At 47.2% G+C, this 141998-nt stretch overlaps 3 protein-coding genes across 3 annotated transcripts; all 3 read right to left on the bottom strand.

The window, feature by feature from the left end:
* Positions 1-18791: 18791 nt before the first annotated feature.
* TMEM119 (transmembrane protein 119) lies at positions 18792-19640 on the bottom strand (the record flags this gene model as incomplete). Its single annotated transcript, XM_079717732.1, has 1 exon — positions 18792-19640. The coding sequence occupies one exon, from the start codon at positions 19638-19640 to the stop codon at positions 18792-18794; it is 849 nt and encodes a 282-aa protein (XP_079573858.1).
* Positions 19641-37987: 18347 nt separating this feature from the next.
* Positions 37988-39475, bottom strand: SELPLG (selectin P ligand; the record flags this gene model as incomplete). Its single annotated transcript, XM_079717538.1, has 1 exon — positions 37988-39475. The coding sequence occupies one exon, from the start codon at positions 39473-39475 to the stop codon at positions 37988-37990; it is 1488 nt and encodes a 495-aa protein (XP_079573664.1).
* Positions 39476-63523: 24048 nt separating this feature from the next.
* CORO1C (coronin 1C) lies at positions 63524-114679 on the bottom strand. The gene is made up of 10 exons (XM_079716985.1): positions 114480-114679; positions 93463-93585; positions 74909-75038; positions 72125-72306; positions 70823-70942; positions 69860-69964; positions 68231-68376; positions 65939-65996; positions 65592-65837; positions 63524-64493 (listed from the first exon to the last, which is right to left on the bottom strand). Exons 1-10 carry the CDS (start codon positions 114672-114674, stop codon positions 64374-64376), a joined length of 1425 nt encoding a protein of 474 aa, XP_079573111.1. The 5' UTR covers positions 114675-114679; the 3' UTR covers positions 63524-64373.
* Between the last annotated feature and the right edge of the window lie 27319 nt (positions 114680-141998).

The following is a 141998-nucleotide window of genomic DNA, read 5'->3' as shown; positions in this document are numbered from 1 at the left end:
AGGCCCAGGGTTCTGCTGTAGGTCTGGTCAAGTAGTTCCAATGCCCGACTCTTGAGAACCTCCTGGGTGGTTCTGTGTGGAGGCGGGTGAGCCAAGCCCCGGGGAAGAACCTTCTTTTGTCCATACCTGCACAGCTGTGACACTTAAACAGTTCACTGTGAACTGTGTACGTGTACAGTGACCTCAAGTTTAAAAACATACCTCCCTGGCTCAGGGACGAATAACAGCTGTTCTAATCACTGTTCCTCCTACCCCATCTGGCCCCAGGGTGGACAGGCAAGGGGTGCCATGCTGAGGCGCCCACAGTCACGCAACAGCTAAAAGCCCCACTAAAGGCCCAATTTTCTAGTGAAACATGATCTCAAAATGCCAGCTAAGACTCAAATCTCCAACTTCAAAAGTAAGATGCCTTTGTTTTTCCCGATGTTCAGGCATAGGCTGGCTGCTTCTTCTCTTAAATATACCTTCTTTGCTTAAAAAAAAAAGCAAAAAACAAAAAACTCCTCTGGGTTCTGGGGAAGGACACTGAACTTCAAAGGCCCCTTCCCCCGCCCCCCCGCCAACCCGCGGGGAAGGCCACAGAGCAGGGCCTTCATCAGAATCTCAAATTAGAGCTGCTGGGTGGAGCCATGTCACATTGTCCCACGTGGCATGTTCTACTGTTTAATTCACAGTCCCTCTAAGGCTGCGCTTCTCCCTTTATTATATGTGGCCGCCCTGCAATTCCCCACCGCTGTACTTTGTGACTTTTTTAAATGAGATATTTTTGTCCCGGTTACATCCTCTGAGAGCTGAGGCTAAATTTTACACATCAGAAGCTGCTCGTAAACAGCCACGGCAATATTACCAGAATAGCCCAAACCTCAAAATATGTGGTCGTGCAGCTAAAAGAAATGAATATTTTGTTTGAAATTCCATTAAGAACACAGCTAGTTTCGACCACACGAGGGCACCGTGTCCCCTTCCTTGGGTGAGCTCAGGTCTAGAGATCTTGGCATCCTATGGATCTCAGCACCTCCACATAAACTTCCACGGGGGACCCCGCCATGTAACTTAGAGCAGGCTCACACACCCGTGCTCTGAGCCAGACTCGGGATGGCCCCCTGGGGTGGGCGTTATTTCAAACAAGGAAAGTGGCTCAGGAGGTCAGCTACTCCCAAGCCACGAGGTTGGGCTTGGGCTGGGTGACCCCAAAGGCCATGCTTCTGCCTCATTTCCTTCTGGCAGAACTCAACACCATCGGAGGCTCACCTGTGCCTTGAGCATCGGCGGGAAGGTGAACGCCCACGCAGGGTGAGCCCTGGTCCATTCATTTGGCCAACTCACCTCCACGCGCCGCGGCCCCGGCTGCGCCTCAGTCATCCAGGAGCCCAGTTTAACCCCAACGCCTGATTAAATCCGATGCTGTGTGGGCGGGGCTTGGGCAGTGGCGTTTTTTCAAAGCTCCCCAGGGGTTTCCGGGGCGCAGCCCTGAGTGAGAACCACTGTGAGATGCTCTGCACTCTGCGGAGCAGTTTGCTGAAATGATTTCCGTGGGGACTCACGGTCCTGTGAGAAGGTGTCACTTCCCATCTCCAACCTCCCTCTCTGCCCCGCCCACCCCACACATCTGCCTTAGTCTGGGCCTCCATCGTCTCTCTCCTAGCCTCCGCACTGGCCTCCCTGCCTCCAGCCTCACTGCTGGGATCCATTCCCCACTCGGACCCTGTCCCTCCTTTTTGAAACCTGTCCATGGCTGCCCGTTGCCCTTCCGACAAATTCCAAACCTCCTACCACATGGATCACTTAGCTCCAGCCACACTGAGCCTTCCCTTCAGGCACTATGCTGCAGCCCCCGCCTGGAAAGCCCTCGCCAGGCATCTTCCCTTAACCTGCACTCAGCCTAGGAGCCTCATCTCAGATCCCACCTCCCCCAGGAAGTCTCCCCTGATTCCCCCAGGCTGAGCTAGGTGCCCTTTCTGTTCCTACAGTCTCCTGTCCTTCCCTGAACCTGTAAATATCATGGATGGGTTTTGGACTTTGCTCTTTTCTTATCTTTCTATATCATTTCTCAGAGACTCTTTTTTTTAAATAATTTTTTTTCAATTTTAAACAGGTAATATACTATTTTCAAAAATTCAAACAGCCTGAAAGGGAACAGGATGATATATAAGTTTCCTTGCCACCCCTACTAATTCCCCAATCTCCCTCCTCAGAGGCAATCTCTGGTACTTGTTTCTTAGGTGTCCTTCTGGAAATTTTCTAGGCATATCCAAGTATACATGTGTTTAAATAGACCCTCTGTTTTTTTCTTTTTTACACAAATGGTAGCATACTACATATACTTCTATATCTTTCTGTTTTCCTCTTAGCTGTATTTCTCCATATCAGTTCCTACAGGCCTGCCTCATTCTTATTAATAGCTACCCAGCATTCCATGTATGATGGTTCATAATTTAGTCTTCTACTGATGACAGCAATTCAATCATGGGACCCAGCTTCTGGTACAGCTCTTGACTTACTAGGGGCTCCATGAATGCTTACTGAGTGGATGGATGATGGATGGATGCATGGATGGATGGAGGGTATGTGAGTGGATGGATGGGTGGGTAGATGGATGGGCGAGTGGGTGGGAGGATGGCTGGATGGAGGAACAGAGGCTCAGAGAGGTGAACCGGCTTGCCTCAGATGACACAGCAAGGAAGTGGTAGGTTAGAGCTCCAGCTGAGGTCCTTGCCCACCTCCCACCCCCACCATGGCTATGACCACATCTCTAATTTAACCTTTCCTAGATGTTATTCCTGGATTCTGGCCACTTGGGACCACATCAAAGTGCACTTTCACAACTTCGCATTAAGAACTGTCCTATCAAAACTAGCTGTCTCTATCATGGCATCTTCTTAAAAGGCCAAGCAAATGAGGGGTGCCTTTTGATGACTAAGGCCCCTTGAACTTGAGACAAGAGGGTAGACTCTGTGTCCATCCTCGTGACGGGACAGAAGACTTCCGGGTCCCACTGAGTCTTGGCACAGTTAGGGGGACCCTGCAGACGAGCCCCAGCCCCAACCGGAAGATGGAGTGGAGCACATCTCTCATTTGTGGCTTTGGGGCCTGTCCACTTGTTTCCTCCATCCCTCAAGATGACATCAGCCAACCCCTCAAAGAGCCACCTTCCCAGAGAGGACTGTCTCTGCCCAGCAGCAGGGCACAGCAGAGTGAGCTCGGCGCGCTGGTGTCAGAGCCGGTGGGTTCAAACGCCGCCTACCCCGTGTGACCTTGAACAAGAGACTTCAACCACCCCAAACCTCCGTGTATTCATCTGCAAAATGGGATGATAATAGTACCTACCTGGTCCGGTTGACATGACCATTAAATGAGATGAAGCATGTAAAGCATGTGGCATATAAAAAAGAGTGCAGAGCTTCCCTGGTGGCGCAGTGGTTGAGAGTCCACCTGCCAATGCAGGGGACACAGGTTCATGCCCCGGTCCAGGAAGATCCCACATGCCGCGGAGCAGCTGGGCCTGTGAGCCATGGCCGCTGAGGCTGCGCGTCCAGAGCCTGTGCTCCACAACGGGAGAGGCCACAACAGTGAGAGGCCTGTGTACTGCAAAAAAAAAAATTTTTTTAATAAATAAATAAATAAAAAAGAGTGCAGGGCTTCCCTGGTGGTGTAGTGGTTAATCCACCTGCCAATGCAGGGGACACGGGTTCGAGCCCTGGTCCGGGAAGATCCCACATGCCGCGGAGCAACTAAGCCCATGTGCCACAACTACTGAGCCTGCGCTCTAGAGCCTGCGAGCCACAACTACTGAAGCCCACGCGCCTAGAACCCGTGCTCCACAACAAGAGAAGTCACTGCAATGAGAAGCCCGCTCACCGCAAGGAAGAATAGCCCCTGCTCGCCACAACTAGAGAAAGCCCATGCACAGCAACAAAGACCCAACGCAGCCACAAACAAAATAAATAAAATAAACAAATTAAAAAAAAAGAAGAGTTCATAGATGTTACGGGGATTGTCATGATTACACATGACTCTTCAGCCCCAGCTACATACCAGACACAGTTGCTGGGTGTTTTATATAGATTAGCTCATTTATTCTGCACAAAAATCCTAAAATTCTATGATTATCCCATTTTACAGACGAAAAAACTAAAAGGTAGAGGGATGTGTCCAAGATCACAGAGCCGGGAAGTGGATGCAACAGGATTCCAGCCCAAGCTCTCAGCTTGCAACTGGTCTATTCTCTCTACTGCTGTTATCATTATTACTATTAGCATTGGTCTTATTATTACCATTCCTCGTAGCAACTGTTACTATTACTACTATTGTCACTACTACTGCTACTATTACTGTTTCTAAAATACTGTAGGGAATTCCCTGGCTATTCGGTGGTTAGGACTCGGTACTTTCACTGCCGGGGCCCAGGTTCAATCCCTGGTCGGGGAACTGAGATTCCACAAGTCACACAGCGTGACAAAATAAAATTAAATTAAAAATTAAATGAAATTAATACAATACAATAAAGTAAATGTAAAGTAAAATACTATAACTTCCAGGCTTCCAATCTATGATGTCTTTGCCTTGAGATGCACCCTCCCAGCAAGGCCTCCAAAAGTACACAAAGTCGTCGTCTGGCTGCCCTTGTGCAGGGGACACACAGACGTGACTTCTGTCACACGTGGCTTGATGGGCAAGCTCACTCCACAGTGCTTGGTCAGACACAGGGCACAACCTCAAATACCACCAGCACCCTCCCCGCCCAGCTATCTTTGGAAATGTCGTGTTAGACACTCCAGCCCCTGGCCTCACCTCAGAGAAGCCCAGATCCCAGAATAACTTCAGAAGTCCCCCCAGGTGAGGACAACCCTTAATGCCCCAGAGCTGCTGGTGCAAAAGAGGTTCCAGGGGCCTCCATCCTGACCCCCGGGACCTCAGGCTGATGGATCAGAGGGAGCCCCAGTGGGGAAATCAGGCTGGACCCCCCCAAACACCTCCCATCACACACAGGCCCTTTGAACCAAACCACAGGATATGAAGGTACAACCTTGGATGGGGACCTAGGGACATGGGTTCTAATCCCAGCTCTGCCATGAGCTCTCTATGGGACTGTAGGCAGGTACCTAACCTCTTTGAGCCTTGATTTCCCTTCCTGAAAAATCAGCAGGATACTAGCTCCTAAGTCAGAGATTTGTTGTAAGGATTAAAAGAATGATCCCATGTAAAGTAAAAAAAGCACAGTGCCAGGTATGTAATAAGCACTCAATAAATGTTAGCTATCATCACCATCACCACCATCACCCCCATCATCACCATCACCACCATCACCCCCATCATCAACACCACCACCATCATCATCATCACCATCACTCCCATCACCATCACCACCATCACCACCATCATCAACACCACCCCCATCATCATCATCATCATCACCATCACTCCCATCACCATCACCACCATCACCACCATCATCAACACCACCCCCATCATCATCATCACCATCACCCCCATCACCATCAACCCCATCATTACCATCACCATAACCATCCTCAATACTATCACAGTTGTCATTGTCATTATCATCACCACCACCATCACCATAATAATTAGCAACATCATCATCACCAACATCAACAGCAGCAACACTGTCACCATCGTGGTCATTGCCATCATCATTGTCACCAACATCACTGCTATGGACTACATTGCACGCCCTTCCTCCAAATTCATATATTGAAGCTCAAACCTCACTGTGACTATATTTGAAGATAGGGTCTTTAGGAGGTAATTAAGGTTAAGTGAGACCTTAAAAGCAGAGGTCTCTCCACACACGCTCAGAGGAAAGGCCATGCGAGGACCAAGCGGCCATCTACTAGCCAGGAAGATAGCTCTCACCAGAAACTGAGCCCCGTCAGAGCCTTGACCTTGGACTTTCCAGCCTCTAGAACTGTGAGAAAAGAAATTCCTACTGTTTAAGCCACGTCATCTGTGGTATCTTGTTACGGCAGCCAGAGCGGGCTGATTCATCCACCATCACCATCATCATCACCATCGTCATCATCACCAGTATCAACAACATTATCACTGTCATCATCAACACCATCGTTATCACCACGGTCATTATCATCAGTATCAACTTTATAAACACCATCATCATCAACATCATCACCTTCATTGTTACAGGTCAGATTCCCCAGAAAGTTGACTCTTAGATGGAGTTACCGTGCAGGGTGTTTATCCAGGAGTGTTCCTGGGATCAACACCTGTGGAAGCCTGGTTTGGAAAGCAGGACTGGGCAGAGGGAGAAGGTGCGCAGCGGGGCAGCCCCACCAGAAGTCTCCGCTGAGCCCATGGGGAGCTCTAAATCTGATGGCCCCTCAGAGTTGTCCAGCATTCAGGCCCCTATCACTTATTATCTCTGAATTTTATCACAATATTGGGTTTGAGACTTCATCTTCTCACTCTTTCTTACAAAGGAGATTTGCATCTTACAAGAAGAGGAGCGAAAAGCCAGGCTTAGCGTAAATCATTAATGGTGGAATCCCAGGCGTCTGCTGGGCTTACCATCTGGCAGCAAAGGAGCTTTGGGGGAGTTTCTCACACTGTCCCATTTGCCCTTCAGCCCCGGATTCTCACTCACTTTCCCACCACAGCAGGCCCCTGGGGACCATCTCCTTTCGAGTGGGTGCTCATCCCTTCCAACCCCGAAGTTTCGGGCCAGCGTGGCCCTGCTTCCTGGCAAGTCTTTTGGGGCGGCCGCCGGGATCTGAGTCTCCTCTCGACCTTTCCCACTCTTTTTCTTAAGAAGCTGAACCAAAGGACAAGCTGCTCGTGCAGGCCAGTCCTTTTCTGGCTGAGCAGAGGGCCTCAAGGGACAGAGCCTGGGTCAGCGAGGCCTGCACAGAGCGGCTATGGGTAAGTGTGGGCCTCTCCCAGATGTGCTCCTCCAACGGTCAGCCTGGGAGGGGCCGTTGCAGGGTGAAATGAGACCATACAGGCAGAGTGCCCAGGACAGCCAGGCACACAGTAGGTGCTTAGTAAATGCTCATTAATCCACAGGACAGGCCCTTAGCAGGCACCACAGGGCAGGAGAAGGAATCACGAGGGGGATCACGCCCCCTGATTAATGTCAGGCAACAGCTTCCCATCAAGCCTCTCTCCGGCCTCCAAGGCCCTGCCTGTCTCCCCTTTTGCCTCCCTCAGCCCACTGGCCTCCCTGCTGTCCCTCAAACTCACCAAACTCATTCCCACCGCAGGGTCTTTGCACTGGCTGGTCCCTCTACCTGCAGCCCTCTTCCCAGAGCTTCCCAGGGCTGCCGCCTGCATCCAGGTCTCACTTCAAATGCCACCTCCCCAGGCAGGCCTCCCCCATCCACCCTGACATCACACTGTTCATAGCCATCTCAGAGCGTATCGCTCTGGATTTCTCTTCCTCAGGGAAAGCATGCCTGAGGATTCATGAAATCTCGGATGCCTAGAACGGTAACCGCGTACAATACAGGAGTTGGTGCCAAAGCCTTATTTTGGCCACAGTCCGTGGAAAAAGCTAGGAGGCAAGACGCCCGTTCCTTACTCTCTGGGCAAACCTTTCTCCCTCTCTGTATCTGCGGTTCCTCTGTCTGCAAAACCAGCGGGCTGAACCCAATGCCTCCATATTCCCTTCCAGCTCAAACAAAAAGATTCCACATCCTTGGATAACTTCTCATTTTAGCCCATAACCAGCTCACGCCAGAACATGATTCATCTCTGCCGCTTTTGCCTAGCAACCCAGCCCTTCTCCCCACACCCCGGACCAACCCTGCCCCCACCAAGACAAATTCCTGCCTCGCCACACGCCCGCCCGCGCCCACCCCTCCTCCAGCACCCCAGAGAGGAATGCGGGGCTTCAAGATCCTCCCCTGTCTGTCTGCCACCAGCATTTTCATGCACCCTCAGAATGTCTCAAGCTATGTCTGGAACCAGATGGGGAGGGGGGCTGGTCCCCCCTGGGATTAGCACAGGAAACGGCAGCAGAAGTCAGGCAGGCGGAAAGCGCTGACCCAGCACGGGGAGATCATTTCTATTCTGATGCCTCACCCTCCTCTACCGTCAGGCTCCTCGGGCCTGGAAAAATGTCTGTGTTTAGGGAGAGAGAAAGAAGGGACAGGGAAAGTGGACGAGAGAGCGAGGTTCTGGGCTTGAGGCAAAATCAGTTCACCCAGATTGTCCCAGGGACGTCTCCATCCGGTGCCCCACGGTGAGAGAAGAGAACTGTCTCATCTTCATAGAGACTGCAAAGCATTTGATAAACTTCAATACCCATCTGCAACTCAGAAATCCTGGCAATCTAAGAATAGAAAGGAATTTCCTTAACTTGAAAAGAGGACATTTACCAGAAAACTACAGCAAACATCATGCCCACGGGAACACTTTGGAAGCACTCCCATGAAGATGAGGAACAAGGCAAGGATGATCACCTCCACCATCACCTCCGCCACCTCCACCACCGACATCTGCACCCACGCCCACCAACATCATGACCACCTTATCACCATCACCTCCACCACCCCATCCCCACCGCCATCATCTCCACCTCTACCACCAGCATCACACAAAAAACAAGTGAAGGGCATAGACAGGAAGTGAGGAAACTGTCACTCATGGCTGGATCACCTACCTAGAGATCCTTCTTTTTTTTTTTTTTTTTTTTTTTTGCGGTACGCGGGCCTCTCACTGTTGTGGCCTCTCCCGTTGCGGAGCACAGGCTCCGGACGCGCAGGCTCAGCGGCCATGGCTCACGGGCCCAGCCGCTCCGCGGCATGTGGGATCTTCCCACACCGGGGCACGAACCCGTGTCCCCTGCATCGGCAGGTGGACCCTCAACCACTGCGCCACCAGGGAAGCCCTAGAGATCCTTCTTGAATGAACACTGACAGAGTCAGGTGATCTGCGCTGGAGACCAGACTCGGCCGTTACCTTTCTGGGTGGCTTTGGGTCTGTTTCCCCGTTTGTAGCTGGAGTGGCAGGACTACACCAACTGTTTGCAAACTCTGCTCCACTGAGCCCTAGGGGCCCCTGCAGAGGGGGAAAAGGGGCAAACAGGTGCCCTCTGGGTATCCCACCCCCCCTTCCAGGATGCAGCTCTGCTTTCATTTAACTTAGTTAGGATTCCTAGGAAGAGTTTGTTCAAACAAAGGATTCTGCAGCTCAAAAAAGTTGAAAATCAGTGGGTACCCCACCAATACACGTGGAGACTAAGGACAGAAACAGGTAATTCATAGGAGAGGAACTCCATGAGGTTAAAAGCTCCTCTCACCTGTAATCGGAGAACCATAACGAAAACAACAATGGAATACCACTGCTCTCTTCGACTGGAAACTCACAAGGGTCGTCAAGGGTGTGGGGAAACGGAACCACCCTTAGACCAAGATAAGAATGGAAATTGGTGACGCATTTTGGAAAAGTCATTTGGCAGCAACTCTGAAAACGCGATGCTTGTACCCTTTGCCTCGGCAAACCCCCCAGTAGGACCTGGTGTCTGCAAAGACACCCATGTGCAGGATGGCCTGGGAAACGTGATGACTCAGGGCTGTCCAGCTCTGCCGCCTGTGATCCCCGTTCTCGAGCTCACCCAGGTCCCACTCTGCCCGACACCTGACCCAGAGGCACCCTGAACGGGTTCTGTTCTAGGGATGCCTGAAGCCCGGGTAGCAGAAGTCTGGGCTCACACTTCAAACAGGTGACTCCCAGGTGTGAGTCCCCTACGCCAGGGCCGCCCTTTCCCCTAACATAAGATAGAAAACAGACCACAAGGAGGATGAGCTGCCAGGCCAGACCCAGGACCTCTCCCAACTCACCCGCTGTGTGACAAGTCCCTTCGCCCCTGGGGTACCGCATCCGTCAAGAATTTACTGCGCAGGGATGCTCCCTCGTTGGTTCAAGGAAGCTGATCAAACCGACTTCGTAGTGATTTTTCACATGAAATCATTTATGTGAAAAGCAAACTGGGAAATGCTGACGATAGTTTTTATGTCCAGACCCTTTTCCCCAGAAGCGAATCCTCTCTGAATATCCCCCCACTCAACAGGACTACCGTCTCCTTAAGCCTCCCGCAGCAATCGGCACGTAAGCGGTTTCCCTTTTTGTCACTTATTCTAAACAACGCTGGCACGAACATCCCATCTCAGGGCCCACACACAGGTATTTCTGTAGGCAGATTCCAGAAGAGAATCTCTGGGGCAAAGGACAAGGACATTGACAACCTTGGTAGATGTTGCAGTACGACCCTCCAAAAGGGCCCCGCTCTCTCCCCGCAGTCTACTCAAAACCAGACAGTGTGGAGATCAGATCCGGACAAAGATAAGATGTTCTTCTCTTGTGAGAGGCCAGGGGAAAAATTCAGAAGTGTCTCTAACTGGCTCCCCAGTGGCTGGCCCGGTCCTTCCAGCCAGAGCTCGTGCTACGGGCCAGGCTGCAGGGAAATCGGCCCTCGGGCCCAACCGGCTCAACTTACCTTAGATGGAAAAGGGCTTCCTGAGACTGAGGGTTTGCTCAGATGCTGGAGAGAGCGTCAAAGGAGCTGGGAGAACTCTTCCAGGGGTCTCTTAACGTGGGGGGAGGCTGATCTCCCTGGGGATGGATTCGAGAGGGTAAAAAAGCCAGGTTCTTCCAAGCTCTTCTCGTCCAAGAATTGAGTGATTCTTTTTACTTCAGGAAAAATGGCGTCCTGCAGCTCCTGCCCCAGCTGCTGACAATAACGGCTCACACGGGAGCAGAGTTCGAGGCCCGCCGCTGGGTGGAATCTGCAATCCAGATCAAGCCGCCTTCTTTCGTTTGTGGGAGAGGCAGCTGAGGTCCAGAGAGCATGAGCAACTCTCCTCAGGCGGCACAGCCAGGGAGTGGGCACAGCCAGACCTCCACCCCGGGGCTCCAGACCCAGGGCCAGGGCCTGCCTGGGTCCCCACCTCCAAGTTCACGCCTCCAGAGAGCTCAGGGCTGTGAGCTTGACCCTGGACCCGGTGGACTCTCGGCGTCGTCTCCATGCAGCGTCCGGGGCAGGAGCAAAGCGCTGGCTGGCGTTCGACGGACTAGCTTGGTCATTCCCGGGCCACGTGGCCTCGCAGACCCCTTCAGCACACTCGGTAGCGAGGGGAGACAGGCCGCCTGCTGGGTGGTGGCGCAAGGGGCTGCGGTGCCACCCTCCCCCCAGCGGAGTGCCCGCCCCACGCAAGGCGCGCGCAGGCGCAGTTTGTGAACAGGAGGGGCCAGAGTCCGCTGCCCGTTGTGGTCAAAGCCCTCTTCCGTGCCTTTCCTCCTCGCAGACTGCAGTGGATGCAGCCCCCGGCAGCTGTGATGACGCCCCTGCCACCCGCTGAGCTGTGGGGTCACATGGAAGTCTGGACACATTGACTTTGGGCCCCCTCCTCCAACCCCATTATTCTGCATTCATGCGCTCATTCATTCATGAATAGGCTTGTAGGCCGTGTGGAGCTGTGGTTAGACCACTTCCTATGGGATACGACAAGTGCAGGACGTTCAAAGCCTGGCTCAGGGTCTTTCTGGCTGCGTGACCTTGGGCGAGTCACTTGGCCTGTCTGAGCTTCCATGCCTCCCTCTGTAGAAGGTGGATAATATCTGGACCGCCCTCAGCTTTGTGAGGACGTAGTGTGTAGAAAGTGCTCAGTGCCACACTTGCTACACAGTACATGCTGAAGCAGTGATGGAAACAGGCCCTCGCGGTGGGATTTAAACCCCGAGGAAGGGCACAGGCGGGAGATTTGGGGGCTCAGGGGGCCTCTCACGTGGGCCACATGCTCAAGCAGCATTTTCTTATCTGATTCTCACAGCAGGGCAGGACCTGTGGTTTCACAGGTGAAACACTGAGGCTCCGAGAGAGGGCAGAAGTTGCCCAAGGTCACGCAGCCTGGAGGTGGGATTTGAATGCCGGGATTCGAACCCCAGCCTTTTGGAGATGTAGACACCTTCTGCCCTTCCCCCACGGTGCCTGAAGGAGTTTCTGGCCAGTCTAAGCATTTGGTTTGTTTTATAGAGGGAAACACAGCAGAGAGGGGAGGAGAGATGTTCCAGGTCATCTGGCAATTAATCCCACTGGGTCCTCCTCCCCTTTCCAACCTAGAAATAGCCCCAGTGCCTGCCCCAGATGGGCCCCAGTCCCTGGGCTCCCCAGCCTGTGTTGCCGGCCACGCCTCCAGCCATGCCTGCCAGACAACCTTCAAGCCCTGGCTGGGGTCACCGCACCCCAGAGGGATGGGGGAACAGCTGCAGCATGACCCCTAGCCCCCACTGGTCGCCAAACCCCTGCAGAGGGGCCCACAGGGTGAGGGTGACTTTTCTCCACCCAAAGGGCCACAGCAGCCTGTCTCTGCCTCTGGCCGCGTCCGTCACCCCCTCCCTGGAGTTCACGGGACTTCCCTGGCTGCTGGAAGTGCTCAGATTTCACCAACCCTTCTAGGACCCTCTGCCCTGCCCCCCAAGAATAGATGTTTAGACTCTAAAGTTCCAAGAATCTAGAATCACTGATCTTATGATTCTGAAGCTTCTAAACCTAGACCTGGAGAGAAGAGGTAACTTGCAGAACAGCCAGACCTTTAGACACAGAAGTTTCCCTCTTTTCTCTTCGTAGGACACCACACTTCACAGTTTACAGCTAACAAAAGCTCACATTCATTGAGCACTCGTGGGGGCCTGTTCTAAGCCCTTTAACGGAATGCACTCAACTCCCTCCAAGGTCCCGTTTCACAGATGAGGAAACTCAGGCCCAGAGAGGTTAAGTGACTTGCCCAAGGTCACACAACTGGGTGGTGGCAGAGTTGAGATTCCATCCTGGGTCATCTGAACCCCTAACCATCAGGCTATCCTGCCCTGCACCTTGTAAAGTGCATTCACATCTATTAACCTCACAGTATTGTGGGGAGACAGGGCAAGGGCTGTGGCCCCAGCTTTAAAAGTGAGGAACCCATAGTTCAAAAAGGTGACATGCCCAAGTCACACAGCTAGGAGGACCCTTAACTGGGTCTCCTGGTTCCTTATTTCCGTGTCCACTACCTCCCCCTTCCGTCGCTGTCCCCAATCCCCCGTATGCAACCCCAGTCTTTTCCCCTCTCCAGCCCCTCCAGCTGAGTCGGGCTCCCCAAACCCTAAGGGAGAGGCTGCAGGTAGACACCCTAAACCTGGACCCTCCGGCCTGCCGGGGCACCCTCAGTGTCCCTGCAGGTCCCCAGCAGCTGGTGGGACTCCATGCTGAGCATCGCAGAGACCTCTGGCATCAGGGACCCTGGCAAGAGTGGATTTACGAGCAGGACTATTTTATACTTTGCAGCTGCCGCCATAAACCCTGCACCCGCCTGGGGAGGTGGAGCAGCTGCGGGGGAACCTCCCGGGCCCTGGAGCCAGCATCAAATCCTTCCTGCTATTTCTGAGCAGCCGGAGGAATCCTGAAATTAAAACCTCTTGAAAAAATGTCATATCCCTACCCCACTCCAGACAGATCCTTCCCCCAGACCAGATGAAGAGCCAGGATAAAGCAGAGCAGAGCCAGACACAGCACAAGACTGCCCACTGGAGCCCCAAATTCTCACCCAGCTCTGGACGAGACGCAGCCTCAGATGCCCAAGTATAAAATGAGGGGCTGGTCTGAGGCTCTCTGAACTTTAGCGTTTCCCTAAAGTCACGTAGCTCAAACATTCTCACTCTTTAAGATTCTATGCTCCAACTACTGGCTGTGTGACCTTGGATAAATTACTTGACCTATCTGAGTCTCCATTTTTTTCATCTGTAAAATGGGGAGAACTAACCATCATCTCATTAAGAAGGTTGGGAGGAAGAGATAAAACAATATCAGTAATTCATAGCTTTATTTGTAATAGCCAAAAGCTGGAAAGCACCCAAACATCCATCAACTGGTGAACAGATAAGTCTTCATACATTCATACAAGGGAATACTACTCAGCAATAAAAAAGAGGGAAATATTGATAGATACAACAACATGAATGAATCTCAAAATATTTATGCTGACTTAAAGAAGCCAGACCAAAAAAAAAAAAAGTACACACTGCACTGTATGGTTCATTTATACAAAACTCCAGAAAATAAAAATGATTCATGGTGACAGGAAGCAGATCAATAGTTGCCTGGGGACTGGGGTGGGGGATGGAGAGGAAGAGTAAGGAGAGATTACAAAGGGTGACTGATATGTTCATTATCTCAATTGTGGTGATGGCTTTATACACATATGTCAAAATTATCAAACTGTACACTTGAATATGTGCATTTTATTGTGTGTCAATTATACCTCGGTAAAGCTGTAAAAAGTAATATGGGTAAAGCGCCAGAAGTGAATAACTGTCCATTTTTAAATGGCAGCTATTCCTGTTATTAATCATTGTGGATACATCCGGATGATTCTTTTATGAAGTTTCATCTCTTCCACTAGAATATAGCCTCAGATCTGTTTTGTTAACAGTTTCTCCCCAATACCTGGCACAGAGTAGGTGCTCATTAAAGAATTACGGTTGGAAAACAAAAGATCTAGGACCTGCTACTCACTCCTGGGCCACCTTGGAATCCAGAGTTTTAATTAATCCCAGTGAAGGAAAACTGGATGATTCCAAGTGTCTATGAATGAAAACAGAGACAGGCACTGGGCAGTCACCGTCATCACCCCGGGAGGCAGGGTGGTGTTGGAACAAAGACCCAAGATGAAATGTAATGGATACAAAACGCACATGTCCACCCTACCATCAGTGGAGGGGCTCTATTTTCGGACCACAAAGTTCTAAAATGAGGCAGGAGCCTCAGCACTGAAGAGTCCAGGCTGAGGAACCACAGACCTGGGTCCGAATCCCAGCTATGCCCAGCTGTGTGACCTCAGGCAAGTCACTACACTCCTCTGAGCCTCAGTTTTCTCATCTGTAAAATGGGGGTAATGATATTGCTCCTCTCTCTATAAAGAGTGTGGGGAGGGTTAAATGTGGTTATGGATGTGTGGGCACGATGCCTTCCTTCAGCCTTACACACATGCGTGCACACACGGAGCACTTGCTATGTGCCAGGCACCGTGCTGAGTGCTAGGGAAACAGTGGTGGACAGACCCCCAGGCCCCTCTCCTCATGGACTGTGACAACTGCCTGGCCGCACCCTCAGACATGATGATTTCATTGGTCTGGGTGGGGTCCAGGAGTCAGGATTTTTCAAAGCTCCCAGGTAATCCCGCTGTGCAGGTGGAGAGCCCTGCCAGGTGAGGTAGGATCATCCTCTCTTTACACACATGGAAACAGAGGCCCAGAGAGGTGAGGTGATTCACCCAAGGTCACACAGCCAGGAAAGCTTGGAGCTGGCATTGACCCAAGTGGTCTCACCCCAGAGCCCAAACCACTCCGAGCACCCCAGAAGGTTAAGGATGATGTGCTCAGCACACAACGGCCTGGGAAGTGGGGGTTCTGCCCCTCCTGCCCACACCCCAGACATGACCTCAGCCAGATTATGCCCAGCCTGTCAAGCGATCAGAGCAGCGCAGGACATGGGAAAGAGGGCTCTTCAGCAACCCCCAACCCTACCACACGTCACCAGAAGCCCCATTTCCACACGAGCTAGGGTTCATGTCTCGGGGTGGTTTTGCTCGCCCTCCCTCTCCCCCTCGACGGCGGCAGTGGGCCTGGCCCCAGGACAGACTCCCAGGCTGGGGGCCGCCGTGAGGACAGTGGGGGCCTGGCCGTGCCCTGGCAGCCTCCCGGATACCTGGGAACACTGGAACCCCTCACCCACACGCTTAAGCCTCGTTTCTCGTTTCCCCCCCGTACCCCCGCTTAGCCCTAGCCACACACGCTCCCACCACGGTCTCCCTCCGCAGCTCACTCCCCGCTTGGCGCCAGCCAGATGTGTGTCCCTCCTGGGAAACTCCATTACAGAGGTGGGAGCAGAGTGGAGGGGCTCTAAGCCTCAGTGGTAGTGGGGCCCTGCTGTTCCCTCCCCAAGCGCTTCCTTCATTCAGTCACTCGTTCATTCATCAGAAAAGCAGTAGAGCCCAGCGGAGAACTCAGACTCCAGAATCAGACTGCAGGGCTGGAATCTCGGCTGTGTGACCTGGGCAACTGACTTCCCCTCTCTGGACCTCAGTTTCCCCATCTGTGACATGGGGATAATAACAGTGCCCACCTCGTAGGGTTGCCATGAGTTAATGCTGTCCCCTGCTTAGAGCAGTGCCTGGCACATAACAGATGCCCCTTAATTGTAAACAATTTTTTATCATCCTTGAGCCCAGGGGACTGTGGAAGAGAGGCTGGGTGCGGGGCGTCCAGGAAGACTCCCAGGAGGAGGGGACATCTAAGCCAGAAGCTAGAAGATGAGAGTTAGCAAGGCAAGGAGGGGGGTGGAAGGGTGTCTTAGGCAGAGGGAATAGTAGCTGTAAAAGCTCAGAGGTGAGGGAGAGGTTGACTCCTGCACTGGGGCTCAGACCACCTCCTTTATCCCCCCCAGCAGTAACCTGGGGACACAAGCTATGGCTAAGGCCACACACTCCACGTTCTCTGGAGGGCCCACTGGGCACCAATGGGGAGCCACTGACCAGGATGCTGCTGATTGGGAGATGTCTCCCTGCCTGCTCTCCAGGGATCACCAATGTCCGCTTCTGTCTTACCTGGGTTTTGCCTGTCACGAGGAAGCTTCATGCACTTCCCAGCCACACCCCAGCGCTTAGGACCCCCGCAGGAGTTCAGGAAGAAGGAGAGAGCCTGTCCCACCCAGAGAGGTTGAGTGACGTGGTCCCAGCCACACAGCATCCGGGTATTTGGTATCTGTATTTCGATTCTCCCTGCATTCTTGGGCAGGAGCCTGTCTGGGCTGAGAGAGGGAGGGCCCTTCCCTACTGGGCGAGACAGTGGCCATTGTGTGTTATGAAACCCAAACCCCGGCCCCCTCCGGATGGATGTGGGGTCGGCGGAGGAGAGGGGCTGCAGGAGGATGGCCTCCCTGCCCCCATCACCCCAGGGATCCAGCACGTGCTCGCAGCCCAGCCGCATCTGGATTCCAGCTGGCAGCTCCAGCACGGAGGGGGAGCAGTGGCCGCAGGGATGGCCATCAAAGGCGAGGAGGAGGCTGGTGGGCGAGGAGACACAAGCCAGGGCTGCCTCCACCCCCACGCACCACTGGCCAAGGGTGTGGCGAGTGTGGCATTGTCCCTAAGACCCGGGCCAGTCCTTCGCCACTCTGCAGGGTCAGGGGAAACCGAAACCTCAGCCCCAAGCCCCTCCACTGCCCCTTGGGGGAAACGGAGAGGTGGTGGTTCTCCTGCAGACACAGTAAGTAGCAGAGGCATGCGTGGAACCTGCCTCTGTGGCCACAAGCCCAGGGCTGATGGGGCACAAGCTCCGGCCCCTGTTCCCGTGGGGCATCCATCCATCCCTCCCTCCATTTCCCACACCAATCTGCCCATTCAGCCCCTGGGCCCAGAAAGTTGCCCCACCTCCATGGAACAGCCCAGGGGAAATGCTCCCCACCTCCCAGCAGATTCATTCCTCCCCCGCTACCGCCCCAAGAAAACCAGTGACGCTCAGGCCAGCATAAAGGTTTATTGTGCTAGTTTGTTATATCCTAGCACCTGGAGAGTTGTGCAGCGGTTGCGGGGAGGGCGGACGGAGGGATGGGGAAGAGGAACCCCCACCCAGAGCCTCCCCAAATCAGGACGGAGCTCAGGCTCCCTTGTCGAAGACTAAAGAATGCTATGGGCACAGGCTGCCAGATATGTGTGTGTTTGTGTGTGTGTGTGTGTGAAGGGCAGGGGGTCAGGGTCCCCCTGCTCCAGCCTGTTGGAAACCCTCCCTGATCCCCTCAGATTCCCCCAGAGTGGGGTCCCCTCACACACAGCCCTGCCCCGCACCACTTCTAGGTTGCTCTGGGGCCCTGGCAAGAAAGTTCAATTCATTTGCCCCACGCCCGCAGCAGTAGCAGGATGAGAGGCAGCGCCTGAGAGACTGAGCCTCCACCTCCACAGCCTTCACCCCGGACCAACCAGGAACTGGTGAGGGGGCGCCCTGGAGAACATCTGGAGCTGTAACTTCCAGAGTGTTCTCTTCAGGATTTTACTCTGTAGCTGTAAAACAAAAACAAAAGTACTCCGCAGTCAAAAGCTTTTTGGGAAAGGCTAAGCGAAATCAGATTCCATGGACACCTTTACTGCGGGACTTGTCAGAGCCTTGGGGGGCTCCAAGGAGGGTATGCAGAGCAGAGAAGCAATGTTTTCTCAATTCATTCACTGGACCTCAAAATCTTTCTTCCAGGGAACCCAGTTTGGGAAATGCTCACTTAGGAACCTGTCGTGATCCGTGCAGGACCCCTCACGGAAGCTTCCTGACTGATCTTCTGTGGTACCTCTCCCTGCTTCAACCCCAGGCACCTCTGCATCTCCCATCTGTTCAACCTCTTCCAAAACTCCCAGTTATTCTGTTTCTCTTTCCTACCTCGATGGAAAGCGGCGATGTTTGCATTGTCACAAGGGACCTGAGACATATGTTTCCCAGCGGACATGGCTGTGACGGGGACACATCCTCAGCTCCATCTCCCCAGAGGAGCTGTACTTAGGGATGTAGCCCTTGGGGCTGTGGGGACAAATGTTCTCGAAGTCGATGAGATTCCTGAGGGTGGAACAGAGACCAGCATCTCTGCCTGCTGTAGTAAGATCAGACATGCCGGGATTTGCAGCGGGCAGTGGCCAAGTAGGGGGTGTCAGAGCACGGTAAGGGCCGAGGACCTTTCTGTGCCCAAGGAGGTGACCACCAGGGGTCCGACAATCAGGGCCGGCAGCCCTAGAGGTCTGTTAGATGCTGGGGGGGACACTGCCGCAAGCACAGGGGTTTTCGAGGGAACCAGCTGGGTCCCCGGCTTCGCGGGCTAATGAGGGAGCTGCTTCTGGCTCCCCTTGACCTTCAGCGGCTGCCAGAGCCCCATCCGCCTGCGCTGAGCAGGGCTCCTCTGGCGGCGCCTCTGGTTTCTCTGCTGGGACCCCATGTCCCTGGGCTTCCTGGTCTGCCTCCCGGCTGCCTTTCTCCTCTTCCTCCGACTTGCCCTCCATCATCCTGGCTCCGTCTCCCATGCCCGGGGCGGCCCTGGCGGGAGACTTGAGGTTCTGGGTGGCGGCGAGGATGTCAGCCTGGAGCTGCTGGGAGGAATCCCGGGCCTCGTCGGGCCGGCCATCAGGGGCCCGGTCAGGGACCTCGCTGAAGGCCCGGGGGCCCCCGGCCCGGTCACTCTGGTCCACGTACTTCTTCTTAGGGAAAGATGAGGGGTAGTAGGCAGAGGCCTTGTGCTTCTGGCGGGTGATGAGAGCGGCACAGATGACGAACAGCAGCAGGAAAACCAGGGAGCCCACCACAGCGATGAGCATCACGTACTGGCGGAAGAAATCCACGATGCCGTCCAGGAAGTTGGTGGGGGGCTTGGGGCCCGCTAGGGGCGTGAGCTGGGGCCCCACTGATGTGGGGCTGAGGGCTGGGGTCCGGGGTGGCGGGAGGCTCGGGGAGGAGGCCGACGCGCCCTCAGCCTCCCCGCTGCCCGCCGTGTCCTCCAGGAAGGTGGCCCTCAGGGACACGGAGTAGGATGCCGTGGGCAGGACCCGCAGGAGAAGGAGCAGAGACGCCGTGAGGCTGGGGGCCGCCGCAGAAACCATGCTGCCTGGAGCCTGTGGGGAGGCGAGGCAGGAGAGACGTCAGGGCGGGGCCCCAGCCTCAGGGGACCCTGAGGAAGCGCAGCAGACACAGAACCTATTCCAGCAAGTCGCTTCCCTTCCCCGGGCCTGAGCCTCCCCACCATACAATGGACCCCATCCCAGGGTTTACACTGGTCCCCCCGACTTCACTCTGAGCTTCTGGAAGGCAAGGGCTAAATCTTATTTATCTCGGCACCCTCAGGGTTTTGCATCATAGCTGGTATACAGCAAGTGCTCAATAAATGCATCTTGATGGAGTTGGCTGAATGAATAAGAGCTTACCCTTTCATTGCTTGCCATGTGCCAGGCACTATTTTACATTTCTTACATGGAATTTCTCATTGAATCCTGAGAACTGCCCAGTAAGGCAGGTACTACATTCTGCCCCATTTTCCAGGTGAGGAAACTGAGGCTCAGAGGGATTAAGTGACTTGCTAAGGAAGAGCTGGGGTTTGGATGCAGGCACGGAGGGAGAGAGGATGGTAGGGCTCAGAGAGTAACTGAGAGAGCTGACCCCCTCCTCTGGGAAGCCATCCTCGCTGCTCCCAGCTCCTCTGTGGTCCCGTCTCTGGAAGATTCATAGGTTTTGAAGCATCCAGATTCTGAGCTCAGCAGGGGCCTGTGTGAGCATGTGCCCCATGGCTAACCCCCACCTCGAGGCTCAAAGCAGGGCCTGGAGGCCCAGAGGAAACCCTCGTGCCTGGAACAAAGCTGGAGCCTAAGTCCTATGGCTGCCACCAAATGGGATCCAGATGAACCCCGCACCTCCCTCCCCCCGCTGGAAAGCTGCTGCCGACGTGAACCCCCCAGACCCTCCCCGGCCCAGACAGCCCCGCTGACTAATAAATTCCTTATGGCCCAGCCTTATGGAGGAGTCCGGCTTCTAAAGCAGTACATCTCCCAGCCAGTGCGAGTCAGCCTGGCCTCTCAGACAAACCCAGGAACCCCTTCCTGCGCACCCCAGGCTGCCCCTTGAGAGCCTCTGCCCGACCCAGCAGAGGGCACAGGACTCTGGATGGGGCTACAAGCGCCAAGATGGAAAAGCCTCACGATCCCCTGACTGAGGTGCCCTCTCCAGGGGATGGAAATGGGGAGACAGAGGCCCAGAGAAGGCAAGGGGCAGGTCCCAGGCCACACAGTGAGTTCCTGGGCTGGAGCAGGAAGTCAGGTGCCCAGTGTCTTGACGGCAGGTCCCCTCGAGTGCCCAGGCCTCAGGCCCAGCTCCATAAAGTGGGTGACAATACCGACTCACGCTGACTTGGGGATTCAGAAGATGATGTAGGAATGACACGGGGCCATCGAGTGGCTTGTTCCAAGTGACCCGGGGCCTCCTGATGTGACACAAATTTGGACAAACTGGCTCAGATGGCAAAACACAAAAGATAATTCCCAGGACATCAAATGAGGCAACACTCACCCAGGGGTTCATTTTCAATGAGTTGGTCACCGTGTACTTTTATCACGGGTTACTCATCTGAGCCCCTTTTGTGGGTGCAATTCCATAGAAGCCCTGGCCACTAACATTGTCTCCATTTTTCAGATGGGGAAACAGAGGTTCAGAGACAGACAGTGACCTGCCCAAGGGCACACAGATGCTAAGTGTCAGAGCTGGGATTTGAACCTTCTTCTTTGTGACTCTGAGAATTCACACACACACACACCCCCTGCACACTCTCTCTCATGTGCCTCAGGCTGGCCCAGGAACGGGCTCACATCCCTGGCTGACATCACTTGTCAGCTGGAACCAGGATTTGAGATGTTCCACAAAGTTTAGGAGCCTTCCTGGGCCCTCCCCTCTCTGACACTTGTTAGCAAAGGTTCCTACAAAGAGCTTTGATCTTTGGGGTTTTTGTCTCTTGCCAGTCACCTCCCTGCCTTCTGTCTTGTGTCAAGCCCGGGAGAGACCTTTCATGGCAGCAGCTGAAACTTCTCACCATAGACGGCAACTCTGACCAGCGGGGCCTGAAGACCAGGGGCCTTTCCTGGGGGGACGGCTGTGAAGCTCTGCAGGCAGCAGAGTGATAAGACCAGTTAGGCCAGGATTAGAACCCTAGCTCCATCTGGGTCTAGCTTGCTGCCCGGGCCCTCTGGGCCTCACTTTCCCCATTTGTAGACTGGGGGCAGGGTGAGGAGGTGAGCACAGGGCCTGCCTCGCTGAGCTGTTAGGACCGGATGAGATCAGTTCAGAAAGTGCCTGGCGCAGAGCAGCTGCTCCCCGAGGGAAGGTGAAATTCAGAAGCAGCCGAATTTCTACCCCAGCAGAGATGCAGGACCAGCCAATTTTCCCACCCCAAGTTGACAAATGATGATTATCTTCACCTGATGTGTAAATTTGCTCATTGTCTCCCCCCATTCTCCAGGAAAGAGCAACTCTTTTACCTCGTTGAGTGAAATCTCGTTGAGCGGCCAGTGAGGAATCCAGGACCAGACGCACACACACACACACACGCACACACATGCACACGCAACGCGCACACACACGTACACACATGCACACACGCACACACACGAATGTGCGGCAGTGAGTCGGACAGAGAAAAGTCCTCCTTTCCCCGGGATCCATGGGGGCAGAGGATAAGGAAAGAGGCCACACAAACTACCTCTGGATCTGAAAGGCTGAGACCCCGACTCTCAGAGTCCCTCACACCCACCACAACCGTCCCCACAGGGCTCCAGGGGAAAGGTGCAGGCAAAGTGCGGAAGCCGGCCGGGCCTCACAGGAGATGGCTGTGTGACCCTGCTTGACGAGCCCCCTGACCCTTCTGGGCCTCAGTCTTCTATCTGTAGAATGGGCACCCTGAACTGGGCTGCTCTGAAATGATCGTTCTGCCCATCAGCTGCCCCCACCTCCTCCCTGCGTCCTCATTTTTTCCAGGATGTGGAAACTCACAGGCCATTAAGAGGTGGGGTCAGGCCATCTCCTCTTGTTTAACCCAAGAGGAAACCCAGGCCCAACACTGGGAAAGGCCTGCCCAGGGTCGCACAGCCAGTCAAGGCAGAGCCTGACTGGAGAGGCGGCTCTGAATACCTGGGAGGAGGTCATTTCCCAGCTGTGTGTCTTGAGGCCAGGCAGATCACCTCTCTGAGCCTCGGTGTCCACATCTGTACAATGGGGATAAGGCCACCTTCCTGGACTATTGTTAGGACAAGAAATAGCGATGGCTGGCACAGTGTAGATGGCAATTAGTGGCACCACGTGACTATCCAGGACTCCTAGTTGGGAGCAGGGACTCTCTTCAGAGCCCAGCTCACTCAGAGTTTATTGTTCTCAAATGTGATAGCCCCACTTGAGGTCGGGAATAGGCAGATGAGGCAAATCCATCCCTAAGGCCAAGTTCCCCAGAACCTGCGACTGATGGGCCAGAGTGGCTGCCCCACCCCCATTCAGAGACTGGTGGCCAGAGGGGGAGGGGTGGCCCACAAAAACCTGGCTTCAATTAGTGGCCTTGCGGGGAGGGGTTCTGGCTGAACCTCTGCACCCCCTGCTCCGGGGCAGCCGAGGACAGGGACCTGGGCCCCTTGGATGGGAGGCCTGGGGAGGGACGGGGGTCCTGAAGGCTCAAAATCCACACACACACACACACACACACGCGCGCGCGCGCGCGCGCAGAGCAGCAGCAGCACAGGCACACAATACACAGACACAACACAGGCACAAAGACACAGACGCATAATATCTCGACACCCCAGATTGCCCACCAACACAGATACACAGAGAACACACGTGGACACACAACGGGCTGGTTCTCTGACAACATGTGCACATATGCACCCCCTGACCACCCCCCGTGTATCCCCACGGATGGGACCACCCCCATCCATACCACCCTCCCGCAGACCCTGGGAGCACCTACCCTGGTGCCCACTCCCCAAGAACAACACATCCCCTACAGCAAGACCCCAACGGCCCACACACAACTGCATACACGCAACACTCCGGCCAACCCAGCACCGCACTCGGGAGGCATCCAAGGTGCACACACATCCCGCCCCCCACCCCCCTAGCGCAGATCACACACAAGTAGGCAGCATCCAACACACACTCAAAGCTCACACATACTTAGAGAAGCCCCCCAAAGCACTCACACTGGCCCCCTAAACTCCAAGACACACCAGGCTCCCTGGAGAGAGGAGGGGCCCCCAGGACTCACCAGTTCCTCTGCACACAGTGTGTCCCGCCAGGTGGAGCTGAGCAAGTCCGTGGCAGTGCCCTGTGGCCGCGGCTCTGGGCTGCCGCCCGCCCGCCCCTTCCCTCCCGCCTCCTCCCGCCTCCCTCCCTCCCTCCCCTCCGCGGGGCCAGCTTGATTTCATTAAGTGGGTTTGGGGTGGGGACAGGGGCAGGGGCGGGGCCAAGCTCGGCCACACACAGTCCCCCCTTGCTCACACCCGTGGGCGTCCCCTCCACTCCCCGGGGACACCAGATGGGGCATTTCCTCCCTGACCGCCGGTCCCCAGGACAGTCTGAGGATGACAGACACACAGACAGGGCCGTCCTGTGGAGAACCCACGGCCCGGAGAGCTGGGATCCTGCCTTGCCTTCCGAAGGGGATGGGGTCAGGGAGGTTCCGAGGTCCCTGAAAATGAGGAGGAAAATTCCCCGCACTTGGTTCCAGCTGTGACTCAGGTTTTCCAAGGCTCAGGGTGCAGAGTGGGAGCCGGGCTGCATTTAAGGGATGCATGGAGGGTCAGGCCTGAGGCAGGGAGCGAGTCCTGGCACCCACTGTCTGGCCCTGGTCAGGCCCTTTCCTTCAGCAGGCCTCTGTTTCCCCATTTGCAGGGGTGGGTGGGAAGCCCTCTGGGTTCCCTATGGCTCTAACATCGTGAGATCTGTGGCCTCGTGATACCCCAATGAAATGGCCAGAGCAGGAGTCGTGGCCCCATTTCCCAGATGGGGAAAGTGAGGCAGGGTGAATTCAAGAGGCTCACCCAGGGTACTGGGCCCTCTGGCAGACCTGAGGGATCCAGTGGGACAGTAGTCCTTTGCATTCATTCATTCCTGCACCATTCATTCATTCATCTATCAAATGCTTAATGAACACCTGTACAGCACCAGGCCCTGTGCTGAGCAGATTTCAGAGACAAATCAGACACAGCCCAGCCCTCAAGATGCTCGCAGACTTCCAAGGAGAAGCACACGTATGTAAATTATTTTTTTACAAAACAGAAATGGGTCTGTGGCAGGAGAGAGGTCAAGGGCTCGGGGAACCCCAGGACGGAGAGAGATCCCCTGAGAGAAAGAGGCAAGGAAGTCGCCCTAGAGGATGTGGCTGTGAATGAGCACAGTCCCAGCAAGAGGAGACCCAGGAAGGGCATCCCAGGAGGAAGGACCAGTGTGGATAAAGGCAGGTGGCTGGGAACGCCACGCACGGACAAGGGGCTGTAATTAAACTGGGCTGGAGCATGAAGTGGACGAAAGGGAGGAGCTGATGGTTAGGGCGGGAGAAGTCACCAGGGCAGGATTAAAGTCTCAGAATGGCACTCATCCACGAGGCAGTAGGGAGCCAGTGAAGGTTTGGAGCAGGGGGAGTATGTGAACGAACAGATCATGACCACCCTTTAGGAACCAGGGCCCTAGGTTGCAGCTATTCCCTTCTATGGTCCCAGCAGCCCCGACTCACCTGCTCAAAGAAGGGGCAGCTGTTTGGAAAATAAAACTAGAAAATTTCCCATCTTCTCTGAGATCACCCCAAACCTTGCATCCTAAGGGAATGGGGAACCGTCCACCAATGGACACACACACACACACTCATGTGCACACAGGCCCCCTGGGGCAAGTGGCCGCCCACAGACATGTTGTAACAGCTGAGCCCTCTTGAAGATGGCCAGGGGGTGTCCCAGCCCCATCTTAGACCAGATGGCAGGTGAGCAGGAGTGGCCAGACCTGCCCCAGGACCCACCGCCTGGGGAGGAGCCCCTGCCCCAATAGTCTGAGAGCTGAGGGGAATCGGATCCCAAGAGATCAAGGGGCAGAGGTACAACCAACCTGAACAGGGCCTGCTTCCAGCACGGGTGGCCCAGAGGCCCCAGACTAAGTCGCGGTCCCATTCTGTGTTCCTCCTTTGGGGCCAGAGCAACCCCAGACCGGAGACAGAGAGACCCAGGTTCTAGGTCTGCCTTCACCAGGTCCTGCCCCATGGGGAGCCTCTTTCATCATCTGTAAAATGAGGATAGAGAATTTCTTCTGTTCACAAGGCTGCTGGGAAAATCAGGAGTCAGAGGGTGTAAACGTGCTGGACAATACAAAACCACTGGCCAGGTGCCAAGTGTATAAGTTTCCTACAGCTGCTATAACAAATTATCACAAACTTGGTGACTTAAAACCACACACCATTATTATCTTAGCGTTCTGGCAGCTGCAAGTCAGAAAGGGGTCTCACTGGGCTAAAATCAAGGTGTCGGCCGAGCTTTGTTTATCCCAGAGTCTTCACAGGGAGAAGCTGAGTCTTTGCCTTTTCAAGCTTCTAGAAGCTGCCCGCATTCCTCAGCTCACAGTCCTCTTCCTCCATCTTCAGAGTCAGCTGCAGGGTCTGAGTTCTCACGCTGCCACCTCTCTGGTTCTCTCTTCCAATCCCTCTTCCACTTTTAAGGACCCTTGTGATGATACTGGACCCACCCACATAATCTGGGATCAGCTCCCTAAGAGGCTTAACTTAATCACACCTGCAAATCCCTTTTGCCAGGTAAGGTGACATATACTCATATTACAGTTTTGAGGGATTGGGATGTGGACATCTTTGGGGGGGAGGGCATTATTCTACCTCTCACACCATGGTTGCCTGTGATTACTTGTTCCCTGCAGAGCTGGCTGGAATCCTCCACCCTCCAAAGCACTGGGTTTTCCTCCCCCCATAGAACCTATCATTGTGCGTCAAACCCAGCGGGTTCCAGAAGACCTTGGGGGGATAGAGGTGAATGAGTAAGCAAAGCCCATTCAACAGATGTGGAAACTGAGGTTCATGGCGGCGTGACCTACTTGGGATCCAACAGCCTGTTGGGGATCAGAGCCCTTGCTTCCTCACCATCCCCTCTGTGTCTTAGCTGGAAGTGAAATTGCCAGGCTAGTGACCCCATTAAAGTGCTATCAGACCATGTTTCTCACACACACACACACACACACACACACACACACACATGATCTCCTTAAGCCAAACATCTCAACCTTCTACCTGAGGACAGAAGTGACCTGAAATGTCAGTCACTGATGGGAGAAAGAAGGATCCCTGAGTTCCAACCCGCCTCATGCATCAGCTGTGGGTGACTGGGCAAACTTCTGCCCCTCTCTGGGCTGCAGCTAAATGTGGGGTCAGTCTAGATGCCCACCACAAGCCTGCCAGCGATAAGGTTCCAATGCTGTAACATTCTAAATTTTATTCATTCTACAAACATTTCTTGAGCATCGATTTTACACCCAGCCCAGTGTCAGGCCCTGGAAGACAGTGATGAGCAAACACAGGCACCAAGAGAGGAGACCTGCAATAAACAAGTACACAAAGAAATGAATATCTGACTGCAAACTGAGCTAAGAGTTGGGATGGGGCATTTCTGGGGCTATGGGAGGCCAGTCTGGGGGGACTAGTTTGGTCCTGGAGCTCCTGGGGACCTCCATGAGGAGGTGAAAGTAGAGTCACTCATGAAGATGAGGAGGTATTTAGGAAGGCAAGGGTGTGACAGGATTCCTAGCAGTGAGAATGGCATGTGCAAAGGCCCTGAGGTAGATGGGAACCCAGCACCTTCAGAGCAGTTCCTGAAGATTATTGAATAGATGAACTAGGTGTATGGGGTCCAGGAACTTTGCCTGTTTTGAATACCGCCGTAACTCCAGCATCTAGGATAGTGCCTGGAATGCAGTAGGTGCTCAGTAAATGCTTGATGCCATGTCAGTGACCACTCTGCCCTCCACTCTCACATTCCCAGGCTCTAGCCACTCCTCATCCGTCCTGAGAGACTCACGGTCCACATTCTCCAGCTCCAGGACCTGTTGCGGGGTCTGGCCCGGGTGACCCCCATAGCCCGCAGCACCATGGCTCCAAGGCAAGGGCAGGCCTGGGGCATGGAGGGGGCCAGGCCACTCGCTTGCGACCTGCATGTTCAGAGGCAGAGAGCAATGGGTCGTCTGCCCAGCCTTGAAGCGATTCAGAGACCCCACCCTGTGCCCACCGTGTGCCCCCCGCCGCTGAACAGCGAGGGCCGAGGAGGAGGGAAAACCTCACCCGGACTTGAGTCTCTGCCAGAGTCCTCCCTGGGCTGAGCCTGGGGAGGGCCGCCTGGCCCACCGCAGCCCCCAGCTCCAGCCTCTTGTGGGCTCAGGGCCACTTATAATTATACAGCCCCCGAGGCCACTGGGGCCTGCTCTCCGGGCAAAAATATCCCAAGCCTTTCATGTGGCTGAGAGGCCCAGGCTGCAGCTCCATCACAGCACAGGCCTGGCCTTCGGAGGGACACCCGTGGAGCACAGGCCTCCAGTCGGGGGCTCCAAGGGGGCCGAGTGTGTGTGAAACCTCCCCAGGCCTCAGTTTCCCCATCTGTAAACTAGAGATGTTCTTTTATTCCCTAGCTCTTTCCCAAGTGTCTCCATGTGCCAGGAACTGTGCCAGGCCCAGAGAGAGCTGTGAATGAGACAGATGCTGATGCACCTCCGCTCGGGCTCTTCCCTCTGCCTGAAGTGCTGCCCTCCAAGGGCCCCCGTGCCTGACCCACCTGCACATCTTGTAGCTCAGTCATCACCACCTCCACGAAGCCCTCCCTGAACCCCAGCCTCTGGGGAGGGAGATCAGCAGCTTTTTCTATGCTCCCGCACCCCCGTTCCCTGCCTAGAGTACACTGGCCTGTAAGGGCCTGTTTCCATGTGCCTCTAGACTGTCAGCTTCTCTGGTCCAGAACGAGGGCTTTTTCTGTCACTGTATCCCCAGCACCAGTGCCTGGAACACAGTAGGTGCTCAGTAAATGCCCCTCCACTGGCTGAATGACTCTAGTCCAACCTGACCATGTTACAGATGGGGAAACTGAGGCCCAGGGAGGGGATTCACTGACATAATTTTGCTCTGTCTCAGGGAGCTCCTATCAGGGGAGACAGTTGAGAAGCAAGTCAGCTGGCAATTCAGAAAGACAACCTAACCCTGCAAAATGCTATCAAGGAGATAAAAAGGCCGAGGAGACAGGAAATAGCTTGGGAAGAGGCAGGGGCAGGTGTCCGGGCAGCTATTTTAGCAATTGTGGTCAGCGCTGGCTTTCTGGAAGAGGTATCAGCACTGACATCTGCAGGATAAGAGGAATCAAGCACTCAAGGAGCAGGAGGAACAGCTTCCTGGGCCAAGGAAACAAACAGCAAATGCAAAGGCCCTGTGGTGGAAAAGGGCTTGGCATGAGGCCTCTTCCAGGGAAACCAGACGGGGTACTGATCGGTTCTCACCAAGGAGTCGTTCGAGCTTGGAAATTGAGAGACCTGCCTTCTTCGCTCCGGGGTCTGCCCCTCAAGCACTGTGTGACCTGGGCCTCAGTTTCCCTTCCTGCACCAGGAAGGGTCAGCGGAGGCTCCTCCAACCTCTCTCTCTGTGATTCTAAGTGAATTTTCCACTTGTTTGCCCACCCCAGCAAACAACCCACCACCACGGGGGGAGAAAAATATCACAGCCACTTTGGAAAACAGTCTGGTGGGTTTTATCAAGTTAACCATGTGCTTCCCGGATGAGAGAAGAAGAAAGCTCTTCTCTCGGTATTTCCCCAAGAGAAATGAAAACACACATTCACACGAAGACAAAAATGTCCATAGTCGTTTTATCCATAATAGCAAAAAAACCTGGCAACGACCCAAATGTCCACCAACAGGAGGATGGATGAACAGACTGTGGTCCATGCAGTGGACACTTTCCCCCCGTGGAAGGAAAAGATGGGAGGTGGACAATTTGGATGAATCTCATAGACACACCAAGCAAAAGAAATGGACCCAGTCGAACCCAGACTGGGTGATTCCATTTACAGGAAGTTCTAGAACAAAGGCAAAACTAAGCTATGGGGACAGAGTCAGAAAAGCAGTTACCCTTGGGGGGTGTTCACTGGAAAGAGACACAAAGGAAACTTCTGGGGCTGCAGACGTACAGTGTCTGGGTGGTGGTTATGTGGGCACGTGCACACAGAAAAATCAAGCTGCATACTTCAGATGGTCGTGCTTTACGTAGGTTATGACTCAAAGTTTTCTTTAAAAATTAAGAACACTGCATCTCTCTCTTTTTTAGGGGGCGGGGGGGTGCACCAGAGCCAGTAGGATCTTTGGCTTCCTGTGGCCATGGTGGCCTGGCCAGCTGCAAGCTGCCTTGTAAACATTTACATTCCCCAGGGCTCTGTGCACGGAGCAGCTCCATGCACCCCACATGGGAGCCATCTCGGAGGGCAGGAATGTAAACACGCACCACCGGCTGCAGACCTGGCCTTGTTCTCCTGCTCTGCCAGCTGCCCACGGGGTGCCCTCGGGCGGGCACTCCCCAGGAGCCCCCGCTGCCCATCCCCACCCTCCATCACGAGCAGGAATTGAGATGATTCTTCTGAACTGTCTTTGCAGCACTGTTGGAACTGGGTTGGGGGAGGCTGCCTGTCTTTGAGCAGAGGGGCAAAGTGGGGAGGGCTTGGAGCTGGACTTCAGGGCCCCTAAGTCCCCCAAACACTCAGTACATCGTCTCATGAGTCCCCTGCTCTCTGTCCCCTCACTTTACACTGAGATCGTCTGTCCCGTCTTCACTCTCTCCCATCTTTCCGCTTCTCCCCTCCTTCCTTTCTTCTTTCCTGTCCTTCCCTTCTCATTCCTCCTTCTCTCTCAGCAAATCCTTATTGAGCACATACTATGTGCCAATCACTAGGGCTACAACAGAGAACAACACAGATGAAAATCCCTGTCCTCACAGAGCTTGCATTCTAGTGGGACTGGAAAATGATTAAAAAGATAACTTGGGGGCTTCCCTGGTGGCGCAGTGGTTGAGAGTCCGCCTGCCGATGCAGGGGACACGGGTTCGTGCCCCGGTCTGGGAAGATCCCACATGCCGCGGAGCGGCTGGGCCCGTGAGCCATGGCCACTGAGCCTGCGCGTCCAGAGCCTGTGCTCTGCAAAGGGAGAGGCCACAGCGGTGAGAGGTCCGCGTACCACAAAAAAAAAAAAAAAAAAAGATAACTTGGTAATTATATACAGTAAGTATGGAAGATGGTGGTAAGGGGTATGGAGGAAAATAAAGCAGGGAAAGGGTAATGTTCAAGCAGAGACCTGAAGGATGTGAGAGAGTGAGTCAGGGAGATGATCAGAGGAAGAGCGGTCCAGGCAGAGGGAAGAGCAAGTGCAAAGGTCCTGGGGTAGGGGGCGCCTGGCATTTTCAAGGCGTGGAAAAGAAGTGTCCAATGAAGCTGGGGCAGAGTGAGTGAGTGGGAGAGTAGGAGGAAGTGAGGTCAGAGGGCACCAGGGCCAGATAGGGCCTCTGTGGGCATTTGCAGGGGCTTTGGCTCTATGAGTGAAGGCTAACCATGGTTCCCCATGTGTGTGAAACCCTCTCCTCCCCCTGCATCAGTCCCCTCTCCTCTTTATCCCCGATGCCACACACACACACATACACACACACACACGTACCCTTTCTCTTGAGGACCCTCACCAAGAGAGGGCTCTGGGTCCCACCTCTGGGGAGGGGAAGGGGCTCCACATAAAGCCCCTGTGAAGCCCATGCAGATCCCCAGCTCTCCCCTGGCCACTGGCTTCTGACTCAGCTGGGACCAGAAACTTGGCTCCCGGGGCTCCCTAATGAACCAGCTCTCCTGCAGCTGCCATGAGTCAGCCTTCTGCACCTGAGCCCAGGGACAGCCTGACAGAGAGGGTCTTCCACAACCCCCAGATCCATCCACCAGGAGGGACAGGGCCACATGGGGGTGACGGCAAGGAGGCAAAACGCACCCAAGGTGAGCTGAGACCACCTGCCCTTCAGGGACCTCTGGGTTCTGCTGCTTCAGAGCTGGGTGACCTTGGGCTAAGTCATCCCACCACTCTGGGCCTCAGTTCCTTCATCTGTAAAATGGGGGTAATAGTAACACTCACTTCCTTGGGTTATTGTGAGAATGCAATGAGCCTTGGTACCTGGCACTAAATACATACACTAATAATAACAACAGCAACACAGGTGGCACCTCGGACTGACAATCTTTCTCACAGCATTGGACAGCAGCGAATACAGAGGCCTGGCATACAGCAGGTGCTCCATAAGTTTCCTGGACGGAAAAGGGCAGAGCAATTATTCACCGCAGCCCTCACCCACCAGCAGGCCAGCCGGCGAGGAGGCCCCCATCCTCGGAGGGGTGAGCCCAGAGGGCCAGGCTGGCTCCTGCACCTGCCCCGCTGCCGGGGCCCTGAGTGCGTGTAGCGGATTGATCTCTCCTGGGTAGGGTCCGACCTCCCCGGGGCACACGCAGGCACTGGCCATGGGGGAAGGGCCCCTGACAGCTGGAAACATCTGGTTTGAATTGTCGGTTGGAAGCACCAACCAGGCAGCCAAGGAATTTGTGAGCTAATTTTAGGCCAAAAGACGGCGAGCTCAGCAGGGTGGGGGTTGCTAGGCAAACCACAGGGGCTCGGGGGACAGGCCTGGGGGGACGTGGAGGCCCCACAGTTCCCCTCAGAGGGTCCACGACTGCCCCATAGCCAGGGACTATCCCTCCAGGGTAGGCCCCAGCTGGGCCCCTGCAGTGTGCCAGCCATGTCAGAGCCGTACGAACAGCAAGGACTGTTCTCCCCATTTCTCAGGTGTGGAAGCTAAGGCTCCAAGAGGTTAGAGTTGCCCAACATCCAGCAACTTGTAAACAGCAGAGCGGGGATCCGAGCCCAGTCTGCCTGACTCTGCGCCTCAAACCTAAGCTTCCCTTGATTTCTGCCAGTCACATGGCCTTTCTTCCATTCTCACACCCTCGCCAACCTTCCTTGCCCATTTGTTCATTCAGTAAATGTTTCCTGAACCCCTGCTGTGTGCCAGGCACTGTGCAGTGAAAAGCAGAGAGTGAACGTGAGGGACAGAGGGCCCCGCCCCTGTACAGCAAAAATCCATATATCAATAACGTCTCTCCAGATGGTCACCTGTACCTGGAAGGGGAAAATGGAGGTGTCCTCAAGAAAAATTGGGGGCAGGGATGCAGAGAGGGCCCCTCTGAAGAGGTGACATTCAAGCTGAGACGTAAAGGATGAGAAGATGCCAGTCACGCAGACATTTGGGAAGAGGATATCAGGCAGAGGAATAGCAAGTGCAAAGGTCCTGGGGCAGGAGCATATGAGGAAGAAAGAACAAGAAGTCTCATGGGGCCGGAGCAGAGTGTAAATGAGAGGTGACAGCTTTCCTGCACTCATCCAGCCAACATGTTTGTCAATAGGTGATATGGGGGTCCAAGCAGGGCAGGAGTCGTGTTCCAGGAGTTTCAGCAGGTGGAATTAGGTACCCCACTGTCCTACAGATTCATTTGTATCCACTGATGTGCTGAGGGGCCACTGAAACTCTGGGGGAAATCCCTTGAAGCCTGTCCCTCTAGGGGGCCTGGAGGCCAGACACAAGGCAGAACAACAGGGTGTCCTGGAAGGACTTCCCCAAGGGAGGGGGCAGCCCAGAAGCAGTGCTGAGACAGGAGAGGACCTTGATTCATCTGCCCATGCTCCGCCCCCCCGCAGGGTTCATGTGCCCGGGAAAGAGACTAGTCTTTGCCCCTTTGGTTCTCCAGTCTCCTGCCCTGGACCTGTTCCTCTCTCCTTCCTTCCTAGGAGAACAGTTCCAAGGCTGTCCCCCTGCCAGGCTCAGCGACAGCATCCTTATTTTGCCAGCCTCAGGCATGGGGCACTGACTCTGCGGGCCCCCCAAGTGGCAAGAGCCTGGGCATCTAGGGCTACAGCCTTCCAGCCACCAAAACGACGCTCAACAACCAAGTTCATGGCCACACAGAGGCCCCTCTGGGTTTCCAGAAACTTCTGAGAAGGGGAGCTCTGTGGGGCCCTCACTGCCGAGTGGGAAAAGCAAGGTTTCTCCACCTCAGCACCACTGACATTCGGACAAGACACTTCTTTGCTGTGTGGGGCTGTCCTCTGCACTGCAGGATGTTTAGCAGGGTCCCTGACCACCTGCTAGATGCCAGCAATGTTCCTCCAAGTAGCGACAATCAAAAGTATCTCCAGATATCGCCAGATGTCCCCTGGGGTGGCAAAGTTGCCCCCAGCTGAGGACCACAAGCTCAGAGCCTTCCTGTGTGGGCATTAATAGCTAAAGACCGACGGCTTTACTCACTAGCTGGGGAGACCCGGGACCCCCAGACTTCCTAAACACTTACGGTTTTGTTCCATACATTGAAAAATATTAGGAAAACACAGAAACGTCGAAAGAAGCAAATAAAATTCACCTATAATCCCACACTCGATGGCTAATCTCTCAATAATTTGGTGTATTTCCTTCCAGTCTTTTTTCTGCATTTTATAATCCTAATAGCTATGGTTTATGGAGCACTGACCCCATCCCAGGCATCAGGTAAGGCTTGGCTGAGTGGCAGGTGGGGGTGGGATGTGGAGGGAGGGTTTGGGGAGCCTTCGCCCAGATCAGCTGCCAGATGAACCACCCGCAGGGCTGGCAGTCCCCCCTCCAAAGGGACAAGGGACTGGAGTAAACTTAGCATGCCACCTCCTGACCCCCATTTCCTGTCTACCCTCCTTCCTTCCCTGCGCCAGAGCTGAAGTCAGCAGAGTCTGGTTTCTTAGCAGTGCGACCTGCTAGAGCCAACGGTCCAGCTTTCTGAACCTCAGCTTCCATAGCAGTAAAGTGGGATAATAATTGTCTCAACATCACAGGTTGTTGTGAGGCCTGAATACGATCAGGCAGATAAAGCATTTGGCGTGGGGCTGGGCATGGACTGAGTGCCCAGTAAATTCCAGCTCCTTGTCCCAGCCATCTCTCTCTGTCCTGGGTTCCAGCTCTGCTGTGTCATTGCTCTCTGCAAGCTGGGTTCGGCTTTGTCACTCTCCCGAGTCCCAATGCCTTCCCTCAGCTACCAGGAGCCACAAAGGGTGACTGACGGGGGACTTCCAGATGCCAGGACAGGTCCGCAGGGGTGGGAGTTTGGGGCATGGGATTCTCCCAGAGCCCCGCTGTGATCTCAAGGATAGTAACTTAGTGGTAAGAACGTGGCTTTCTAATACAGGTCTGGGTTCCAATCTCAGGTCCTCATGTAAGACCTGGGACAGGTGACTTCACCTCTCTGAGCCTCAGTTTCCTCTTCTGTAAAATGGGGAGAATCCTAGTTCCTCCTTCCTATGCTGTTTGAGGGGATCCATGGAGATGTGGCAGATTCTCATGCTCAGTGGATGGATGGGGAGATTCAGGGGGTGATGTTCAAGGGCAAGGGGAGGTCTGGACAAGGGGAAGGACACACTGAGATGCAGGAGCCAGCCTATACCAGTTTCTGAGAGCCAGCTGTCAAATTTTCAGAATTTTGTGAGTCAGTTGTTTCACAGTTAAATTACATTATATTAAAAACCAAGGTCCTCAATACTCAAAACTCATCACTTCTTCATGATTTTACTACATCCTACTATTACCTACCCTGTTGGCATTATTTACCACATTGGCATTATGTATCATCTACCATATAAATGGTTGGTTTCTCAAAATCAGCCATGGGAGCATTTACAGCAAGGAAATTGGCAAGCACTGCAAATCATACCTTGGGCACCAATCCACCCGAGGAGCCAGTTGTTAAATATATACCAGCACCCCACTGGGTTTGGAGCTGGGTCCTGTTTGAACCATCCCTCCTTCATCCTCAGAGACTGGACCAAGGGAGCTCCAGGCTGCCATTGGCTCCAAGAGCTGGTGTCGGGCGCCCCCTGGTGGCTGCTTCAAGCACCCACCATCCCTGCTGCTGACAAATCCTGCACCTTGAAGAGAGGGCGGCAGAGGGGTGGTCCTCTTCCAGTAGAGATGGAGAACCGACGGCCTGGAGCAGAGGCGCTCCGGGAGCCCTCAGGGGAACGCGGAGACCTGCTCCCTGCCCAGATGGACGGGGAAGCAAGACCCCAGAGGGACTGCCCAAATGTGCCCCCAAGTCCTTCAGCCTCTGGGTCCCCACCGCCGTGATGTGGAGCTCCCCCCCTGACTTTTCTGATCACTGCCAAAGGCCAGGTGAACTCCTGTTGTTCCCTTAGGAACCGGCCTTCTGCAGGGTCAGCTGTTCCCGCCCACGGTAGATAACCCTCTCCACCAGCGCCCCTGCCAAAGCACCTTGAACACAACTTCCTGTGTATCACACTTGTTCTAGAGGTTCAGGGGTGGGGTGGGGGAGGGTAGAAGCAGACAATTCTCCACTTATCCCTGATCTGTCCCCCACGGCCCTGCTGCCTTTCGTGTTCCTCCTGCCTTTCCCCAGTCTCTCCTGTTCCCCCAACCTGCCTCTCCGAGCTGCAGCCAATACCTCTCAGATTCAACATTTTCTCTGAACTCTCTCTGCAGGTTATGCCCTGGAGTGGAGGGGTCCTGCATTCCCAAAGAGGCCCCTGGAGGTATTTTTCTAGAAGAGAAAAAGTCCCCTGAGATGAATGTATTAGAAGGTAGAAATGTGTGTGTGTGTGTGTGTGTGTGTGTGTTGTCCTTCTCCCTGTACAAAAATGACTAAAAGGCATTGGGAAGCAAAAATCAAGAGTTTGAATCCCAGCTCAACCACTGTCAGGAAGTAAGCCAGGCTCTTCACTTCTCTTAAGCCTTTGGCTTCCTGATCTGACCCTCAGTGTCCACGTGGGTTTCAGTGCTTAAATAGGGCCACCCACTGTCCTGATTGCTGGAGCTGAAAGTCTTATATCCCATAATATAGGACTTTCAGTGCTAAAATCAGGGCAGTCTCAAACAAACCGGGACATCTGGTCACTCTACACTTAAGTCGGGGACAAGCTAACTTATAGAGCCTAACCCAGCCTGCTGCCTGTTTGTAAACAAAGTTTCAATAGAATTCAGCCAAACCCATTCATTTATGACACAGGGTCCATCGCTGCATTCATGCCATGACGACAGAGTCGAGAAGTTGCAACAGAGACCACGCAGCCTGCCAAACCTGAGATATTTATGGTCTGGCCCTTTAAGAAAAAGTTTACTGGCCCCCAACTCTACATGACAAGTGGTCAGTTGTAGGAAGGCCTTGTAGGGTGTAGCCAGGCTCCCCCTGTGAGGAGGGGCAGCTGGGTGTTAACGGGAGATGGGCCCCATGTGGAACAGAGGGGTCAGGGTGGGCTTCTGGGGAGGATGGCACTGATGTTTAGAGGGGTATCTGGCTGAGATCTGGCGGGGGAACCAAATTCTGTAGGCTTGAACTGGGTCACAGGAGGCGCTGAAAAAAGTGGTTCCCGAGGCCAGCACCCTCTGCCCTCCAAGAGCCTGAACCCCGCCTCCCAGCTGCCCAAGGGTACAGCAAGATGCCCCCTGAAGTAACCGCAACAGCCCATGCAGGGGTCTTCCTGAGGGGCCTGGGGCTGGGCGTGAACAGCAAAGGACCAACTCCCCACCTGAAGGAGGCACCTTGGTACCCTGAAGCATTCGTTCAGCCATCGCTTGTTTACCAAACATTTACTGAGTGTCTGTGCTCTCCCGCGCCCCGAGCTGGGCCCTGGGAGACTTCGGTGAACAAGGCAGAGCCCACCCTAAAACAAGGCCACAGAGGGAGGCGAGAGAGGGCGGGACGGGGGTCACTCTGTCACCAGATGGAAGTTCATTTGTCCACAAAGTCCCAAAGAAGCCCGTAGTCTTGGGTTTTCCAAGCCTGCCCAGCCCTCACCCTGGGCTCCTGGGAGAGATACCCCAAACGGGGAGTGACAGGAAATGAACTCAGGAATGGCGTACTCCCCCCCAAAAGTGCCCCCTTCCTGTGCAGAGACCATGGCCACCAGAAGAAAGTGGCAGTGGGGGTGTGGGCAGGGAACCCTGAGTCCTCCTGGGCACATGGGGATGAGATTCCAGCAGCCGTGGGAGGCATTAGAGGGGGCCAAGAACACATGGGAGAAAAAAAAAAAAAAAAGAACACATGGGAGGCAGGGAGGTGGAGGCGGCCTCTCCAGCCTCCACTGGGGGCTCCGTTTGCCAGGCCTGCTTTGGTGCCTGGACCTTGGCTGCTCTCAGTCCTGTGTAGGGCGGCCAGGGTTCCCACCCTAAGCATTCCCATCCCCAGGGGGGCTCCAAGGAAGCCTGGACCCATGGCATAGAGCCTGGGTATGGGTGGTGGCCCAGCAGGCTGTGGAGGCCGCTTGGGGGGCTGTCCTGCTCAGGCAGCCGGGCCGGGAGCTAAGGGAGGAAGCTGTGCAGGGTGAGGTCATCCCCCTCGCGGTCCTCCCCAGACCCCGCCTTCAGGCCCTGGCTCTTGGCCTTGGGCAGGCCCCCGTTAGCCATGGCAGGTGGCCCCTCGCCCCCCTCGGGCAGCAGGGACGAGATGCAGACCATCTCGGTAGGGGAGTAATTGCGCACGGGGTACAGGTGGTTCTTGCGGGACAGGCGGATGGCCAGCACCACGGTGCATACGAGGAAGATGGTGGCCACCAGGGCCAGGATGAGGATGGCCAGCAGACACTGCTTCACCGAGCTGGGGTCAAGCAGGCCCTCTGTGGGGCTTGGGGCCATGGAGCTCCGGGGGAAAAGACTCTGACCATTTTTCCATTTGTAGATCAATTTATCAGATGAATTGCCAGCTGCCACAATGGTGCTCTTGGGAGGATCAGAGGGCACAGCAAGGGCTGTGGTTAGGCCCCTTGTGGTAGCAGGTCTTGTGGGCAGGGTCTTCACAGTGGCTGGATCTGTGGGCAGGGCCCCTGTGGTAGTGGGCTCCATGGAAAGAACTGCTGTGGCGGCCAGTTCAGTGGACAGAGCCTCTATGACTGTGGGTTCCATGAACAGGGCCTCTGTGGCAGTGGATTCTGTGGACAGGGGCTCTGTGGCAGTGAGTTCTGTGGACAGAGCCTCCGTGGCAGTGGGTTCTGTGGACAGGGCCTCCGTGGCAGTGGATTCTGTGGACAGGGCCTCTGTGGCAGTGGGTTCTGTGGACAGGGCCTCTGTGGCCGTGGGTTCTGTGGTCAGGGGCTCTGGGGACAGGGTCTCTGGGGCAGTGGGTTCTGTGGTCAGGGCCTCCGTGGCAGTGGATTCTGTGGATAGGGCCTCTGTGGCAGTGGGTTCTGTGGACAGGGCCCCTGTGGACAGGGCCTCCATGGCTGTGCGTTCTGTGGCTGGTGCCATTGTGCTTGCTGGCTCCGTGGGCAGGGTCTCTGTGGACAGAGCCTCTGTGGCTGCAGGTTCTGTGGCCAGTGCCACTCTGCCTGCTGGCCCTGTGGACAGGGCCTCCACTGCAGCTGATTCTGTAGATGGATCCTCCATGACGGGAGGGATTACAGTGGCTGGTTCCTTGGTCAGAGTGACCCGTAAGACCAGTTCCATGCTCAGATTCCCAGTGGCTGCCCCTCCTGCATCCAGGACAGCAGGGTCCCTTGTGGCCACCTCCAGAGTGATTGGCTCAGGTGTTAAAGGCCCTGCAGACTCTCTCTGCTCCAATGTTCCCATCACAGGCAGAAGCTTGGGGGCCTCGGTGCTATAGTTAAGCATTTCTGGAGGGTCCGTCTGCATGTCATAGTCATATATGTCGAAGTCGTCCTCATCCACTTCTCTCCGGCCACGGACAAGCAGGGGGCCTGGGGCCTCCTCGGCTCCATCCTCCCAGGTCTCCCACAGCTGGAGGCTGCTGCCAGGGCCCAGCAGGGCCAGAAGCAGTAGGAGTTTCAGAAACATGGCACCTGGAGGGGGATACGGACAGAGGGATGTCAGGATAGCTGTACCCCTGAACCTGCCAAGCACCCTCAACGGCCACAGCTGGGAGCTCATCTGGCCTGGGGCATCCTTGTGATCCAGCACATGCCTGGTGCACAGAAGACCCTCAGCAAATAGCAGCTATTATTACTTATCAACATCAATGAATCCATCTGGCGGGTAGCCCTTTAACTCCCTCTACATGGTGCATAGAAATGTGTTTGCCTCCTTATTCTTTTTTATTAAAACTTTTTATTTGTGGGCAAGACAATCTATTGGGGTGCAGAAAGATAATATTAGATCTTCTAGTTATATTAACTTTTATGTCACTTCTTAATTTCTATTTTTGTATACATTTATAATATATCATGGATGCAGTGGTACTTTATACAATTAATAAATAGATCAATGTTCCTATATTGTCCACTGATGGGGTCTGTGAGCAAGAGTTTGGTGGCTGCAGGTTTGCAGGATAAAGCTGTTCATTTGGCCCTTTGAGGCTTCTCAGAGTCTGATCCTGACTCCTCTCTCCACATCGTTCTGTTCCACTTTCCCTTATCTTGGCTCCCATCCCACACAGCCCTGTCCTGTCCCTCAGATTCTCAGATTTCTCATCCTTTATTGGTGTCTTGCCTTGGCCCAGTCCCCTTTGGCCGGGTTCTCACTTACATGATGGGAATGACAGCACCTATCCAGAGACTATTGTGAGGATAACATGAGGTGATATCTGCAAAGCCCTTAGCACTTTGCTCCCATCTCCAGCTCCCACAAAGGGCAGCTACTTCAGTTCTTTCAGTAAATCTATCCCATAAGTCCTCAAGGACCCAGAGCCATCAACTGCTCTATCTGGGGCCAGGAGATAAACTCAAATCTTTTCTGAAGAGGCTATCCTCAGCGAGTTGACAGTCATCTCATTTGCCTGTGAGTAGGGAGGGCCACTGTCCATCCTGGTATCACCCCTCAGCCTCCCGAACAGGTAGCCAGAAAGGGCAGTGCCTTTCCCTTTGGACATCTCATTGATCTTTCTACTTGGCCTTGTGAACGCTCATGCCTTCTGGATTTCCCTCTCTCCCCTTACACTCCCCTGGCACTGGCTGGTATCTGTGGGATTCAAAATCTTGCAGCTGAGACTCCTGTGGTGACCAACAGCTGTGTCCTGGGGCAGGATTCATATATCACTCGATTCCCTGACATAGCACCCTTCAGCAATATGCAGTCCCAGGCACAGTGTCTGGGGCAGAGCCTGGATAATTTCCAGTACCTTTCCTTGTTTGTTTTCTTAATTGGAGTATAGTTGATTTAAATGTTGTGTTAGTTTCAGGTGTACAGCAAGGTGATTCAGGTATACATATATTGATACATATATCTATTCTTTTTCAAATTCTTTTCCATTTATTCAATACCTTTCCTTGCACTTCATGTAATTCGGGGCAGAGAGCAATTGTTCATCATTCTTTGAGTGACTGTAACTCACTCACGGATCCCTCAGCTTCTAGGCTCAATCCAACCTCTCACGTTAGTTAGAATTATGATGGTTTCTAAAATGCCAGTCTGATTTTATCTTAAAATCATTTCTTAAACCAATCTTGATGATATTTGCACCAGACACATCTGGCTCTCACAGTTGTCCTCACTTTACTGAGGAGGGATGAGGCTCAGAGAGGGAGAGCAACTTGCCCAAAGCCACACAGCTGCCGAGTGGCAGAGATCAGATTCAAAGCCAGCGAGGGCTCAGGAAGGCTTTGTGGAGAGATCTGATCTACTTGGAGGGGCAGAAGGAGCAAAGGCTTGGAAAACAGCTTAGCTTGATGGGTTTGTGGCTGCTACTGGGGACCCAGCTGGGGAATGGAGGGCAAAGTAAGACTAAGGAGGACCTTGAAGGCCATATCATCCAGAAGGGTCAGCCCCCTCTGTACTGGGTGCTATGAAGGGCACAAGATTGAGGGCACAGATTGTGGGGTCTAACAAAATGATGTTCAGGTCCCAGCTCTGTCCATTACAAGAGGAATGACTTTGACCCAGATCTTTGCCTTTCTGAGCCTCAGTTTTATCTGTAAAATGGGAACAACAAACACTACCCATCTCACAGGGCTGTTGGGAGAATGCAATGAGATGAGGGATTCAAAAGTTCCAGGCTCACAGTAGGTGCTTAATAAGTGTGTTATACACACACACACACACACACACACGCACGCACACACACTCTTTGCCTCTGAACTTGCCTTTGGGAGGTAGACTGTTTCGCACAGGGGGTCGAGTTCCTTCTTGGGGGAAGAGAATATGGCCTAACCTTGCCCCACTTTCCTGCAGGTGGGGGACTTTAGGAATAAGCCACCAGCTCTGGGACATATTTCATAACTATGAAGACTCACACCCACCACCCCCACTTGGGCAGTTCTCGGTTCCTGGAAGGCAGAGCCCTCAGTCACTTCCTGGAAGCAGAGAGGGAGAAACAAAAACAGAAGATGCAACCCACCAGTTCCTGTGTCGGGGAGGTAACTAGGCGAGTCACGGAGGCTGGGAGGGTACTATGGAAGGGACCAGGTTGTGTTCCCCAATGTGGGCTCTCCCCATGCACCCATCCCCACAGTCCCCTGCACACAGAGGCAGCCTGGGGTGGAGGAGAGACCACTTAGCCGCTGTGTAACCTGAGCAGATCGCTTCACCAAGTCTGAGCCTCAGTTTCCTCATCTGTAAAATGGGCGATACCATCTCAAAGATGAGAATGGAATGATGCGGCAGGGAAGATCCCCAGATGCTGGCATCCAGCAGGGGGCGCTGTGGACAGAGGCGCAGAGGAGAGGGGGGGCCTCCAGCTCAGGGAGAGTACAGAGATGGCGACCCCCCTACCTCCCTACATTAGGGAAGCAGTTAGGGAAGCTGCAAAGACCTGTGTGAGAGCAGAGACCTCCCCGCCTGCTTGGGATGCAACCGTGAGCACTGGGAAAACCGGCATCTCCCTGCCTGGGCCTGTCTAAGGCGACCAGCTTATCCCAGACATCCGCAGTGTTAGCACTGAAAATCCCTCGTCCCAGTCAGTCTCAGGCAATCCAGGTGCCTAGTACCTGCCATACTGTGGGCTTCAAGGGGAAGGGACCAGGGACACAGCAGCCTCTAGCCAGGCTGTGGCTGGGCAGGCTTCAGCCCATGTGACTGAAACCCACATGGCTCCCAGAGGCTCTGTGGCTCCAAAGAGCCACGCAGGTGACAAGGAGACGAGCAGAGCGTAAGCGCTGTGTACGGCAGGTAGGATAATCACTTTAAGCTTTGCTAAGACACATTTATGATGCGTTATAAAACCCCCACTGCGGAGGGATCATTTCATTATCTCATCATCTGGGGGCCTCATTCATCTTCACTCCAGCACTGGCTGCTATGGTTCCCATTACACAGATTAGGGAAGCAAGGCTCAGGGCAGTGAAGTCACTTCCTTCAGGCCCCACCTTTCACCTCTTCCCTCCTCTGATGGCAGGAAAACAGTCACTTACCACAGGAGTGGGGTGGGCAGGGCTCAGAGAGAGGGGCAAGGAGATGCCACATCCTATTTTTCTTGTTGCTTGCTTAACGGAGGAGGTCAGACACTGCCCGTTTCGTCTTCACCCGAAACCAGGGTGCTTCTGCCCCAAGCCCCACCCAGGCTGTGTGGAGGAGCGAGCTGCCAGGGGCCACACCCCAGCTCTGGAGACCGCGCCACATGGCTGCCCTGGACCACTCAGGAAAGGTGCTTGTAGGACTCAAGAAGCGTGGGACCTCCCATTTGGAATCCTGAATCCCAGGAGTCCCAGCGTTCAAGAGCTTGAAATCTCAGGATCCAAAAGACTGAACCTCTCAGGGTGTGGGTTAAGCAGCCTCGAGAGGGGGGATCCAGCGGAGGCCCAGGTGTCGCCCCAGATCGCAGCACAGGTCTGAGTCCTGCTGCACCGGACATGTAACCCAGCAGGACCCTGTGGGGCCTTCCCAGGACAGACCCCTCCCCCATCTCCTCTGCTTTAGCTCCTTCCTGAAGTACCTAGATAACAGCATCTGATGCACATTTCCTGAGTTGTTTTACAGATGCTAAAACCCCCACCAGATGGAAGAAATTAACTACTTGATGACCCCAGACCTGGCGCATGAGGATTGATAACATTAACCCCTGTGATGCCACCCTGTTACCTCACCATCAGCCAATCAGGGAATTGTGCACGAGCTGATCACAGTGCCTGGAACTCCCCTCCCTCACCTGGCGTTTAAAACTGCTTTGCTAAAACTCATTGGGGAGTTTGGGCTTTTTGAGCGCTAGCTGTCCTGGACTCCTTGTCTGGCGCCCTGCAATAAACACTGCACTTTCCTTCACCACAACATGGTGTCAGTAGATTGGCTTTACTGCACACAAGCGAGCAGACCCCAGTTTTGGTTTAGTAACAGACAGGACCTGGCCCAGCTCAGGATCAAATCCAGTAACAAACCAGATCCAGTCCCAGCTCTGTCGCTTACAAGCTGTGTGATCTTGGGCAACTGAACACACCTCTCTGAGCCACAGGTTCTTCACTTGGAGCACAAGATACCAGTAGCGCCTACACTTTGTGGGATTGTTATGTGTTGAAGTGAGCTGATCCAGGTTGAGCGTTTAGCGCAAAGTAAGTGCTCAATCAAGGCCAGGTGTTGTCATTGTCATTCTGCATGTAAGGCCACATCCCTAAAAAATCTACAACCCTGGGACAGCTTTGACACACTTCTGACCTTGTCAGTCAGAGAGAGCTGGGGCCAGGAGCCCCAGAAACCTGTCTCCACAGTAAGTCCTGGGTGCCATACACAGCTTTGGTCTCCTCTGGTTTGTGTATCAAGTGTAGACAATGTGCTGGACACTGTTCTGAGAGCTATGCATGAACCATTAGCTCACTTGGGCCCCACAGCCTCCTCGTATTAACCCCACATGAAAGATGGGGAAACTGAGGTCCACTTGGTGCTTAAAGTCACATGGCCAGTAAGAGAAGGAGCAGGAACTTAAACCTGGTTGGTCTTGCTCCAGAGCCCACCTCATAGTCACAGCTCTGTACCACCTGTGAACATGACCTGGCCATTCCCCGGAGCCGAAGCAAATGCTGCCTCCTCCAAGAAGCCTTCCCAGATTGCCCAGGCATCATTAGTCCGGTTGTTTAAACCTTTTTAAAAAAATGTTTGTTTACTTTCAAAACATTCATTCCCATCAGCTCATAAACACTAAGAGGACAGGAACCACAGACACCTTACGGCGCACGCTACACACCCAGGGCTTAGCAGACGGGCAGGTGCTTGGTGGGCGCTGTGACATTGGCCCACTGGAGCACAGGCACTGTGGCTGCCCTACTGCCCCCACCAGACCACAAGTCTCCACAGGATCCCTGGCCCTCACAGGCCTGGCGTCCTGGGGGCTCATTAAAGGCGAGTTGCAGGAGTGGACACAGGAGTGAGGCAGGACAACAGGCATACAGCTGCACAGGACGTGCCATCTACAGGATTTTGGCCTCACATTTGGCATCCTGCACTTCCCAACCTTTTCTAATCAATTACCCCAGCCCCATCAAGGAGCCTTTCCAGACATTACTTTCCCGAATTACCACCCGCCCCCATGAAATTTTAATACTGCAGATATATCTGTTGAATGTTCTGTGACCCTTTACAGGGACACAAACCATAGTGATAACTAAGATTTTTTTTGCCTTCCCTCCCACCCTCCAAAAAACCTAACTCTCAACTGTCGTACCCAAATTTGCTGGCCTGGTACAGAGGAAGTGAGGTCCTTTCACAAATGAATTCACTGAGACTTACACCTGGTTTTAGTTTAACAACTGACAATTTTCAGAGGATATCTGTCTGTCTGTGGACAGAGGGACCAACACACAGACACGCACCAGCCATCTGTAACAGAGAAGAACAAGCCTGACTCCATCTTGTATTTCTGTCTTTAAAAGATGGGGAATGTTTCAACTATCCCTAAAGAAAGTTCTCTGGGGTGCATGTTGGATAAGTGGTCTGATTACAGCTATGAACCCATGAGTAAGAGGAAGATGATATTTTATTGTAACAGTGTGTGGCCACAGTACCTGTTAGGATCTAAGGAATGGTGGCCTTTGAATGGCTCTCTAAATTACAATACAATCCTGAAATTAGAGCTGTTCTGTGAAGAAGCAGGGGAGAATGATAAAATCCCCTGCATGCAAGCATTTGTGTTATTACATCAGGATGAGAAAAAGTCAGACAGTTGTCGCCTTACGGTATAAAGGCTTGAAAAGAAACCCAAGGCAAGAGCTGTCACACAGGAAGAAAAGGAAGGGAACAAGAATGAGGATACATTGCTCCAAACCTTAAACGCTCCCCTGGCTGAGCTGGGTCCCAGCCACTCCAGCCACTATGCCAGTACCTCCACCTCTTCCACTGCCTCCCGTTCTTCTTGCTCCAGCCCCAATTCCCAACCCCGGGGCTCAGGTAGTGGTCAGACTGGCTCCCTCTCCTTATAGGGATCAATTATTTTCCTGGGCACAGGGACCTCGTCTGGTATCACCATCTAAGACCCAACAGGGCACCCAATTTGGACTGGGAGCCATCCCAGAGCAGGGCAATTATCCCATAGGGTGCGTAAATGAAAATGGCCAGCTGGCTGGGTTTCTATGGATGCACAGTCCCTTGTCAACCTTGGACTTGTTTAATTGAACAATCCTCCTTATAGGGAGAATCCTTTCCGAATGACAGAATTGTTTGCTTCCATTTTTGCCACCCATCACCCTTCCTGGACAGACATACACATTCTTCTCAACATGATCCTTACAGGAGATGAAAGGAGAATGATCACTGATAAGGCCAGGGAAGAAGCGTACCAGCTCCACTTAATGGACCCAAATGGTACACCCAAAGCCCACCTGGCAGCACCCACAGTTGAACCAAATTGGGATCCTCAGTGAGGCAGCAATGCCCTTATTAGAGCATTGCCCTAAGTGCATCTTGGCAGGGCTTCGAAAAGGGGTCCCAAAACAAAAGAGTTTGAAAATATTCAAGAAATTCAGCACAAATCAAATGAAGACCACTCTGAATTTTTCGAAAGGATTTATCAGACCTACAGACATTATACTGATGCCAATCCCAAGGGCCCTAAAAATACTAGAAAGGTAAACATGAACTTTATCGGCCAAAGTGCCCCAGATATCAGGAGAAAGTTACAAAAATTAGATGGTACATTTGGAATGAATCTTTCTCAGTTGGTAGACTTTGCTTTTAAGGTATTCAACAGCAGAGAACACAAACAGAAAAAGAAGGCACAAGGTGAAATGTACTTTTCTAACTGTTGCATTGGATTCCTGGAAGACAGGAGGCTCTGAGAAAGATAAGCCAGCACTAGGTAAAGAACAATGCTCTTATTGTAAAGAGAAAGGACACTGAGAAAGAGAATGCCTGAAATTAAAGAACAAGAGGGCTAAAGACATGGAAGCAACGTAAATGTCCAACAACAGATGAATAGATAAAGAAGATGTGGTATATATATATATATATAATGGAATACTACTCAGCCATAAAAAGAACCAAGTAATACTATTTGCAGCAACATGGATGGAACTATAGATTATCATACTAAGTGAAGTAAGCCAGAGAAGGACAAATATCATATATCATTTATTTGTGGAATCTCAAAAAAAAGATACAAAATAACTTATTTACAAAACAGAAATAGACCCACAGACATAGAAAACAAATTTATGGTTACCAAAGGGAAAAGGGGTGGGGGAGGGATAAATTAAGAGTTTGGGATTAACATATTCACACTACTATATATAAAATAGATAAACAACAAGAACCTATTGTATAGCACAGGGAACTACACTCACTAATTTGTAATAACATATAGGGGAAAAGAATCTGAAAAAGAATAGATATAAATATATGTATAACTGAATCACTGTGTTGTATACCTGAAACTAACACAACATTGTAAATCAACTATACTTCAATTAAAAAAAAATTTTTTTTTAAAAGGAGGACTAAAAAAGGAAAGGAGTGGGGCCTCTCAGATTAGGTAGAGAGGGAAGAATGTTTAGATGATGAATGAAGAGGCCCAGGGGCTCCTCTGGATTTATGACACTCAATTCAAATATCCCCACAGGAGCCCCGGGTAAAATTGACAGTGGGAAGCAAACTGATTGACTTTCTGGTAGACACAGGGGCAACGTATTCCATGCTAAACACTAAGTTGGCACAGAGAACATCCCAGTCTACTCCAGTCACTGGGGTATCAGGGAAGTACAGAGCCGACCATTTTCAAACCACTGGAGTGTCAATTAGGAAATCTAATATTAAAACGTAGTTTCGGGGCTTCCCTGGTGGCGCAGTGGTTGAGAGTCCGCCTGCCGATGCAGGGTACATGGGTTCATGCCCCAGTCCGGGAAGATCCCACATGCCGCGGAGCGGCTGGGCCCGTGAGCCATGGCCACTGAGCCTGTGCATCCGGAGCCTGTGCTCCGCAGCGGGAGAGGCCACAACAGTGAGAGGCCCGCGTACCGCAAAAAAAACCAAACAAACAAAAAACAGTTTCTTGTACATGCCTGAATGCCCTATCCCTCACCTGGGCCAAGACTGCCTCTGTAAACTAAATGCTCAAGTGACTTTTTCACCAGGACAACTTGATATCAGAGTCCCACCAGAACATGCTTTAACACCTACAGAGGGCTCTCCTAGAAAACTCAGAAAAACAGACAGAACTTGATCCCCCTGAGGTCTACAGAAAGGTAAGATGAGAAGTGGGGGCTGATGGTGCCCCAGGAAAGGCAAATTATTCCTCAATTTGGATTGCCTAACACCAAAGTGACAATGGGCTTGCTTTTGTCTACAAGTATAACCCAACAGGTATCATATTGATTGTAAACTACTCATTTACCTTGGGATAAGGCCTTGCCAGTTGCCCTGTGACAGATTAGAGCGGCTCCCAGAAGCAAGCTTAAATTAAGCCCTTTTGAAATATTGGATGGTAGGCCATTACAGGTGTCTGCCCAGGCAGGAGAATCTGTAGCCGATAGGTCTGCAGACTTGGACTTGCAAGCCATCAGAAGATCTTTAGCTGCTGTTAAGATCCTACCAGCCTCCTACCAGATAGGTAACAATGACTTTACTCCCCCATTTCACTTGTACTTGTTGGAAAGGAAATGCTTTAATAAAGCGAACTGTGTGGCCAACAGGGAACACATGCAACGACAGCTCAGGGCAGAGCAGCCTAGGTGCCCTCATCCCAAGTGCTGGAGTTTCTATATATGTTCAAGTGCTTGTCTAAGTGTTGTGACAGGGCCATGAAAAGGGGGAGCAGTGTCCTCATAACGCAAACTGCTTATACCCAGCCTAGGACTCGGGAATACTTCCAGTTCCAAGTTGATAAATTCCATTCCACCATCACCCCCTCCTTGCCCCCATTCAGCAGGAAATAGCCAGAGTGGTCATCACCCCTTATCCCGCAAGATTGTGGAATGGACATTGACAGTAGGGAATTGTAACAGAGAAGAACAAACCTGACTCCATGTTGGATCTATTCCTTTAGCTCTAACCTTTGTGCTCTGTTGCCTCTGCTTAGTCCTACTGGCTCTGCACCTTTGGAAAAGAATGTCACCTATAGCTTGAAATATTCCCGGGCTTGACCTTTAAAGGTATAACACTTTTCCACTCTATTAGAGATTAAAAAGTTGCAGAACAGAAAATAACAATTGTCCTGTTGGAGGTTTACAGGAACGTTGCAACCAGAACTATGTGGACAGTTGCAAGAACAAAGGATTCCAGCACCAAGAAGTTTGCAACAACCAGCCACACCCCCTCCCCTTTTAGTATACAAGAAGCCTGAATTCTAACTCAGGTAAGAAGGTTCTTTGGGACACTAGTGGGCCATCTTCTCGGTCTGCTGGCTTTCCAAATAAAGTTGCTATTCCTTGCTCCAACACCTTGTCTCTTGATTTAGTGGCCTGTCCTGCAGCAAGAAGTACAACAGGTAACAATCGAATTTCCTTCTAGCCAGAGGCCACCCCCACTGTCTTCCTGCTCCAGCTCAGCAAAGGAGACTGAGAGACAGAGGCCTTAGGTCTTTGTGGGCTCCATGAGGGTCCTGCGGCCAGATGGGGCCACCACAAGTCCAAGCTTGGCCACCTCCCAGCCATGCTGCCATGGGCTGCTGCTTCCCCGCTCTGAGCCTTGGTTTTCTCATTTGTAAAAAGGGGGCAGGGTTCTCAGATGATTCCCCGGCCCCTCTGAAGGCCTAGGTTCCCAGGGAGTGCTCAGCCTGGCATCCCAGCCCATTCCATTGAGTTTCAATCTCCCCTGTCTGCCGGCCAAGCCCAGTGAGGGAGGCATCTACCATGTAGGGTGTGGCCTGCCCAGAGGCCGGGGAGCCACCTCCTGAGGAAAAAAGAATTCTAGGAGACCAGAGCCTGCCGGCCCTGATCCTTGTCTATGGGCGTGTGTGTGTGTGTGTGTGTGTGTGTGTAAGGGGACACTGCTTTAGCTACGAGCCCCCCACCATTCTCTTTTATGCCCCTAAAGCACCCCAGATACAAAAGTAATGAGTATTCTAATCATTATTATTTTCTCCTTTGCTAGCAGTAGTATCTTAATACTAATATTTTAATAATTTGCTGTGGACAAGCATCACTTTCTCAATCCTATAAGAATGTGAAGAACACACTATGGAAACACTATTTTTTTTTTTTTTTTTTTTGGTACGCGGGCCTCTCACTGCTGTGGCCTCTCCCGCTGCGGAGCACAGGCTCCGGACGCGCAGGCTCAGCGGCCATGGCTCACGGGCCCAGCCGCTCCGCCGCACGTGGGATCCTCCCGGACGGGGGCACGAACCCGTGTCCCCTGCATCGGCAGGCGGACTCTCAACCACTGCGCAACCAGAGAAGCCCTGGAAACACTATTTTTATGGATCCATAGACTGAGCAAATCCCTTCACCTCTCATGAAAGAAGGAGTAGGATGATTTTTAGGGACATGCTCCTGATTTCCCCAGTTTTTTGAATTCAGAGTAGCCCCCAAGCCGGCAGCTGCTGGCAAACCTGACAGGAAAGGCAGGGTGGAAGTGAGGGGAGCAGGATCCGGAAGAGACAGCAGAATAAGGCTACCAACTCCAGGCAGACCTCAATCCCGAGTGCCCAGGGCTTTGGGGTGTCCTTTCCAGGGGCTGCAGCTCAGGCTCTGCCCGGGGCTCCCCCGCAACCCGCCCTTGGCTGTCAGGCAGGCCCGCTGGAACCCGGAGACCCTGCCACCCAGCCACTCCCTGTGGTTTTTGCAAGCTGGCACTTACCGTGCTCAGCAGAGCATGAGATGGCTGCCTCCTGGGCCCAGGAGAAGCGGCGTCTCTGCTTTAGCGATAAGGACCCAGCCTTTGCTGCCAAGCACGGCTGTGGCACCTCTGCCGTGGTCTCAGACCGCTCCAACCCCCAACGGCCGTGTGTAAAAGAAGGAAGCAAAAGTGTGGTTACTCAAGGCCACGTGACGGCCCACACCTCCTTGTTTGTTGCAGCTCTGGGGACGTTGATCAAGCTTGGGTGGGTAGTAGGAGAAAGGGCTCTGCTGAGCCCAAGGTCACTCTTGGGTTCCTGTAACCACGAAAACACCTAGAACCACATGGAAACTTACAGGGGAGGGGTAGTTGGTGGGGGAGGGGGGCGGCCCAAGCTGAGAAATGCCGCGGCACTACTCCACGGGGATGGAGTGTGGAGGTGAGAGGGCACCCGTCCTGGAAGGGAGGGAGTGACCAGATGCAAAGGAGGATGGTGGGGAAGCCAGCAAGTAAACAGACCGTTAGGACACAGTGTGGTCACGTCACCCCGGGGTGAACCAGGGAGGGGCCCCTAACCCACCCTGGGTCGGGGGCGAGTTGTCAGGAGACTCTTCCAAGGAGAAGTGGCCCTTGATCTGACAAGTAGGGGTGGGCTAGGGGTGGGCTAGGGGTGGGCTGGGCGGGCAGCCCAGGGGGAAAGCAGCGGCCCAGGGAGAGCACAGAGCAGAAGCCAAGGCTGGGAGGCCTGAGAACGCACAGACTCTCAAGGAAGCCAAGGAGGAAGGGCTGTCTCCCAGGGTCTGGCCAGTGGCTTTGTACAAGGTGTGGCTCAGGACACATGCAGAGAGAGGTTCACATCCTGCCTTGCACACAGGTTGTTTTAAACTGAAAATCAGAGCCCCAGTGGGTTGTCCACATGACAGAACCTTGATCACTTTAGGAAGCTACAGCTAGAAGGGGCCCAAAACTCAGTCTGTACAGACAGGGAAACTGAAGTCCCCAAAGAGGAAGGGAGACACTCAGAGCTTCCCGCTCCTCCCCAGCAGGTGGGGGAAGAGCCAGCCCTCAGGGGCAGGGGCTGAGAAACTCTGAAAGCCTTACCCAGGAGAGGAAGGCCACTCCTCTCATCTCCGATCATAAGCATTCCAGGTACGTCTCTTCTAGCCTGGGTTCAAAAGCACTTTGGGGGCGGGACAGTCTCTCTGCTAGGATGTGACCTGGATGTCCACCCCGAATCCCAGCGCATCCTGAACCACAGCCCGTCACCAGACCCACAGGTGTGAAGCCGAGGGCAAGATCCCTAAGATGCAGCAGTCAAGGAGAGCGAGAGGACCAGGAGTCAGGGACCTGTGTGGCCCTGGGGTGACTTCCCCCCATCCAGGTCCCAGTTCTCTATCTATAAAATAGGAAACCTCCAAAGACGGCGGGTTCTCCAAGAACTGGGGAGGATGCTGATGGCCAAGTCAGAGGGGCACGAGGGCGGCTCTGACAGGAACTTCCAGTGGGCCAATCGCCCACCTGTCGGGGTGGAGAGGGGAACAGCCATGACTTTGCAGCAGGCAAGACCCAGTGAGAGTCCAGCTCTGGGCTGACAGTCCACACAGAGAGTGACTGACCATCCCGGCCTGCCTGGGACTGAGCGGGCTCCTGGGATACGGGACTTCCAGTGCTAAAACTGGGTCAGCTCCAGGCAAAGTGGGATGAGTCGGTTGTCCTAGAGCAGGGTCCAGCCCCTCCCAGGCCATAGGGCCAGGGGACCTGGTCATTTGTTCTATTCTGAATGGGGTATCAGAGGCTGGTTAGCTTCACCTGCGGCACTGGGGTGGGGTACTGGCCAGGGGGTCCAGAGCAAGCAGATGCAGAGCCCCACATCTCCCAGATGCCTCCTTTCCTCCCTGACCCCCATGCAGCTACAAGCTGCTTCTCAGAAGATTTGGGCACAGCCTGGGGAAAAGTTAATTCTGCCACTGTCCAGCCCCCAGTCCTTTATGCCCCTGTGAGCTGTGAGAACCATCCAGGGGCAGTGCCCTGGAAGGGACCACTCTCAAGACCAGGGGCCTCGTAACTGGCCTTTTACAAGCTGCATGACCTAGGCAAGTCACTTCTCTGGAGCCTCAGTTTCCTCACCTGCAAAGCCTCGTAATACAAACGCTTAACATTTCCTTGGCCTCTGCTATGAGCCAGACGCTGTGCATCTATCCTCTCGTAGGCTCACAGCAGCCTTTGGAGGTGAGGATGCTGAGGCTCAGAGCGAGGCTGTGCCTCGCTCAAGGTCACACAGAGTCAGCGGCAGAGTCCAGGGAGCCAGAAAAAAGCCCCCAACCTCCACCCCTGGCCTGGGATCGTGCTGGCTGAGTATTTGAGTGCTGGTGAATCTTCTCTATACCAGCAAGTGCTCTATGTAAGGGGGAAGGCAATAACTTAGCAGCAGGTAAAGCTATGTCAAGGGAAGACTTGTGCCACTAAATCTGCCTTGTAGAGGAGGAAATATTGCTAAGAGGATACTGGTTCTTGGCGCCTGTGCAAAGACCAAAAAAGCACAGCACACCTCGTGGCACATAAACACCTGTAAGATGCAAGCATTCAAAGTGAGCAGGTTTCCACTTCTACAAAAGGAACCCAGAAAAGTACTCCAGAATGCCTTCAAAGATTGAAGCAATGATGTTTCACCTAAGAAATATTGGGAAGAAACATTCAAGTCCCATACAATGGAAACCTGTTCCTTAATGGGATAAGACGCAGGTGTTAAAGTCACATTTATGCTGAATGCTTGTAAAGCACTCACACCTTGTTAGGTGTAAAAGCAGGGTATAAGAATGTATAAACAGCATACTTTCAGGGGATGGACTTAGAGGATGGACTGAAAAAAAAAGCTTACAGTGCCCTGTAAGCATGACAGTGGCCCTTTCTTTCTATTTTCCTTTTCTATAATTTTAAATAGAAAAATGTATATAATGATGTATATGTCAGCTTTATTATCAGGAAAAAGATTTTAAATTCTATGAGGACTTTACAGACACCCTACATTTCAGGATGGCTAGACAATCTGCTGCTTTTGTTTGTTTCTATCCTTATGGGGTCTTTGGGGGACAGCACCTCCCACCCCCTAAGCTTGTGTTTTTCGGGGCTGCCAGCCACGGTTTCCCAATGCCCCCTGGCCACAGCGATGGGACCAATGATATCACTTCTCCAAATGCTCCTCAGCCTGACTATGGAAGATCTCCATGGAAGATTCTCTGGAGGGGTTTAGGAACCTGCTCATATCACAGACTAAACTCTCAGAGAACAACGCATTCCCTTGAATAGAATCAGGGAGCTTTTTCTGTAAAGGGCCAGAGAGCACATCTTTTCAGCTTTGTGGATCTTGTCAATAACTATTCAAGTCTGCAGTTGTAACATGGAAACAGCCATGGTCCATATGTCAATGAATGAGCATGGCTGTGTCCCAACAAAATTTTATTTACAAAAACAGGTGGAATTCATTTACAAAAACAGGTGAATTTGTCCCACAGGCTGCAGTTTGCTGACTCCTGACCTAGAAAAATGGGAGTCACTGGCTATGAGAACCAGATTGGAAAAGGGACCCACCTGGTCCCCACTGATGGGCAGAAAGAAACACTGGTCCCCTTAAGACTACACTGCTGGCTTTCTCAGTACAGGGCACATTTATTGAGCCCTGACAAGCGCCGGGCACTGGGATAAGCCACAAGCAGGACACACACTGTCCTTGTCCTCTTGGGGCCTTCAGGTTAGTGGTCAGGACAAAAGCTACCAGGTAGGGCCACTGAATGCAGCCGGGTAGAAAACACAGCCCTAAGAAACAGGAGAATTGGGTCCTTGCTTCACATTTTCTATGTGGCTTTAGGGAATTCTCTTGAGCTCTCTGAGGTTGGCTCATCTGGAAAATGGGAGATTTGAATGCTTAGTGCAAAACAACGGAAGGATTCAGTTAAGGCCTGAGAGTAAACAGGTAGGGCTGCCAATATAGGCAGAGGCCAACTGCCTCACCTCTTTGACTCCCTGAGTCCATTTACCCTAAAACTCAAGAGCAAAACCTGCCATAGGGTTCAGGATGCCATTCCTCAATGAATAAGAGCAGAAGCCCCTTCTCTGCTCCAAGTGCAGGAACTCTCTCCCTATGCAGGATTCAATGGCTCCCCATTGTTTTTAGAATGAAGACTCCAATCACCAGCATGGCTGGCAATGCCTAGCCACCCCCCTCACCCCTGGCCTCATCTCATTCACATGCCCCCTTGTTCTCTGCTCTGGCTCTTTTTTAGCTCCTTTTATGTTTCCCCCACTGACACAGGGTCTTTGCATGTGCAGTTCCTTCTGCCTGGAGCAGTCTTTACTGGTCATCACCTGGGTAACCCCTCCTCACTCTTCAGACCCAGTTCATGTGCCCCCTCCTCAGGAAAAGCCTGTCCTGCCCACCCTGCCGCATTCTGCAGTCTCAGAACCCTGTGCCCCTCTCCAATGTACATGGGATTATCTAATCAATGTCTATTTTCCCGGAAGCCCCAGGAGAAAACCATGTCTGTTTTGTTCACTGTGGCATATCCTGGGCCAAGCACAGAGCCTGGCACATAGGAATAAAGACTGCTAACATTTATCAGGTGCTTCTCTGTGCCAGACAGTGTCCTAGGCTCTTGATATATGTTAATTTGTTTCATCGTCACAATTGCCCCATGAGATAGGTACTATTAGTATTCCCACTTTATAGATGAGGAAAACCAAGGCCCAGAGAGATTAAGTAACTTGCCTAAGGTCACACAGCTAGTTAGTGGCAGAACCAGGGTTTGAACCCAGGCTGTCTGATTACAGAGCCTGCATTCAATCAGATAAAAGGTTGTTGAATAAATATGTAAGTAATTCCAGCTTTTCCTGGCTGGCCCTGCCTGTGATGATTGGTCCAAGGGAATGGTTGCAACGCTCCCCGCCACCCTCTAACCTGAAGTGAGCAGCTGGGGTGTGGAGCAGGAATTACAATCAGCAAAGCCAATGGGTGGTAAGTTCCTTTCTCTATCAGAGTCCAGTGGTGGGCTAGCCTGGGAACAAAGGCTCACTTATGGGCCTTTTGGGAAAATGTGGTCCTGGGCATTAACTAAAGCCTGTTACTGCTGGAGCAGCCCCATCTTAAAGGGAATGGCGTGGCTCCTTGGGCACCAACTGGACGACTAAGGATTTGATATCCAAACAGTCCACAACCTCCTTATACTCGGACCCTCCTAGATGATCATTTGTGCGCTAAATGCGGTCGTGCTTCCGTCAGCTGATGGGTGAAAGTGCTGCAGCTGCCACATGGTGACGGTCACAGCCTCACGGTGGGCCTCACCACTGCCTGTACAGCTCTGCTTGTGCAGAGGCCTATTTGGTTGTTGCTCCTTAGTCGTTTCTGGTTGTGGAGTGCGGTGGGAAACCGTTCTTATGAAACTTAATACCATAGAGACAAAGAGAGGAAGCATTAGGTGCCCAAAGCCAGCAGAGCTTAGCTCCATCGTGGTATTCACCAGACATAAGCTGGTCAGTTGTTGAGGAAAACGAGAAAAAAAAAAAAAAAAAAAACACTTGTGGACTTCTGGAAATATGTGGATAGGCAAGGACTGTATCTGACAGGCCAGGAGTAGCTGAGATCCGATCATCTTTGTAATTTGCTGGGGACCCGCGGGGCCCCTCCCTCACAAGATGCCCACTTCCTGTAGGACCCTATGCCCATTTCCCCGAAAATGGAAAAAACTGCAGGAAAACGGGGGTGGCGTCCCCATAGAATCACGCCTGCCTTCCTAAGTGGCCATCATGCCTCCTAGGAAGCTGGGGCTCAGGGAAGGGCCCAGGTAGGCCAGACCGCAAAGCCTGTGGCTTCCTCTCAGACAAACAGGAGTCCAGTTGGCAGCACAGCAGTTTTCAAATTTACCCACAGGACCCTTTGTTCAAGTGAAAGCCAAGCTCTCATGAAACAGAGAACAGAGATATTCTAATAAAAGGCCCAGCCCTGGAGAGGCAGAGGGGAACCAAACCCAAATGCCTGCCCTTCCCTTCCTCCTCCCCACACACCCTCTTTGGCCCAAGGGAGGGCTCACAGGCTGCCATTGGTTGATTTGAATGTCCGAAGGGGAAACGGCCACTTTGGGGGCCACCACAGCCAGGATGTCATTCTGTTAGGGGAACCAATGACCCAAACTGCCCTCCCTGGCAAGGCCCAATAGTAACCACTTGCATGAGTTAGCTGACAACAGGACCTCCTGGCAAGGAATGCAGAACTGACAAGCTACCACCAACCAGAAGAATTCGGGAAAGGTCAGGAGACGCCGGTCCCTATGTCCCTACCAACCTCCCAGAATCCTTCTCGCTAGAATCTATCTTGGCTGAGTGACACACGTACCACCAGGTAGGACCATGAGTCAGAATGATTGGCCAGAGACAACCTGGAAACTAACCCCATCACCATTAAACCCGAGACTGTGAGCCACGTGGCAGAGCAGTTCTCCTGGGGTCCCTCACCCTGCTGCTCTCGGCCCGGGCGCCCCTTCCCAATAAAGTCTCTTGCTTTGTCAGCACGTGTGCCTCCTCGGACAATTCATTTCTGAGTGTTAGACAAGAGTCCACTCTTGGGCCCTGGAAGGGCTCCCCCTTCCTGCAACAATTCCCCTCTCAAATGGGAACAGAACTTTGAGGAGTTCACATTCAGCCTGATTCTGGCTGCCTCTCAGGAGCTGGCTGCTGGGATGGGAGCCTGCAAAGTAAGCCAGTCCTCCAGAGTGGACAGGGACTCTCCAGGGCTCACTGGGTCAGCTTAGAGTGGACAGTGGCCAGCGCAGGCGCTGGTCCCAGACCTAGAAGGCCAGACGGCAATCAAATCTAAAAAAGTGCTCCAGACTCCATGATTTTTCCAAGGAGCACAGCAGCTGAAGAAATCAATGCCTCCAAGGAGCCACCCCAAGCACTGGGCCTGGGCTTGGCCCTAAAGGTACAAAGACGTAGAACTCTGGACCTCGGAACTCAAGGGGCTCTGATGAGGGAGTCAGAGCTGCATGAGGCAGCAGTTTTGGTTGCAGACAAACTCAACTCAAACCGGCTTAGGTGGCAGTAGGATTCCTGGGGTAACTCGTGCAGCAGGATCTCGGGCATGGACTTAGGGAGCAGAAGGGACCCAGAGCGCTTTCTCCATCACTGTGTACCTGTCCTGCCTGCCTGCTAGCTCCCTGCACCCCCAAATCCCAGGCCTTTGTAAAGGAGAACTCAGATTTGCCGGCACTGAAGGGGGCGGGCTTGCTGGTCCAGCCTGGGGTGGACTGTGGTCAGGGGAGGGTCATAATCTGGAAGCAAAGCACTGTTGCCCAGATAATCCAATAGGTATCCCCATCTCAGATAATAATGTCTATATTTTCAATTCACTCATTCAACAAGTATTTATTAACACCGTATGCCAGAATCTAGGGATACCATAGTCAAGTTCCCGTCCTGTTCTCATTCAATTTGGGAGACAGAAACTCAATGAGTTGATAGAGCTGGTGGTGATAGGTGTTATGAGCCCTGCAGACACTGGGGGTGGGGGGAAGGATGGGTGGTCCAGAGAGAACAGCACATGTGAAAGCTCAGAGGTAGGAGGCCTTGTGACAAGGGGACATCAGGAGACGAGGTCAGGAAGTCGAGGGCCAGCCTCAACTTATTGTGAGGATCTTATAGCTCTTATTGAGTGGGATGAAAAGCCAATGGAGGGTTTGGGGCCTAAAAACAGGAGTCAGCCAACGTTTTCCTGAAGGGCCAGATTGTAAATATTTCAGGCTTTGTGACCATTGGGTCTCATTGTAACTACTCAACTCTGAGGGTGTACAGTGAAAGCAGCCATAGATGCTGCTCAAACAAATGGGCGTCGCTATGTCCCAATAAAATTTATGGACACTAAAACTTGAATTTGACGAAATTTTTACGTGTCACTGGGCTTTTTCCAGCCATTTCAAAACGTAAAAAAGCTCTTCTTAGCTTGTGGGCTGTACAGAAACTTTCAGTGGGCTGTATTTGGCCTGTGGCCCTTTGTTTACCCAACCCTGCTTTCATACCTTAGGAGGTTACTCTGGCTGCTGTGTTGAGAACAGACTAAAGCAGGGGACAACAGGAAGCTTGGTTTGGAAGATGTGATGGTTAACTTTTATGTGTCAACTTGACTGGGCCACAGGGTACCTAGAAATTTGGTCAAGTGCTATTCTGGGTGTGTCTGTGAAGATGTTTCTGGGTGAGATGAACATTTGAACTGGTGGACTGAGGAAAGCAGACTGCCCTGCCCAGTGTGAGTGGGTGGGCCTCATCCAATCAGTTGAAGACCAGACTGGAACAGAAAGGCTCAGTAAGCGGGAACCCCTTGCCTGACTGCCTCTGAGCTTGGCTTTTTGCTGCCTTTGGACTCAAACTGAAACACTGGGTCTCCAGTTGGCTGACTGGAGATATGGGAACTTGGCCTCCATAATCATGTGAGCCCATTCTTATAATGAATCTCTCACTATGTATATGGACACATCTTATTAGCTCTGTTTCTCTGGAGAACACAGAAGAAGCTCAGTTCATTTCAGAGACGATGGGGGCATGAACTAGCAGGGTTACAGCAGCGGTGTGAGAAGTAGCTGGAATATGGATGTATTTTGAAGCTGGAGCCAACATGAGTGGCTGAGAGGAGACAGGAACCAGGTGGGAGGGAGGAAGGGTCAAGTCAAGGGGGCTCTCCTAAGGGAAGCTGAAGAGCTGGAGATAAGAGGGGAACCACTTGTGTCTCTCTCAGAGATCTTGACAAATTCTGTTCTAGAAAACATCACTCTGGAAGCAAAAAGGGAACAGGCGGGCAGAGGTAGAGGAACCAGTTACAAGGCTGTTCAAACAATGTGGGCTGGTCACTCTACAAGGGGGGGGGGGGTGGTTTCTGGCAGGTGCCCAGATGCCCATATGGGAATCTCCACCTTGCCGTCTTTTGTGACATTTTAATCCACTGCCCTGGTAGAAACTGACCAGGGCGGTAAGAACTCGCTTGTCACTTTGGGAACGGCCGTTGAGAATGGCAGTACGTTAACCAAGAGGTGCTTTGTCTACCTTCTACAATCCAAATAGCAACTTGGCACAGAAATGAAACTGCAACAACTTCCTATTATACATGGGGCAACTTCCCAGTTCTCAGATCTTGTTGCTTAGAGCTCCAAAGCTTGGATTTTGTTGCTGAAACCCTGAAGGTTGATTTCTCGACCTTCAGGGAACTGAGCTTCAGTCCAAACAATTGGGCCACTTGGTCACTGGCTCCACTCCAATTTTCTGCAGGCCTCTTAAAATCTCGTATTTCCTCAGTGAATGCCAAGATGAATGGAACCATGGTGGGGAGGGGTGGTTTAGAAATGAGTAATGAGAAGATAGCAGGGCTGTGAACAAGGTGAAGGCTGCCCTGCCCCCTCAGCTGCTGCAGCACCTCAGGGGCCCCGGGACGCTGTGCGTGACCCGTTCACACTGTGATCGGTCTGCATCACCTGGACTAGTTGGCCGTGAAGGTGCGGAAGGTACTTACTTTGTGTTTGAAGCCCTCAAGCAGAGCCCTGACACCAGGCCAGCTCCTTGTCCTTCCCCTTTCAGACACTGATGACTGTCTGTTTCTTTCAACCCCAAAGCTTTCCCTATACCCACAACTGTCTGCCGGGCCTTTGTCTGAATCATTTCTCTCCAGTGCTGCTCCAAACCCACCACATCATCCTTTCCAAAAATATTCACTGAGTCTTTCAGATCAGCATGAGGAAGCCTCCATTAAAAAAACAACAACAAAAAACTCAGCACCTAGTGATTCTGGTAACAGAAGAGATCTGTCCACTTGCTTTTCAACTGCTTCCCAACCTAATTTAGAAATTCAGAAAAAATCCAATTAATGAAAAATTACCCACAACTGCTACCCTACATAGCAACATTTGTGGTCTTTACCCTACACAGAAATATTCATTATATCAATATAGGCACATATCCCTAAAAGGGTTTGTCAAAAACAATCTATTCCGGGGTGGTTAATAACTGAGCCACCCTCTGCTGGACTAATTTTCACTCTTCCAGTTCCCAAACATGCCTCCCGCTACTGTCCTTGGGACAAAATTCCCAGAGGTGAAAATCCTGGGCTAACAGGTAAGGACGTCGAAAACTCCTGATATACCCTGTCAACCTGCCCTCGGCAGGAGTACCAGTTTACACACACTCCCTCCGGCAGTGGAGGAAAAAACGTTTTTCATCTGAAAAAGGAACAAAGGGCACTGTGCAGCTGCCCACCTGCAGAAGGAGAGGTGTGTGTCCTTGACCGTCTCGGGTCTGTGACCCAATGATGGCTTTAGGACGTGGGAACGTGCTATCAGCATAAAGGGATGGGCTGCTTCGAGTTAACTGATTCTGAAGAGCCAACCAAAATTCTTCTGGACACAGAACACCAAGTACAGCAAGGGAAGTAGGCTTTAAAAAGTGGAAGTTCTCCCTCAATGGGGCCTGGCTGGCTGTCTGGGGCTAACGTGGTAACCCTGGGTCTTCTGGCAAAGGAGCAAGGCGGCCAAGGTGAGAAACCAGTTGGTCGTAAACGCCCTGCACCACGCATCTGCCCCCTGACTGGGGGCACCGAGGGGCTGCAGACGGAAGCAGCCGACTTCCACTTCCTGCAACCACAGACGGGCTGACCACGACCCTGGCTGCCGTTCTCCTCACAGACTACAGCAACTTCAGGAAGAGGGTGTTTGAGGACGGGAGGCTTCGTGCCAACTAGTCATCATAGTGACATTTAGAGAAACCAAATGGAGGGAAATTCTTTGCTACCATCACTGAGATGTCATGGGACAATGTTTCAGTGCACAAAGGGAAGCGGAGAGAGGGCCAAGAAATTCAAGTGACCTTGAAAACCTTCTGCTGGAATAAAAAGCACAGCTAAGCCAAGAGTACTGGGCTGCCTACTGAAGAAAGAGCTGCTTTCCAAGGCCCCCATTCCCAGGGAATCAGCTTGTCGTAGGACCCATGGTGGCCGTGCAGTGGGCTCCTTGGGTGGCCAGACGCAGCTATTCCTCTCACCTGAACTCTACGCAAGTCTTGTCCCTCCTTCACAATTCGGGGCTCATCCAGACCGGCTATCTGCCCCAGATCCGCCCCTGGCAGAGGCTGGAGGCAGGATAGACCCCACTCCACCTGCGAAACCCGGGGCCCACCCACATGTGCCCCATACTTACCCCCCGAGAGGGTGGTTCCACCGAGTCAGAGATGCTGGGTCAGGCAGCAAGCTGCATGCTGCCTCAAAGACAGTGGGCGTGCAAAATAAACACGGACACCGTTTGGTAATCAATGTTTTTTTTTTTTATCTTTGAAAATGGAAGCAAGTGTTTTGACAGAATACGATGGCCGCTCTATAAGAGCCGATCTAGGAGTAATTCACTGGTTTTCCTCTGGGATAGCACGGATTTAAAAAAAAAAAGGCAAAACAGGAAAAATAATCCACAGAGCTTGAGGCGCCAACTGAGACTGGCGGGGAGTCCGTTCATTAAATAAGCCATACACTACACACTAAGATCAGGATAACTCACCCTCGCCCTCCTCTTCTCTCCGAACCGCATTCCCTACGGTGTTTCACCGCCATCACCAATTTTGTTCACTTAATTAATTGGGTGTCAGAACCTTAGAACACTTCTGAATCTTAAAAATGAAGGTCCTCAGCAGATTATGTTGATAAAGAAACACATACAGGTTTGAATATAAACCACTGTTATTGTTTTCTTAACACCTCATTATCCACTTTAATATTTAAAGCACACATGCACACACACACAAAACCACACCAAACATTCAGATGCCCTGAAACCATGGAGACGGCAATCCCAGGACTGGTAAAGAACACGGTACCTTCTTCTCTACTCAGACACGAGGACGGCTTGACCATGCAGCCCAACCCACCGACGCCACGCTCTGCCTCAGCCTGGGTCCCCGCGCACAGACGCTTCCAGCCAGTCCCAAACCGTCCCCACACCAGCAAGAGCACGTGCAAGCGTCCCCGCCATGGTCCTAATGCATGACACGATTCACGTTCCACCACAGGCACTCAGCCCTTCCAAAGCAGAGGCTCCTTAAATCTTGTTTCTCAAGCACGCACTCTGAGAAAATGGAAATGGAGAGAAGTCCCAGCTAACCCGGGTGTGGGGCAGGCCATGGGAGATCAGTGTCTGGCCGGGGGCTGGGTAGTCTCTGTGCTCGGACCCAGCCACGGTGCAGCTACAGGGGGGCGTGGGGGAGTTCGTGAAGAGGGTGCGCAGGGACCAGCTGCACCATCCAAGCTACAGCAGACGCCTACTTCCTTCTCGACCCTTCTCCCCAGTCTCAATATCAATATTCAACAGCACCCTCTGGCCTCAGCTTAGCAGAATGCAGTTAGCACCGAAAGGCAGGAGGAGGGAGGGACGGCCGGCCGAGGGAGCCCTGAGAGAGGGGGCTGCATACAGGAGGGAGAAGAAAGGGCAGGAGCTCCAGGGGGCAGCACGGGACACGCGGGAAAGCAGAGGATCACGCAGGGCGAACGCTTCCCTCCAGGTCCCCTAGTCTGTCTCACCCCATCCCAGGGTACTCGGGAGCCAGGCCAGCTGCTGAAAGGGACAAGTAGGGACATCCCACAGCACGTGTGCCTCCTCGTCCTGGACACCCTTGTCAAGTACTGACCAAAACCTGGAACATGACGTTAAAGTGATGAAGGTAACAGATTCTATGTGTGCAACAAAACCGCAGAAACACATGCTAGTTTAGGTTCGATTATAATCATCTGAAGCACAGGATAACCAAGAAGCAAAGTTCCATTCTGGTACAACCACCCAATTTCTAGAAAAGAGAAAGGAAACGATTCGATATGAGCTTTTTTTTGATCAGAAGACTCAATGGAAAGGGAGGGGTGGGAATATGAATCCACATGATTTTTCAAGTCTTCCTTTTGTACAGTCATTAAGATGACCAGGTTTGTGCTGCAAAGAAGCCAGCACAGTGTGGCTACTGCTCTGATTGTTCTCAGATGAATGTTTATACAAAATAATATCTTCATTTAGTTTATAAACATACACAGTGCTGTCCCTTTCAAATTAAGGAGAAAAAAAAACCCCACACACAAATACTGCAAAGTAGCAAAATACAAAGAAAAAAAAGCTACTTTTGGTTTTGGCAACATTAAAAAAAAAAAAGAAATATAAAAAGCAATGTGGCATTGGTCCCTGTTTGTAAAAAACAAAAACAAAAAAACCAAAAAAAACCAAAGGTACTTGGGCAGGACACTGAATCAGAATTGGTTGGTTTTCTAAAATTCAGAATATCGGGGATTTTCAAAGTAGCACTTTTGTCTTTTAGAAGTTCACAAGTCACATAACACTTAAAACATCAAAAAAAGCTTTCTGGTAAAAAGCTCAGCTTTTAAATCACATTTTGTTTCTGCAAATTTGGGAGACGAGTTGAGTCCTTACTGGAATGTGGCCTATCGCTGGTCGACAGATCTGAAATGTCTCCAAGTGGCAGTGCCTCCCTTTCGCCCTCCCTGGGACCACACCAACTACCAGCCACGAGCGCGCGTTCTTGCTCCGTCTGCGGGGTGGGGGGTGGACCTTCAGGCTGCTATCTTTGCCATCTGCTGTTCTAACTTGGAAATACGCTCATCTTGATTGCAGATTGTGTCTTTTATAGATTTGATCTCTTTCAATATCTCATCCAATTTGGCTTCATTTTGCTAAGGAAACAAAAAAAGAGGGGAGGGAAGAGGGTGACTAAAAAGCAGCAATATTCAGCACAGGTAGAATGCACGGGGTATAACTGTGACCTTCCATTTTGGAAGTGGCAGATTGCAGCGGCCCCGCTGAGCCTTGTAGGCACGCCAGGAATGCTGGCTGGGCCAACTGGCACCCACAGCAAAGCAACAGTGTATCACGGCTCCTGGCCCCACCTGTGCGCCTACCTGGATGGAGACTCCTGGGACACAACCAAACTGCAGGAAGAGATTGATCCCTGCAAGGCTGCCGCATATCCCAACCACCCCGATCAGCCAACTCCAGCAGGAGCATCTTCTATGTGACCAGGATGACGGGTGACCCTCCAGAGGCTACTGAGCTCCTATCAGCTCCTAGAAAGGTCCTTGGGAAATATATCCCTTGCCCTGCCTGCTCCTCTAAAGAGCCTGAGCTTCTCCCTCGTGGAGCTGATTCTTCTGCAGGAAACCCTGCAGCCCCCAAAGTTGTGGTGCCTCATGTGGCTTGCTCGGTCACAGTCAAAACACTTAGCTCCTGAGGGCACTTTGCCTCTTGTTTCTGCCACCTCCACATCGACAATTCCTGGCCCCTCCTGGCCCCCAGAACTCCATTCTACAGCCTGCCAACGCCAGCCCCCTCTCCTCCCTGGCTTGACACTGCTCTCCCGTGGCCACAGGGGTCTTCACTGTTAGCCTCTGGTCTCCATCACTCCCCTGAAACAATTCTTGCCAAGATGCCCAGGATCATCTCTGCCTCTAAGTCCCACTCACCCCAGATCCTTCTGCCACTCAAACACTTAGCAAATTCTAAAATCTCTCACCACTCCCTCCTTCCTGGGGCCGCATCTTCCCGGCATCGGTAACAGACTGACTTCTATCCTGGTCATCATAAAAAAGAGAGCTAAAGGAGTCAAACTCATAAATGTCACGTGATCAAGGTGGTTCCTACAAACAGTGCCTGTTACCATGACTGAACCCCATCCATCCAGCGGGGACAGTGCCCGCAGACGCCCAGGCTGGCAGGCGTGTTCGGGAGGGCCAGGCCGAGATGGCCCAGCACGCCCCAGGCCCTGCGGTCCTTACCACGCCGGCCGCGTCTGCAGTCTTCTTGGGGACACTGATCAGGTCGCACTTCTTGTTTGCCGTGGGCTTGCTGTCCAGAATGTTCTTCTTGACCACCTTGAGGTCCCTGTTTTTGCCGGGAATGTATCCGTGCTTCAGGGAGATGAGGAGTGGATCTGCATTCCTCCCCTCGAACCACTCTTCCGCCTCCAGCGCCGCTTCGGGCCCCGCCGTGTCAGGGTACAGGTCATCCTGGAAAAGGTCAGACTACACGAGACACAGTGGAGAAATCCACAGGTAAGGAAGGAAGCTCTGGGGTTTTTAAAACTTTTTTAAAACATGGATTGCCTAGACAACTGGGCACTTACCTTCCTGGGGACAGTCATGATAATAGGCTCACACTTTCTCTCGTGAAGTTTGAAGAATCTTCAAAGGAGAAATAAAGGCAAAGTTGCATTAAGTGAAACAGGAGGCCAAGTAACGGGCTTAATAATTCACTCGTACATTCTGTGTTTGCCCATCACCTCATCTGACGCATCCTGGGGAGCAGGTAGAATTCAGCGTTCCCATTTCACAGAGGAGAAAATAGAAGCTGAGAGTAGCTATGCTAGGGAACAGCGGATAGGAGACACGAACAGAGGCCTATGCATTATGGTGACAGTCAAGTTCCAATTACCTGGGGGCAAATCAACTGTGGGGAAATGATTAACACCACCGACAATGAACCACTTATGAGAAAATTACCAAGTCAGAAGACAATTACCAAGCCAGAAGACAATGAACACCCATGTCTCAAAGAGTACTTATGACCTGGATGCCACGTCTGCTGCCAACATGAAGTGGCTGAACTTTCGTTGAGTGTAAATAGGATTTTTAAAAAGGAAACGAAAACAATCCTACGAATTAAATGTTGGCATCCGAGCAAACCACATCATGCATAACACTTAAGAAAAGTCTGGAATTATCCAGGGTGTGGGAAGAGTAGGAAGACCAAGCCCAAAACCTGTGCGGTCGGCTCGGTGGTGGGAAGGCTGGCCTGGGTTGGATGGCCAGCTCCACCCCCCACACCTAGGCACCTGCCCACCTGACCCAGCCTCGAGCTCCTCATCCACATGGGGGGTAAACCAGCACCCGCCTCACAGCATGGGTATGAAGAGAAAGGGGATCCGGGCCATGTGATTAGCACAGTGCCCAACACGTAACCAACACCCCAGAAATACTGAGGAAACAGGAGGCGTCCTGAATGACTTCCTTATACAGTCATCCCTCGGTATCTGCGGGGGATGGGTTCCAGGACCTGCTGTGGACACCAAAATCTGCGGATGCTCAAGTCCCTTCCATAACATGGCACAGCATTTTATACTCTAAGTCATTCTAGATTACTTACAATACCCAGCACAACGTAAATGTTATGTAAACAGTTGTAAACACAAAGTAAATGCTACGTAAATGGTTTCCCATGCGCCACAAATTCAAGTTTTGCTTTTTGGAACTTTCTGGAACTTTTGTTTCCAAATATGCTCAATCCTTGGATTTGGAACTCGCAAATACAAAGGGCCGACTACATCTTTTAAACTTTTAGATGACAGTAAAATAAATGTGTTCCCAAATCCTGAATGTAATTTTGAAGTTCAGATTCAATCTGTTTTGAACCACATTTTGATTAGTTTGATTTAAGCCACAATTTAGAATTATCTGTGACAGCTTTCCTTCATTATTCTAGCTATAGAGTTGAAGGTATTATTAAAAAAACAAACAAAAAAACCCGTGCAGTGATTAATATAAAAAAAAGGGCTCATAAAAATTTCTTCTATTTTTAAAGACGTGTCAATTATTTATTTGTGTGACCAGGTCAGCACACTTAGAAAAATGTCCATATAAATGCAGTGTTATAAAAACTCCACAGAGTAGTCCAGAGAGGCGGAAGTTACAACACACAGCTGAGCTTCCTAAGCCAAGCTAACCTAACACCCGCTGTGGATCTTTGTTTCTCTAGTTTCGGATCTGTGGGCTCCACAACCGGGTTTGGAACCTGGCTGGTCCCTCTGCAGGGCAGGAAAACCATCCCTCATTTCCATCCCAGGGACAGGCTCTTCCTGGTTGCCTCCCAGGGGACGCTGGCCACAGCTGTAGCCTGAAGACAAGCGACCATGGTTTCACTACTTAAATTAGGGTGTGATACGCCCCAGTGAAGCCTCTTAACCGCTGCATTTCAAGTTTATCATCTGACGGATGGGGAGGGCACAGCTGGATGAAATGATTTTTTTTTTTTTTTTTTTTTTTTTTTTTTTTGCGGTATGCGGGCTTCTCACTGCTGTGGCCTCTCCCGTTGTGGAGCACAGGCTCCGGACGCGCAGGCTCAGCGGCCATGGCTCACGGGCCCAGCCGCTCCGCGGCATGTGGGATCTTCCCAGACCGGGGCACGAACCCACGTCCCCTGCATCGGCAGGCGGACTCGCAACCACTGCGCCACCCGGGAAGCCCTGGATGAAATGATTTTGAAGGGTTTCTTCTTGCTCTCAAACTCCACGTTTCTAAGAACGGGCAGGAAACAAGATACTAATTCTATGATTCTACTGCACACACAACAGGTAGAAAGACTCAGGAGTGGACACGAACGGCGTAAGCAGGCTGAACACTTTCCGATACCGATTCTTTACCTGGCAATCTCACATTTGTTGACATCGAGTCCCCTCTTGGGCATGTAACCCATCCCCCTCTGAGGCTCCTTGCTGCTGAATGTGTTGAGGTAGTGGACATACGGGGATTCGTCCGTGATCTCAAAATAGCGGATACTGCTGTCGCCCTACAAGAAATCGGAGACAGGTTTGTGTTTCACGTTAGCCGAAATATCTGATTTAGGTGGGTGTCTCTCTCCTCTATACACCCAGCACTGCCTGGGACTCCGCTACGCTGGCTGACCTTTCCTCCCCTTAGGAGGCTTGCCTCGAGCACATGATGGTTTCTCTTCCTGGCAGAGCAAGCCCTCGCTTATGCAAGGCTAGCACGCCCTTTAAACAGCCTCCTCCGCCTCCTCCTGAAGGTTCTGACTTTCCTGCACTGAGTCTGGCACCGAGTCAGAGTCGGAGCGGAAAGGTTAACACCTCCACCCAACAACTGCGCCACAACAAACAAACAAACAAACAGAAGACCAAGAGGGGCTAGCAGGCAATTACTGATTTTTCAGCATACCTCCACGGGCACAGACCTGAGGGCACTAACACCAGACAATCGGATAATAAGAAGTAAGATTTTTCTAATGAAGAGACATTGGTTTTAGTGAGTAACCTTTAACTTCAGAGGAGAAGAGGAGAATGCTATCCCATTACAATGTGTCAAGTTCTGTGATAATTTGGCTTAGAATGGTCAGATTTTTTTGAAGACCTGAAGCACGTGCTAGCCTCTCAGTGTAAATAACTGTAGCACAGTTACATGAACCTGAACAATGAAGGCAATCCTGCCTGAGGGGAGAGATGTGTGTGTAAGAAGAAGTGATAAATAGCTAGGCAGTACTCTGCCCTAACAACCCTCTCCTTTCTCATATTTCCATTTGTTTCAATGATGTAACTATCTAAAGCAATGGAAGACAAGCTAATCATACACTATTTGTTTTCTACATACTCACAGTAACTTTCCACCCAGTGTTAGTAACATCTGGGTAACAATGCAGTCTATGGCAGCTGTTAACATCTCAAGTAAAATAACTTTCAAGGAAACAGACAAGATCTCAGTTTCTAAATAACTGACCTATAAAAATGTCAAGCAGCCCACTCCATCAACTGTGAACAGAAGTAAAACACCCCCAGCTTCATCCCCAGCAAGGGACTATCTGACAGGCTTGGGGAAGGGAACACATCAACAGCTCCATTTGTATTAATTCATTTATTTCAACTACAAAAATTCTAAGGGAAATTGAGCCTACAGAAGAATAAGGAATACTGAGGTCTTTACCTTCTAAAATGAGGTAACAGTAATGATAATAAAGCTACCAACACTTTAGTTAGGCAGAAATCACCAGGCAGCAGGAAGGTGTCCTGAGTTCAGTGTGGGGTCTTCTTGTAACAACTGTCACCTCCTGACACTTGAGTCAGGCCATGTAATTGCAAGGCCTGGGCCTTAACACTGAACTCCAGGAGCGAGAACCCTCTGGAGAGTCTCTGAGGCCCTCAAAAGCTTGTACCCACAGAGCACTATTCTCTATACAATTGCTCATCTACTAAATCTCTGAAGGATAAACTTTTCTTCTTACAGGATTAAATTTAAGATCAAACAGCAAAATTACTGTTTACCTTTCCACATAAGTAAATGATACTGGTGTCAGGGTCATAGAAAGGTAGCAACACCCCATTGCTAGTGTCCATTTCATGAAGAGCAATTGGTTCCTCCATATTTTTCTGGGAAAAAAAAAATACACACACACACACACATTTTTAAAAGGTGAATTTTTATAAGATGATACATTTTTCATCCCTAATTAAGTTAGCCATTTCCCTAAAATAATGAAAGTTTAAACAATGCACATATGATATTCATACATGTAATTACCAATAGGAATACTAGATGAGATCCAACTCACTGAAAATTGTGTTGATTTGGCAACATAATTAATGCACACATCAGTGTGATTCCATGACAGAGATGAGAGCCTATCTCCTTTGTGACTGCTTTCTTTTTTAAAAGTACTTTTTTCTTATTACAAAAATAAACTCATATTCTTTTAAAATTAGAAGGTACAAGGAAAAATAAAAAAATCATCCCATATTCTGTAATCCCACGGTCCAGTGGCGGGTAGAAACAATTACCATTTTGGCCTATTTCCTTCCAACATAGAAGCACACACAGATTGGGATCATACCATATATGCAGTTCAGTACGTTTTTCCCGCTTGTGCTGTCATGAACATTTTCCCAAGCATGACTATTTTGATTTAGACATTTGATCATGTTCTTTAGGAAATATTTTAACTAAGTTTAGAACTTATTTCCCAAGTCTAAAACACTGGATTCTTCACGCATTCTTTCTAAAATCTACAGTCAACACAGACTCCTTGGGAGTATCAAGAATGCATTTTTAAAATACATTTCGCAGTAAGTCTCCAGTGAGGATGAGAACTTCACATCCAACTTAAGACGAGCAGGAGTTCACTAAACGACACTGAGAACCCTATCATCCACTGACCAACCCAAAGGCCCGCTCAGAAAAGAGAAAGCTCGAGGCTGGGGAAGGGGTGGCAGGGCTGGGAAGGGGCGTACCGGGTTCCAGAGGGCCAGCTGCCGCTCGCTCATGCGGCTGAAACCAGTGGTGAAGACGTTGCCGTCAGCCAGAAAGATGGCCCTCATGGGTCGGGCTCCTTCATGTGCTTTCTCCTTCTCCTGGGCGAGAGAGCAAAGAGGCAGCTTACACAGTCAGACTGCGGGAAGGAAAAGTGGGGGAGAGCGGGGGCTCAGACAGCGAACCCCGCCACCCCACATGGCACTCATGTCAAAGGTGTGTGTGAGTGTGCACATGAGTGCACGAGCGTGTCAGTAATGGCCACCTCCCCTCCCTGAAGGAGGAGGAAACAAAGCGACACCAAGGGATCTGGCCAAGGCCCCTCGGCTGGTGAGCGAGCAATCGCGCCAGGTCGGGCGGGACTGAAAGGCCTCAGTCCTTCCACCAGCCCCTGCCACCAAACCAAGTCCAGGCTCTGCAAAAACAAAACACACGAAACGGCTCTGCCAAGCCTTTGTTTCTCAAGAGTATGATAATAACCTGAAGGTGGACAGTCACTACAGCATCTAGCAATTTCATAGGACAGAAAGTCGAATCTGGCTAACCCGTTCCTTAGCCTCATCTCTTCAGCGGGAGCCTACCAGCCCCACCCCTTGGAAGGTTCTAGTGGAGAAAGCACGGGGTACGGGGCCTTGATAAGCACCAGCCATGCCTGCCACCCGACTCTGGAGAAGTATCACCAGCTAAGAGCCACCTTCTCAGAGAAGGGCCGTGACAAGGCACAGAGTCGGGTGGGAGTGAGGCACCTCTGGATTCAACACTTGCAGTGTCAACCTGACTAAAGGTCCGAGTGTCCATCTTTTGCCGTGATGTGTGATTCTGTGGAGGCCTAGCTCAGGTGGCAGAAACGGGGACGCTGAGCTGTGGAGAGAACCCATGGCATCTTGTCAGGCCCCTTAAAGACCGACTGGGGAGCAGGGGAAGGAATCAACAGATCCATCTGCAGTCCTAGGCCAGCGTGCAGTAAACTCTGTGGGTTAGCTGCCCTAGACTTGCACATTCTTAAGCAAACTGATAAAAAAAAACTTTGTTTCTTTGTGAGAAATGGTCGCCAAGTGAGAGGGCAGGCTGGGGTAAAAGCTAGAAATGCACAGCTCTGGAGAGAAGGGCAACTGGGAGGCCGAAGCCTGGCCGAGACTTTTCTGATTCACAGTTTGGCGTCTGCACACAGCAAGGGTCCACGGACTGGCAGTCCCAGCCCCTACGGTCTGCCTTAAAACGCAGAAAGTTCTCACTCCCTAAAGCGCTACACATACTGGGGCTTTTGTCCTAAGAATACTTACAGCAACAATCTCCTGTTTCCTAGGATCGATTACTCTCACTTTCTTGTCTTTGGAGGCTGTGCAGATCAGACTGCCATTCCGGTTCCAGCTCACGTTGTAAATCATGTCCGAATGTATATCGTCCAAGTTTAAAAGGGCTTCCCCCGTCCCCACGTTCCAGATGATGATGGTGTTATCACAGCCTGAAAGCAAGCAGAACCACACCCCTCAGGGATGAGAAACGCCTGTACAACAACACATTTGTGAAAACTATCGATACAAACACAGGGAGGATAAACACACCTATGTATTGAAATGGAGATGCTAATTATAAGAAGGCTTACTTACTGGCAGTCAAAAACTGATGTGACCAAGAAAAAAAGAAATTTGTGTAAAAGAAACACATTAAAGGAAAAATACAGCTTGTGAAGTTTGGGCTCATGTAAAACAAACAAAACCAACCAAACAAACAAAAACAAAGAACAGGAAAATAGAACCCTATGTGTTTTTTTAAGAGCTAACTGGGCTGGTGGACCCTGAGTGATCTTAAGTTTCCTTTTCTAGTAAAACAAGCATCAGAACGAATACAGCTTCTTTCTTTTCCAGAGGAACTAAAAATAAAGGGTTTAAATGGTGTTTTAGGAGGCTCAAGACAAAGACTGGATAGCAGGTTATTCCCATCAACCATACTGTTAAGACATGGTCTTGCACAAAAGCATGTAAATTACAAGTGAAGGGAAATGCCTAGCCATCTGCTCACAGCAGATCTTTATCTTTAAAAGGGGAGAAAAATAGGCCAAGACTGGCCTGATTTGAGAAGCACAGACTGTCGTCAGGTAGGCACGTGAATTCAGAACCTGATCCCCAAAGAGGCCACAGGTCCACTGAGCCACAGCCCCTCAGCTCTTCAGCTCCATCCTCCCTTCCCTCCAGGGTTGGCCCCAAGTCCCCGAGGCCCCTTTAAAAAGAGGCACCATTTGCTGCTTCCAGGACATTAGCTCAAGGATGAAGCAAAATAAGGGATGGACATCCTGAAGATGGATTCTTGTCAATAAGCCAATTCTGCAAGCACTTAGAAAAATTAGCCACTAATAACCAGGACACCTAAGTTACCTAGGGTCAGAAGTAGGAAATGGGTGAAAAAAACTGTACGACAGACAGTATAAAAAGTTGGAGCTAAACTCTGCCGATGGAGATTTGACCCATCCTCTGCCTCGTTCATCATAGGCAAATGAGTAACTTCAGCCACTGTGGATGGATCACATAGTCTTAAACTATGCACAACTATGCACAACGCTGCAATCAACCATTCTACTCTGCATGTAAAAGGGAGACTGGGCTCAGTCTGCTGATGATACCCTAGATTTGACCTCAACGAGGCGGCCAGTAGGGTATTTTCCATGAGGGAATTCCACCTTTGGAATTGTTTTCTCTCCTTATCAGACTGAGGTTCTGAGTAGAACACTGGAAGGCTTCCCAGTTATAGTCAATTGTGATTTTTTAAAAGTCTTACTTTTTTTTTTTTTTTTTAAGTAGTTCTTGGTTTCAATAGGTTCCAGGCACTAGATTTTTAACTTAACTCACTACGTCACAAGTACCTTTCATACCCAGTTGAAAACTGAACTGCTCCTCTCCTTTTTACTGGTGAGGAGAAAGATCTTTAAAATTCTACCACTAACATTAGCACTGCTTTTTTTATAAGCCAATCTTATTAAGGTATAGTTTGTATGAAATACAATGCACCCATTATAAGTATACACTGGTTAAGTTTTGATACATGTACATATTCATGTAGCCATCATCACAGTCAAGATCAACATTTCCATCACCCCACAAAGCTCCTTCCTGTTCTTCGTATTGCTTCTATAAAAGCAGATAAAATCTCAGATTTTAGACAAAGAAAAGGATTTCTTTAAGATGAAACTTGGAAACTACACAAGCGGGAAACCAATAGGAACACTAGGACTTGGTCACAAGGGTTCACTGCAGTGCTGTTTAACAGTGAAAAATCGGAAACAACCTCAATGTCCAAAAATAGGGGACTGAATAAATAAACAGAGGTATTCAGACAATGGACTATTAATGGAGTCATTAAAAATATCATACGACATGTAATGGCACCTGAAAAGGACCACAGTGTACCAGCAAGTGCAGAAAGCAGGTCACATGTAAAGTGTCTGAACCCATTTTTGTATGTAAAATTGTTTACGGGCACAGAAATATCTCTGGAAAGAAACATCAAAGGGTAATAATGATGTTTCCTCCGGGTGGTGGGATTGTAAATGATTTTTCTTTTCTCCCTTTTGTTTATATATATTCTCCATAGTATACATGGACTACAAGTATAAGGAGAAAGATGAAAATATTTTTTAAAAGGAAGGAGGGTACTTGACTAACAGAACCACCCCAAAGTTGGCGGCAACACCAAAGCTGGAACCCAGGGCTCCTGGCTCCCACTCGGGCTCCTTCTACTACATCAGGAATAACTACAACTGAGGGTCATGGAGGCATGGAGGGCCCCAGCAGGAACTACGACTCTGCTGAAATGTGATTATATAAGTAAGCATGTGTCTGTTCCTAATTCTAGGCAGGAAGTCCACAGCTTCCACTGGCTTTGCCCAAGTGGCCTCGACGCACACACATGCACACGGGTGTTGGGAACTCCCACATTTAGGCACCCTGTCGTGGGCTCCAATGATCTGCTTCACAACTGCCAGCACAGTCAGCATGCGTCTTCTGTTCCCTCCACACAGAGGCCAGGAGAAGCGAGGGCAAGGGGAAAGCAGAGGCCAGCTCGGCTCCTACCTGCACTGAGAAGCACGTTGCGGGCCGTCGGGTGCCAGGCCACGATGCCGACTCTCTTTGAGTGGCCTTCTAAAATGACCACGGGCTCAGTCAGGGAAAGGGTGAGTCCGTTTTCTGGGATCTGCCATACCTGTTGGCAAAGGAAGAAAGGTCATCCACATGAAAGCGGTCGGCTTTCGTTATCACATTTACTGTGACCATCCAGTGTGAAGCCTTGCTCTACATAAACAGAACATACAGTGGTCTTTGGATGAAAGGCAGAATGTGGTGACACACGTACAGCTGTTTTTCAAATGCAGGAGGAGAGCAAAGAGCAGAATATCCATAAGGTCTAAAACTGTTAGACCTCTCTGCTTTTATTTACTATTAGTAGAGATTTTATTTTAAATTCGCTGTTAAGTTCAAAACTCTCCAGTTAGAAGCATACCAAAAAATTGAAAGAAAAATACAAGATGACTGAAGCACCCATGAAGAGACGCATTGGAGTGAAAACCCCTAGCTAAGTCCACGATTCTTGAGGGGAAAGCAAACTCCATCCACCAAACCTTCTTGGGGGGTGGCGCAGTTTCTCAAACATCATATTTTCTATAATTTTACATTGAGAAAATGAAAAGGTAGCTAATAGCTTTGTAACATGTACTAAAGAAATCTTCTTACAAAAGAAAAACATTAATTGGACTTCATCAAAATTTAAAACTTTTGTGTTTCAAAGAACACTGTCAAGAAAGTGACAAGACAACCCACAGAATGAGAGAAAATAATTTGCAAGTCATATATCTATCCGAAAAGGGACTTTTATCTAGAATATTTAAAGAACTCTTACAACTCAACAATAAAAGGAAAATAACCAATTTTTTTTTTTTTTTTTGCGGTACGTGGGCCTCTCACTGTTGTGGCCTCTCCCATTGCGGAGCACAGGCTCCGGACGCGCAGGCTCAGCGGCCATGGCTCATGGGGCCCAGCCGCTCCACGGCATGTGGGATCTTCCCGGACCGGGGCACGAACCCGTGTCCCCTGCATCGGCAGGTGGACTCTCAACCACTGCGCCACCAGGGAAGCCCACCAAATTTTTTAAATGAGCAAGGAATCTAGGTGTTTCTTCAAGGAAGATATATGAACAGCAAAAAAACACATGGAGAGCTGCTCAACATTATTAGCCATCAGGGAAGTGCACATCAAAACCACAATAAAATATCACTTCATATCCACTAGGAGTTTGGAATCAAAAAGACAGATAACAACAAGCATTGGCGAGGGTATAGAGAATTCAGAGCCCTCATACACTGCTGGTGGGAATGAAAAATAGTGCAGCCACTCTGGGCAACAGTTTGGAAGTTCCTCAAATGATCAAACACAGAGTTACCTATGACCCAGCAATTCTACTCCTAGGTACCTACCCAAGAGAAATGAAAATATATGTCCACACTAAAACCTGTACACAAATTTTATAGCAGCATTATTCATAACAGCCAAAAGGTGGAAACAACCCAAATGTCCAGCAACTGATAAATGGATACACAAAATGTGATACGTGAAGGAATATATGACCACAGAAAGGGATTAAGTACTGACACACGCTACAACATGGATGAAGCTTGATAATGTCAGGTTAAGTAAAGAAGCCAGTGATGACAGTCCACATATTGTAGGATTCATGTATATGAGATGTCCAGAAAGGAAAATCCATAGAGACAGAGAGTAGATTAGTGGTTGCTTAGTGCTGGGGGTGGGGGAGGGGTGCAACAGGTAAAGAATATGGGGTTTCTTTCCTTGGAGGTTTCTTTTTGAGGTGGTGAAAACATTCGAAAATTGTCTGTGGTGATGGTGGTACATACCTATGAATATACTAAAGACCACTGAATTGTACACTGTAAATGGGTAAGCTGTATGTGAATTATACCTCAATAAAGCTGTTAAAACCAGATATTAAGTAACATTTAAGTTTGTGAACAGGCTAAAGTTTAAAACAATTATCGTCTTCTGTATGAAGATTAAAATGAGTAAATCTTCTACCAAAAAAAATCTTATGGAACTAGTTCATAACAAATTTAGAACTTGCCAGTGGGAAAAAACCATACTCAACAGTGGAACAAGTGAGAAACAGAATTTTCCCTTGTTGGGGATTTTTAAGGAGGAGACAAACAACTGTCTGTTTTCGACTGCTTGGTGGAAAGGCAGAGTCTGAATTACGAGTGGTTAAGGTTCAGCTCAGTTCTGTTGTCCTGAAAAAAATCAGAACAAAAATGTTGCCAGTCTGAGGACTGCAGGAAAGTCGTGAATTAAGTGATCATTCATAAACCTGCCTTCTGAGGGCGTAAGTTTAGGACGTCACCTAATTTCCCCTGCACGCTCGTCATTCAGCAGATTTTAAACACGGCAGATATGAACAAGAATGGAAGGCAAAGGGAATCTACCTTGACTCTTCCAACCCCTCACCCAGACCACTGCCTCTCTCCACCAAACATAACAGACTCCGCGTGTGGGCATCTGTTACCCTCCAGAGCTATCTGTTTGCTTTCACCTATTTTTTTTTCTTTTATTTATTTATTTATTTATTTTTATTTATTTTTATTAGTTTCTGCTTTATAACAAAGTGAATCAGTCATACATATACATCTGTTCCCACATCCCTTCCCTCATGCATCTCCCTCCCTCCCACCCTCCCCATCCCACCCCTCCAGGCGGTCACAAAGCACCGAGCTGATCTCCCTGTGCTCTGCGGCTGCTTCCCACTATCTATCTACCTTACGTTTGGTAGTGTATATATGTCCATGCCTCTCTTTTGTTTTGTCACAGCTTACCCTTCCCCCTCCCCATATCCTCAAGTCCATTCTCAAGTAGGTCTGTGTCTTTATTCCTGTTTTACCCCTAGGTTCTTCATGACATTTTTTTTAAATTCCATATATATGTGTTAGCATACGGTATTTGTCTTTCTCTTTCTGACTTACTTCACTCTGTATGACAGACTCTAGGTCTATCCACCTCATTACAAATAGCTCAGTTTCTTTTCTTTTTATGGCTGAGTAATATTCCATTGTATATATGTGCCACATCTTCTTTATCCATTCATCCGATGATGGACACTTAGGTTGTTTCCAGCTCTGGGCTATTGTGAATAGAGCTGCAATGAACATTTTGGTCCATGTCTCTTTTTGAATTATGGTTTTCTCAGGGTATATGCCCAGTAGTGGGATTGCTGGATCATATGGTAGTTCTATTTTTAGTTTTTTAAGGAACCTCCATACTGTTCTCCATAGTGGCTGTACCAATTCACATTCCCACCAGCAGTGCAAGAGTGTTCCCTTTTCTCCACACCCTCTCCAGCATTTATTGTTTCTAGAGCTTTCACCTATTTTTATTCAAGGGTTTATGAACGGTAAAACAGCTCCACATTGAACTTGGCTATTTGAATGTAAAGCAGGACTGAAACTGTGAATAGAAGGAACAGAAAACAACGACCGGTTTAATCAAAGCACGAAGTCGGCAGAGAAACAATTATGAAACGAGACTTCAGAGACTCAACAGGAAATGCATTTTGCAAGATGAATTCCGACTCAGGCTTAGGATGGAAAGCGTGGTAATTCCACCTGCCGTCTCCAGGGGGCACTGTGACCACGGGCTGCTGGGTTTTCCCACAAGGATTGTAAAACCTTCACTGCCTGAATGACCGAGATTAAGCAGTGCGTTTTCTAAATCCCTAATGAGGCGTGGAGTGATGGGAGGCTTTGGATATAAGCAGCATTTCCTGTCTTAAACATGAGAGCTCATAATGGGACTTCATCTTTTCCTTTCTCTAGCTTCTTCATCCATCTTTTCCTTGGATGGCGAGGAGATGTTAATGATGGAACAAAACGTTTACTATATAATTTTTAAAATGAGGAAACTCTCTGTCCCTTTCTTTATCTCACTTTTGGCAGGTTCCATGGTTCCCTCAATGAGGCTTATGTATTTCATCCAGGCACCTAACCCATCTCACTACCTCGGTTACTCACTTGTGCAGCACTTTTCTTGAGTAGCCACTGTAATGCAGGCCCATTACCAGGCAAGTGGGGAAGGACAACTAAACCCAGGTCCCGCTCTCGAAGGGTTTACGGTCTAACAAAGCAGAGCTGTCTATGAGGCCGAAAGTCAAAAAGACAGCAAAGACAAGCAGTTGGATGGAGCATGGGCTCTGGAGCCAGAGAGACCCTGGTTCCAATCCTGCCCGGGCCTTTTACTGTGATGGTCCTGGGCAAACAGTTCAACATCACTGCACAGGTAAGCATCAGTACCTGTGCTTCCTAGGGCTGCTGTGAGGACTGAGTTAAGGAAGTCCTGGAATAGTGCCTGGCACACAGTCAGTGCCCCCAGTACGGTGCAGGGGTGAAGAATATCCTGATTCTGCTACGTATCAGCTGTATGACCTTGGGGACATTCACCTAACCTATCTGGGCCTTGAGTTTCCTCGTCAATGAAATGGGAATAATAATGAACCTGCCCTCACTGGGGTTGTCTAGAGACCAATGTGGTAACATGAATCTAAAGCACTTAGATGGGACTTCCGTGGTGGTGCAGTGATTAAGAATCCGCCTGCCAATGCAGGGGACACAGGTTTGAGCCCTGGTCCGGGAAGATCCCACATGCCGCGGAGCAGCTAAGCCCATGCTTAGCCCAACTACTGAGCCTGTGCTATAGAGCCCGCGAGCCACAACTACGGAAGCCTGCGTGCCTAGAGCCCGTGCTCTGCAACAAGAGAAGCCACCGTAATGAGAAGCCCATGAACCACAACGAAGAGTAGCCCCCGCTTGCCGCAACTAGAGAAAGCCTGCATGCAGCAATGAAGACCCAAAACAGCCATAAATAAATAAATAAATAAACTTATAAAGAAAAAAAAAGAGATGGAAGGGGAGAAGGAAGGAAGGAAATCAAGGATCCAGTTTCAAAATAAAAAACACCGATGCAGAGTGCAATTTTCTAAAGAGCTGATGCTCCAAAGAGGCTGGCTGAGGGGCTGCCAGGGAAAAGTCACCGGAGTAAGAAAGATAACACCGGCATGAGGATTCCCAGAGGCAGGGGAGAGTGACCAGAACAGCCTGTACGATAAAATGCAAAGACAGTGGCATTCCGGCCTCTGTGGGGAGAAAGGCAGCCTGTGGGGAAGGGCCGGCACATCTGTAAGTCCTTCCACACGAAGCAGACACAGCCCTGCTTCGGGCCTGCTGGCCCTGCTCACAGGCCTGTCGGTATGCGGCTCTCTGCCCTCTGTAGGGCTCTCTGCTGAAGCCGGCAACGGCCTTCCAGTTTGGACTGGAGAGGCTGCAGAAGTCCCATTCGGTCCCTGTTTAGTTTTCTTGTGCATAACCTGGGATGCAGCCTGGTGTGGTGGAAAGGATGCTGGCCTGGAGCATCAGAAGACACGGTCTCCACCAGAGCTGGGACGCTAACTGGATGTGTCAGCATTAAGAAGGGCCTCACTTCCGGGAGCCTCGATTTCCTCGTTCCATACAGGGGACAGCAGCGGCTCTGCCTCCTCAGGGGTAAATGCAAAGGTCAAATGAGCTGATACATTCTGCACCCCCAAGCACTACCCGAATGTGAACTACTGCAAACGGGGTGACCTTTGACAAAACTGTCACCCCCTGGGCCTGTGTTTCCTGAGTGGTAAAATGGGACACACTCCTGCCTTACTGTGCTGTTAACAATGGTTAAATATAATCACCACATAAAGGCTTAAAACGGCGCTTGACAAAAAAAGGATCTACTATATGTTCATGATTATTTTTCTTGCTGGAACTGTGACCCCTATGACCCCAACATGTAATTTTAAGTCTGGACAGCAGGATTCTATGGAATGAAATTAATTTGTCTTCAAATTAATTCAGCCCTGTACCCAACTGCAGGCCTGTTTATATCCAAGATATCATATGTGTGAAAGCTCCAGTTCATGCCCGGGCCAATTAGCACAAATGAGATCGGCTCTGATTTCCAGGCTGGTCCGTCAGCTTCTCTCTGTTCCATGGCTGCGGCTAGGACTCTCAAACCACTCGGCTCTTCCAAAAACCTATGCGGTGAGTAGAGAGGAAAAGTGGCATCAAACACCCTCTGCTGTGCCCTGAGTGGGCATCTCAGTACGGCAGCCACTACAAGCTATCCCCTCTCCTCCTGATTTTTTCTTTTCTTTTCTTTTTTTAAAAATAATACTGTGTATTCCTGGAATTTTCTATGTGGACAACACATTACTATGGCAATGTTTTGTCTTGTTTTGTTTTGAAAGAAAGGAAAAAAAACACAGTTAGTCTCTAGGGCTTCCAGATGAAAAAGTGAATCAATCGGTGAAAACCCAACATGGTTCTGGAAAAAACAACTTTAAGCATCCATTCAGGAATGACTATATCACTGGCATCCTTTTCCCATGTGAATTTCTAAATATGGAAAAAGGACAGCTCAAGAGAACAGTTCTAACAAGAAAAAAAGCGAGGAAAGTTAAGAAAAGTGGGTTTCTCTCAAGTGGTCATTTTAAAGTACATTTATTTGATGGTTTCATTTCTCAAACACAGCGCAAATTTAAAGCAAACACAAAGTGTTTCCAGACACTGCCTCCCTGTTTTAATCACCCATCATGAACTTGCTACCAGGTTAGGCACTAGAGTTACAGCAATAAAAAGGGCTATTCCCCCAAAACGCCACATTTTTAAAATGTAGAGGAAACCAATTCCAAAGGCAGAATGAAGGAAAGAGCTGATCTAAAGAGACAGGGAGAGTCTGAGATTCTGCAGCAGCTGCAGAGCAGCAAACCCCCTGCAGAAGCCACTGATCCAACACCCCAAGGGGCAGGATGCAGAGAGTCAGGACATCCCTAAATGAACCATGACACTGAGAACAACATTGGTTTTGAGAAAATCAAGAAGTGAGAGTTGGGTTCCGATGTGCCAAGGTTATAATACCCACTTGGCCAATGGCCCAGACGCAATCTGTACAGAATGGAAATAACAAGAAGTCCTGCTGAAGGACTGAGTAGGCTCAGACTCCTGGGGAATGTGCTCCCATCACCAACCACATCACTTCTACCTTTATTTCAAGGCAAAAACGGCAATAGGAAAATTTACAACAGAAGCAAAAATGGGTAAAATAGGGAGTTTATTTTTGTTGATTTCCACAGGAGTTTAAGACTCATTTGAGAAAAGGGAAAAATGTCCATTTAAAACTTCATCATTTGGGACCAATCAGAATATCTAGGTAAAGGCAAATAAGATGCTCCTCTTGCAAGATCTTTCCCTCTCCCAGACTCTGGAAGAACCAGTCAGGCAGCGCCACTGTCTGAATTCACCAGTTTTTGCATCCGTGTTTGCAGATAAGGGACAGTGTTGAATTAACATCATTCACTAAACTTACCTTGCCTGCTCTTTTATTTAATTTTATTTAGTTTTTTATTTTTGGCCGCACCACTCAGCTTGTGGGATCTTAGTTCCCTTACCAGGGATTGAACCCAGGCCCTCAGCAGTAAAAGCACAGAGTCCTAACCACTGGTCCACCAGGGAATTCCCCTTGGCTGCCCTTTGTATTATTTAAACACTGTTATTTCCTTAGAGCTAAAATTTTCCCAAGTAAAATACTTAACAGCTACAATCTTTAAAACTCTCTGTGAGGGGAGTTAGAGAAAAGAACTCACAGTACCAAAAACCTGGAAAACCTAGGAGCAGAGTATAGTTTCTGGGAAGAGGGTTTAATATCATTGCTATCTGCTCATACAAAACATCACTTCAAAAGTAGTACACCAGGACTCCAATGGCGGTCCAGTGGTTAAGACTCTGTGCTTCCACTGCAGGGGGCACAGGTTGGATCCCTGGTTGGGAAACTAAGATCCCACACCACATGCCAAGCAATGTGGCCAAAAAACAGGAAAAAAAAAAAAAAAAAGGTAGTACACCAAAGGCAAACCATGCCAATATAATTTACTTTTCGGCTGCTTAAAGAAGCCATCTCTAAAAGATGGAGGAATGTACCATAAGGCTGGCATTCCCTCTCTAAAACTGCAATCAATGTAACATGACTGCCACAGAATCAATTCTCACACAGTGAATAAAACGCTGCTTAAATGCAGAGGACATAATGGAATTATACTATAAATACAAAAAGTATTTTTTTAATTAAGTTAATCATTTTACAGATCATTTGGTAAATTGGTTCTACTGTGTTTTTTTCTACTGAATTATTTGCTAAAGATATTCTTACTACCATGAATCCACTATAAGTATATATCAAAACTCACTGTAAAAACTAGTAACTCGTTATACTTCCTTGATCCTCTCAGTTGGCTTGTTTATTTAATTTAGTTTTTTAAGCATGTAAGGCAACTGAGGCTGAGAGCATTTAAGTGACCTGGGCTTATCTCAGCATCCTTTCTCTACTGGAGCTGGCCCTTGATATCCATCTACACTTGCAGGTCCTGGGCTATTATTACCAGGAGGCTACGCTTGGGAAACTACAGAGAACTTTTCTGCTTTTTTTTTTTTTAATTAATAATGTTGCTGTTCGAAATCATTTGATTTGTTGTACACTGGTCTTTCATCTTCAGGAGAACAAAGGGGAAAATGAGGTATTAAGAAGCAGGTGGGGAGAGGGCACACAGCAGAAGCAAGAAGAACTACAATTCTGCAGCCTGTGGAAGGAAAAACCACATTCACAGAAAGACAGACAAAATGAAAAGCCAGAGGACTTCGTACCAGATGAAGGAACAAGATAAAACCCCAGAAAAACAACTAAATGAAGTGGAGATAGGCAACCTTCCAGAAAAAGAATTCAGAATAATGATAGTGAACATGATCCAGGACCTTGGAAAAAGAATGCAGGCAAAGATCAAGAAGATGCAAGAAATATTTAACAAAGACCTAGAAGAATTAAGGAACAAACACCCAGAAGAATTAAAGAACAAACAAACAGATATGAACAATAATAACGGAAATGAAAAATACACTAGAAGGAATCAATAGCAGAATAACTGAGGCAGAAGAACAGATAAGTGACCTGGAAGACAGAATGGTGGAATTCACTGCCATGGAACAGAATAAAGAAAAAAGAATGAAAAGAAATGAAGACAGCCTAAGAGACCTCTGCAACAACATTAAGCCCAACAACATTTGCATTATAGGGGTCCCAGAAGGAGAAGAGAAAGAGAAAGGACCAGAGAAAATATTTGAAGAGATTACAGTTGAAAACTTCCCTAACATGGTAAAGGAAATAGCCATGCAAGTCCAGGAAGCGCAGAGAGTCCCATACAGGATAAACCCAAGGAGAAACACGCTGAGACACACAGTAATCAAACTGACAAAAATTAAAGACAAAAATTATTGAAAACAACAAGGGAAAAATGACAAATAACACACAAGGGAACTCTCATAAGGTTAACAGGTGATTTCTCAGCAGAAACTCTACAAGCCAGAAGGGAGTGGCATGATATATTTAAAGTGATGAAAGGGAAGAAAATTACAACAAAAACATGATGATCCAAAACCTATGGGATGCAGCAAAAGCAGTTCTAAGAGGGAAGTCTATAGCTGTACAAGCCTACCTCAAGAAACAAGAAAATCTCAAATAAATAATCTAACGTTGCACCTAAAGGAACTAGAGAAAGAAGAACAAACAAAACCCAAAGTTGGCAGAAGGAAAGAAATCATAAAGATCAGAGCAGAAATAAATGACATAGAAACAAAGAAAACAATAGCAAAGATCAATAAAACTAAAAGCTGGTTCTTTGAGAAGATAAACAAAATTGATAAAACTTTAGCCAGACTCATCAAGAAAAAGAGGGAGAGGACTCCTATCAAAACAATTAGAAACGAAAAAGGAGAAGTTACAACAGACACCGCAGAAATACAAAGCATTATACGAGACTACAACAAGCAACTCTATGCCAATAAAATGGACAACCTGGAAGAAATGGACAAATTCTTAAAAGGTATAACCTTCCAAGACTGAACCAGGAAGAAATAGAAATATGAACAAACCAATCACAAGGAATGAAATTGAAACTGTGATTAAAAATCTTCCAACAAACAAAAGTCCAGGACAAGATGGCTTCACAGGTGAATTCTATCAAACATTTAGAGAAGAGCTAACACCCATCCTTCTCAAACTCTTCCAAAAAATTGCAGAAGAAGGTACACTCCCAAACTCATTCTATGAGGCCACGATCACCTTGATACCAAAACCAGACAAAGATACTACAAAAAATGAAAATTACAGACCAATATCACTGATGAATATAGATGCAAAAATCCTCAACAAAATACTAGCAAACAGAATCCAGCAACACATTAAAAGGATCATACACCATGATCAAGTGGGATTTATCCCAGGGATGCAAGGATTCTTCAATATACACAAATCAATCAAGGTGATACACCATATTAACAAATTGAAGGAGAAAAACCATATGATCATCTCAAAAGATGCAGAGAAAGCTTTTGACAAAATTCAACACCCATTTATGATAAAAACTCTCCAGAGAAAAGGGAACTCTCTTGCACTGTTGGTGGGAATGTAAATTGATACAGCCACTATGGAGAACAGTATGGAGGTTCCTTAAAAAACTAAAAATAGAACTACCATACGACCCAGCAATCCCACTACTGGGCATATACCCTGATAAAACCATAATGCAAAAAGTCATATACCACAATGTTCACTGCAGCTCTATTTACAATAGCCAGGACATGGAAGCAACCTAAGTGTGCATCAACAGATGAATGGATAAAGAAGATGTGGCACATATATACAGTGGAATATTACTCAGCCATAAAAAGAAATGAAATTGAGTTATTTGTAGTGAGGTGGATGGACCTAGAGTCTGTCATACAGAGTGAAGTAAGTCAGAAAAACAAATACCATATGCTAACACATATATATGGAATCTTAAAAAAAAAAAAAAGAGGTCCCGAAGAACCTAGGGGCAGGACAGGAATAAAGACGCAGACATAGAGAATGGACCTGAGGACACGGGGAGTGGGAAGGGTAAGCTGGGATGAAGTGAGAGAGTGGCATGGACATATATACACTACCAGATGTAAAACAGATAGCTAGTGGGAAGCAGCCTCATAGCACTGGGAGATCAGCTCGGTGCTCTGTGACTACCTAGAGGGGTGGGATAGGGAGAATGGGAGGGAGACGCAAAAGAGGGAGGAGATATGGTGATATATGTATACATATAGCTGATTCACTCTGTTATAAAGCAGAAACTAACACACCATTGTAAAGTAATTATACTCTAATAACGATGTGAAAAATAATAATAATAATTAAAAAAACTCTCCAGAAAGTGGGCAGAGAGGGAAACCTACCTCAACATAATAAAGGCCATATATGACAAACCCACAGCAAACATCATTCTCAATGGTGAAAAACTGAAAGCATTTCCTCTAAGATCAGGAACAAGACAAGAATGTCCACTCTCACCACTATTATTCAACATAGTTTTGGAAGTCCTAGCCATGGCAATCAGAGAAGAAAAAGAAATAAAAGGAATCCAAATTGGAAAAGAAGAATTAAAACTGTCACTGTTTGCAAATGACATGATACTACACATAAAGAATCCTAAAGGTGCCACCAGAAAACTACTAGAGCTAATCAATGAATCTGGTAAAGTTGCAGGATACAGAATCAATGCACAGAAATCTCCTGCATTCCTATACACTAACAACAAAAGATCAGGAAGAGAAATGAAGGAAAAAATCCATTCACCATTGCAACAAAAAGAATAAAAACCTAGGAATAAACCTACATAAGGAGGTAAAAGACCTATACTCAGAAAACTACAAGACACTGATGAAAGAAATCAAAGATGACACAAACAGATGGAGAGATATACCATGTTCTTGGATTGCAAGAATCAATATTGTGAAAATGACTATACTACCCAAAGCAATCTACAGATTCAATGCAATCCCTATCAAATTGCCAGTGGCATTTTTTACAGAATTAGAACAAAAAAATCTTAAAATTTGTATAGAGACACAAAAGACCCTGAATAGCCAAAGCAGTCTTGAGGGAAAAAAAACGGAGCTGGAGGAATCAGACTCCCTGACTTCAGACTATACTACAAAGCTACAGTCATCAAGACAATATGGTACTGGCACAAAAACAGAAATATAGATCAATGGAACAGGATAGAAAGCCCAGAGATAAGCCCATGCACCTATGGTCAACTAATCTATGACAAAAGAGGCAAGGATATACCATGGAGAAAAGACAGTCTCTTCAGTAAGTGGTGCTGGGAAAACTGGACAGTTACATGTAAAAGAATGAAATTAGAACACTCCTTAACACCATACACAAAAATAAACTCAAAATGGATTAGAGACCTAAATGTAAGATTGGACACTATAAACTCTTAGAAGAAAACATAGGAAGAACACTCTTTAACATAAATCACAGAAAGATATTTTTTGATCCACCTCCTAGAGTAATGGAAATAAAAACAAAAATAAACAAATGGGACCTCATGAAACTTAAAAGTTTTGCAAAGCAAAGGAAACTACAAACAAGACAAAAAGACAACCCTCAGAATGGGAGAAAATATTTGCAAACAAATCAACGGACAAAGGATTAATCTCCAAAATATATAAACAGCTCGTGTAGCTCAATATTAAAAAAACAAACAACCCAATCAGAAAATGGGCGGAAGACCTAAATAGACATTGCTCCAAAGAGGACATACAGATGGCCAAGAAGCACATGAAAAGCTGCTCAACATCACTAATTATTAGAGAAATGCAAATCAAAACTACAATGAGGTATCACCTCACACCAGTTAGAATGGGCATCATCAGAAAATGTACAAACAACAAATGCTGGAGAGGGTGTGGAGAAAAGGGAACCCTCTTGCACTGTTGGTGGGAATGTAAATTGGTACAGCCACTATGGAGAACAGTATGGAGGTTCCTTAAAAAACTAAAAACAGAATTACCATATAATCCAGCAATCCCACTACTGGGCATATACCCAGAGAAAACCATAATTCAAAAAGACACATGCACCCCAATGTTCATTGCAGCACTATTTACAATAGCCAGGACATGGAAGCAACCTAAGTGTGCATCAACAGATGAATGGATAAAGATGTGGTACATATATACAATAGAATATTACTCAGCCATAAAAAGGAAAAAAATTGGGTCATTTGTAGAGACATGGATGGACCTAGAGACTGTCATACAGAGTGAAGTAAGTCAGAAAGAGAAAAACAAATATCATATATTAACACATATATGTGGAACCTAGAAAAATGGTACAGATGAACTGATTTGCAGGGCAGAAACAGAGACACAGATGTAGAGAACAAATGTATGGACACCAAGCAGGGTAAGTGGCAGGGATGGGGGTGGTGGTGGGATGAATTGGGAGATTGGGATTGACATATATACACTAATATGTATAAAATAGATAACTAATAAGAACCTGCTGTATAAAAATTAAATTAAATTTAATTTAAAATTTAAAAAAAAGAAGCTGGTGGGGTAGAAGATCAAATACTTCTTTAAATTTTTTTTTCAACTACTGAGTTGTTAGAGCATTTTGTAATTACCCCAATAATAATAACAAATGATTTGGAGGACATTAAGTGATTAAAATATCAGCACCATAGTTAAGGGAGTGAAAAAAAAAACTAGGAGGAAGATTTATCCCAAAGCATTATTTAATTTACAAAATGTTCACTCTGGCAATACCAATAAGGGGGCAACGTCAGAGGATCCTGGGACGATGGTGGTGTCAGTGGCAGCACAGTTTTGGGATCTTCCCAAGTCCCTCAAGAAAAACACAGAGCAGGCAGATAACAAAACAAAAACACAGGGACAATATATACACAAAACTAGGTGATAACCCAAATGCAGGTGTGTGGAGGAAAGCCACCAACAGCCACACAACCCGTGTGTTGTCGGCCTCTGTGCAAAAAAATCCATGGGGCAGCAATGGGGTGCCCCACAGATCTGAGAAGAGCAGGCCAATATGAGGCCACAACGGAAACGGGAAGGGGCTTTGCCTTCTCCAATAGCAGGTGAGAACAGGGACCTGAAACGAAAAAGGTAGGAAGGGGCTGGAGAAATCTAAACCCCAATACCCTAGAAACCAACCAGAGAGGACTCCCTTCTGAGACAGGCCCACACTGAGTGGAAATTCCAAGAAATGGAATCAAATCTGAGCAGGACAGAAATAAGATGGACAAAGGAATCAGAAAGATCAAAAAAAAGCAGGTCAGGAAATCTGACAGCAAGCCACCATGTTTCTGAACACTACCTGAAAAGGACAGAAGAGGGAGCTCTGTGAAGTTAGAACAGCTTTATGAACCAAGCCAGCTTCTGAAAGCTTGGGAAAACTAAATTCACATAAAAATAAGAGAGGGAGGAAAAAAAAAAAAAATCAAGGCTCCAAAATTACTATGAGAAAAAAAGAGAATACATCCCTGCAGACAGTACAAGAATGCTAATACGACCAGCTCCAAAGAAAGATAAAAACTATCACACACATTTCGAAAGACATTATTAAGAAAACAATACAAGACAGGAAACATTATAAATCAGAACTTGAAAAACTCAAAAGTAAGGTGGCGGAAATCAAGAAAAAAATTAGAATAAAAAGGAAAAGTACTTTAGAAACAGAGACTAACAAAGAAAAAATATAGAAATAAAAGGAAAAGTACTTTAGAAACGAAGACTAACAAAGAAACTAAGAGCAAATAAACATAAATAATGTCCCCAAAGAAATAAAAGGTAAAAAGCAGAAAAATTTTAGCCTAAAAGAAATGAGTAAGAAAAAAGGTTTGGAGAGAAACTGACAAATATCGAAGATAGGTAAATAAGATAAAGCATTTGGATAACAGGAGTCCCCGAAGGGAAAAACCAAAGCAAAGGAACAGAACAAATACTGAAGACTCTAAGTTAAGAAAACTTTCTTGGGGGCGGGGGGGAAGACCTGAAACCATATATATTGAAAGAGCACATCACACACAGAAATACCAACTCAGAATAACCAACAATAGTCTAGTAAAATTACTACATTTTAAGAAAAAAAATCTTATAAACATCTAGGCAAAAAGAACATATACTCTATAAGGAAAAGAAAATCAGATTTTTTCTGATCATCTGATTTTTACAGCAACACTTTATGCCAAAAGAAAATGAAATACTTAGATACTCAAGGAAATACTGCAAGCCAAGAATTTTATATCCAGAAAAATTCACCTTTAAGTATAAAGGTCACAACAAGCTATTGTCAATATAGAAGAACTTAGAAAATACAGTTCCCACGAGCCTTTCCTATTTGATTCCATCCCTTGGAACTGCTCCTCAGGGTGGGGCCTGTCCCGGAAGGGAGCCCTCTCTGGTTGGTTTCCAGAGTACTGGGGTCTAGAATCTACCAGAGAAGGAGCTTCAGATGATCCAAGTGCCTTTTTTTTTTAAAACTGCTTTCAGTAATCATAATGATGGTGATACTCTTAGTAGTTTTAGTGTGAGACTATTGTATGTATACTGTGAAAAAGCAAATGAGATAGATTAGGATATTCTAATTCATCCTGAACCCCTGAGAACCAGGATTCTTGGTGTGAAAGAAAGGAGACAGAGATGTATTATTAAAGAAGTTAGGTAAAAACTATACAGTCCTGAATTTGAACTGGAAAGATTAAGACGAAGTCACAAGGTATTATATCTTTAAATATATATATATATATATATATATATATATATATATATATATATATTCTAGCCAAATTTACTGCAAAGTCTTAAAAACAATGATCTCTACGGTAACAATGAGCATCCCTAAGCACTCAGAGAGTGATCTAGAAACTCCATTTTCCATTAAAACAAACCAGAGCTTCTGAGAGAAGTGGCAGATTTGAGGTGTGACGTCAGGGATGGGCCTGGGACACCTGGACATACCGAAGAGCAAGGAAGCAACAGAAACAAGTAGGGTCCTTCAGGAGGACTCAGGAACTGTGAAGAAGTTCCCACTAACACAGACTGAATCCCCGGAGCTTTGAGAAAAGAATCGTAATGGATAGAAACCCCTTCAGTTCAAAATGAAATGAAAGGGGAAAAAAACCTCCAAACGAAGAACTAATTGGTCACCTTCTGAGGAAGATAAAGAACCAATTCATTATTTTGAAAACTGGGTAAATAAAAGGAAAGAATCAAGCATTTACCCTGCTTTCCTATTATGAACTATACTCCTGGGTAACTAAATAGTAGATAACAGAGAGCATCACCTTAAAAATTCTACCAGCTGAAAACTGAAAACAAAATCATAGCATTTAATATCGCCATTTTGAGAACCCCTAATGAGTTGCTGGATCTAGGTGCTGGGCATCAATAACTGCACAAATCAAAAAAGAGCAAACAACCAGGCCTCTTGACACCTCGTGCCTCCTGAGGGGAGACCAGAGCACGAGCTCTAGGCTTGTCAAAGGGATGGAATCTGAATCTAATCATGTTCTAGGATCCAGCTGCCAACTCGCAAGAAATCTGAAAGACAGAGTAGCAGGTTGAACTGGACCACGAGGGTGCAATCAGCAAACTCTGGACTTATGGAAGCAACAGGTCAAAGATCAGGCTTCTCCAACAAGAAAAGGATGGAGGAGGAACCTGTAGATTAGGGAAGACTTAAAAGGCATATCAAGTGTTTAAAACTTGGAAGACTAAGCTCTAGCGTCTAGAGATGCACACTTGACTGATTAAAACCACAAAGAAAGGCAAGGAAGTGAGTTTTACTGGTTACTTGGAGAGGGAGGGGTGGATGGGGACTGGGATGGGGCACAGGGAAGAGACTGAGAAGCCTGGGAAAGTTCCATTTCTTGACCTGGGTGGCAGTCACAGGGTGTTCACTCAGTAATAAATCTCCTAACTCAGTTCACTTTTCTTTTTTATGAATTTTTAAAATTTATTTATTTTTGGCTGCGTTGGGTCTTTGTTGCTGTGTGTGGGCTTTCTCTAGTTGTGGCGAGCGGGGGCTACTCTTCGTTGTGGTGTACGAGCTTCTCATTGCAGTGGCTTCTCTTGTTGCGGAGCATGGGCTCTAGGTGCATGGGCTTCAGTAGTTGTGGCTCACGGGCTCTAGACGCGTGGGCTCAGTAGTTGCGGCGCACGGGCTTAGTTGCTCAGCGGCATGTGGGATCTTCCTGGACCAGGGATCGAACCCGTGTCCCCTGCATTGGCAGGCAGATTCCCAACCACTGTGCCACCAGGGAAGTCCCTCAATTCACTTTTTCACTTAATTGAACTCACTTAACTGTTTGTTTAGTGTGTTTTATAATACAAAGGTTTTTTTTTTAAAGGGCAATGTGACCAATAATGCTGGAAATGGGGAGGGATGGATCAAACCCACTTCTCCAAGAAAGGTTAACACTCTTAGTTTAAGATTTGGGCATCAGGTCTAAATACTGTTCCTTTCCCTTAGCAAAATGTGTCTGTAGCCATTCAAATGATCAGTTTAGCAAGGCATGTTAAATGGAACAATTCCTTTTGATAGCAGCATATTTCTTTGATACACTTTGGCTGCCAAAATCATGAGATCACAGGAGGAGTTATCCTCAGCCAAAAGTCCATGAGGAAAAATGGGTAAACGTTTAAATGGCACAGTTCAGGAATTAATTTCTGTTTATGTAAAATAACTGTAATTAACAAAGCCTTCCAAACAATGTTTCTAAGTCTGGTTCAGTGCACAGAAAACCAAGAGGGGGATAACCAAAGTGCAGTTCTCGCAGCTCTCCACCTGCCAGGTGTGAGGCTGCCTGAGGGATGACCTGCCTCCACTCCAGGCACAACTTCAGGGCTCCCTGTCTGCGCTCTTGCCCAGTCTTTGCAGCAGATGTTGGGCTAGGATTAAAAATGGATCCAAACTCATAATTACATTTGAAGGCTAAGAAGAACATAATCAAGAACAAGAAGCTTCACATTCACAAGTACTCCAAAGCCTGGTTTCATACATAACCTACCTTTGGAATCTAAACTGGGGAACATACAAAACTTACTTTAACAATCTTTCAAGTTGGTTATTTGTACATCTGCATAAAAAGGACTTTATTAACCAGGGTCCAATAGACATTAGCTTGGAAATAAGCACCTACAAAAACTCTTTACTATCTTTCAATATCTGTTTCATATCCCATCTATCTATATAACCTTTGGCATCGTATTTCACTGTAATATGCAATTCATGCTAGCAATTTTTTCTCTCCTTTTTTAGAGGGGAGGGAGGTCATGTGGTGCAATGGCATTCACAGAATTATTTGAAAGTCATTTTACTTTCCCTAAAATCTTCCCATCAAGCAGATGTGTCAACTGTTAACAAGGATGTGCACACACACAAGCAAAAGAAGAAAAAAGACAAGAGAGTACAACTCCTTGATATAAACTTGTAAAACGGCTTATCTGCAGTTAAACTTCAGTGTCGCTAAATTCTTGTATAGTCCAATGGACAATCAAAACTCTATGATTTTCTGCATTTCAAGCCTCCACACACACACTCTTTGAAGGCAGGAGGTGAGTCTCGCTGGCCTGTGTGCCCGCCACACCGAGGGAACTTACCATAACCGTGCAGTCCTCTGAGCCGCTGGCAATGACCTGATCATTATGTGGGCACCAGTCTATGTCCAGCACTGGTCCTGTGTGACCACACACTGTGGGGTAGGATTTGTCAATTCGACCAGTCTGAAAGGAGAGAGAAACAGACCTATTATGTAACAACAATGCCACAGAGTTTGTATGTTTTGTCAGACCCACTTCTCCTTTATTACTTCTACCCCAAACTCTCAAGAATCTACAAATTATGACGTTCATATCAGCCAACGTCAACTGTTAAGAAATGTCAACTTGCATTTCTAGAAACAGTTACTACCAAGGATACTCCATCAAATTAAGGATCTACATTTCCAAAACCACAGAGATTTTATTTAATCAACGGCCTTAATAGACACAGCAAAAGAGAATACAAGAGTCTTTTTACCACAATACACTTCTAACAATAGCCTATTGTAAATTATAGGTGTGTTTTTACTGTTTAAAAAAAAACAAACCTGGTATTATTCAAAATGTAAAATATAACCTTTAATATGATAAGCTAATGCCCTTGAATATACAAATGAACAGTTCTGGAAGTGGATGGCACTTCCAGTGAGCAAGCAAAGTGAAGGTAATAAAAAGAAAAGCTTTAGCCACTGCCCGGGGCCGAAGGACATAGTATGTTTCAACGTCTCGGTCTCTTCCATCAACAGAAACGCCAGCCGGGCCTTCTAATTAACCACACCTTAGCTCTCAGCCATTACCCAGATCCACATCTCATTAAGAACTCAACTTCTAATGTTGGTCATAGCAACCATCACAACGTGCTCATGTTACACACTGGAACCTAACAAGCCAGTCTGGCTTATCGGACCAATTTTGTCTGGTGTTAACCAAGACAAATGCTATTACAACAACAGCTGTACAAAAGCTGCTTCCTTTTAAAAAGGTTAATGCCAGTCCTTGCTGACGTTCTTCTACATATGCTAAACGCAGGTGAACAGAAAGGAATCACCACGATGCAAAAGTGAACCTATTTTTTGGTTGATGCTACTCTCCTGTTATGGCCAGCTGTCACAACACGGGGGCAGGCTTCTTGGAAAATTTTCAAGATCAGTAAATCTGGATTTCTCCACTTTGACTTGACTGTGGAAATCTCCAGAGAAGCAGTGTGCTAAAGCACAAAGACCACAGGCTCCAGAGTCAGACAGATAAGGATTCAAGTCCAGGCTCTCTTAGTTAAACAGTGTGTGACCTCAGACAGGTAATCTCTCTAAGCTTCAGCTCGTCATCTGTAAAATGAGTAACAGTAATACTTACCTCCCAGGATTACCGTGAAGAGTAAATGAGAAATGAGGTAAATCATAACCTAGCATTATAACTATCTGTATAAGGTGTGTAAAAAATTAATTAGAGTACCCAGAATACAGTAAATACTCAATAAAAAGCCTGCACTTATTATTAGTTCCTCCTGTATAATGTTAACTTACTCAATCATTAAGAATTACAAGCGTGTGTTATCCGTGAACTCTGGGCCAGACACTGAGCTGAGTGTTGGAGACACAGTGGTGAGCAGGGTGCCCTCTACGTCCTGGCCAAGCGTGGAGTCCATCTAAAGCTCCAGTTAGAGCGCAGCACAAGACGTGCAGCACCAGGACAGGCCCAAGGCGGCAGGAACACAGAAGAAGGACATTCAAGCAGCTGTGCGGGGGCTCCAGCCTTTGGGAAGGTTTTCTGTGCAGAAAGGTGAGTTCTGAGTTGAGGTGTGAAAGTGCACCAGCCTACGGACCTGAGGCCTGGGTTTTTTCACAGGCTCCCCCTTTCTCTTGCAAAACTAATTCAACCCAGAGTTTCGGTCTCCTGAATTGCATCACCAAAAACAGGAATTCATAAACGAAAATGCCAAGGAAGAAACACAATATTACAGAGAACCTGGGTCTTGTATGAGAAGCCACATGGGTCACTGATAGGCCAAGAAGCAGTGAGGGTCAGGGACCAGGCTGTCAGGGCTGGGGTGTGGCACTGCCATTTTCTCCCCTGAGGCTCTGGCCAAATTACTGCATCTGGTGACCTCAGTTTCTCACCTGTAAAACGAGAACCCTAGAATTCTTTCTTCAACAGCTGATGTGAGAATTAACTGAGACGATCAAGGTCAAGCACTTGGTACCGTCCCAGCACCTCTAGTGCTCAAAAAATGTTACCCCAAATTTAACAACTGCCAGAATCCATTGTACCAACGTCCCTGACTGTACCCTTCCTTAAAGAAGGAACTGCTACTGAGCACCCAAGCCAGGTAGTTTTACCTAATTCCCCCTGTGATGCTCCTCCCCTGGAGTTCCTACCCCACGTAATGGTCTACTACTCAAGGTGCTGGCGGTGAACTCACAGGTGTTTTGTTTTCTAATATTATTACTGTTTTATTATGTATTATTATTATTTAAACTATAGATATAGTTACTCTCTTGAACGTGTGATATTTAGTTATTTAAAACATTCTGAGACACAAAGGCCAGGTTGAGGTCTGACACACATTGCAACAGACATTCCAGAAGGAGAGAATGCAAGAGAAACAAAACACTGAAGAGATGAGGGCTGAGGATTTTCCAAGTTTAACTGAGGGCATAAGTCTTCAGATTGAAGAGGCACAGGTCCCAAGTAGAATATCTTAGTGCAATTCAGAACACCTAAAACAAAGATAAAATCTCAAATAAAAGCAGCCATAGAGAAAAGACAGATTACCTACAGAGAGAATAACTAGACTGGCTGTGAGCAGACTTCTCAAAAGCAAGTACAGAAACAAAGACATCAGAAACTATCTCAGAAATGGGAAGAAAAACAACCACCTGTGCATTCTATGCCCAGGTAAACTATCATTCAAAAGTGATGACCAAGAAAACAAACAAACAAACAAACAAAAACCTCAACATTTTTAAACAAAAAGATACAGAAAATTTACCATTTAAAGACTCTTATTCAAAGAATTACGTTCTTGGACTTATCTCAAAGAATTTCAAAATTAATTTCAAAGAACTAAGCTCAAGGACTTATTTCAAGAAAAGAAAGTGAACCAGAAGAAAGAACTGGGATACCAAAACAAGAAGTGAGCAAAAAAACTGGTAAATGTGGTCAGTGTAAATAGGCATTGACTGTATAGAACAGTAGTAATTATGACTAACTGGAGTACAGGTAAGACAAGGCAGAACTAAAACACTAAACAACAATAACATGTAAGATAGAAAGATATGATCAGAATTCAAAGGTTTCAGGGCGCTTCCCTAGAAAAAGGCAGAAAATTTGACTAGTTTTAGACTTTAAGTCATGTAAGTATGTTAAAATTAAGGGTAAACACTAAAAGAGAATATATAACTTCCAAAAAGTGTATGGAGTGGGAGGAAGGTGAGTGGAATTTTAAAAACTCATTCAATATAAGAGAAAGAGGAAATAAAAAGAAAAAAAGGCAAGAAAAAGCATGAAAACTAGAAAGCACAAAATAAGATGGTGGAAATAAAACCAACCATAAATCACAAACTGCAGTAAATATGAATGACTTAAACTCACCTGCTAAAAGACGAGGTGTTTCAGATCAGATTAAAACCAGCTATAAGACACATTTACAAAATAATAATACAAAAAGGCAACTAAAGGAGGGGAAGGGATATAAAAATATGTACCAGGTGGTTATACTAGAACAAATAGATTTTAAGGTGAAATGCATTATTTAAGATTACATTTTAACATTTAAAGAAACAATTCAGAGAAAAGCTTTAGTCACTATGGACAGGGACACGGGTTCGAGCCCTGGTCCGGGAAGATCCCACATGCCGTGGAGCAACTAAGCCCATGTGCCACAATTACTGAGCCTGCGCTCTAGAGCCCGCAAGCCACAACTACTGAAGCCCATACACTGCAACTACTGAAGCCCGTGCACCTAGAGCCCATGCTCTGCAACAAGAGAAGCCACCGCAATGAGAAGCCTGCACACCACAACGAAGAGTAGTCCCTGCTCGCCACAACTAGAGAAAGCCCGCGTGCAGCAATGAAGACCCAATGCAGCCAAAAATTTTAAAAAAAATTAAAAAAAGAACCAGTACTGTAACTCCATACATCACTGCCCACCCAAAATCAATCAGTAAATACCAAAAATAATAGGCCCAGATGGTTTTATAGATGAGTTTTCCCAAACATTCAAGTAAGAAATCATCTCAAACCAGTGTTCCCAGAGAATAAAAAATAAAGGCGCACTGCTGAACTCACTACATAAGGAATGTACCACCTTGATATGAAGGACAGTGTAAGGAAGAGAAACTTAGGCCTATGTGACATAAATATTGATGCAAACTCCCTTCAAAAAAGGAGGGGGAAAAAAAGCAATGCAAGTTCAGCAGTGTGGGTTGTTCTCAAAAAACACAAGTAAAGTGAAAAGACAAGTTGCAGATTGGGAGAAGATTTTATATCTACGTGTGTGTATGTGTATATACACATACACACACACACACACACATATATATATATGTATGTGTGTATACATAAAATATATACCTGACAAAATCAACAAAAAACTTAACAGAATAAGGGGCAAATGATATGAACAGGGATCCACAGGGAAGGAAGCCTGAAATGATGTATGGAAAGTACTCCATCTCACTGGTAATCAGGGAACTGCAAATTAAAACGATAAGGTAATATTTGACACCTATTAAAATTGGCAAGAATTTAGAAGTCTAAATACAAGTGCTGGCAAACATGTTTGGAAAGAGGAACTCATAAAAACTACGCACAGGAGAGTATCCTGCTATGATTCCTTTTGAGAGCAATTTGGAAACAATTGGAGCTGAAGTTGCCCACCCCTCAGCAATATCACTTCTCGATGGTCTGTGCGAGAGAAACGCTCCCATATTTTGCACAAGGGTATTCATGGCAGCACTGTTGGAAACAGTGAAAAAAGCAGAAGCAATGTAACTTTCCTTTGGTATGAGAATAAATATCACTTACATAAAAGTTTAAAACATACAAAATAATAGTCTATGTTATAGGTACATACACATGTAATAAAGTACAAATATATGATACATACCAACTTTGAGGAGACAATTACCTCTGGGAAAGGAGAAAAGATGGAAAGGAGAATGGTATTTTAACTACATCTGTTATGCTTTACTGTTTTCAAAAAAGGGAGATACGAAACAAACATGGCAAAATATTAACATCTATTTAATCTTGTAGGTGAGTACATGAGTGTCCTATTATTTTGTTTCCTATTTTAAAAAAATAATTAAAATATAATAAAGTTGAGAAACACACCAATGTATTGTTATTAATTTACATTAAAAAAAAATCTATGGGACTTCCCTGGTGGCCCAGTGGTAAAGAATCCGCCTTGCAATGCAGGGGACGTGGGTTCGATCCCTGGTCAGGGAACTAAGATCCCACATGCTGTGGGGCAACTAAGCCCGCATGCCACAACTACTGAGCTCACGCACCTCAACTGGAGCCCGTGAGCCGCAAACTATAGCGCCCACGTGCTCTGGAACCCACGTGCTGCAACTACAGAGCCCACGCACCCTGGAGCCTGTGTGCCACAACTAGAGAAGAGAAAACCCACAAGCCACAACTAGAGAGAAGCCCGCGCACCACAGTGAAGATCTTGCATGCCTCAACAAAGATCCCACGTGCCGCAACTAAGACCCAACGCAGCCATAAATTAATTAATTAATTAATTAATTTAAAAATCTAAAAAAAAAAACCAAAAAACCTTTAATCCCAAGGAAAAAAGTTTTTCTACCTGAAATGTTTTATTGTATCTCAGGGTCTTTGCATTCTGAGGCTCACCCCAGCACACCCCATCTGGCATCCTTGATGGCAGAGTATAGTAACTGAACTCTAAACATCCAAGGACACCAAATAATTTTTTTCAATCTGGGCTAAGAAGAGCTTTTGCTCAGATATACAGCAATTTTGAGGGGACTCTGGAAGTACATTAATACTAGTTGTTCTTAATTATACTCAGAAGCTTACTAAATGAATTTTCTTTTTAAGGATAAAATTATACAACCCTGGCCAAAAGTAAATAGCTACTCACCAGTATTCTTCAATCAAGTAAAATATCTGAGAATAGTAAGAAGCATTTCTGCCATTCTCACCTCAGCCCCGACAAGTCTATAGCACAAAAGTAATAAAGAGCCCAACACTTTCATGGGAACTTGAATGTACTTTAAAAGACAACTGCCACTTATTTCCCCCCTTTCTATCAAAAACAAGTAATTAGTAATAAAAATCACTAGCGCTTTCAGAGTGCTTATGTTACATGCTAAGAACTGTATGACAATCTTTTATGTGCATTATCACAACTACCTTCATGAAACAGCAACTCTATTATTCCCACTTCCTAAATAAAGAAATAGGAACAGAGAAAACCAAGAAGCAGAGATCTAAAATATCACTGACAACCCTACTAGGTTTCTACAGAGAAAGAAAATTTCCACTATGCCATGGGGTTGTGAAAAAGGCACAAGAGTAATGTTGAAATTAGTGGCAGCTGGTCATCAGAAACACAAGTTAATAAAAAAATGATACCCTGCAAACAGCTGCTTCCTCTGGTTATAACATCATCATAAATCCTTACAACAAATAAAACAGGGAAAGTAGCATCATCCTGCAGCACAACAGAAAGGGAATCGACTAAATGTCTGACAGTGATAGAGGAACAGAAAGAAGTATGAGAAAAAAAAATGCCGTTTTAAATGTGCAATGATGGTTTTACACACAGGGTGTGCTCCACACACAGTCAAGTTATCAGCTGCTGTGATTCCAAGGGCTTGCACCTCCAAATAGCTTCTTACCCATAACAAAATCAAACCCAAAGCACAACAACATATTTCACCCATAAGTATGTATCTTTAAAAGGGCGGAGCTGGGTAATTATAAACTGCTGAGAGCTCAAGTCCATGGAAACTGAAGGAAACCATACAATAACGGCCTTATATGGTAAAGATGAGGGCACATCACTTCTGAAAGTCATTTTGCCCTGGGATCTAATGAGAATGCATTTCTCATTCATAATCATGACACATCCTCATTTATCATCCAGTGACTAAACCAAGGAATCCATGTCTAATTCTAGACTGTGAAGGACCATTCAGAAAGACATCATTGCAAGTCATGGTGACAACACGGCTTACCTGCACGTCTAAGCAGCAAATTTAAATGAATGCCGAGGCTGGGAGAAAGACTGACAAGAACTTAATAACAGCTTTTAAAGTATCTTTTTTGGCTGAACAGTGATTTAAGAAGTACTCATCAATTTCCCAAGGGTTATATATAGAATAATTTCATTTACTAACAAATCAGTCCACTGTTTCATTAAGGATGCACCACCTCAGTTACATCATCTAGAATATTACTACTTTGCTAGTATGGAATTGAAAGTTTAGCTGAGACTAGCCAGTTGGAGGTTCAGATTTCTTGCTTTAAATAATTATTCAAATGTATTGATTACTTACTAGTTATCTCGATCACATGCCATAGAGCTTTTATTGTACCTCTCTAGCTAAAACTCCAAGTGATGAGAATTACCAGCAAGTCAACTCAAGTGGCGAAAATGACCAACACCAAGGTTCCCAAAGGCTCTGGCCCAGACCCCAGTTCATACGGTTGTGGGACACTGGTGAAATAGGTCAGGGCACTGGCTTAAGGACTATTATTATCTAAAAGATCCGGTGGCCTGCAGGAGGCCCAGCAATATGAGCCCCAGGGAAAATGCAGCCTCCAAAGTGTGTGTACAGCTGGCACGAGGGAGAGGTGTGACAGCACAATTTCCATGTGGCGGCCCAAGCTGAGGTTGATGGCTTTGACATGTTCTGGCTAGCAACCCTTACGGTGGCAGAAAACCACCTAGACACCGGCACTATCATTCATTTTGGGTATGGGGAAGGTCCTCAAAAATTTCAAAGCAGCCAAAAGCCTCAGCAGAGCTCCTGGAGACTGATGCTTCAACTAAGCCCACAGAGTTAGGCAATACTCTCCTCCTACAGGCTTTCTTTCTTCTTTTTTTTTTGGGGGGGGGGTGGTGAACAATCAAAATTTAAGCATCAGTAAATACATATCTTTGTAAAACTGCTCTAAGAAGGAATGTTTATAATTTTAAATAAGTTGGCAAAAACATTTCCTCCTTAGGCATACAAAATTCAATGTAACTCTTATGAAATGATATTTCTAGTTGTAAAGGTATTTCCCATTAGTTTGAATAGGAAACCTCAACTGCTTCCATTTACATCAAATAGCGTATTTTATTATTATTACTATTTTTTTTTTAAGTAATTTTATTTTACTTGTTTATTTATTTTTGGCTGTGTTGGGTCTTCACTCCTGCACGCAGGCTTTCTCTAGTTGCAGCGAGCGGGGGCTACTCTTCGTTGCGGTGCGCAGGCTTCTCATTGCAGTGGCTTCTCTTGTTGCCGAGCACAGGCTCTAGGCACGCAGGCTCCAGCAGTTGTGGCATGCGGGCTCAGTAGTTGTGGTCTGAGGGTTCTAGAGCGCAGGCTCAGTAGTTGTGGCACATGGGCTTAGTTGCTCTGCAGCATGTGAGATCTTCCCAGACCAGGGCTCAAACCCGTTTCCCCTGCATTGGCAGGCGGATTCTTAACCACTGCACCACCAGAGAGGTCCTATCTTACTTATCTGTCATATCTCCTTTCAAAAAGGAATCCATATTTAGGAAGCGCACTCATCCCACACGCCGAAGACACTACCGTTCAATCAAAAGAATTCTAATATATACAAACAGACATGTACAGAAATCTTCTCATAGATGTTTCTATAAAGGAGTTCCACCCTGGGATGTATTTTCAAGGAAGCTAATGGCGTATTTTACAGGTGCAGACATTTTCACCCTCCCAAAGTCTCAAAATACAACATTGGGATGCTTCCCATATGACCTTTGCATTAATCATTCAGAATGATTGTTTCTTAGTGTAAAACAGAGCCCTCACATGGTAATTGTTTTCGATCCACACATTAGCTCACTCAATATTAGATTGAAGATACTACCAAACTGGTGCCAACGAGGCTCAATCTAATAATTACTGGTTCCTTCCAAAAGTAACATTTGGTTAAAGCCACATAACACTTTACCCAGCAGGCTTATTCTTTCTCACAACTAACATACGTTTCCACAAAATTAAAAAAAAAAAAACTCCTATGGTGCCAAAAAGTGACACCCGTTACTTTTATCACTCAAATCAAATATTCCCCTTTAAGATGCTCAGGGTATTCCACATACAATGTCCTTCTAGTTTACACTGTGGATTCAGTCCTAGAAACGCAAGCTGTTCTGGGGCGGTGGGTTGTGACCGCCTCCTAGGCCATCTCCCTCAGCTAGTCCAGAGCAGGAAGCTCCCAGGACCTCCCTCCAAACTTCTCATCTGCATTCTTCTTATAATCCAGCCACTTTATAATCCATTACTATAATCTGAGCTTATTATCCAAACTGGTTACACCACCCTCAGATGTAAGGCCCAAACAGCCTCCACTCCACCCCCCATCCTGACTCAAGGAACAAAGATTTTCAAACTGTTCATTCCCTACTTTATATTCATACAGGTTTTCATTTTAGGAAAAAATGCTGATCAAAATCACTTGATGTGCCCAAAGTTCAGTAACTTTATCATATTGTCCATACATTAAAAGATCTTTTCAAAGGCACAGATAATACCTCATTACTGGCCTTGGAGTAATACCCTGAGAATTCTTGAACCCTCCGCAAGGAGAACGGTTAAGTCAAACATGTGCTCGGAAGCAAAGGAAAAAGTTTGCAGCCTGGGCATAAGGCCTCCATTCATATTGTGCAGAGTCCAAAGGAGTCAAAAAAGGATATCTATTGAAGTGGGTTTTCCTTTTTTTTAACTTCCTTTTTCTTGGAACAGTATTATTTATGTGGATACATGTTCCACTGCAATCTCTTCAGGTCCTGCTCCCTCACAGGGAGGAGCTACAATGACAGTGGTCGTGGCACAGGGGAGAGACTGGCCAGAAGAGCAAGACAGGGACCCCTGCAGCCTACCAGGAAGACTGATGCACACAATACAGGGCCTGCTGACAGGCTGGTCACCAAGAGTGACAGCTCGTGGCCCAGGAATAAAACATTCTGAGGAGGTTTTACTTTAAGGGAACCAGAAACGCCAACCCTGAGGGTGAGAGGAGGTGCTCTGGAATAGAACATAGAGATTGGGTTACCGGGTCCTGGAAAGTAAGCCAGCCGCCACAGCTGCCAGGGAGAGGCAGCATGGTGCTGAGAGCCCTCCCCTGCCTGTGAGTGAAAAGGAACAGTCTTTATGGGCACAAGTGAAAATGCCAAGCAAACCATTTTGGCATCACAGGTCCTCTTTAAAAACTGGGTTGAATAGTGAACAGACCATTTTAAAAGTCCATTAGGAACTTGAGGGCAGTTACTACAAAACTATGGATATTTTATTATCACAAAGCAAAAAGGTGGAAGAGTTGGCATTTCCTTACTCAACCACACCTAAATACACAACAGCAAATGGAGAAGCTCTATTTCCTAACTTCCTGACTTAGCAGAAAATTTATAAAGCAAAAACCTCATCAATGCAGACAAGTAATTCCATATGATCCCTCTGGTCTGAGAACAAAGAAAAACCAGGAGCCCAAGATGAGGTAGAACCTAGTCAAAATACAATTCAGCTCGACAGGAAAAACTGGAAAGCAAAAGAACTATCGAACTAAGTACAAATATAGGAAATTAAAACAAAGCATTTAATATCCAAGCAGAAAGGAGAGTAACTTGTTGCCTAACCCTTGGTACTGAGTGTCATCTCCAATGACATTGGAGATTCCTCCCATGGGACCCTTGGTGAATGAGGAAAAGCCCCAGAGCTACCCCTTCCAATCCCAGTTCTGCACTGGTTTACCCACAAGCCTCAGAACAAAAACCCACCCTTCTTGAAGTGGGGATGAAAAACAGAAAAATATCACAGCTCTCTCTGTTTTTTTTTCTTTAGGCAAATGCCTTGGGCTGCACGGCCGAGGCAACTCACATCTTGCAGTGGTTGTAAACAGCAGGAGGACTGGAGCAGAGACCCAATTCAGTAGCCTGTATCATTTACTCCCGACTTAAAGCTCAGCCAGAAAGGAAACCCAAGTCCCCGTTCCTCTGAGAAAGCCAACACGTGCTGTGCTCATCACTTGCCCTCCAGGCTCAGCCTTCCCTGGACTCAGCTCAGGTCCCACCCCCAACTAGCATGGAATTCAACTTGGTGAGAGCAGAACGTTTACTACATATGGTTATAAAGAGGCTTCTGGACAAACGGGGACAGCAGAAAGCTGTCCATTGCACCTGGAGTCTATTTTATTAGAGTAATCAGTATTCAGAAACCTGCTCTTCGCTGCTTCCCTGACTTGGGTCATCATCACGTTTATACAAGGTGGCTTCTGGCAGCAGCACTTGCCCATGTGCTCAGCTCAGACTCACGCTCCAGAAAACCAGGAAAGAGTTAAATGTTCTTTGCACTTGACTCAGTGGCTTCCCCTCACCACACACTCCCAGATCCCACCATTCTCCGAGCCACGCAGCCAATCAAAGCAAAGGAAGGAAATGATCCTGGCCGGCTGACAGCCCCAGCGCTCTGATGGCCATATATGGTAAAAACCACTGTCAGAGCCCTGTCAGGCCTGCAGGCCGGCTGCTGTGGACATATCAGTGAACTGCAGCAGCGTGAGAGGCTGGCCAAGGAAATGCACAAAGGACAGGCTGCCTGCTCATCTCCAGGGGAGGGGGTAGGAGGAAGGCAGGGGAGGGGAGGGGGGAGCCGTCATCTGCCAGGGCACACTCTGAGTCACAGCCACTCACTGTAATCAAAAATAGCCCCAGGGTACGTGGTAAGAGTCCTTCTGCCAGGACTTTGTGCTCCATTGTTAACTGGGGGTGAGTAGGGTGTCCCCCTCCCATCACACACCCCCCCACAAGACTGTGGAAAACAGTCACTGGGAGCAAATGAAAAGGTCCTTCTGTGGCGCTTCGTGTGGTAATGAGGCCGTGCAGTGCTCGTGGGGCTGGCAGCTCGGAAGTAATTTGGAAGTCATTGTTCTGCACCTGGTGCCCCCCACCCCGCATCCTCCACTGCCGTCCCTGCCCTGCCTCCCGGCCTTTCACAGCCCACACAATTGACAGTTAAGGTGCTCAGGGTAGCAGACAGACAGCATCTATTTCAGGAGGCGGTGAATGGGCATCCCAGGACACATCAGGACACTGGCACTGAATAAAAGCCCCTGCCCATCACACCAAAGCTACCCTGTGCCAGATGTCCACATCTGTACAAAGGGCTACTAGCATCGCCACCCTTGTCCAAAATGGGGCACCGCTATTTGTGGGAATGGAAATTGCCTGTCAGCAGCGTACAGTAAGGGGGAGGCACAGCCAATGCAAATCCAGCAGGTGCTGGCAGTAACTGGGGGTCACAGAGAAAAGCACCATCGGGAGACTGCCATTTCTTTTGAACTAGTCCATGAAAGAAGGCACTTATCAGCACGGCGCCTGGCACTTAAAGGAAGCCCTCAATGATGTGAGCTGCTGCGACTCCATCACTGCCACTGTCTACTCGCAAGGCATGGTAGAGACCAAGCACTTTCCAAACACTGAGACAATTCTCCGAGCTGCCAGAATCAGAGCCCTGACAGGCTAGTGTTTTTGTTATTAAGCCTTCTAATCCCAGAGAAAGAATGCAAAGGATTAAGTGTCAATTTGACCACGGTTTCTATGAAAAAATCTTTCACACTCAGTGGGAAAAAAATGTTAATCAAAAATGTACATGTACAAACCAAATAAAGACTCAGAGACCTAGGTTCTAATCCACGGAAGACCCCACAGCCCCGGGCAGTCACTCAGCCTGAGTTTCAATTTCTGCAACTGTAGAACAGAGGTATGACAGCCACCCCACTGTGTGCAAAAACTAAGACATCATATATGAAGGGGACCCTCCAAGCACATTCTGATGTCACTTTGCAGCCTTACTTTTATGAATATAACATGAAGTCACCGCCTTTTCCTGAAGCGGAAACAGTGGAAAGATGCCATGTAGATCCAGTTTTAACAAAAATCCTAAAATGCAGAGCAGTGCTTATCCTGGTTCTTCTCCATATAACGATGAAGGAGAACAGCAGTTTTGTACTATTTACACTGGAAGTGAAGGAAAAAAAGAGCCAAGAAGTGTGTACTTTTTCTACCAAAAAGCTGTCCTACAGCTCCTCCCAATCCCCCTCCAGTCAAGCATTCCATCTCTCCAATAGGAGAAGAGGCCATCCCAACGCAGAAAGAAGGAATGTGGCCCCCCTCGTTCCTCACCCTCCTGGGAACAGAGCCCCTCTTCTAACACCTCAGTTTAGTGAGTTGCTTGGGCTCCTCTTCCGTTTCATCCCTGGCTCCTCCTGCACTCAGGAGAAACCCAACTTCCAACAGGACCTTCTCTGTGACACCTTCCTTGAGCCTCATTCAGAACTCATCTCCCATCGCTGCGTCAGAGCCCTTCGGACACAGACAAACCTCCCCATTGGAGAGATCGAGGTCAACTGTTAGCAAAGCGTTTTTAAGAGCAAGATTCGAAACAGGTCCTGGCACAGAGCAGGTACTCAAATGTCTGAGAAATAAGTATGTGAATGAATTAATGTAATTTTTTTTTTTTTTTTTTTTTTTTTTTTTTTTTTGTGGTACGCGGGCCTCTCACTGTTGTGGCCTCTCCCGTTGCGGAGCACAGGCTCCGGACGCGCAGGCTCAGCAGCCATGGCTCACGGGCCCAGCCACTCCGCGGCATATGGGATCCTCCCAGACCGGGGCACGAACCCGTATCCCCTGCATCAGCAGGCGGACTCTCAACCACTGCGCCACCAGGGAGGCCCTAATGTAATTTTTTTAAAGTACTGTTTTAGATTTCATTTAAGCTTAAACAACAATTAGCTCTTCATAGAGCTTTGGTAATATTTCTGATATGACTACTACAGAATCCCTCAATTATTCATTTAAGATTTATTATAGAATGCTGTATACCTATATGTATGTATCTAACGATACAGATTTTTTTTAAAAGGAGAGGTGGAAAGAGTGTTTAAAATTATCCGAAGGCCTTTTAGGCCGCTCTGAATTACTCATTTATTTGTGCATTGTGCGACCTAACATTACTGAGTCAAGTGCCACATCCTGAGAATACAACTGACCCTTGAACAACACGGGTTTGAACTATGCAGGTCCACTTATATGCAAATTTTTTCCAAAAAATATGTACTACAAGATCCACGGTTGGTTGAATCTGCAGATGCAGAACCATGGACACAGAAGGCCAACTGGAAACTTATAGAGAGACTTTCAACTGCCAAGGGGTCTGCACCCCTAACCCCTGGGTTTTCAAGGGTCAACTGTACATGTTTTAGTTATCACTGCTGCTTAATGAGTTACCCTAAGATTTAGCTACTTAAAACGATAAGCATTTCTCATCTCACACAGTTTCTGTGGGTCAGGAGTTCAAAAGCAGCTTATCCGGGTGGTTCTGGCTGAGGGTTCTCCTAAGTCAAGGTGTCAGCTAGGTTTGCAGGATCCACCTTCAAGATGACACACTCACGTGGTTGGTAAGTCAGTGCTGGCTATTGGCGGGCGGTCCTGTGGACCTCTCCACAGAGCTGCTTGAGTGTCCTTACAGCATGAAAGCTCCAAAAGAAATAGTCCTTACAGCATGAAAGCTCCAAAAGAAATAAAGTAGAAGCCATATGCTTTTATGACCGAGTCTCAGAAGTCACATTCCATCAATTCCTCCCTATCCTAGTGGCTACACAGGTCAGCCCTATTTAATGTGGGAGGGAACCACACAACGGCAAGACACAAGGAGGCGAGAACCATTGGAGCCCACCTTGGAGGCTGCTACCACAAGAGAGTAAGGTGAGATGCTGGAGAACCCTACCATACACCCATCCATTTTGTATCCTCCATCCAAGCGAAGGTCAAGAGATCAAGAGCATATAATTCCAACCACCCTCCCGTTATCTGTTATGTGGCTAAGAAAATAATTACATTACAATGTGATAATGCAGCCTGTGGTACTAGTGGCATGAGGCAAGCAGCTAAGGAATCCCAAAGGATGATTTCCACTGTCTCAGCAAATTGGAGATAAAATTTGAGTTGGATACTAAACATCAAGAAGGAGCACTTAGAATACTGACTGAAATGAATCAAGATTTCTTCCTCAATAAATTTCTTCTTCAATAAATATGACAGAAAAATACTCTAAAGCAGCCCTTGTCAACCTGGGTTCTGTGAAGGAATTAAGTCCTAATGCCCTAAGGCAGCTACTTTATGTAATGGATTAATTTCTCTCCTATCCATCTATAAGGCTTAGCTATGTCCCTTTCTTGAGAAAACTAAGAAAATATTCACTGAAATGATTTTCCGTAGGGGGGGCTGAATTCTTTCACAAAACTCTAGTTGAGAAAGACTACAAAATGAGTTGAAAAGACAGTTCACAGACATAAATAAAGCAAGATCCCAAATATTCCCCCACACAGTTCTTAAAATATACGGGAGAAACATAACTGTGTATAAGGCGGCACCTCACAGCTACACCAGAGGAGCAAGAAGAGAGAGGAGACAGTGACCCAAAAGGCTGACGAAGACTTGGCCACACCCATCCCATCATGGCCCAGAGCAGAGCTGCTCTCCTAGGCAATTACTGGGAAGATGAAATTAGACATCACTCCAATCCTCCAAAGTAAGAACAGTCAAGGGAGGAAGGGAGAAAGCGATTAGGGAAGACAGGAGCCCTCCAATTTGCATCCTCCGTCCACGCGGATGTTAAGACATCAGGAGCGTAGAATTCTAACCAGCTCCCTCAACCCTTGCTCCAGGTTCACTGTGATCTGAAGTTTTAGTGTGTATGTGCACGCCTGTGCCCACAGACATCTAACATTGCTATTTGTAGGAGCCACCGTGGCTCACAACAGGGATGGGAACGCCTTGGTCTCACATCACGAGCGTGGCTCCTGCACAAGGAGAGGCTCGTTCGTGCCCTTCGTGCCCGAGTGGTAGTGCACAGGGGGCTGGAACCTGTGTGCTCCTGACGAGGCAGCTTGTGTAGCTGTGGGGAGAACGCAATGGCCAAAACCACAAAGCCAACTTCTGTTCAACAAGACTGATATTATTCATCCTATGAAAGACCAAAGAATAAGAAAATGTACTAAGCCACACCTTGAGAAGTCATGACTGAACAGCATGCCACAGCTTGAGGGAAGCATTACAAAAGAAACCCTGAATCATGTGGGCTAATCTAAATCGCCCCACCTCAGGGCTGAGCACTTTCCGTATTCCTCCAGCAGTGACCTCTTAAAATCCTACTTTCTCTAATAAAAACTTTCGAACAAAAACCTCATAAACCATACACTTAAATAAATATATATTCGTTCCTAAGCTTACCTCTTGCTGTGTATGTGTCAATGTATTTGTCTCTACCACTCTTTCCATTTTTAATTTTAAGTCCTGGAAGACAGAGACCATGATTCTCCTGGAATCTAATCATAAGCCTCATGAGGTTGCAATAATAAGTCCTATTTACTGCTGACGCTAACTAACTTTGAAGAATTCATGGAAGGCCATGTTTTAAAATGGGAGCCTTTCAGAAAGAGTCACAATACATCTTAAGATCAGTACACACATATTCAATTTTAACATGGACAGAAGGCCCCAAAAGCATCACTAAAACCAACCTGGCTGACTATAACCAGGAAAAAAAAAAAAGCAGCGGGGGGACACAGACAGACAGACAGACACAGACACACACACACACACACACACACACATACACACTGCCAGAAGTCTCTTGAGATAGTGATTAAAAACCATATCCAGGGCTTCCCTGGTGGCGCAGTGGTTGAGAGTCTGCCTGCCGATGCAGGGGACACAGGTTCATGCCCCGGTCCGGGAAGATCCCACATGCCGCGGAGCGGCTGGGCCCGTGAGCCATGGCCGCAGAGCCTGCGTGTCTGGAGCCTGTGCTCCGCAACGGGAGAGGCCACAACAGTGAGAGGCCCGCGCACCACACACACACACAAAAAAACCATACCCACCTCCTTAAGTTCATGTTTAGAGAAATCCTAGACTGCTATCAACACATACAGGAGCCCAATACACACCCAGAGCATCATTTCCCACAATCTTCATTTCAAGCATCACTTCTTATTATATGTGGGTATTTGGTTTTTCTTTGCCTTTAAACAAAAGCAGCACCTCATTGTAAAACTATTTCAAAGTTGCCAAGACACTGAAGTTGTAGGATCTCTTTTCCAGGGCAGAGTCCTGTATTAGGATCAATGGGTTCACCATGTACTCAGGTCTCCAATGTTTTTGTCCTTCAAGGCTACACTTCTAAAGGTGAGATAAACACCGCAGTACCAGCAATCTCCTGGGGGCCGGGGGGTGGTCAGGAAACTGACCGCAATGAAAAGTAGACGCAGTGCTCCTGGAGAGCGAAGATGGCACCGGGCAGACACTCAGTCTACAGACGATCAAACCACACATGCATTAGTCAAAGAACAGTGAAGACCTCGTACCATATGAACAACGAAATATCTGTAGAAATGTAAAACTTACGATCCTTATTCAAATATTCATTATTATACTAAAATTATAAGGAAATAGATATCCAGAGGGCAATCAGCCCTTTAAAGCAGGCAGAAATGTAGGTTTTCTGACAACGTGGAACATAGTTCTATTTTCTAAAAGCCTAGATAGTAAGTAGTCAAGGGACAGGGTCTTATGAAGAAAAGAAAGGTGGGTGTCTGTCACCTGACACTTCGGGGCTCCGGGCTAGGCCCTGCCATCACAGCAGATCCTTCTAAGAGCTCCCAAGACACAGAACTGTCTACAGGAGCCACAGACCACTTTTCTTTGCTGGGCTCAGCCTTGCCCTTGGCGGAAAAGCAGCCACGAGTAAAAAGGCATCTACTTCCCAAAGTTACGTGTTGGCACTAGGGAGGGAAAAAAAAGGGAACAACAGTGTTTCCTTTGCTGAATTTTGGGTAGCAAACCACTTTTTTTTTTTTTTTTTTTACATCTTTATTGGAGTATAATTGCTTTACAATGGTGTGTTAGTTTCTGCTTTATAACAAAGTGAATCAGCTATACATATACATATATCCCCACATCCCCTCCCTCTTGCATCTCCCTCCCACCCTCCCTATCCCACCCCTCTAGGTGGACACAAAGCACCGAGCTGATCTCCCTGTGCTATGAGGCTGCTTCCCACTAGCTATCTGTTTTACATTTGGTAGTGTATATATGTCCATGCCACTCTCTCACTTCGTCCCAGCTTACCCTTCCCCCTCCCCGTGTCCTCAAGTCCATTCTCTACGTCTGCATCTTTATCCTGCCCCTAAGTTCTTCAGAACCATTTAGAAAATCACTTTTATATAGAGCCCCTCACGTTACAGATAGAGATATGGGAGAGCATAAGGACAGAGGGACATATCCACGTCTCACCACAAGTCGGGGACCAAGACAGGATTGAACCCCCGGCTCCAGACCCATGTTCCTTCCTCGACGCCACACTGACCCTAAGGGCTCAATACACACACTCTAATACACAAAAATCCCAGAGTACGTGTGAACCCGTTGATTATAAAAGTCAATAACCCCAAGTACTGACCTTATTTCCAATGGGTGTCACTGGGCTTAGTTTATGCCAATGTCACCTCCTCCAACACAAACTAATATTTAAGGAGTGGAGCCACACAGACTGTATTATAAGCCTGGGAAAAAGACAGACCCTCGAGGCTCCTCCAAACACCAACGTTTCGTTCAAACATGATAATTTCTGAAGCAACTTATTCTGTCCCAATTCCTATACAGCTGGTTGAAGAACAAAATAATAAAACCTATTTATTAGGTATTGGTCACTTAATGCAACTGAAAACCAAAGCATAAGATCCAGTTAGCTTAGGACCTGCACACAGGGCTCCCTTAAACAGTATAAATGTAACTCTAAGTTTCCCATGGTTTGTGAAAGCAAAGGTGGACTCACAGAGCCTTTTGTGAATGTGGGACTTGAAGAGAACTGTCTGAACTTGGAGGAAGATTAGCCGTTCAAAAGTTTATTCGGGGCTTCTTAATTGGCTTATTCTCCTTCTCTGAAGCAAAAAGTCGTAAATTTATCCCTCTTGAACTCAGAAGAGATCATGGTACTTCAGTGCCTGACCCTGGCTGACAAGCTGAGGCGAGGTGTCTTCTCAACTGGCTGCCATAAGACCCACCACTGAGAAGTCAAGTTTCCAAACGCTCCTTGCTCTTGGTGAACAAATCGACTAGAAAGTCGTGGAGATCAAACGTGACTGGCATTGAACTCCAACCCCCACTCCCAAATCAGGTAAGTACAGCTACAACAGTGTAATGTATTGTTCACCACTGAAACAACAATCTCCTCCACAAAAGCAAAAGTATCTGAGTAGAAAATTTAACTTCAATTTAATGAAAAGATTCTCCTTTAAAACATGATTAACAACTTTGCCAATAAGACAGTACGTTTGGAAACGTATGTCAGATTTGTTCCCCAAAGGCATCCATCTCGTCTGTAGTGAGATGGTTCTATTGTGTAATATCACATCAATCCAGCCACTGAGATACAAATCAGATGTTAAAATAAAACAAGTTAGTCATGAGCATCTGAGAGAATGAAAAGTACAAGAGAATTGGAAGTTTTCCCAGCAAGAGTTTTCCTAAGGAAAAAACACCAAAATACAATACTTTGACAGAAATTCATGTTACTGTAACCACTTTCAGAATCACATGGTCCATTATGATGAGACATGCCTCTACTAGGCATGGCTCCGACTCAGGGAGACCCACTGTTCCCAGCAGAGTGGAAACAGCTGTAACATGACCCAACATCTGCATCCTTATCATTAGGGCTCAGGACTCACCAATCTTATTTTCCTCCTAAAAGCTAATCAGAAAATGACTCTTTCGTGCTTCCCTGGTGGCACAGTGGTTGAGAGTCCGCCTGCCGATGCAGGGGACACGGGTTCGTGCCCCGGTCTGGGAGGATCCCACATGCCGCGGAGTGGCTGGGCCCGTGAGCCATGGCCGCTGAGTGGGCGCGTCCAGAGCCTGTGCTCCGCAGCGGGAGAGGCCACAACAGTGAGAGGCCCGCATACCACAAAAAAAAAAAAAAAAAAAAAACCGAAAATGACTCTTTCCAAGCTCTCTCTTCATGGTGTTTCCCACCCCCCATTATTTGCAATTCTGGGATTTCCTGTTAAAGGTAGTACAGACTTTCATCTACAATTTTCAAGAATAGGCAGAAAATTACAGATCTCCAATCTTCTCTCCCATACTGGAGAGGGCTGTCTGGAAGGATAAAGTCAGGAGAAGGGAGAACTAGGAAGCCCAGCGGGTTCAAAGTCACACAGAACCACTTTCAATAAAGAGCCTTTATTTCCACCGCTTGTTAACGCTGTTTAGATCCTATGCTGAAACCTACTACTGTCCAGACTTGAAATCTGCATTGTTTGGGGACATTTTCTTGAGCCCTCATCCCATTTACCATTCAAAACCAAAAACAAAGCAAAACCAAAAAGTCTGAGTCCTCATGACCTCACACACAAAAAAGATTTTCTTATAATCTTATCAATTTCTGCCCATTTAAAAACATAACTGTTTCTAAAATTGCACTTTTGGGAAAAACTTTTATGAAGAGTGGATGATTATGAACCAAATCATAAAATTCCTGTGCCTGTCCATGCTCACAGCATCACTATAAGAATCTTTTTCATCTGTAGAGGGCACACCCAGAACAGAATTTGCCATTCTGTTTAATGATTCTCTGTCAGAGAAAAACTGATGTGGTTAGTAAAGCGTGTGGAACTTAAGCTCAATTACATCCAAGTCTAATGGTCCTAGAAATCACACAATGCTTAGTGACTATCAATCTCCAAAATCAATCTATTACAGACTAAACAGAGATTACCGGAGGGTGTCTCACAGGATGGAAAGTCAGATGACTTACCTTGTGCAAAGGGAGTACAAGGAACGCTCCTCCCCCACTCGCTTCTATGATTATGGCAACGAATCTGGGATTGACAGCACAAAAGGAACTATCCCAGGTCACTCGAGAAACCCGGATATCATCGTAACACTGGTCGTTTTTCACCGCTTGTCCAAATACATGGCGAAACTTGCTCTGTCGTACCACTCGCCTCATCGTGTCTGTGGGAGAACAAAAAGTATATTAAAATCATGCCCCCGAGTGAAAGCTTTACTTTTACAAATGAAAAGCTGAAAAAAAAACAGAATGGTATGGCATTTTGTCTGCTCTCCTAAAATGTAGCCAAATGGCAAATCCAAATTTCCTTTAGCAGCGCATACCCAGAGAAAACTGCAAAATGTGTCAGGGCAAGAATGACAAAGAAATGAAAAATTCCTAACTCATGATCCAGAAACAGCTCATCAGTTTTAATTTCAAGAGAAAGATCAAGGTAAAGAATGAAGGGAAATTAGCCTTTCAGAGTTGGGTGGGAATGGAAAGACAATCCACTCTAACCCGCCCTCCCCTTCTACAGACAAGGAAACTCCAAAGTGAAGTTACCTGGTAGACCTGAAACTGAGGAATCCTTCCTCTCCCAAATTATGATACTGTGGCTTTTTCCTCAGTCTGCCGAGGTAATTTTTCCATTTTTCAGCTTTTTCTCCAGACATCAGCTCTCTAGTCTGAGAGCGGAGACTGCTCACGAGTGTTTCCACAAGACCAACTACATGCAGTGGAGAATCCAACACAAGCAAACCACCCTTGCCTTCAAGAGGCTTCCAACACAGGCAGGACAATCAGAGCAACTCGGAACCAAACTCCTGGTGCTGACTGCTACCAGGAGTCTGACTGCTACCATGGGGCAAAAGCCAGGTCTTGGAAAAGAGTGGCAAAAATTTTAATGGAAAGTAGAGACGAGGATGACAAGAGGTCTGACGCTAGCACACTGGACCTCTTCGACAGCAAGAAGCGAAAAGCAAGGGGTTGGGCTAAGAGGCTGTGATGGTGAACCAGGCCTGAGAAAGGCCTGGAGTGATCCCGGCAGCGGCAGTGAGACAGAGGAACAGAAAAACTCAGGGAGGGGAACAGAAAAACTCAGGGAGGGTAACAGAAACCAGGATGTCAGAGCTGATCACTCACCACAGCCACTTCCCAAGTAAACCAGAGGGCCTAGGGGACAGGAAGTGACACCAAGCTGGTGTTCCCAGGCTTCCCCATGGGTCATTTTGGACCTCAACTTCCACTGGGTTGTCCACCTGACATGTGCACTGACAGCGTTCAGGCTTTAGGATCAGCAGCCCCACCTGCCTGAGGTCTCCTGGGCTGCACCACAGTGTCCTCTTCCTGTCTGTTAATGCCAGGACATTCCATTCACGCTGGCTAGGGAGGAAGGAGCCACGGGAAAACACAAGTGGAGATGGAACACAGTCAAACCTTCAGAGCTCAGCTGAAAACCAGTCCCCCTGATCCCCAAGGACAGGAGGGCTAACTAACACCTATCCACTCATGCCAAATGGGACACATGCGGGGCTGCTGCTAATTCCTCCCCTTGAATTCCCTTCCTCATGGCTCTGGGCCCACTGCTAAGCACAAAAGGAGAGAAGTTGGTTTTGCCAGTCTCCTTCTACCCTTTCAAGGCATGTACAGAAGCGGCCTCTCTGCAAGCCTAGGGTGTGTGGCTGGGCTGAGGCGACAAAGCCTAGGCAAGCTGGTGAGCAGGCGTGTTCCTCAGCCCAGCTGCTGCCAGACCTTCCCAGCTGACCACCAGGACCAGAGGCTGAGATCACCTGGTGGAGGAGACGGCAAATGACTTGCTTCCATTTGGCCGGGGTCCTCCATCTGTGAAACAGTATGAATACTTCTCAAACTGGAGGAGATAAGACAGCTTCCACGAGGTGGTGAAAAACAAAAGAAAAGCACATCCACACAAAAGCCAATGTACAGCCAGCTGGTCTCAGGATCCATTTCCCTACCCCACCATCTGCACAAGTCAGCAGAAGCCGGAATCCCTGCCATTACCTTCCAGCAAGTGTTTCAAAAGTAAAGTTAACAAAGAAGAAGGGAGAATTGCACCATAAGCCAAAGAGTTGATATCCTTCATATATAAAGTTTTTATAGATTCCAAACATGAAAATCCCAGTAGGAAATTACACAAAGGACATGAAGAGTTAATTTACAAAAGAAACACAAATGGCATTTACCGCCACTCCTTCCTGAAATCCTAACAAAATGACAGGAAAGGAATAAAAGCTGGTATAAACACCAAAGGACAAGCGAAAGGACACTGGAAAGGAGCCTACAAGACAGCAAATGTGACCACAAGACCGTGGACGAGGAAAGCTGTCAGGCAAGTGTCACTGACAGAAGTGAGTGTTCCCCACTCAGCGGAGGTCTCAGGAGGAGAGGCTCACAGAAGGACACCAGGCCCACTGTGAAACCGCCGAGCGCTCAGCAGGGAAACAGATGTGGGACAGGGGCGGCAGGGAAAACTGACCAAAAGCCTAATTAGGAGCAGCTAGACACCCAGCGCTGCTCCTCCAGTGCTGCACCGCCAGGGGCCACCCCTCGCCCGCCCCAGAAGCCACAGGGCAGGCCCTGGACAGGACAACACCAGCACAGGTGAGCACGGGTACCAGCAGGTACCACACAGACGACCTGGTCCTGTACAGGGGAGCCTCCAGCCCTGTGTTCTGGGAGCTCCCAGAAGGCTGGCTGCCTGGCTGAGATAGCACCCGCCCTGCCCCACAGGAAGTCAGCCCTCACCGCCCTCTGTGAGGTCCACCACCCACCCAGCCCCCCTACCCACACAGGCATTGGGTCAGCTTTTTGGGGCCCACTATTCAATGTGAACGGATATTTGAGGAAGCCCTTCAACCTGAAAAATGGAGACAATCTTTCCTCTTCACTCAAATAGGCCAAGATACCATCTAATCTCACCAACAATATGAATATTAACATAAATATGGAAAGTGCTTTGAATGTCTTCACTGAAAGACATCACACAAATCTGCCGGGGGGCTGACACACCTTTAAAAGTCATTTCTGTATTACACAGAGTGACACATGTTACACAAATTTTCATCTAACTACACGAAGTCAGAATGATAGACAGGTTCTTTTGCTACAACCATGGAGGACAGTTAGCTACAGAGCAGAGAGAGTGAGAAAAGCCGGGGATCCCGGAGTGCTGTGCTGTCTGGGCCAGGCCATTCACATCCAAGGTCAAATCTGATCTGGCTCAGCTGCCCACATGTGGCACAGCTGCTTTTGCTGCACACAATAGAGAAAGGCAATTAAGAGGGCAGGCTCCAGAGTCAGGCAACCTTGTGAGTGAGAAGCACAGCTGTACCATTTGCTTCCTGGCCGTGGTTCAGTAGGGCAAAGTCATAATCTCCTTAAGTGTCAGATTCTCTATCTGGAAATGGGTACATTACATATAAAGTTAAAGTGATCATTAAATGAGCACTTGCTAATGGGACTATAGCAGGAGATGATTTCGTTAAAGTACCCTGTCCGGTTAAAAACACATAACTAAATACACAATAAATGTCGGCTATTGTTATCATCCTAGTACTTAACATAAGGTAATCCAGATTCAAATCCCAGCTCTGCCACTAACCTTTACGAGCCTCCGTTTCCTCACCTATAAAATGAAGGGGATGATACCCATCATGAGAATTAAAAACAACATCTGACATCCCAGGTCCAGATGGCTTCACTGTTGAAGTCTATCAAATATTTAAAGAATTCATACCAGTTCTTCACCAATTTTTACAAAGAATAGACGGGAACAAATTTCCAAACAAATTTTATGAGACCAGTATTACTGATATCAAAATCAGACAAAGACATCACAAGAAAACTAGACTAATATCTTTTATAAATATAGACACAAAAACCCCCAACAAAATACTAGCAGACCAAATCTAGCAACATATGAAAAGGATTATACACCATGACCCAGTGGGACTTATCCCACAATGCAAGGATGGTGTGAACCATCTGAAAATCAATTAATGTAACATGTATCAATCAGATAAAACCCAAAAATCACATGATCATCTCGCAGAAATCTGACAAGATCAGAACAAGGACAGACATATAGGCCAACGGAATAGAACTGAAAGTGCAGAAATAAATTCATACATCTTTGGTCAAGCGATTTCAACAAGGGTACCAAAACCATTCAATGGGGGGAAAAATAAGTCTTTTCAACAAATGGTGCTGGGACCATTGAATAGCCACATACAGAAGAAGCTGGACCCTGACCTCACATCATATAAAATAATTAACTCAAAATTGATCAAAGATATAAGGGCTTAAAACTTTTAAACTCTTGGGAGAAAACAGGAATAAATCTTCATGACCTTGGATCTGGCAAAGGATTCTTAGATATGACACCAAAAGCACAAGCAACAAAATAAAAAGTGTACAAAACGGACCTCATCAAAATTAAAAACCTCTGTGCTTCAAAGTCACCATCAAGAAAGTGAAAAGACAACCCACAGAATGGGAGAAAATTTTTGGAAATCATATATCTGATAAGGCACTTGTATCTAGAATATATAAAAAATTCCTACAACTCGATAATAAAAAGACAAATAATCCAATTTAAAAATGAGCAAAGTACTTGAATAGATATCTTTCCAAAAAAGATACACAAACATACAATAAAAGGTGAAAAGGTGCTGGACATCTTTAGCCATTGGGGAAATGTAAATCAAAACCACAATGAAATACCACTTCACACCCACCAGGATGGCTAATATCAGGCCAGAGAATAACAAACATGGATGAGGATGCAGAGAAATCAGAACCCTCATACACTGGTAGCGGGAATGTAAAATGGTGCAGCTGCTTTGGAAAGCAGTCTGGCAGTTCTGAAACGATTAAACAGAGTTATGATGTGACCCTGAAATTCCACAACTAAGAATATACCCCAAAGAACTGAAAACAGGTATTCACACAAATACTTGTACAGGAATTTTCATAGCAGCATATTCACAACAGCTAAAGGGTGAAAACAACCCATATGTTGGATACCCATTGGATGAACGGAAAAACAAAATGTGATATATCCACACAATGGGATGTTATTTGGCAATTAAAAATAAAATTAAAAAGTAGGGGACTTCCCTGGCGGTCCAGTGGCTAAGACTCTGAGCTCCCAGTGCAGGGGGCCCGGGTTCGATCCCTGGTCAGGGAACTAGATCCCACATGCATGCTGCAACTAAGAGTTCGCACACCACAACTAAAGATTCTGCATGCCGCAGCTAAAGAACCTTCTTGACGCAACTAAGACCCAGCGCAGCCTAAATAAATAAGTAAATACTTAAAAAAAATAATAAAGTACTAATACATGCTACAACTTGGATAAACCTTGAAAATATTACAGTAAGAAGCCAATTACAAAAGTCTACATATTATGATTTCTATTCACACGAAAGCCCAGAACAGGGAAACCTAGAGACACAGAAAGTAAATTAGCGGTGCTTGGAGGGGAGGAAGGGATACTACGGAATAGGAGGTTACAGCTAAAGAGCACAGGGTTTCTTTCCAAAGTGATGGAAATATTCTGTAATTTGTGGTGATAGTTGCACATATTTGTGAACATATTAAAAAGCACTGAACTGTACACTTCAAGTAGGGTGAGTTGTATGATATGTGAATTATACCTAAACAAAGCTGTTCTTTAAAAATCTGCAAAGTACCTAGCATAGAATCTGAAGCATAGTAATAAGCACTGTCCAATAAATGTCAACAATTATTACTTAAGAGACTGCTAATAGGTTTCCCTACCCAAGGGAGAAAACCCAAATCAATTTCCTACTGATTATGAGCCAAAAGTATGATTTTCACGTTAATGAACTAGTATCAGTTATCGAGGAACCTTTACAAAATTTTATGTTCTCCCACCTCAGCATGCTGTTTACTACAGAAAAAAAAAACCCTCTTCTCGAGAAAAAGGCCTGCATTATCAAATGGTATTAGTGTTTCACCAATTTTTTAAACGCTTGGCTATAAATTTCCAAACGGTCATATCGTCAAACTTAGGCGTCCTTTTATTAAATATCTTGTTCCAAATTATACAACTAGAGTGTCCCCAAAACTAAAGCATTTTATAAAGAAATCTAATTTTCAGTTATATTTAAAAGAGTAAGTGAAAGAATCCTGAACTAATACATAGACACCAAGTCCAAGGATAGAGTACATTCAATTTTGGGGGGGGTCCACACCCCAAGGCATGCATAACTTCCCCCACCAGGGATAGAACCCACACCCCCTGCAGTGGAAACCCGGAGTCTTAACCACTGGACCACCAGGGAAGTCCTCAATTTTAAATGTCTTGTCAGAGTTCAACCTTGGAGAGGTTGTCTGCTCATTAGGTCTTTCAAGTACAAATTCTTCAAACTGCATAGGGCCTTTTCTTAGCAATTATCACTGTAATAAAGGATCCTCGTAGTAATAAAGAGGGAGACAATGTAGCAATAAGTCTTTCATTAAGCAAATGAAAGAAATGTTTACAAATTTCAAAATAAACTGATTTTAGAAAAAATGCAACGTGGTTTTTAATTTCCACAAAATGTTGGGAATTACAAACCTTACCCAAGGCCTTATAATAGGCCTGCCCAAATTTCCAATAAGACTGGGACTATTCTAGAATGGTTTTCATTATAATAAAAACTGAGGTGTCTTTGAAAGACAATGTGAGAGCAGGTTGAGAGCACAGGCCCAACTCTGAAATGCTCTTTCTGGGATGTGGTTGAAACCTCAGTTTTAGAAACAAAGACACGTCTCCTCTGCCCAAGTTTCTAGATGATACTGAAGGCCAAGCAAGAGTTAAGTCTTGATTGTCCAGCAGCCATCGTAGTAAACCTCTTTTTAATTTATCTATCTTTTTTATAGTCACCATGCTGTACATTACATCCCCAGGACTTACTTATCTTATAACTGGAAGTTTGTACCTTTAGATCCCTTCACCCATTTCATCCACCCCCCTAATCCACCACCTCTAGCAACCACCAAAATGTGCTGTCTCCATGAGTTTGGGTTTTGTTTTGTTTTTGTTTTCATTTTTAAGATTCAACATGTAAGTGATATACAGCAGCAGTCCCCAACCTTTTTTGGCACCAGGAACCGGTTTCGTGGAAGACAATTTTTCCATGGACTGAGGCGAGGTGGCGTGGCAGGGATGGCTCAGGCGGTAATGCGAGCCATGGGGAGCAGCAGATGAGGCTTCACTCGCTCACCCACCACTCACCTCCTGCTGTGTGGCCTGATTCCTAACAGGCTGTGGACCCCTGATATATTGAAAAGATATTTGTCTTTCTCTATCTGACTTACTTCACTTAGGATAATGCCCTCAATATCCATCCATGTTGTCACAAATGGCGGGATTTCCTTCTTTTTAATGGCTGAATAATATTCCATCATACCACATTTTCCCATCCATTTATCTGTTAATGGACACTTAGGTTGTCTCCACTTCCTTGGCTATTGTAAATAATACTGCAGTGAACACGGGGGTTCAGATATCTTTTCAAGACAGTGATTTAGCTTCCTTTGGATAAATACCCAGAAGTGGAATTGCTGGATCATATGGTAGCTCTATTTTTAATTTTTTGAGGAACCTCCATACCATTTTCCATAGTGGCTGCACCAATTTTACATTCCCACATAAATTTCTAATGAGTAGATAATATATTCTCGTTTTCAGCTCCAAATAAAGAAAATCTAAAAGCCGACTACCAAGATCCACAATACTTAGCAGCTCATCTAAGGAAACAAAAATGATTAAAATTTTCTTTACATGTTGGGTAAACATCTTAACCAAGAACAAGCTGTAAAAATAAGGTCCATGGTTTAAGGACTTATTTTATAAGCATCAGAGTAAAGTTTGCTAAAAATCATTCTCAGAAGAAAATTTCCATCTTACAGTCAGTTGATCATCCTCAACCTCTAGGAGAGTGTGAAGGTGTGCTTCTTATGGTACTGCCTAGTCAAGTTATAGAGAAAATTTATTTCACAGGCCATACAAGAAATGTGATGGGTGTTGGGAGGGAAAAATGTAGACAAGACAGGGTGTTTACAATACTATAATGGCACCAAATAAAATATACTCAAAACACCTGAATAAATGTTACTACCTTTTCTCTATTCTGTCTACTTCCATCAATCTTGTAAAAAATGACGACAATTTTGACATTTTCCTGTTTAAAGATTCCAGCAGATGCACTTCTATGGTTTGTATAAAAGGAAACACATCCTGCTAGGAACACATACAGGAAAACTCCTACTCGCAGCAAAATCCTGCTCGGCACATTAGCTGAGACCATTCCAGAGCGTCAATTACTCAAGGACTCAGGAGGCTGAGCACGTCCCCTAGCCAGCAGCAACCACAGGAGACTCCAGAATATCCCAATAGGGAAAGAACACATTCCCTCTAAGTTGATGCTTTTCTGGCCCTTTTTAATGTGGGAGAGATCGGACACGTTATTTAATAGAAAGTGGCAAGCAGGACAGCAGAGGAGGAAACAAATGTCCCGAAATCAGCTATTTCAATGGCAATGCCAACAGTTAAAAGTTCTTTGTAAGAAGTTAGAAAGGTAATGTGTAAGCCTACGTAGAAGACACATTCACAAGAAAGCAGACACCGAAAGCAAATACGGGAGGTGCTCTGATTAAATACAAAAATTCAACATTCATCATTTCTGGATATGAGACGGCTGTGCTTTTTTTTGAATGTCCTTAAACAAAATTCATCAGTGACACTTGAAGGGTTCACCTAACAAATCATTTGTACTGCATCCAATTCCTTAATTAACAGATTCATATATGAGATACTCAAGAAAAATACGCCTAATTTACCTACTTTAATAGAAGTTGTTTTACGAAGGAAGAAAAAAGACCGCATGCAACAATTTACTTTATATAAAGCACAGGAGAAAGTCAGATAGATACACAACATTCCTCATACACAGCAGCTAAGGCTGAAAGGTTTGCACTCCACTTAAGACAACTGACTGCAAGTATGGAACAGCCCTTATGTTGGTTCAATTTATCATGACACCAAGAATGGCGAAAGTAAAGGGCGAAAATTCACGCTCATTATAGCCTTCCAAACACTTTCATCCCATTATCCACCCAGGTACTAGGTTAAAATGCCAAGAAGGAGGCATACCGACTCTAAGTGCACTCTGTTTCGACTCAAGAACCCATTATCATTTTGGTTTTTAAACGTTTCTTGGAATGAAAAGATAAAGAAATGCAAGTCAGATTTACCAAGAAACATCCAGGCTGGGTCTTCACAGAAGCCTGGAGTAAAAAGGGTCACCAGTTCCGGCCTTTCATTTTCAGCCCAGAGACACTGTGTGACTTGCCCAAAGATAAAGGACTTCGGAGAGAGACACGATGACCTCGAACCACAAAGTACAGGGCAATTCAACTTTTCACCCCCTGAACTTTCATACTTTTTCAGTGATAAACTCCACACACACATACAGTTTGGCTTTCCCACGTCAGCCAGTGAGGCCTCTCAGAACCGCTCCATGGAGTGCTGTCTCCACAGCTCACAGTTCCACCTGGCCTGTTGGTGCCATTTTTAAATAGGAAACTGCGCTTGGCTCACACTTTATACAATACACAAACTGGCTGTTCGCATTCAAATATGCTGAGATCAACGAGAGGGTGCATTAGCTGTGCCAAAGGAAACCAATCTTTGCTTCTGACTGAAAACCCTCAGGCTTAGGCCAGAGGGCTCTGTGCTCAACTGTCCAAGAGCCTGAACCGACATGCCTAAAAGGCTGGAATCAACACATCAAGAACAAGTTCTAAAAGGTGAGGTGCAACGGACAGGCTTTTTCTCTTTTTTTTTTTTTTTTTTTTTTACGGTACGCGGGCCTCTCACTGTTGTGGCCTCTCCCATTGCGGAGCACAGGCTCCGGACACTCAGGCTCAGCGGCCACGGCTCACGGGCCCAGCCGCTCCACGGCATGTGGGATCTTCCCGGACTGGGGCACGAACCCGTGTCCCCTGCATTGGCAGGCGGACTCTCAACCACTGCGCCACCAGGGAAGCCCCTTTTACTCCTTTTAAAGCTTTCTAAGAAAAGGACTCCGACTTTCACACTTTACAATTTTGTACTCATTTTAGGAACTGGTTACAAAAAGAAGTGGGGGCTGCCTGCCATCAACACAGGCGCTCCCTGCTCCCGATGACAGAGCGAGACGTGCAGCTCTGAGAGTGACTGCTGAAAATGCAGTCTGACAAGAAACCAAACGAGCTATGCACGTACATCAACTAACCGCGAGGCCCACTTTAAATATCTTACAACTCGGTGTGTCAACTACACTCAGTAAGGCTGAAATTAAAAAAAAAAGAAATGAGTGTGACATGGACGGCAAAATAGCAACAGATAAAGATCCTAAATACAGAAACCCCAAATCCTCAAATCGACTCTCTCACACTTGTATTAAAAAGAGACCCTTTACAACTAAAAGATGCCCGAAAAGGGCCTGGAACTCCCTTAAAATAAAGAAGAATGACACAACATGAATTTTACAGTTACTATACATGAGATGACAAGGGTGTATGGGTCATCTCTAGCTCTTCAATGACAGAATTTTTTTTAACTACATTATCAAAGGAAGAGCAGATTTTTCAGAAGATAATGTGTCAGGATGACATGTTTACAATCCCTCTATCTCCCAGTTTTCTGCTTATCACCAGCATCTTTATAAACACACCCACTATACCCCTCCCTGGAGCTTTGAGAAAGGATTGCTGAAGAAACCCCCATCAGAGACAGCAGCAGGCGTTGCCTGCCCAGACAACTCGGTGGAACTGAGTAGAATCCTCTGAGCTGCCAGCATCTCCCTGAAGTGCCCCACAGGAGATCAGGCTCGGAAGCTCGACTCTGCCTCTGTCTTCAAAGAGCCAAATTCATCCCAAGAGCTCTCATCCCAACTGCAGAACTTTTACCCCCATGACTGGCCCAGCACTCTCACTTAAAAATTAATGACGAATGTGTTTCAAAATACTCTTTCTATACTGATGACCTACTTTTCTTATCAACAACTGGGGGAAAGCACACTGTGTACGACTGTTCAAACTTGCTAAGTCTGTTTCCACTACTTAGTCAGATGGAGTTTCTCTTGGAATAAAATTTTCATAATTCTTTGGCAATATACTTATACCAGGAAATGAAATTACTGGACTCCAAGATCTTTTTGTGGTTTTTTTTTTTTAAGGCATTTTTATGAAGACCCTCATAAGGCTAGCCATAGCAAAAGTAGCAATGTCAAAAAAAGAGTAATCTCCTTTAACTGAAGAATTTCTCTCTTCCCTTTTTAATACCCTATACCCTGGGCAAGCAGTGATTAAATAAACATACCCCTGACCATATTTCAAGAGGAGCTAAGAGTAGGAATAACTCTGGCCTGGATGCAAGACTAGCTTATCCTGACACAGTCACCTAACCACTAAATCATTTTAGTGCTATGGTTGGTTGTTCCTTCATCTATAAAATAGGAGAACTAAAATAAATTATTTCTAGGGTCCTATTATTAATATAACTATTATAATCTAAAGCCTACAAATCTATAGAGAACGCTTCTTTCACTGGGATCCAGTCCACATCCCCTAATAAAACACACACAATTCAAGGAGAACGGAGTTAGCAGCACCCAAGGGGTTATACACATAACACATACACTCGACTGTGAATGCTGAAGAGGTCTTTAATCCCAGTCACTCATCATGCATTTATTCAACAACTATTTACTGAACTCTGACCGTGCGCCTGGCGTGATGCTAGACGCTGCAGATGCAATGGTGAGCAAGGAGACGGGCTCGGCTCTCAAGAAGTTGACAGTCTCCAGGAGGAGACACCAGAATCAATTATTCACACCAACGTCACTGTGCTGCTGCGACAAACACTGGGACACAGAAGTTCACGAGGGCAGGGAGTCAAAACAGGACGAAGAACCACTTCTTAGGAGCAGCTCCCAAGAGCCTTCTCTTTACAAGTAGGGTGTCTGAAAAGAGCAAAAACATAGGGAAAATATTTAAATTACTTATTGTGCCTTTTCAGATTAATAACTGGATCCATGGCTTCAAAATTAAGGTAGTTGCCCACAGAGGTGCCCAGAGCTCGAAGGTAAACATATTTAACAGGGGCTTCCCTGGTGGCAGAGTGGTTAAGAATCCGCCTGCCAATGCAGGGGACACGGGTTTGAGCCCTGGTCCGGGAAGATCCCACATGCTGCAGAGCAACTAAGCCCGTGCACCACAACTACTGAGCCTGCGCTCTAGAGCCCATGAGCCACGACTACTGAGCCCACTTGCCACAGCTACTGAAGCCCGCGTGCCTAGAGCCCATACTCCACAACAAGAGAAGCCACCGCAATGAGAAGCCTGCGCACTGCAACCAAGAGTAGCCCCCGCTCGCCGCAACTAGAAAAAGCCTGCATGCAGCAATGAAGACCCAACGCAGCCAAAAAAAAACCCCAAAAAACAAAAAACATATTGAACGGGCTACTTGAAAATGAAACTAACACTGTTTAAAATAAAAAAATGAATTTTCAGCCATCCTATAGAAAAAGCAGCAGTATACAGGCATACACAGCTCAACGATATTGCAGGTTTGGTTCCAGGCCACCGCAATAAAGCAAATCTCAAAATAAAGCGAGTCACAAGAATTTTTTGGTTTCCCAGTGCATATAAAAGTTATGTTTACACTATACTGTAGCTATACACTGTTAAGCGTACAATAGCATTATGCCTAAAAAAAAGTACACATCTTGGGCTTCCCTGGTGGCGCAGTGGTTGAGAGTCCGCCTGCCGATGCAGGGGACACGGGTTCGTGCCCCGGTCTGGGAGGATCCCACATGCTGCGGAGCGGCTGGGCCCGTGAGCCATGGCCGCTGAGCCTGCGCGTCCGGAGCCTGTGCTCCGCAGCGGGAGAGGCCACAACAGTGAGAGGCCCGCGTACCACAAAAAAAAAAAAAAAAAAAAGTACACACCTTAATTTAAAAATACTTTATTGTTAAAAGCCAACTATCTAATCTGAGCCTTCAGAGAGTTATAATCTTTTTTCTGGTTGGGGGTCCTGCCTCTGTGTTGATGGCTGCTGACTGATCAGGGTGGTGGTTACTGAAGGTTGGGTAGCTGTGGCAATTTCCTTTTTTTTTTCTTTTCTTTTCTTTTTTTAGTTTTTTGCCATGCTGCGTGGCTTGCCGGACCTTAGTTCCCCGACCAGGGATTGAACCCACGCCCTCGGCAGTGAAAGCACAGGGTCCTAACCACTGGACCACCAGGAAATTCCCGGCAGTTTCCTAAAATAAGACAACAATGGCGTATGCCACATCAATTGATTCTTCCTTTCAGGAAAGATTTCTCTGTAGTATGTAAAGCTGTTTGATAGCATTTTACCCACACTAGAACTTTTTTTTCAAAATTGGGGTCGATCCTCTGCTGCTGCTTTATCAACTAAGTTTATGTCATATTCTAAAGCCTTTGTTATCATTTCAACAATCTTCACAGCATTTTCACCAGGAGTAGAGTCCACCTCAAAAACCTCTTTCCTTGCTCATCCATGAGAAGCAACTCCTCATCTGTTCAAGTTTTATCATGAGATGGCAGCAATCCAGTCCCATCTTCAGGCCCCACTTCTAATTCTACTTCTCTCGCTATTTCCATCCCATCTGCAGTTACTTCCTCCACTTAAGTCATCCATGACGACTGGAATTAACTTCTTCCAAACTCCTATTAATGTTGGTATTTTGACCTCTTCCCATGAATCATGAATGATCTTAATGACATCTAGAAAGGTGAATCCTTTCCAGAAGGTTTTCAATTGACTTTGCTAAGATCCATCAGAGGAATCACCATCTATGTCAGCTACAACCTTACAAAATGTATTTCTTAAATAGTAACACTTGAAAGTCGAAACTCCTTGATCCACGGACTGCAGAGTGGATACTGTGTTAGCAGGCATGAAAACAACATTCACCTCGTGGCACCTCTCCACCGGAGCTCTGGAGTGACCAGGTGAGTTGTTAACAAGCAGCAATATTTTGAAAGGAATCTTTTTCTGAGCAGTCGGTCTCAATAGTAGGCTTAAAATATTCAGGAAACCATGTTGTAAACAGATGTACTGTCATTCAGGCTTTGTTGTTCCATTTATAGAGCACAGGCAGAGTAAATTTAGCATAATTCTTAAGGGCCCTAGGATTTTCAGAATGGTAAATGAGCACTGGCTTTAACTTAAGTCACCAGCTGCATGAGCCCCTAACAAGAGAGTCAGCCTGTCCTTTGAAGCTTTGAAGCCAGGCATTGACTTTTCCTCTCTAGCTATGAAAGTCCTAGGTGGCGTCTTCTTCCAGTAGAAGATTGTTTCATCTATGTGGAAAATCTGTTATTTAGTGAGCACCTTCATTAATGATCTGAGCTAGATCTTCTGGATAACTTGCTCCAGGTTCTACATCGGCACTTGCTGCCTCACCTTGCACTTTGCTGTTATGGAGACAGCTTCTTTCCTTAAACCTCATGAACTAACCTCTGCTAGCTCCAAACTTTTCTTGTGGAGCTTCTTCACTTCTCTCAGCCTTCACAGAATTGAAAAGAGTTAGGGCCTTGATCTGGATTAGGCTTTGGCTTAAGGGAATGTTGTGGCTGGTTTGATCTTCTCTCCAGACCACTAAAACTTTCTCCATATCAGCAATAAGGCTGCTTTGCTTCTTATCATTCCAGGTTCACTGGAGACCTTCAAGAACTTTTCCTCTGCATTCACAACTTGGCTAACTGGCCCAAGAAGCTTAACTGTAAGCCTATCTCGGCTTTCGACATGCCTCACTCACTAAGCTTAATAATTTCTAGCTTTTTAAAAAAAAAAATAATAATAATAATAATTTCTAGCTTTTGATTCAAAGTGAGAGACATAATACTCTTCCTTTCACTTTAACACTTAGAAGCCAGTGTAGGGTTATTAACTGGCCTAATTTCAACATTGTTGTGTCTCAGGGAATAGGGAGGCCTGAGCGAGGGAGAGAGACAGGGGAATGGCCAGATAACGGAGCAGTTAGAAGACACACTTATTGAGCTCACCATCTTATTTATGGGCGTGGTTTGTGATGCCCCAAAACCATTACAATAGTAACATCAACGATCACTGATCACAGAGCACCATACCAAGTATAATAATGAAAAAGTTTGAAATATTGCGAGAATTACCAAAATGTGACACACAGACATGAGGTGAGCAAATGCCGTTTACAAATACCTTCCATTTGTAAAAAACACAGTATCTGTGAAGTGCAATAAAATGAGGTGTGCCTGTACCTCTTGAAATCTTACTGCACCTTCAGACGAATTGTTTTGTTTTGTCTGATCCTTTTTGGTAAAATTACAAACTATTTCCTTATCAGCACACCTCTCTTCTAAAGAGAGGAAAAACAAAAAACTCAGAATATCAGTGTCTACAACAGAGTACAAGAAACTGGGGGAAATGTAGTTACTACCAAATAAATACTTTACCACCACCCAACACCTTCTGAAGGTCTCAATTCTTTAGGGGGAAAATGCCACACATCTCCTTTTACCAATAAAATGAAAATACCTCCGGGGAAGTGGAGACAAACAAAACTCACTTTCAGGAGGAAACATTTGGGCTAAGTATTTGGGGAGTGAATTCTCTATTACTAGAAGCTTTTACCAGCCTTAGCTGGTAAAACTGTAACCTTAACCATCCCAAATCCAATTTCCCTCCAAACTGGATAAAGATTTGAAAAGAAAATCATAGTCCTTAATCCTTTATGTTAAATTAATTGGACTGCATAATAGTAACTAAAAGGGAAATTCCATACGCCTCAAATGAAAGCAGGAAGAGTCCTTTTCTAAGCATTTTGAGTAGAAGGTTAGCAGAAAGATCAGGGGCTTCCCACCCCTAACAGTACTCTTCTAAAAAACTACATTTACAACAAACAAACTACATGTATGGTTTGTAGGAACCTCTAAAAACGGCCAGAAATAACACACACAAAAATGCAGCTACAAAATGATTCTTTTTTTGTGATCACATGTTACTAATAAGATACAAACCAAAGCCTACAGATTTTCAAATTTTAATATTGCACAAATGAACTCCTAAATGATTCAACAGCTGAAAGGGTGCCCAATTCACCCCTTCTTAATGTACTTGGTTCTTGTCAATTTCTCAAGTTAAATGAACCCAAGCACATTAAATCCTTGGAGATCCAGAAGCCACTGAAATGAGCTGAGACCTGCCCTGTGATTCCCCTGGGGCTGGGCCTAGGGGCCCCTCAGTGTCCAATGCAGACACTTTACAGGCAGTCGATTAAAAGATAAGAAACTCGAGGAAAAGAGAACGACAAGAAAGGGAAACTCAGCTTTTTCGAGGGCTACCTTAACTTTAAATCCTCATCTTGATACAAATTAGGGTTCTTCCCATGTCTGTTTTGACAAAAACTCTCCAGCTGAAGGCACACTTCCACTAGGACGTTCCTTCATGGATTCTTTCTGAAGTCGAAGTTGCTAACCAAACCACAAATCAAATCCCTAAGAACTCCATGCCACCAGTACTTTCAATTTATTCAAGAAGTTAGTTAGGGGCTTCCCTGGTGGCGCGGTGGTTGAGAGTCCGCCTGCTGATGCAGGGAACATGGGTTCGTGCCCCGGTCTGGGAAGATCCCCGCTGAGCCTGAGCGTCCGGAGCCTGTGCTCCGCAACGGGAGAAGCCACAACAGTGAGAGGCCCACGTACCGCAAAAAAAAAAAAAAAAAGTTAGGTAAATTTGCAATAAAGTACCAATATGTGATGCCACCCTATTTTTCATCAGAATTCACGCTTTAAATAACCAGAACTCCAAAATTTGCTTTACAGATAAAACGTTTCAGTAAATAAATGTGTGTATATGCTAACACACTTATTTAAATGAAAATGATGACTAGCTTATCATAAGATAATTTACTAGGCAAATGTTTACAATCAGTAGTCCTTCTACACCACAGAAAATTTCCTCTTTTCCTTTCATCTTCTAGGAAAATGGGAAGACTAACAATCACTATCACAAGTGTACCATGTAAAACTGAAATTCAATTATTCGACTAACATTTACTGAGTACCTACCATGTGTCACGCAGCCCGCTTGGAAACGGAGGCACAAAAACATTGTGACATTCTCTGCCTTCACGGAACGTGGCATAGAGTGGGTACTAGCGTTCACTTTCACACAATGGAAAATAATAATTCCACACTTACGTTTACTTAAAATTTCTACTCATTTAACCCAAAATGTAATTAGGAATAGCACAGAAATCAGTAATGTTAGGGACACCCACAAATTACACTTCCAGCTACCTTTATAGCTCTATATCTAAACTATGCTTACCTTTTACGCAAACACACCGTATAAATGTGTATTCTGTTCTCATGACCCTGGACAATCTGAGCCATCTCCCTTATCCATCTGACACTGCTCTTCCCCAATTACACCTCCTCTGAGTCAGCCCAGTGCTATTTTGCAAACCCTCGGGCAGGGACTCGACCCAGTGTCCCAGAGACACTGACTCCCCACCACCCTGTCCTCTCAACCCCCGCAGAGCTCAGGCTCCACACAGAGAATTCAGCGTCAAGAATTACATACTTGGGGGCTAGAAGAAGCTTGTAACGTATTTTTAAAGCTATTATACCGTTTAAAAGTAAATCAAAATATTAAGCCTGCCATTAACACTTTGTGAACAAGACTTTTTCTAACTGCATCAGAAAAATCAAGTCCCTAATCCTTATCACACTTAGCATCATAAAATGCTTGAATAAGACGTTCTTAAAAACTAGACAATCCAAACCCTTCAAAGAGGCAATAACAAAAAGGAAAGATCAATTATTTCCCTCTGAGGAAAGAAGGGGCTTTGTGGTAAGAGTTTATAAAGGGACAGAGATATAGACGGGGACCAGCACACAGCTCTGGCCAGCACAAGTTGCCCCCAACTCACAACCATTACCCTGCCCTGATCTACTTCTCAAAGGTCCTGGAAACCAAGTCACTGCTAAAACATAAGGCCCTTTCAAGCTGTGTTTCCCAAATGAAAAGAGAGGGAAAAAAAAAAAAGGATCCTGTGTATTTTGAAAAAAGCTGAGCAGATTCACTGTTTTCGAGGTTACAGGAGGAACCTTTCTAAAGCAGGCAAGGCTCCTTCCCGATTCCAGGAACCAAGGCTAGCCTTCTATATGGGCTCTGTCTGACCCCACTCGCCTTCCTTCAACTTTCCCCTTGAAACACTGTTATACTGACTACATGCCAACATTTCAGAGAGATGATGTTTATCAATAAGGAGCTTCCTTTGTAAAAATATTAACACTGTAGCTCTAAAAGGGTTGAGACATGAGTGAAGTAAGACAAAGCCCGTAGTCCTTCTAGCACTGAATAACAGTGCTAGTCTAGTAGGAACTGTAGCCATCCAGGAGCGCATTAGCAGAAATGCATTTGAACCATATGCTTTGCAACTACTATTTAAAGGAGATCAGCTTAACCAGGGGAGTGGAAGCTTCAAGTTAAGAGAGAAGGAAGATGAACTTGGAGGGCTGCTGTGGCATGAGGCTGCTGGATGCCACACAGCCTACACAGACAGGCATCTGGGGTGGAGCAGGGTTCCATACTTCTTTGTCACATGACTCCCAGCTTCCAAGATCCAGAATTCAGCTATCATAATTAACAGTTTAAAAAGCTGTGCTGTGAATTAAACAGATTTCTTCTAGGATGGGAACCTACCCACCACTGTAACACTGAATCTGTACCCAAAAATGCCTTCTCAGTTCCAAATAACTGAGTTAGACTTTGGAACACAACCCAGTCCTGGGTTGGGGACTGAATGTACATGTTGCCTCCAAAACAGAAGCTGCCTCTCGGCTCTCAACCTTTCATGGTTAGAGAGCCACGTGGCTCACAACTATCCTTTGCAGGTAAGATGTATCATTTGTTCTGCTTGACAATGTATAATAATTCAGCCCAGTGCATGCACGACAGCGCTATACTGCATAAGAAGACCAGGGACGTTTCAGGGTATGTATGTATGTATGTATGTATGTATGAATGAATGAATGAATAAATAAATACTTCCAATTTCCCTTTTCCTATGTAACACTGTAAAGCAACAGAGGTTCCCATAAGAGAGAGAGCCTAAGGGACGGTTACTCTATTTCTAAAACAGACAACATGCATCTTATTAAATATCACCCCAAAGAGCTGTGGCCAGCACTTGTTGGCTCTGGCCTTTCTCTTGCTTGCCAAGAAAAACTCGGATGACATTGTTAAGCTAAAGACACTACTAACCGCAAAATTAATTCACCATCTAGCTTGTAAAGTGACTAGTCAGTCTCCTAATAAATCCTTCTGCTTAACGGAGATGATAGCTCAAGTTTATGTGTGTTTCTCAGTCACCACTCAGGCAGCATTTGAGTTCTTACATTAATAAACCAGCCTCAATTCTTTAAGTTCCTAAGAATGAAAGGAATTAGAGTCTTTAACTAGAAAAGAATGCTTGACCATTATAAAAAGGAATTTAAGTATCTTTCATGTGAAGTAAGCAAATAATGGTGAGTAAACATTCGTCCTACAGAGGGGGAGCCCTGACAATGTCAAGAGTGGAAGTACACCCCCAAAGGCTTCACACTCCCAACACTTCCCTTCCCATGTGTGTTTATGGCCGTTCACGAAACTGAAAAACTACAGCTTTGTTCATCCAGAATGAAGGCCTCAGCAACTGTCAGAACATGGGGACACACATCTGAGTCCACAATGGGGCAAAAAAGGCTCTTACACCAAACTGCCAGGTGCCCAGATTACCAGGCTGCCTTGGTTCCCTGGAGATAGAATGAACACGCTGTGAAGTAATGATCAACTTCGGCCAATGCCACGGGGTTTTCATTATGCCTGTCTGTAGTTCCAGTACTGGCTGGATGTTGTTCCTGTCAAAATCAGCCTTTTCATATATGGATGGCTTAATAGGGCTGACCTTTGCGATATTAATTGGTCTTTGAAACACCCAAGATAAATCCTTACCATGACCACATCCTAATGGTCAGGTTACATGACTGAGGACACAAAAAGGGATCAATAAAACACTGTCAAGGAACTTTACATGAAAACTAGGAAATCAAGTCTACCAAAGGCTTTTCCAAGAGATTCCACGTACTTTCAAGTTTCCCCAAACTGCATCTAAAAGGAAACCCTGAAAATCTGGACCAAGCTTCATAGTTGAATACATGTACAATCTGAAGATGCGAGGTGGGGGGGAACCCATTGCTACTAACTACCAATTGTGATGATGAACTGAAGCGATAAACAGTGAGTAGGCTCAGTTTGTAAATCTGGCAAAAGACTGTGGCAGAAGCTTAAGAGGGAATTGTTGCATTGGGTCAAGGACTAAAACTCAGGGAAAGAACACTGGGTTCACACTGTTAAAAAAAAAAAATCCACACTATAGTATAAATCCACACCACCTACTACAAAAATGAATTCACGCTACCCATGGAAGGAGGTGGGGGCAGAAGGGAGGGACAGTCAAGTTCCTGATCTTGGGCAAGTCTTTCAAGCACCTGTGACCACAGTCCCCTCGTCCATCACATGAGGAACAAGGCAGCAAGGTACTTTCCACTCTGGCTGTGATTCAGCGTCACCAGGGAGCTGGAGCCCAGGCAGCTGGACTGACCAAGGTCTAGAGCTGATCCTCACGGGCATCAAGTTGAGGACCTCTGGGCATGAGAAATAATCTCCCAAACCCCCAGTACAATATATTTTTCAAAAGGTGGTGAGATACTGGGGCTAAAAGTATGATCCATTATTCATAATTTTTTTAAATGTAGATAACCGCATGACAGAAGGGGGAAAAATACGTATTGTGAAATTCCCACCTTCAGTCATACAAAATACAAGCCTTCCTACTCCCATTTATAGTAGTTTCTCTTACTCCGATCTTTGCATTAATTTGATTTTTCTTGACTATGACAAACAGGAGGAACAATTTTTGTCATTAATGTAAGATTCAAATGACAGGCCTAATTTAACATCCCATGAGACTATGGAGGCTCTTTTCCCACACAGAATGTTACATTGTATCACAGTGCTGCCATTCACATCATACTCAATCCCATGAGCATCTCACACCCTGCAGTGCAATCTCCTTCCAAACCCTAAAAAGATCAATCTTTTGCCAGGAACTAAACCTTTTTCCTTAAAATAGACAGACAGACAGACTGAATAGAAGCCTAAGGCCTGAATAAGAGAAGTCTGTCTGAATAGACATTTCCAATTCAGATAGATGGCCAAAAACTGCCTCACTTTTAACACTACCTTCCTATCCTAAAATTAGACACTTTTTTCCTCTCCAATGATTCAAGTTTGATTTGAAGTCTAAAATGCTGAGGCAGGAGTGGGAATCCACACAACAATAGCTTAATATCAGAAATAAAATACAGTAAACTTACCCCACTTGATTCTCCCCAGTTCCATTCATTAACAGACATTTAAGGACTTCCCTGGTGGCGCAGTGGTTAAGAATCCGCCTGCCAATGCAGGGGACACGGGTTCGAGCCCTGGTCTGGGAAGATCCCACACACAACTAGGCCCGTGCGCCACAACCACTGAGCCTGCGCTCTAGAACCCGTGAGCCACAACTACTGAGCCTGCATGCCACAACTACTGAAGCCCGCGGGCCTAGAGCTCATGCTCCACAACAAGAGAAGCCACCGCAATGAGAAGCCTACGCACTGCAAGGAAGAGTAACCCCCACTCACTGCAACTAGAGAAAAGCCCGCGCACAGCAACAAAGACCCAACACAGCCAAAAATAAATTAATTAATTAAGAAAAAAAAACAAAACAGACATTTAAGAGTGAAGACAGAGGGAACACAAATTTATTGGGTGTCTACTCAAAACCCAGCAAGGTACCATTAGCATCTCCATATTACAGAAGAGGCTCAGGGAGGTAGGTTAATTGACAAAATCATAGCAGAGAGTGAAACCCAGCTCAGTCTGGCTCTGAAGGTCTGCACCCTTCACTGCCTCAATTTCTCTAGACAGAACTCTTAGAGCAAGAAACTATATAAGTACAGATAGCTCATTGAGCCTAAGGAGACAAAGAACAAATTTGAAATTTATTTTTCTTTTTACTACCTTGCCACAATCCAATCACTTCAGTGAACACACAGAAAACATACCCCAAATGGCCAACTGGTTTCTCCTAATTCTCAAGAAGATACTAAGTGCAGTATTTTTAATTAAAGTATTAACCAGATGCTCTGAGAAAAGCAAGAGCACGAACAAAAGAATGAAAAGGAAGGAAGTATGCACCTCTAAAACCCAATTTACACCCACCATCAGGCGTGCACTGGGGTAGTTCCAGCACTGACTGCCTCAACACCACCAGGCTAAGCCTGCTGCATTTGGTCTTGGTAAATCATCCCAAACCAAATGTGCTCCCTGGCCCTCTGCCCTGCTGAGAAGGCTGTGCGCCAGTCATCACTGTTTATTAGGGGGAAAGAACGTGGACAAGAATATTCTGCCCTCAGGAAAATGTTTCAAACACTCGGTTTACATCTGAGCAATTTTTTGGTAAGAGCTGGACTTGGGTGCCAGAAAGGCAGAGAGGAATTACCCCTGTACTTCAAGTTATTTTAACATAGGCAACAAAAGTGTATAATAACCAGAGAAACCCACTGACCTCAGGATCTTTCCAGTTAACTCCAATAAAAATAATCTTTCATTCAGCAAATATCCAGTAGGCACTAGAGACCACACTGTGAGCAACAGAATCTCGGTCTGCTTTCCACGTGAACTTCTCTCCACATTCTGCCTTCTATGGGAAGGCGCCCTTCAGACAGTGGATTCAAGTTCAAATCCAGTTCCTTGTAGCAGACAGGAGTGATGAATGTCTGATGCATGAGGGCAGGGACAATGTCTGCCTGTGAGGACTAAGGAAGGTTTCATGGAGAATCCCAAAGGACAAGAGGGATTCACCAGGTGGAGGGGGAGCCGAGTAGCAAGCGTATCACAAGATCTTAAGGCTGGACAGTCAGGGAGTGGCAGTGGAGATGAAAACACAGGAAGGGGAGCAGTGAGAGATGAGACAGGCTGAAATCAGAGCTGTCCTCATCCACAACCACATTAAGTCTGAACTTTAACCACAGACAATGGGGTGGGAGACCACGAGAGGATTTAAACAGGTAATGATATGCTCCCTGATGAACCCTTTTTGATGTAGAACTAACTCAAATCTTTCCCTAATCCTTTCACATTTGGATTTTAATTTATATAACCAAACTACCAGTGAGGATGTGATTTAAGGTCTAAATAATTTCTAACTCATTATCAGTTTGGACTCCATTATGCATAAATTAAACTTCACCAAAATTAAAAACTTTTCTACTTCAAAGGACACCATCAAGAAAGTGAAAGGAGGGACTTCCCTGGTGGTGCAGTGGTTAAGTGTCCGCCTGCCAATTCAGGGGACACGAGTTTGATCCCTGGTCCACGAAGATCCCACATGCCACGAAGCAACTAAGCCCATGTGCCACAACTACTGAGCCTGCGCTCTAGAGCCCTCAAGCCACAACTACTGAAAGCCCACGTACCTAGAGCCCGTACTCTGCAACAAGAGAAGCCACCGCAACGAGAAGCACACACACCACAAGGAAGAGTAGCCCCCGCTCACTGCAACTAGATAAAGCCCGTGCGCAGCAACGAAGACCCAGTGCAGCCAAAAATAAATAAAATTAAATTTAAAAAGAAAAGAAAGTGAAAAGACAACTCAGGACTTCCCTGGTGGCGCAGTAGTTAAGAATCTGCCTGTCAATGCAGGGGACACAGGTTCGAGCCCTGATCCAGGAAGATCCCACATGCTGCGGAGCAACTAAGCCCGTGCGCCACAATTACTGAGCCTGCGCTCTAGACCCTGCGAGCCACAACTACTGAGCCCATGTGCCACAACTACTGAAGCCCACGCGCCTAGAGCCCGTGCTCTGCAACAAAGACAAGTCACCGCAATGAGAAGCCCGCTCGCCACAACTAGAGAAAGCCCGTGCACAGCAGCAAAGACCCAGCACAGCCAAAAACAAACAAACAAATAAATTTATTTTTTTTTAAAAAAGATAACTCACAAACTGTAGAAAATGTTTGCAAGTCATATATCTGATAAGGCACTTGTATCTAGAATATATAAATAACTCATAACTTAACAACAAAAAGATAACCCAATTTTAAAAAGAGCAAAGCATCTAAACAGAGGTTTCTCCAAAGAAAATATACAATTGTCCACTAATTACTTGAGAAGATGCTGGACATCATTAGCCATTAGGGAAATGCAAATCAAAACCACAATGAGATACCACTTCACACCCACTAGGATGGCTAGCATCAAACAGTCAGGGAATAACAAGTGTTGGCAAGGATGTAGAGAAACGGAAACCTTTATACACTGCTAGTGGGACTGTAAAATGGTGCAACTGCTTTGGAAAAGTCTGGCAGTGCCTCTAACAGTTAAACACAGAGTAACCAATATGACCCAGTTAAGTCCCAAGAAAAAGCAAAACATATATATCCACACATGAACTTGGACACAAATGTTCACAGCAGCATTATTCATAATAGCCAAAATGGAGAAACACCCAAACATCCACCAACTGCTGAATGGAAAAACAAAATGTGGTATATATCCATACAATGGAATATTTTTCAACCATTAGAAAAAGAATGAAGTACTTATACATGCTACAACATAGATAAACCCTGAATACACTATGCTAAATAAAAGACACAAAAGACCACATATTGCATGATTCCATTTATATGAAATGTCCAAAACAAGGGAAATCCATAGAGACAAAAAATAGATAAGTGGTTGCCTAGGGCAGGTGAGGGAGAAGAACTGGGAGGGAGGAGGCGGGGGACCGTTAATGGGTATGGGGTTTCTTTTGGAGGCAATGAAAATGTTCTAAAATTGTGGTGAGGGACATCCCTTGGGGCACAGTGGTTAAGAATCTGCCTGCCAATACAGGGGACACGGGTTTGAGGCCTGGTCTGGGAAGATCCCACATGCCACGGAGCAACTAAGCCCGTGTGCCTCAAGTATTGAACCTGCACTCTAGAGCCCGCGAGCCGCAACTACTGAAGCCCGCACCTAGAGCCCATGCTCCGCAAGCAAGAGAAGCCACAATGAGAAGCCCGTGCACTACAAAAAAGAGTAGCCCCCTCTCTCCGCAACTAGAGAAAGCCTGCACACAGCAATGAAGACCCAACGTAGCCAAAAATAAATAATAAATTTATTTTTAAAAATTAAAAAATAAAAATAAATAAAATTGTGGTGATGACTGCACAACTCTGTGAATATACTAAAAACCACTGAACTGTACACTTCAAATGGGTGAACTGTATGGTATGTAAATTATATCTCAATAAATTGGTTATAAAACAAAAAAGATTCCATTATGTGCCACTGAAATATAAAATAAACTCTCAAAAGCAGTGTAGAATCTTGTTCACTCATTTTAAAGCATCTGAACTAGGGCAATGAAAACACAGAGAGATTCTATTACTTAACATTCTAGGTACTAGGTCATACTGAAATATTCATGAGTATTTCCATGTTTTAATAAAGAAAAGGCATCTTAAGTTTAAAAAGATATACAAGTGTCAGAAAAGAGCTCTGACAGGAATAAGGTGACACTGGGAAGTCATCAAAAGGAAAACAAACAGGATTTGTACCCTGAATCTGAAATGGCACTCAAATTTATTATTGTTCCACCTCTGAAAAAAGAAGTCAAAGGTAAAACAACCTGGTTAATATAATGTTTCTAAAGCACCGTTTGTGACAAATCAAAGTATTAAGAAATAATTTGCCATCATACAGAATTTCCACACCCCCAGTGACATAACTAAGAACTGATCACTTATCCTTTTGAACGTTCCGTTTCATAGGCATCTGAGTGACTCTCCTCATGGTTGGAGTGAATCTCAAAAGTGACAGCTGCGTTAAGCATAAAACTTACATCAAAAAAATCCAAGTATTTAAAAAGTGCTGTATGTCATGAGTGAAGGAAGTCAAGAAGTACAAACTTCCAGTTATAAAATGAATTAAGTCATGGGATGTAATGGACAACACGGTGACTTTAGTCAATAATAATGCAGTGCGTATTTGAAAGTTGCCAAGAGAATAAATCTTAAAAGTTCTCGTCACAAAATAAATAAAAGTAACTCTGTATGGTGACACACCGTAACTAGGCTTATTGTGGTGACCACTTCAGTGTATACAAATATCAGATCATTATGTTGTACACCTGAAACTAACAATGTTACATGTCAATTATACCTCAATTTTTTTTTTTTTTTTTTTTTTTTTTTTGTGGTATGTGGGCCTCTCACTGTTGTGGCCTCTCCCGTTGTGGAGCACAGGCTCTGGACGCACAGGCCCAGCAGCCATGGCTCACGGGCCCAGCCGCTCCGCGGCATGTGGGATCTTCCCAGACCGGGGCACGAACCCGTTTCCCCTGCATCGGCAGGCGGACTCTCAACCACTGCGCCACCAGGGAAGCCCTATACCTCAATTTTTAAAAAAAATAATGAAGTAGTACACACACCGAAAGTCCTATGTGTCAACCCTGAATCTAATCCCAAATTATATATAAAGTAATAGACATAACTTCTGATTAGCACAATCTACAGGCAAAGTAACAAATGATCATGAAAAAATTCAATACTTTGTGCAGTGATCTCTCATTGGTATGCGTCTATTAGAATCCATCAAGCTTTTATGTACCTTCCACAAATAATGAAAACCAAATACGGACAAGGCACATTCCAGATTTGTCAAAAAGGTGTGTACCCAACCTTAACACCCAGTACACACGACAAACATTTACCACAAAACATGGCACCTCAAGGCCTAATATACAATTCCCACTTTTATTTCACTTCCCCCCCCCCCCCACTTAATGATGCAACCTCTCAGACCCAAGAGTTACTATTAGGCTTCATATCCAAACATTGTGACTCTGAAATGTACCTCCAAGCCAAAAAAAAAAAAAAAAAAAAAAATTAGTGTCCTTAGTTTTCTGAAATATACAGAATCAAGTCCAAAATAGATTTTTCCCATTTCTTCAGTTTTATAGGGAATGAAGAAAGTGCAGTCATATAAACAGATATCTATTTGCCTTCACAACTGAACAGACGGTGCAAAGCAACTGCTTATACTTAATCATGTTTCTGTCTATTCTAGCAGGCCCTGGTGTCAGGAGAGCTCTGCCAGATAAGGACAATGAAATGCATTATTACATAGAGTGACTACGAGCCCTACAAGTACTGCTTGAGGATGTAATCCCGGGCAGGAAGGCTGCAGTGAGACGGCCTAATATTATATTTTGTGATAACTATTTGCAAAAGTAAACACATTCGCCACCCAGTACCAGTTTACAAACGCGCACTATATTCAATTC

The sequence above is a fragment of the Hyperoodon ampullatus genome (genome assembly GCF_949752795.1).
Source record: "Hyperoodon ampullatus genome assembly, chromosome: 13".
NCBI classification, from domain to species: Eukaryota; Metazoa; Chordata; class Mammalia; order Artiodactyla; family Ziphiidae; genus Hyperoodon; species Hyperoodon ampullatus.
This window is presented reverse-complemented; position numbering and strand designations above follow the sequence as displayed.

Excerpts from the sequence above, each read along its gene's own strand:
- CORO1C (XM_079716985.1), bottom strand. The coding sequence starts at position 114,674 with ATGAGGCGAGTGGTACGACAGAGCAAGTTTCGCCATGTATTTGGACAA. Across the intron at positions 93,586-114,479 it reads TTGTACTCCCTTTGCACAAG|ACTGGTCGAATTGACAAATC; the intron begins GTAAGTCATCTG and ends CTCTCCTTTCAG. Across the intron at positions 70,943-72,124 it reads GGAAACAGGAGATTGTTGCT|GAGAAGGAGAAAGCACATGA; the intron begins GTAAGTATTCTT and ends TCTCTCGCCCAG.